General features: G+C 40.9%; 1 protein-coding gene across 4 annotated transcripts; it reads right to left on the bottom strand.

Moving 5' to 3' along the window:
• Window positions 1-26,403: 26,403 nt before the first annotated feature.
• CDC42SE2 (CDC42 small effector 2) lies at window positions 26,404-143,195 on the bottom strand. 4 transcript variants are annotated; one of them, XM_045022311.1, is made up of 5 exons: window positions 142,748-143,195; window positions 67,179-67,520; window positions 35,104-35,205; window positions 28,997-29,114; window positions 26,404-28,451 (listed from the first exon to the last, which is right to left on the bottom strand). In XM_045022311.1, exons 2-4 carry the CDS (start codon window positions 67,230-67,232, stop codon window positions 29,016-29,018), a joined length of 255 nt encoding a protein of 84 aa, XP_044878246.1. In that variant the 5' UTR covers window positions 67,233-67,520; window positions 142,748-143,195; the 3' UTR covers window positions 26,404-28,451; window positions 28,997-29,015. The 4 variants fall into 4 exon arrangements, with proteins under 4 accessions (XP_044878246.1, XP_044878249.1, XP_044878247.1 ...); XM_045022314.1 differs by lacking the exon at window positions 142,748-143,195 and adding an exon at window positions 99,118-99,210; XM_045022312.1 differs by lacking the exon at window positions 142,748-143,195 and adding an exon at window positions 81,346-81,388.
• Window positions 143,196-144,179: the final 984 nt, after the last annotated feature.

Genomic DNA, 144,179 nt, shown 5'->3' with positions numbered 1-144,179 from the left:
CTAATTCTTCTTTAGATAATATATTGCAGCCCTTTTGATAGGGAAAGGAGAGGGGAAAAGAAAATAGGGTTAGTTTCTTCTTCCTTTGAAGAGGGTTGAAAAGACATAACTTTGCACCAATTTAGTAAAGAGAAGGTAGTAAAGTACCACTCATATTCCATTTGTGTCATTCATACATACACACACAGAAAATATGTCTGAAAAGGTTCTCAGTCTAGGAAACATTAAATGGGAACAAGTATCTTGGAGAGGTTATTTCCCATTTTAATCTCAACCTCCTTTTTTCAGGCGCTCTACTTTCAGACCCCGAGACAGAAAACATTTATTTGCTATACATGTTCCCTAACCTTATTATAACCCCAGAGGACTAAAGGCAGAAAAAAAAATCCTTAAAAGGATAAACCGCCTTGGCCTCAGGTTAGTTCATTTAGGTTAGTGGGTTTTTTAATTAAAGCTGATGCCATCTATAAATGAAACAGTTTTTTTCAGTTAATCTACTGTGCTCCTATAATGCAGAGTTAGAATACAGGCCAATTGTCATGCAGACAGAAAGGAAATTGTCTCCACAAACTAGAAGATGAATCATTGTTTTAAAGCACAGGGTTACGTGCTACCCTCCCCTTTGATAAACCTGTGGGACAGTAACATTTGCTGAGATAGCACCGCAAGAGTTATAGTTCATGAAGTTCCCCTCCAGTGAGGAGGCATTTGTGGTACGGTGAAGTGACTGCAGCTTGTGAATGAAGTATATCTCCAGGATCGCAGAATGCGAGTTGTAGCCATCACTGCAGAGAGCCTTCTCCTCAGCTCAAACAGCTGCCCAGCCTTCCCTTCCTCCTGCAAAATAGCTTCCTCAGTATCTGTGCCACCCTTGGATGCCATGCACCTCCATCACAGTCTCACAATTGGAGCTGCAGAGGGAACTCAACATGAGTGTGCTGCTTTTAGTCACACTAGCCCAGACTCTCAAACCATTAGCACCCTTTAAGTCTTGCATGAATTTCCACTCAGAAATTCCCGGGGTTCTGAGGGAAATAGGCCTTGGAGAATAACTCTTCTCTGGCTCCACTCCTCCTGCCTCTGTCTCAGCATATGATACAGAGATGGAAATAATATAAAAATAAAAAATTCATCTGAGATCCATGAAAACAAACATATGGAGATTTCAATACCTTCTTAACTTACTGTATTAGCAGGAAGAACAGTTACAATAATAAGATCTGAAAAAATAAACAAAACCCACTGAATCCAGACTTTTAAACATTGCTCAGAATTGGGGCTCTGTAAACAATTGCTAATATTATTGGTTTTTTTAACAAAGATATTTAAAGTGGAGACTAAAATTAAGCATAATTAAACAAGTTCATAGATTATCTAAGTATTTATAGTTCACCTCTTGCTTTTGTATCTAATCACTTTGTGCATAATTTAGGAAACATCAAAGGTCATTAATGGTGCAAAACTCTCCTCTCCGACCTCATTTTAGGCTGGTCCATAAGTTGAATAAGCTTCACTTCCTGTCTTTCAGGAGGAAGGGCTTCACTTTAGCTTCATTAAGCCCTCGTAAAGAAAGGGGTGTCTCTGAAGGTGGCTAGATGTCAGAACCTTCTGCTCCACAAACAGAGGCTTCTAGTACCACTTAAAGTAAGCTATAATCAAGATTACTGGGGCTTACTCCTCTCTGCAAACCAGACAGTCACAAGAAGGCAAGACAAACACTTAGACAACTCCTATTCTGTCTAGTAGAGGACAGTGAATGCAAGAAGTCAGTGCATTACACTGTGGCTATTTTGAAATTCAAGGGGAATATTTTGCCAGATTCTGAGATTGTATCTTCAAAGCTTCTAAATAACAAAAGAGTCATCAAGATATTAAAAGGCCCCCTCCTATTCCCACTAAGTAAATGGATAAATTCCAAATGACTTCAACAGAAGCAGGATAAGAATCTTAAAATATCACCTTCTTCTCCTTTTTGTTTGTCTTGCTGATTCACGATGACTCTTCATTCACAATGTTTTCTCTAGTACCAATATCAAACATAAGATTCTCTGTGAAAGTAGAGAGGTTGGAAACAAGTTTCTCTCAAAACTTTTGATTTTAGAGGTGATCGGGATTAAGTCCTTTAATCTTTCTCTATTTTAATGATCAGCATATTTAGATGGGGAACTATGTTCTTTTCTCCTTTGTCTATTCATATCGTAAGTTCTTTGGAGCAGGTACTGTCTATTCCTATTTGTCCAGTGCCTAGCACAATGGGGTCTCAAGCTCAGCTAGAGCCCCTAAATTCTTATTATCATCATCAAATCCCAAAGTGATGTAGCCTCCTTGCAGACCAAGTGCCACCCAGTTCAATATCTAGCTAGGTCCTTAAGGTGACCTAGCTGGATGTTCAGTTTATGTCAGTCACACCACCAAAGCTTGTGGTGACCATGTGATCAATGATGTGTAGCAGCATTCTTTGGTAAATGCACTTCATAATTCTTTAGTCTTCCCTCCCAATAGCATGTCTGAAGCAAAAAATGCCACCGAATCTGAATCAGTGCTGATGGAGTAATTTCTGGGTTCAGTTATTGCTATCCTCATTGCTGATCTTGTCCTGCCTCTAGGGATTGTTTGTAATACAAAAAATAAGTTTAGTAACTATTCTAAGTGCTCTTCCAAGCATCCTAAAGCACTTGTTCTCCCCTCACAGAGGCGTTTTAAAAGATATTTGTTTTTTTAATAAACTAAGGCAAGTCCTAAAGACTATGGCTCAGTAATATCCTTTGTTGTACCTCATTCCATACCCTTGAGTGATTTACTGTCTATGTAGACTATAAACTGTTAAGCAGAGGGATCAAATCTTATTAATCTATAAAGTAACTAGAACACTTTTGGTACTATATGAAAACTGGCCTAGCCACTAGGAGAGATTTATACAGGAGCCAAGATCTTCATAAACATAGCAGTGTCTAGGCCCTTTATTAAGTTTTGACACCAAAGTAAAGTTGCCGTGTGTGTTGGGCTTGCACTAAAATGAGAAGAAATGGAAAAATGAGAAAATGTTAAAATGACCTGGCCAGGCAATGAGCTACATTTAAGGAGCCAGATACAGCCCCTATTCCCTCTTTCCACACACACACACACACACACACACACACACACACACACACACACACACACACACACACACACACACACACACACACACACACACACACACACACACACTTAACTTGAGAGGGGATGGTTTGTCTTAGAGCCAATAGGCTCTGCCCCAGCCTGTGTTTTATAACTGATGATGATCTAATATTTTAGTTTGCATGTTTCGCTGATTTCTGCAGTCTAAGATTAATGATAGGCTTTAGGTTTTTAATGAGTAGATATTTGTCAAAGGTAAAAGTTTCTCTCTTCATTATTTTGGGAGGTCCTTTGTTTTCCTGAACTTGTGGCTCCTTGTTTGACACTTTTAGGTATGTATGAAGCTGTGTATATTCATCACTCTGTCCAAAAACTACACAGACATGGAAAGTCCTGAGAATTTTACACATATTGTATCATCCTCTATTCAGCTGTTTTAGTTGTTATCCACACCAGATTGCACAGGGATCATATATATCTCAGTTTCTGTACTACAGTTGTCACTATGTTATCGGAGCACCCATTCATCCCTTTCTCACCCACACCATATATAGCCCAACTATGTTTTCCTGGTCCACATGGCTGCTAATTGCTGGCTAATGCCATGAGGAGTCCAGTGAATCAATCCTTAAAGCCTGTGAGCTCCAATTGTAATGCTTCTGTCATTCAATTGGTAGGCTTATTCACAATCTCAAGTCTCAATCAACATGCCTACATGAAATTGGAGATGGAGCTGAAAGGACTTGGATAATGACTAGTGTCTGAAGTCTCCGTGTGACTACTGCCTGTTGAACATGCTGTTATCATCTCCCTTCACCTAAGTGCTGCTCCCTGTAGTTCCCAAGCAGAACCTGTGTAGCACTGTGGCTAGAGGCAAAGTGCCCAGAGGACACTAGAGAACTGGTCCTGGCAAAGAGATGGAGAATCTCTACTGGGTTAAATAGAGAGGGATGGAGAGGCAGAGAGAGAGCGAGGGGAAGCCATAAGGAGCAACACACATGACAAAAAGAGAATAAAAAATACACAGCAGAAAAAATTAGAGGGGAGAAGGGGCAAAGACTGGAAAGGACAGGAGAGACAAAGAAGGAGACAGAAAAATAGTGAGACAGTGGCAAAACCACCAAGGCATGGGGCAAGAGGAGAAGTGGTTGGGGCACCAATTTATCACGGAGGCCTGGAGAGAAAGAGGTGGCAGGAGATAGGCTTGAACTTGGACACCCAAGCTGAACCCTCTTAAAGCTTTGATACAGTCTGGATCCTGACCACTCAGCTTGAGCTCATCACTGTTGGGAATTGGTCTTTCTATAGCTGTATTCTGCGACAGATGTAGCTATGTAACAGAAGAGATACTCTCATGATGTTTTATGTGTCCTCCACCTTTGAATGTAGGAGGAGCCTTCCTGCCTAGTGAGTGGTTTGTGAAAATGCTGCACATATTGTATAACTTTTTAAATGGCTTTTTACAGATGTGGACAATAAGGCCAGCTCTATATTGGCATAACTACAGACCTATATTGGCATAACTACGTCGCTCGGGGTGTGAAAAGTCCACACCCCTGAGTGACAGTTATATTGACCTAACCGCCCATGCAGACAGAAAGCAGGAAAGCGTCTCCCACCAACATAGCTATCACCCGTTAGGGAGGCTATCACACCGATGGGAGCAGTGCTGCTGCACTGGTAAGAGTCTTTCCTTTGCTATAGATTGGCACAAGTGAAGGCTTTATAGGGAGATTAAATGAGTGTATGGCATAAATTGTTTTTAATACTCCTTCACCCTGAAGCTAGAGTAGGTGCGTCGTTCTGGTTGTTATTTTATGAAAACACTTGTCTTCATTTGCACTTCCCCGTGTGGAACTCTAGTCTCGTTTGTTTGATAAATGCATCTGCTAGAAGAAGCTAATTTTAGGTCTAACAGCAATGGGAAAAGTGAACAAAGTGCAGACTTCTGGAAAATCTTGCAGGGCAACAGCAGCAGCACCACATCCAGTGAAAAGGAATCCAGACGGAATACCAAAGCAATACAGAGTAAAGGGAGACTAAGAAAATAAAGGAGGGTTAAATTCATCCACAAAAACATTCCCTAGAGGTGCCATAAGGAATGAGAGTTAGGCATCCCAAATGTCTTAAGTATCAAGAGATGAACCACCTTGGCACCCCCATGAATGAGGCAGTCATGAGAGAGGTATAATTAACTAGTGTTACAGTTCACTCCGCTAGAAAGAGCTTTTGTAATAAAATGTGTTTTCTCCCAGCAAAAATGTTTATATAGATTGTTCAAGTCAGTCTGTAGAAAAATAGTATCAAGGAAAGATTTTCAGGGCCTTAGCAAAACTGCTGCCTTACCCATGTAGACAGGATAGCAGATTATGAAGTTATATCATATCCCTTTAAAGAACAGGGATATTTCGCTATTTGGTATCCTGGCTACCACACAGAGAAGACCAAACTGTGTTGTAACATGGTCACAAGCCTATAATACAATCACCAGTGCAGTCATTTGGCTAGTGTAGATTAATCCCTAGGCAAGGAAGTTTTAAGATATTGTGAGAAATGTCAAAAGAACAAAGGGAAAAAAATCCTGATCCATGTTGAAATCTTATTCATTCACAGCCAGTAACATTGGCACATTTAATTGACCAGCACATACTGCAGTGCTGACTGTGTGAAATAGGGCAGGAGGAGGAGGATTGGAAACCTGTATAAGAGCTTCTCTCTGTTCTTTCCTTTCCTTAATGTAGCAACTTTCCAAGTTCAGGGTTTTATTGTGTAATCTCTCCAAGACAGCATAGAGCAGGGCAATCCAGGAAACAGTTGCCTTTTTGTTTTTTAGCAAAAGGAAACATCAGTCAATGTAAGTTACTACATTAATTTTTTGTCTTGGGTATTGGCTTTTCCTGATGCAGTTCCAGCAAAGACACATATGGTGCATTGTGCTGCTTTTACTATTCTAAATTATATTAATTATTGCAGAAAATTATTTAGCTAGTACAGGTTGAAATAAAACTTCCATTACAACCTTCCCTAAATACTACTCCTTTCAGATATTTACAGGTTTGGTAAATAAACTACAAGTAAGGAAAAATGTTCCATGCCAGATCTCAGCCTGGTTGTGAATGTTCTGCGGAAGGTTGGGCAAAATCTGCTTAGCCATTTTCTGAGTTTCTGCTACAAAATTGGTGGTTCTTCAGTTGGAAGCAAGAGAGGAGGAGAAAGACCGGGGCATGTGGGTGAATCACAGGAAGACTGTGAGCCCCCAATGTGATGCAGCCATGCAAAAGGTAAATGAAATCCAAGAATGTATTAGTAGAGAGAGAAGGGTTAATGCCATTGCACAAGGCATTGGTAAGACCTGATCTGGAATGCTGTGCACAGTTCTGGGCAACCATATTCCAGAAAGATTAGTTTTAACTGGAACAGATGCAGAGAGGAGCTATTAGGGGAATGGAGAGCCTAATCTTACGAGATTGGAAGAGCTTGCTTGTTCAGGCTAGCAAAAAGAGAACTGTGAGGGGATGTGATTGCTCTCTATAAATGCATTATCAGGAGAGTGAAGAGCTGTTTGACCTAAAGGACAATATCGGCACAAGAACAAATGGATCTAAACTGGCCACAAACAAATTCAAGCTGGAAATTAGAAAAAGGTTTCTAATCAGGGCCAGCTCCAGGCAGCAGCGCAGCAAGCAGGTGCTTGGGGCGGCCAACGGAAAGGGGCAGCACGTCCGAGTCTTCGGTGGCGGTCCCTCAGTCCTCCTCGGAGGGAAGGACCTGCCGCCGAAGAATGAAGTGGCAGTGGTAGAGCTGCTGCTGAAGTGCCGCCAATCGCAGCTTTTTTTTTTTTCCGCTTGGGGCGGCAAAAATGCTGGAGCCAGCCCTGTTTCTAATCATCAGCTGGGTGAGGTTCTGGAACAGCCTCCCAATATGAATTGTGGGGGCAAGCAATGTAATTTGTTTTAAGAGGGAGCTGGACAAATTTATGAGTTGATTTTATGGCAAAGTTGCATCTGATGGTAGGGCACAGGGCTCAATTGCCCCGGTGTTCACTTCTGGTTTATGTCTTATCTTCCTAAAGCCCATGCTTTAGGATTTCAGATGGCCACCTGCAGGCACCAGGAAATGATTTCTTCACTCCTCCCAATGTATTCTGGGAGATGTTTTTTAATTTCCTTCCTCTGAAGCATCAGGGATGGCCACAGTTTGAGATGGGACACTGGATGTGGTAGGCCTGAGCTCTAAGGTGGCACTGAGCATTTTCTCTCTCAAGTGCTTGGCTGGGTGGTTCTTGCTCACATTCTCAGGGTCTAACTGATCAGCAAATGTGGGGTCCGGAAGGAATTTTCACCCAGGTCAGTTTGGCAGTGACCCTGGGGTTTTTCCTCCTTCCTCTGCAGCATGTAGGTGCGGGTCCCTTGCAGAGTTATCTGGGTATAGCTCATTTAATCATTTCCCTGCCATTGCAGGGGCTTAAAGCATTGGTGCACCTCAGTCCCTCCTATTCTCTGCCTGTGGCACATAGTAGTCCAGTGTCTCCTGTGGGTGTCATTTGCTTTGGTCTAATTACAGTTGTTGAGTTTAGTATGCGGGTACTGGGTGGTGTTGGTGGCCAGTGCTATACAGGAGATCAGACTGGATCATCCAGTGGTCCCTTCTGGCCTTAATGTCTATGAATCTGCGTTTGTAAATAACACACCTATTCCATTCAGAAATTTTGGAAATCCTTAACTGAAAAACCAATTTTGAGATCCAGGGAACAGACCAAGCTTGAAGGAAATTGTTTCAGTGGTTTTTGAAGTCGTGTGAGTTTGCAGTTTTTCATGCACATGAATTTGAATCTTCAGTCTGGTTTCTTTGTTCACTCTCAGGCTCTAGAATGCTAGGGTTGCATATGGCCAATAGACTTCTGCAGGATTTCTGCATAGAATAAAGGAGATGTGGATGATGGGGCACTGCAGCTTAATATGAACTTGCAAGGGTTTTAGAAGTCCAAAAATCTTACAAGGATTTTGAGAAGTTCATAGCACATAATATCATGAAGGCAGAAAATTAGACTAACAGGATAGGCTGGGAGCCCAGAATGCCTGAATTCTCTCCCCTCTTCTACGACAATAGCACTCTGCTGATTTAGTTATGCCTTACACCACCTCTAATAAAGTGAGTAGATAACACTATGCCCATTTTATAGATGGGAAAACAGAGGCTCAGAGAGTTTAAGTGAATTGTTCAAGTTCACACAGCAAGATGGAATCAGAATCTCAGGTTTACAACCCAGGTCTCCTGCCTAATCAGGCCCATCCATACATAATGTACTAGACTACCCCTCTCCTTCTCTTCTACTTACCTCTTCTGTTTCACTGTCTGTAGAACAGGGATACTACTCCTTAGAAAGTGACTCACATCACAGATAATTGTGTTAGCAGCTTTTCTAGCTGCTGTCCCAATGATCCATGCACGTCTAGTGAGCTGGTTCCCCACCTTTTGTGATATTCCGGAGGAGCCCTGTAGCTTTACAAGTTAGTGTATGCCTATGTTGACAGGCTGCAGATGATTCTTTTTCTTCAGTATGTGTGTGTGGGGGGGGTCTCCTCCCCCCCACCACCACTTGTACAGCAAGGCATGGAAGAGCAGGGGAAAGGGTTTGAGGATCACAGTGGACAAAGATTTGACAAGGAGTCAATATGGTGAGCAAGTCCTTCCCCACTTTTGCTGCCAATGATGCCTGGCAGTTGGGAGTTTTCACTATTGAAACCACAGTACTAGAACCAAGAGCTAGTGTCCTGGGGTCTATCACAGATAAATGGAACTGAATACTTATGACTTCAGATGGATACCCACTCCATGGCACTAAATTGGAATAGACCTAAAAATGCATGCAGATGTTGGGCCTCCACTTCTTTAAAATTAGGCCCTCTGGGAGAGCATAACTACTGGATCAGCTTTGGGATAGAAAATCGGGAGCAGGAGATGGGAAATCAGGACTACAGCAGCATCCATCCATTAGTATGTTCAATTTCCGGTTCTGCAAGAAATGCTCCATTCATCACTCACTCATCAACATAACTTCCTGCCATTTCTATCTATATGGAGGTCTCCCATGGAAACACTGTCAACATCCATGGAGATCTCAAATGTTTACTGATATAAACTAGAGTCTAAGCTATGGGAACAAATTGAAAGGCTTGGATCTGCTTGAACATGTATGGTTTAGTTTTGTATGGTTTGTAACTTTGAAATATAGTGCTAAAGAATACCATATATACTTCATTATGTCTATTGACAGGTTCTTTCAGTTCCACTCATTCAGAGCAAAGTCAGCTAATGTACACTGACAGTTTTGTGCAGTTTGAGGCAGAGAAGTGACAGACGTAGGGAAAAAAAACTACCCCAAAGAAATCCCCAAACTGGATGACTCAACAGTGGGAATTTAGTCTGTGTCAGCTCTGGGAAGAGGAAAGGGGGGGGAGAGAGAGAGAGAGAGAGAGAGAGTCAAGGGGGTCTGAGTTACCTGTTTTCTCCTACTATAGTTAAAGCTGACTTTAAAGCATACAGCATGAAACATGCAGCTCTTCTCTTGAATTTGTTGGCACTTGATCATTTTCCATCTGAAAAGAGAACACAGCCTCTATGTATTTCTCCAGTAAGGCCTTAAGAGTTATGGATGGGTCCACAGAGAAATACAGTGGGCCTATTATTTCTGATTCAATAAACAGGTCAAATATTTCAACTGCCTGCTTTGTGTACTGTACCTGGATGATAAATTATTAGGTTACACAGCCTGGCCTGACCTGGATTCTAAAATACCAACCCCCACTCTCCCCATCCCAAATATCGCATATAAATAAATAAATACAGGTGGCTAAACTGGCTTAGCACCTCTAATTCTCTCTCAGATCCCCACATAAAGAAAAATGAATAGCTAAGAGCACAGTCAAGTTTTAGCTGTTTGCCTGGTATTACCTAAGATGTTCTGTTTCTAGTGTTGCCACCTCTGAAGTACAAAAAACTGGGACACCCGGGATGATTCTGAGCCCCTAAAACTTGGCACTGGCAGTGTGTAATGAGCACCCTTGCAGATTTCCCAGGACAGTTACCTCAAAAAAAGGGAGAATCCTGCAAAAACCTGGATAAGTGGCAATCTTAATCTATTGCAGCCGGAGTAAATGAATACACCAGAGAGTAATAAGTTATGTGAAAGTAACCACTGCCTCTCCATCCTGTGCAAAAAATGTCCAAGACTTTTACTGCCCATACTGTGTTCTTTGACTAAGAGGAGTCATATAGCTACCATCCTGTACAGCTCTTTGAAAATACAGAGATTAGCATCTGAAGACAGTGGAGAAATGGAAAGTTTTCATAATGCCTAAGCCATCTCTTGTACATGAAAGAATGGAAAGTTTGCTCACTACAGTCTTTGTACTATATTATAAACATAGGTATATACATACACACACAGTTGTTTATAGTGTGTGTGTGTGAATATATTAGATGGAATGATGCCAGAAAGCTACTAGTTTGTCCATCTTGAGAACTAGAGAGGGAACAAAACCAAAAGCCTCAAATCAGACACCCCTTTCCACCCCCAAAGTTTGGTGGTGAGACACCGATTCTGCCAATCCAAATCTGAACTGTCCCTTGTGCTTTTGACTAGTCTTCTGATTCTTAGTCAACAAGAACCTCATGTTATTAAGTTGTTCTTGAGAGAGAAAAGAAGGAAGGGAGATGAGGAAGAAAGAAAGTTATCCCTTTTCCATTGCACAGGGGATCATTCAGAGAGATACTGGTCCTCAAATTCACACAGGGAAACCAATTCCTGTAATGAGCCATAGAATCTGTTATACAAAGAATTTCCCAAGTACTCATTGTGGTTACTGGGTGTCATTCAGTTCAGTTGCCACTTCAGCACCATCACCCCTCTGGCATTTACCTCTTTCTGAGTTATGGTTCAGCAGTGTCTACAGACCTAGCTTTTGTTCCTTTCTTTCCAGCTGCAATTAATTCACACATTTCATCTTATATTGTTCCTTGAACTGCATGATTAAATCATCAATCTACTTCTAAGAAGTTCCATTCTCTTTCATATAGTACCTGTTGGAGGCAGCTTGGGGGCTTTCATTGCTTCCTATAGTCCAGGAGTAGGCAACCTATGGCACGGGTGCCGAAGGTGGCACTCAAGCTGATTTTCAGTGGCACTCTCACTTCCCGGGTCCCGGTCACCGGTCTGGGGGGCTCTGCATTTTAATTTAATGTTAAATGAAGCTTCTTAAACATTTTAAAAACCTTATTTACTTTACATACAACAATTATATATTATAGACTTATAGAAAGAGACCTTCTAAAAACATTAAAATGTATTACTGGCACACAAAACCTTAAATTAGTGTGAATAAATGAAGACTCAGCACACCACTTCTGAAAGATTGCCGACCCCTGCTATAGTCCATGAATGCAAAAAACAATGCCTCTTTCCTCCCTTCCCCCCCAATAAAACCCAAACAAGAACCAAAACCAGGATTCATTTTGTTTTCAGCTACAAAACTAAAATGTCATGCACTGAGTTTTTGCCAAAACCCAAACTCTTTTGGGTTTATGCCATTTCTAACTAAAACATAGTGAGACTCTGAATAAGTGGAGTTCTTAAATGAACTGCACAGTGTATGAGCAAATACACCTCTACCCCGATATAACATGACCTGATATAACGCGGTAAAGCGGTGCTCCAAGGGGGCAGGGCTGCGCACTCCGGCGGATCAAATCAAGTTCGATATAATGCGGTTTCACCTATAACGCGGTAAGAGTTTTTGGCTCCCGAGGACAGCGTTATATGGGGGTAGAGGTGTATATATATGATTCTATGTTTTTTACCTCAAACTGCCAGAGGTAATTTTATTCATCAGAACAGTATGTCATCAGCATGGAAACATGTCATCTCAATGGGGCTGAATGACTGGTGTTATGAATGTTGTTTGTGCAGGTACCAGGGTGAGAGAAATTGTGTTTTATAACAAACCTTTGTTGAAACTGGGCATGGTCATGTTTACAGCTGTGGATAGCACAAAATATAAAATGTCTATAGCATTCTACAAGACTGAGAACAAGGGCGAGCATATGTGGATAAATATGGGTTGTTTTTATTTTTTTAATGTACGTGTACATTAGTGGCCTGATTTTCAGAGGTACTGACCACTTGCCACTCCCATTGGTTTAAGTGGAAGTTGTGGGTTCTCAACAGCTCTGCAAATCAGGCCCTTACTTTGGATTAGCAACCTTGCAGACTGAAGTCCTATTAGGTACATCACACCTAGTAGTGACAGTGCAAATTTCCTCAGACTGTTCTGCCACCTTAACCTGGAGGGATCACCATAAAGGATTTGGTCATGTGAGAAAACAATGCATTCTTTCTGTATACTCGTGTCTCTTGGTCTTTTCTCAATTAATATCAGTTGGAGGTGGCTTTGTGATATGGACACCAGTATCCCAGAAACTGGGTGGAGACCACAGAACTCATTTCTTCTTGCCATCATATCATAGCTACTCAGGTTAGTAGTGACCAAAAGTTGGATTTGAACCAGTGACCTAGAACTTAAAGGTTTATGTTCCATTAGCTATCCCTTCTGCCAGTCAACCCTAAGGGTTTTTACAATTTAATACATTAGAAGGGGAATATATTGCAAAAGCAAGTTGTAAAATCAGACTGTCAACTGGCTGTATGAGCTGAGCTCTAAGGGCTAAGATCCTGCAGCCTTTATTCAGGCAGGTAGTCTCATTAAAACAAATGAGACCATTTGCCTGAATAAGGTCTTCTGGATGTGGCTCTTACTTGCCTCTGACAATCCAGCTTTGCAAGTTTCCATTACAGTTTTTCACATTGTGTGGTGATGGCCTGAAGCAAGTTGCTATATGGTTCCTGATTTTTCTTATCCTGCTGGGTTTCATCAGATAGCATACAAGCAGCTAAAGGTTTTACTTTTTTAATATATCTTTTGCACATTGGGCGTGTATAGGTTTGACTCATTAGAAGACTGTGCAGTAACATGTCAAATAAGTTGTATTGAACTAGGAAGAATGTCTAAAGATGCCAATTATTTGGTATAATTCTATAGAAGAAAAACGCTTCATAGACGTTATCGCTTTGAAGAATTTGGCCTATAGACCAAGTTTTTGAAAAGCTATTAATGCTGTAACCAAAATCACTGAAAAAAAACAGTCTAATAGATTTTTTCTGTATTATATTTCATTTCACTTCCCACTTCTATTGCTAGGCTCATTTGCATGTAAAGAGTTTTTTTTCATTTTTAAGTTCATTAGTGCTTGCTTAGTCCTGATAATCCCTTGTTAATATGACTGTGATGCCATTCAGAATGAGAGGATTAGGGAGACTTCAGGTGGAAACAAGCAACATCCCCAGCAGATGAATTCTTAAATATTTTTTAAAAAAAAACATCAGCATCCTTAAGTAATAAGCAGTGGGGGAAACAAAAATGCAGAACATATGGCACCTCTATAGAACTGCAAGAAAGCTTCTCAGCAGACCTTCAAAAGGAAAGGCCAAGTTGTAAAATTTGGATTCACACAAATACATCTAAACTTTTGTAAAATATTTGAAATTTGTTTGCAGCCTTCCAGCTCCCAGATCTTTTCTGGTTCAAGCTGGTGCAGTTCAGGAGAAGCAGTAACACACACTCATTCTCTCGCCTGCAAATTCATTTGAGATACAACTGTGTGATGTTTCATTCAGGCAACAGCTAATAACTGGCAGCCTAGTCCATTATGTAACCTTGAGCATCACCTTAGGCCCTTGAATTACCTGGTGCAATCAGCTATTGATGATTGCTTTTGACTGGTTTAAATATTTATCATCAATTGTTTAATGTTTTGTGCTAAAAACATGAAGGCTACAACTATTTTGCGTTCTTCACTGAATACAGTGAGGGCTTTGACTGTCTCCTTAAGGGGAGGAGGCATACACTTAGTAGGGGTGTCAAATCCACAGGATTCCCCACACAACCTCCTAATCAACAGCAGCTCAAATTAGATGGGTGGTGTTTTCATCAACAGGAATGATATTGATCAGTAAAGTGAGAAAAGCCAACTAAAATCTAAGAAAATTGGCAAAATCCCTCTAAAGTATCATCTGCCAAATGGTATGCTTGTTTGGGGATGTGAACTAGTGTCCACTGTACCATTGGCAGGCTGATTGCTTGAAACACCTTTGAACTGCAGAAGCAAGTTCCACCCTCTCTTTCCAGGGATCTGCTCTGCTGTCAGAAGTAGGCTGACATTCAGGAAAAATGGGCCAGAAGGTGCATGTGTCTCAGCTAGAGCTACCTGCTGTTAGCTCAGTCAACTGGGGGAGAGGATGCTGGGAGAGAAGGTGAATACTAAAATTTCCTCTTCCAATTGAACATCTCCTGTCTGTGGCGGGATAGTGAGGGAGGAACACTACTCATCAGTATCAAAAATCATAGGGTAGATCTACTTGAGACCCTAGGTGCACACTCATGGCAGCTAGCCCCTCCTGCTGCTTGCTCTGCTGTGGCTTCACCTCTATTTTTAGCAGGGTCGCACGGATCAGAGCTAGTGTGGATATGTCTACCGAGTTGGAAATGAACCTTTCAGCTCCAGTGCGGACACGCCCTTAGAGAGGATACTGTGATATACATATTTTATTAGCATGATCTTGGGATGGGCACACAAATCTCAAGTGGTAAAACCACCTAAAATAAATTCTAGAAAAACCTTTCATCTGCTATCAAGGATTTAGAGCATTGGCTATGCACATGTTAGCCCCTGAATTTAAAAGTGAAGCTGACTCATTAACACTGGAGTATAATCCCCAGACAGTGAAAGATCCTGGGTTTAAGTTCTGTGCCTGCCTTCTAAGGAGTATGTCTTCCCAGCAATTGGAAGAGGGATTGCAAGAAGGAGGCAATACCTCAGCTAGTTTTCATTGAGCTGGCTCTCTAGTCATAGCAGCAAAGCCACAGTTTAGGCTAGCTGCCTAAGTATATATCCAGGGTCCAGAGTGGATTTGTACTCAGCTGGCTAGCCTGTGTCACTACCCCTGCTGCTGCAGCTTCACTGCTATTTATAGCAAGCTAGCTCAGGTATGCCTACACGTCCTGCAATCCCACGTCCTGATGGCTGTGTAGACATACTCTACGGAGCAGGCCATCCGGTAATTTGGAGACTCATGTGTAATTAGCATCAAGTAAGTACCGCACGAAGGCCAAAGTAAGATCTTGGTGAAATAAAGACGGCATTCCCTGAATCAAAACAGCTTCATTTTGCTCTAGGAGTGGCTGGGCAGAGGACACTTGTCTGAATTACTGCCCAGGGCCAGAAGAATGGTTGGCCTCAAAGGAGCTAAAGAAGAGTTTTTGTGCTCTGTAGGAGTACACTGCACACTCTCCTTCCCCTGAAGAGAGGGTGAGAGAACAAACAACCCAGGACAGATATTAAGCATGTTAAAGGACTGAAAATCCCTGTCTGAGATTAAGTCTTAGTAAGTTGTTTTCTCACAGCAACTTTAGAAATTCTGGGCTTTACAGAACTGCTGCATTGGCCACGGTTTACTTACATCACATATTTCCATTGCCCTAGTTATAGTTCAGGAAATGAATGAAGAGGCAACTAACCAGAACACATAGCAAAGTGCATCTATTTAACTCCCATCTAAGCTAGACTTTGCTTCAGCTGTAGTTAATATCACTTCCAGCAAAGAGACAGACAGGTTACCTACACACCACATTGTTGCATTGCTTTTGTAAGTTAAGAATTGAAGATATTCTAAGTTTCAGCATGCTGCACAGTGTGGTAATCTGTGTGCACAACAACGTCCATATAAATGATGTTCTTTGGTGAATGTAAATAGGTAGCCATAGAATTGTTTCCATGGTAAAGATGGGCAGTTGCATTCATGTAGAGGCAGTATATGAGAGGCTGGCCTATGCTGAGCACCTGCAACTTCTATCAACTTTAATAAGAACTCTGGGTACTCAGCACCTCTGGAAAGCAGGCCCTCTGTGTTCACTAAGAAGAGAAGTGCGGTGTGCACTAAATGTCTGTATATAGCACAGAGATTTCTGAAGCAATCAGGAAATCTCATTTCATAGCTGTGCTCACCACAAAACCTAGCAAAGTACACTTGGCAGTTTGACTCTGAATTACTCTGAGCAAGCCATCTTTAGTCGCTTGAGTTGCTCATTTCTCTGCTACTAGGGTTTCCCCTTTCTATGACATTTTGCGAACAAGTGCCCACACTTCCTTCCTACAATATAAGAACAGGACAGCGTCTAGCTAGGCATCCGCTGCTTAAACCAGTGAAAAAGTAAACAAACCAAAAACACCTTGCTGAGCTAGACTCTGTGGTTTTGTGCTTGTAGCCAGAAACTGCTTTTTGAACTCCATGGATACAGAGTGTTCCAGGGCACAGTGCTGGGGCATCTGCAGGAGCCTTTCCATTTTAGCCCTATCGAACAGGGGCTGCCCTCAAGCACACCTTCCTGTAGCTCTAGATGGCCCTGTAGATGCTTTGCCCTTGGCTCTCTCTCGGTGTTTGCAATCCTTTTTGCAGTCCTGAGTACTTCAAACAGATACCTCCTTTGTGGGGTATTAACCTTTCCTGTTCTACATAGGTTCTTATATCACATAGTCACGTTGCTTGTATTAACATCTGAAATGGGTTATTTGTTCTCTCATTCTCAACCCCACGGGAAAAATGTGTGCAGTGTACAGAACACAGAAGCTCTTCTTTAGCCCCTTTGAGTCCAACCCTTCTTCTGGGCCTGGGCAGTAATTCAGACAAGTATCTTCTCCCCAGGTTCAGGAAACCCCAGCCCTTCTTCCTGAAACAGAGTCATATTTCAAACAGGCTCAGATTAGGAGTACACAGCTCTCCCTCGGGAGCTGGGCTATGATCCAGGTCAACTGCAGCCCTGTCATCTTCTCACCCATCTGGCCCCCTTTTACTCAGTCCTTTCATCTGTTGACTTGGAGAAGTTAGTGGGCAACAATCTTCTTCTTGCTAGTCTCTGTTATGAGGGAGGAGGTGGCAGCAGCAGCATATATGCTGCCCTCCTTCCCAGGGCACATCCTGATTGGCTGGGACAGACAGGAGCTTTGTCACACTCTGTACTACAAGGCTTCAGGTCCTGGGCCCTTAAAGGAATAGTAGCATGGCTTCCCCCAAACATTATTCCCCCAGGACCATTTCCTCTCCCCCAGTATCTACTTCTGCCACTTCTTAGGCCCATGTATATATCCCAGCTCCCAGGAACAGGGGTTGGCTGATCCCTAGTCTCTATTACCTTTAAAGGGGACAGACCACCCCATTACACCCTCCCTTCTTTTCCACCACCTATAGGATTCCTCTCTCATTTTCTACTCTACCTCAATCACATCCTTAGCATTGCTCTCCTTGGCACAATCACTGACTCTGCTCTCCAATTCTATATTTCAAAACAATTCTCTTCTTCACAAGTGTGAAAAGAAGTGCCACCTCAAATCCACAAACACTGCCCCTCACATTATCCCAGTTATTTCTTTAATGCATGGCACTTTGAGTTGCTAGAGGATTATGGTACTGCTCCAATTAGATAAATGATGATTTGTGGAGAAAGCCATTCCTGTCATCAGGTGCTTTCTGATGCATAGTGCCAAAACTTCTAATAACGTTAGCCATCTGAAGAGTGCAATTCTCTCCAAGGAATATGCATTTTAAATATTTTATTGCTAAGACAGAATTTTTTTTTAATAGAAAGGAAAACTATTTCAAAATAGCATATTCACTACAGACTGTCACTACAGACTGTCAAAATTTCTGAGTTCAGAGTTTTAAAACTAGCCCATAAAAGTAATTACCTGCTTCCTCCCTGGTGTGGTGTTTTGAGATTAGTATATACTGAATAGTCTATTTTATAATTTTGGTGAGTAATTTCACACTGAGACCAGGAGAAGTGAGCAGGATCCACATGAAACACTAAAGCTACCTCTCGCCATTGTTTAAGAGCACAAGTCACTCAGTTCACTGTGCCAGCTGCCACTGCCTTCTGTGACACACAAATACAAAATGCATTTACACCTCACGGAAGGTATTTCAGGATAATTATTGCTAAAGGGTAAATTCATCATCATCTGAGTAGCTGTGTTTAGCATGGTTAACCCTTTGAAAGCTGGGCATTAAGATTTGTCAGTCAACATTGGCTGTTACCCCGAAAGCTTGATTGCTGGAGTGATAGTATCCCTATTTACTCTTCCTCAGTGGCCTCTTCTTGAAAATCTCTTAGTACCAGCTAATTTTCCTCTATCTTGTTTTACATTTCAAAATTTCTTGAGAGAAAAAACTACAAATGCCTCTCTGCCATATACATTGGCCAAACTGGACAGTCTCTATTCAAAAGAATAAATGGACACAAATCAGACATCAAGAATTGTAACATTCAAAAACCAGTAGGAGAGCACTTCAATCTCCCTGGACACTCAATAACAGACTTAAAAGTCGCCATTCTTCAACAAAAACACTTCAAAAACAGGCTCCAACGAGAAACTGCAGAACTGGAATTTATTTGCAAACTTGACACCATCAAATTAGGCCTGAATAAAGACTGGGAGTGTCTGGATCACTACAAAAAATAATTTCCCCTCTGTTGATACTCACCCCTTCTTGTCAACTGTTGGGAATGGGGCACATCCACCCTAATTGAATAGGTCTCGTTAGCACTGACCCCCCCACTTGGAAAGGCAAATCTCATCTTTTCATGTGCTGTTTATTTATACTTGCCTATTGTATTTTTCACTCCATGCATCTGATGAAGTGAGTTCTAGCCCACAAAAGCTATGTTATGCCCAAATAAATGTGTTAGTTTAAGGTGCCACAAGGACTCCTTGTTGTTTTTACTAATATCTTCGGGTCTCACAACCTTCTGACTTTCTAGCCTTCTTGTAGGTGACAATAATTGTGTTTCCTGTGGAAGTGCTTTTTCTTTACTCCTACACGATGAATTTCTTAGGGAAAAGGGATATATCAAACAGGATAGGAAGTGGTGAGTTGGGGCTGCAAACTCAAGTTCTCACCTGAAGACTCAGATGCATGTCCTGTTCACTGCGGCAGATGTACAGCCATGGATGTATCACCAGTTCTCTGCAGACTCTGATGGAGACTTTATTTTTCTGTTGCAGCTGCTGGTTCACCTGTGCTTCTTCACAAAGCAAATGAGGTATATTTGTTTGTTGCTGGAGTAGCTGGCACATATTCCTCCCAGTCTGAATTAGAGGTTGCAAAATGCCTCCTTTTTATATCACTGAAAAGCAGGCCTTTGTAAAGATTATGAGCTTTAAGAAGTTAGAGCTCTTTTAACAAAGCTTCTTTTGAATTATGAGTGCTCCAAAAAATTAGACAGTTCAGAAAATTAGAAATATGGCAAATATTTGCTCCCAGAAATTAAAAGTCATCCTGGGTGATTGTATATAATATCTACCTTGAGACACAGCAGGAGAATTTTCAGGACAAAAGATTTTGTTATCTGCTTTTTTGTGAAAAAGGTGGAAGGGGGTTAAGAATAGGTGGTGTGATTTTAACCAAGAAATTGGGCATTTATCCGGATATCAAGAATACCCAAAGTCATCATAATTAATTATACAATTTTTGGAAGGGATATTAAATCTCATGCTGTAGGGTTTAAGTCAATCTCTTATTATCAGACACCAGAATGAGACCCAATGTGGAATGGGGCAAAGTATCACATCTGCCTACTACTACAGAAGTATCAGTTCTAGCCACTGTCTAAGACAGGACACTGGACTAGATGAATTTTGGGTCTGATCCAGTATGACAGTTCCTATGCATGGATCCACAATCATGGTCCCTCCATCATGCTTGTACATTGCAATTAGATGGGGCAAAATACTATTAAACAAATAATTTATGCATTATGCCATTATTTGTTGAATATATTATTTAAAATGTTGCATTATTCAAGCCACTGTATGCTGACTGAGTAACATCAGACAAGTAATAAAGTCAGCAAGTGATGCATTATTCATCAAATGTTATTTGACAAACAATGTTATCTGATATTCATGTAACTGCAATATACTTTGGATCACACTGCAAAAATAGTGAAACTAAATATACCTTCTTCTGAGAATCAAGGACATGCAAAATTATTCTGCTTCATTTAGCTATACCTGCTTGTCACCTACAACACACTTTATTGTGTTTAAGTGACCATATCAAATTCACTTACTGTTGTTCCAGTGCCCAGATTATTATTGGGGGACAAAAATTAAATTTGAATTACTTCCTGTTCTGGGATGTGTGTGTCGTAGTTAGTACTTTGAGAACACCCTTATTTAACCATGCACAGCAGCTCCTCAACTGCCAAGAACTCATGGTGCAACTGCCATCTTTCTAGTCCAAGATGGCTTGACATGACTCCCTCTGAAACAAGTGCTTTGCTGAATAGGGATTTCTTCATATATTTAAGTGCTTTGCTGAATCAGGCTCTATGGCTGCAACCAGCATCCTATTATGACTTTGATCCCATTTATAACTCAAAAACAAAACAAAAAAAATCCATCTTCTTTGTGTTCTGAAGATTTTGAGTAAACTGAGCAAGTACTTTGAGATCAAGACTCTAAAATGGCTCCTTCTGAGATTTTTGCAAATTTTCATTTCTTTGTGTCCCTGTATCTGTCCAATGAAATCACATTATCACACAAAATCTGAAACATGGACAAGATGCTGACATTGAAAGAGGAAGTTTTCAAGGTCATGAATAATAGAATGTTTAAGAAATTGCCTTTACATGAAAACTAGACACCATATTCCATTGGTGAAGCTGATTGAGAAAGTGACGTGGCAACAGAGAAGCCTCTTGTCATTGACCTCCAAACCATCTGGGGAATTTTCCAAATGTGAACGGAAACTCTATGGTCCTGCAAAATGACCACTTCCTCCTGCAGTCCCTGCAAAAGGTCTCTTTGATTAGGGGAACAGGTACTAGTTCTGAGTTTTAGGCCCAAGTTTTCCACTGAAGAGCCTTAGTAAATATCTGAATGTGATAACTCTTGTTTAGTGAGACCTCACACCACACTGGGTTGGGGGTACAGAGGGGCAGTCTCATTACCTCCATTTTCCAGATGACAGGTATCAGGAAGTTTGTGTCAAAGCTGGGAGTAGCCCTCTGATCTCTGAAGCACTAGACTGATGTCTCAGAACAGTGCTTCAATACTTCATACTTAGGCTAACTGGCCTAAGAATGCTTACTCACCCTTCTGAAGCACTTTGATATCTACAGATGAAAAATGTGAAGCACCAGTATAGCCATATTTTTCAAATGGAGTATTAAGATAGAGTGAGTTTCAGGGACTTGAGTGGAAGGCACTAGTGAGCTAGGTATTTCCTATGGAACCCAGAGACCTGGCTCTGACATTTAACTCGTTGTAGTTTTCCTCTCAAAACTGTTTTTTTTAAACTAATGCTTGGAGTGAAAGCAGTTAAGTTAGCTGCATAATAAATGTGCATATCTTGCCAGGTATGTCTCAGCTTGTTTATTTGGTAAGGTGCACAGTACAGGAGTTCATTACCTCCTTATGGCTGGGTGATGGAGGATGTTTTTAAAAAAATCCCTGGGAAATTCCTTAAAGAAGAATGTTTCAATAACCAGTTAATGTTGCTAAGGGACAGCAATGTACTTAACTATGACAAATTTACAAAACCCAACTGCTGAAAAAGCAAGGAAATGAATAATTACAGAAATTCATAAATCTTACACTGACCACATAAGGCACATGCACATGATTTTCATCCAGAACAAAGAAATACATATTTTATCACAACAGATTATTCTTTTATTAAAAATCTCAAAATATAAGCGTAACACAAACCTCTTATGAAAAAACAACCAAGTTCTTCTCTGTTTACACATACAGTGATGCCAGTTCTTGCAATTGTATCACAAATCTTGGGATATTTAAGTGTTTTCCTTAAAGCTCCAGCTCTTGAAGTCATGGCATATGAGACTATTAGCCTTCTTTTTTTTTTTAAACTGTTTCTAGGCCCCTTATGGTTGTGGAGAAAACCTGAAAAAATGTGACAACCTATGGATTCCGAACCAAAAGGCAATTTAAAAAGTAAATAAATAGATCTCCCAATTTTTAACCTAATCTTTTATGTTTGGGTGGCATTACTTGTAATTCTGACTGCTTGTGGGTGGTAATACTATATTCATAAACACGTTGATCAGCCTCAATCCAAGTCAACATACATAAGTAATTGTAACAGGAATCAGCTTTATGTACTTTTTCTATTAACAAACAATTTTGTCATGAAATAGCAATCACAAGTCCTATTAAAAATGCTGTTGTCAATGAATTATATTAATTTCCCATTTATTTTATCCCTAAAATAAAATACTTAGATCCTGGAATCAAGATAATAAAATATGTCATGATGAAAGCTGTGTGTCTTTGTACAGGGAAAAAATAATGGGTTTATGTTTATTATGTAGGCAGTGTAAGATTTATGAATTTCCTTAATTATTAATTTTCTTGCTTTTAAGTGACTGGGTTTCATAAACTATGTGATGGGTCCGTATGTTTTTGTCACATAGCAACCATAACAAGGCTTAGAAACAAGCCTTTTGTTTATAAAATTAAAATAGTTTTATATGGTTTTCACAGCTGCAGTTCTGACTTTATTTTGTGATACATATTACAGAGCTAAAATGTAATGCTTTCCCATTTCAAAAATGAAATGGGTCTGTCAGACGGTTTGATTTTTTTTTAAAATGGTGTTTAGATCCAGTGCTAAACAACTAAACAGTCTTAAGGACTAATTAAGAGTGAGATGACCTTGTGAAGAGACCAAGTAAAAGCAGTTCCCTCCACACCCCAGTTTAAGTAGTACCAAAATTTTTCCTTTTTCAGGCAAGCCTTAGGCTTTGATCCTTTTGGATATTTTAGTGGGGTTTTGCTGTTGCTCTCTTTCTTTCTGGGTTTTATATTAAAATATATCTAGTAATTCAGAGCCTCTCTCTTATTTCAGTCATAACTATTCCAATCCTATTACTTTGACTAAAATAAGCAGTTAACTTGGTTATTTACATGGCGACCAGGGAACATATGACACCCCAGACACCTTCTTGAGGCGTGTGCAAATTAGTGTGTTTTATGTTTAAATATAATTCTATCTGCTGATCACCACAATAATATGCATAGAATCTTATATGACAACTGTAAAATTTTACAACAGGCTTAAGGGAAATAGAGAAAAACCTGTTTGAGAGACCACCCCCTCATTATGCAACCGCCTGTTTTTACAGTCTTCTCCCAAGTGTCCGTACAAAGAGGGACTGATCCTGCTCCCACAGAAGTCAATGGCAAAATTCCGATGGGCTTCTGTGGTGCAGGATAAGGGCCATAATGAGTACAGCTGTGCTCCACTTTTATTAGAAGGCAACCTCCACTAATGTACTCTTTTTTTAGTCCTTTGAAAAATTTCTCTATATTCTCTTCTCCCTCTATGTTTGTCTATGTATCCTGTTTTAAAAGGTATAAAGATAATATTAATGAAATGTATCCTGTTTTAAAAGGTATAAAGATAATATTAATGAAAACATTTAGATACATCTATCTTGAGGCAGCTTAATGTTACTTTTAAAACATTTTTTGAAAGATCCTTTGAAAAATCTGAAAAGTAAACCAAGACACTTTTGTACAGAGAACATTTAGATATGTAGCTTGATTTTCAAAGGTACTGATCATCCTCTACTTCTACAGATTTCCATAAATGTTGTCTATACTTAGTGACTCTAAAAATCAGGCCACTTATTTAGATGCCTACATATGGATTTTAACTCCTTAATTTAAAGCTCTGATGTTCAAGAATATTGGCCATAAGGCTCGAATCACTGGAATCTTGAACCAAGATTATGTGAAAGGTGACATCTTCAGATCGCTAAGTATTTGCACCAAGTTGTTTGCAAAGTGTGTAGGTTTTTCCTTTTTGGATTAAGAACCAGTCATCACTTGGAAAGAGGAATTCCATTTCTCCCACTAAATGCCCATTCATTTAGTTCCATAACTGCCTCATCCACTCTCTACCCACTAATTCTCCAACCAGCTTGCCTGTCTCCCCCATCATTCCCCCTCACCCCCCATCTCTAATCACTACTCAAATCCAAGGAGCACAATTCTCACACCACCTCCACACCTTCTGCCTTTCCTCAGGCTTATTCTTCTCCAAATTTTCATTAGAACAAAATCTCACCTTGGACATTCCCTCTTTTTTGAAACCTGCTGTGTTCCTCATCATACTGTTTGCTCTCAGAGGCTCCTGTCCCTGGATTCTATTTGCTTGGATTCAATTGGTCATATTGGTGGGAATGAAAGAATGGTACTTCATAAATACACAACTGAGAAGTATTTGATGTGTAACATGTAAGCTTAATAAAATCCATCTTGTAGTATTTCTTCCACACTTCCTGTACTGAAGTTTTTAACCCATTCATTATTTATCAATTTTGCCAGGCTTGGAGTTTCAGTAACTTTTTTTTTTTTAAAGTCTATACAATAGGAGAAATCCTGGCACCACTGAGGTCAATGGTAAAATTCCCATTGACTTCAATAGGACCAGGATTTTTTTTTTTTTGATTAATCTGACCTGGGATGAATGTGGCTTTTTAGCTCTTTGACACTCTAGGAATGGCAGCTATAGACATGCCCTCAGGTATGCTTATGCAGCAGCTGGGAGGTGTGAATCCCAACTCAGGCAGATGTACAAACACTAGGTCTACTTGAGCTAGTGCCTCAAAATCAGCATAGCTGCGGCCACATGGGTAGCAATCCCTGCTCCAGAGAGATCATGTTGGTGTCTGGGAATGCAGAAATCCAATTAATACATAAACAGTCTCATTATTGCACTTCCTGTCACCAAATTTAATGTTAATAGTTGGGATCTGTCCAGCAGTCCCATAAGATTGACAACTATGTCCCACATTTCTAAAAGTGCATTTGTTTACATGCACAGATATGAATAGATGTATGTAAATCCCTGTTTAATAGGCAGCAGGTTTACAACAAATAAAAGGAAGTTCTTCTTCACACAGCGCACAGTCAACTTGTGGAACTCCTTACCTGAGGAGGTTGTGAAGGCTAGGACTATAACAGCGTTTAAAAGGGAACTAGATAAATTCATGGTGGTTAAGTCCATTCATGGCTATTAGCCAGGATGGGTAAGGAATGGTGTCCCTAGCCTCTGTTTGTCAGAGGATGGAGATGGATGGCAGGAGAGTGATCACTTGATCAGTGCCTGTAAGGTTCACTCCCTCGGGGGCACCTGGCATTGGCCACTGTCAGTAGACAGGATACTGGGCTAGATGGACCTTTGGTCTGACCCGGTACTGCCATTCTTATGTTCTTATTTGTTCTTGCATAGCTGGTGTTTAGAGCAATTTCTTGGGTTAAACATCAAGATCATGACACCATTCTAGATTAATGTTATCTTTATGGTACTCAGATTTTGTCTTTCCCTCTTTCTAAAAACTTTGTTCAGGACGGCCATTAGCCCAGGCTCAAGAGGGCCTGTTAGAAAGTGCAGGAAGAGGGCATCGTCAGCAACTTACCTGCTCTAAAGAGAACAATTAATAATTGTCTCAACTCTGTGCTAGGGGCAGGAAAGAAGCAATAACTTTCTAGTATGTGGGCTCATGTGGCAGTCCTATCCTCTCTGTGTGTGGGTTAGATGATGGGGGCAGGGCGGGGGGAACAGAAGCAAGGCTGAGGAGAGCTGGTATAGTCAGCCGATTCCTTCACAGACTGGCCTCGGCATCTGCCTTCAGAGCATATTGTCCCTTTATGTCTGTAGGGAAGGCAGAGGAAAAACTGGGAAGCACAGAAGACGGAGGAGTCCAAGCTTCAAAAGGCATCCAAAAGCAAGTGGTTGGCTCTGCTGTTTGTAGTTTTTAGGAGACGCGAACAATAATGAATCAGTGTCTGGAAGGGCAAAATCACTTTTGCACCCCAGTGTTTTCAGCAGATCCCAAGCAGACCTATTACTGGAACAACATTCATTATAAAATTCGGGTCAAAACTCCATTTGGCAAAAAAAGGTGACATGGCATGAGAAATCAGAAATATTAAACCTGAACAATACTAGCTTTCTCTGTTATAGAAAGGGTTGATACTCAGAGAGTCTAACCATGACATTGTCTACAGAACACAAGTGTTTTCCTAATGTAAGTATTACTGTTATATTATTTCTGAAAAAGAAAAAGGTAAACCAGCAACTGAAAGAAAACATTTATTGAATCAAAGTCAATACTTTCCTTTTAATATCTACAAGTCAACACTGAACTGACTTTATTCAAGAATGAACACAATGTACAAAAAAAGTATGTTTGTTATAAAAATATGTCAATTTTTTTTCTGGCTACTGAGCTGAAGACATTTGACAAGTGCAAGGTAAACCTGCTCACTAAAATTAATTCATAGAGTGATGACAAAAAGTGAAAATCATTTTGTAACCCTAGAGTATTTAAAGGCTCATTGATAAAGATGCATTTGAAATGCTGACCCCAAATCACCGTGCTGTCGTGTTTATGCACTCCAGACGACGGAACATATCTCGATCCTGTGTCATCATGAATCAGTACCTGCATCGGTGAAGACTATCCAAGTTTACCAGAACTATCCAACCAGATAATTTATGTCTACCATTGGATTACAACTTTACTACTCCTGAAGAGAGTCAATGGCCTCAACATCCAGTGTATTTGTGTGAATATGACTTTTTGTTTAGTACCAGGGAAAAAAAGCAGATGTGTATGTGTTTATACCAATCTGGGGTCTGTTTCAACACAAAATGGAAATGGAAATTAGGAGAGGGGCTAGAAAGGAGAGAACAATAATTGTTAAGTGTATCACATTTACGTTTTTATGTATATTTATTTTAGCTTTCATCTGATTAGGCTCAGTTATGCCCAGTTTGCTAGTTAAAATGTTAAATGTAGTCGAGGATGATTTTTCACATAATTTTTTGAAGTCAGTTAGAATTCAAACCATAGACTTCTGTTTCATATCACCAACAAGGAGGAAAAAAAGGAAAGGACCATTTACAGAAAAATCTGAGAACAGTGCAATATTAAAATACAATTTTCACAACATGTGAAAGAAGAACATGCTTTGGAACCTGAGCAAAAGGCTTCTTACTGACATAGTAAAAAGTCACCCTGTATGTTGTTTTCCCTGGCATCTGTTCTGCCAGATCAGTATGTTGCTCTTAGCAACTTACATGGCCCCTAAATATTTAGTACACAGAAACTGCCAACTACTTAGAGAGGTGAACTAAACTTCAGCTAATATCGCAGGCAGTTTGACATGCTGCTACTGGAAATGACCATATAACCTAAAAATTAAGCAAAATTAAAAAAGGAAAAAGAAAAGGAAAGCAGCCAAACATGATGATGCTTTTTTAAACAGACAAAAAGCTCTACCACAACACTTAGATACGGTACTACACTGGTTTACAATCTCGAGGTCAGCTCTTTCAAAATAAATATACTAAACATTTACAACAAAATGCCTTATGAATGCAAGCTCACTCTTTATTATTTCAAGACCAGTTGGATGAAAACTTAAGATATAACTCTGAAGCAGCTAAGTTACAAGTCCTTCTTCAGAGCCTGCCATGACCCAGTGCCACAGCTAAACTTTTAATCAGCAACAGTATCATCAGTCCGCAGTAACAAACATTTTTTTTTCTGGCACTAAACAGGCCACCATACAAAGCAACTTCACAAAGCATGCGGTCATCTACTCTGCTGATTTTCAAATGTATGAAATGATCATTGTGCTTGCAGGTCCCAGACCTTTCAAAAACATATATAAACAATGACAGATTAAAAACATTAATAGGAACTCACTCACTTCTAAATTACTGAGGGGGAGCAGGAAATTAAGAGACCCAGCAAAAGAAGAATGCTGCGCATTAGCACTTTCAGAAAGAAAAGAAAAAGATGACCAAGCTAAAATTGGAGCATTAATTTGCTTAATATTGAAAAATGTAAAAAAGGAAAACAAAACAAACAAAACTCCCCAAACCCTAAACAGCTATATGTCTGTGGTTTTGATAAGAGGCCGAATGTGTGCATGCCACTGAAAGGCACGGTAGGACCAATCTGACAAATGACATCATCAGAGCAGAACAGCAACTTTCACTGGAATAATCACAAGGGGTGAACAATGAGCCATCACTTCTCTCTTGTCATGAACACAGAAAGCAGTCACCAGGGCAAAAGGGGGAACACAGGAAAGAAGATGCAGAAATTCATGAGAACCTGTGAAACAAAGAGAAAATGAAAGTTAAACAAAAGCAAAACTTTTGAAAATATGATCATGACAGCTTTCTAAACACTATAACATTAATCTGTTTAACAACCTTCATATTATGTTTATTTTAGTATGCAGCACTCCTGCAACATTTCTCTTAAATGTGCCATTTAATTACATCACTCACAGTTATAATGAAATTTAGTATGCAACCTGCATGTGCTGCTAAGACATCCAACATACAAAGAACCCCAACTCCCTACAGTAATATCTTGATAGATGGGTGTAAAATCAGTTTAATTAAACATTTTTGTAATCAGTACTGAATTATTAAACATATCGCTCATCACATAATACAAAATACATGGTTATATAAATACTCTCCTTGTATGGAGCCCACTATGCAGAAACATGCTTAAAATAATGCATCATAAGGGTAGAGTTATTTATAGATAATTGTTTATATTACATTGTAGGATATTCCCCATTAGCATTCTCTGTCAGTGATAAACAGGCTATTGTAACATAACATTGGAATGTCTGTAATACTCACTGGAAATGTTTCCCCAAGGTTATCCTGCTTTTGTATCTACAAGTTGCATCTGAACATTTGCAGACATGCCACCTCCATAGCCTCCCTTGGACTGCATTTGGTTCTGAATTGAACTCACCTATAGAAACAGGAAAGGAATGACGATAGCAAATAAGACAAGACAGATCAAATGTGAACTGGTGCTTTTTAAAGTGCTCTCTCCCTATTACAGTGAAATTATGTTTGTTTGAGGACATTTCCGGAAGTAGGTTTGCTGGAATTTTCACATCTTGCACTTAGGCAAGCAGAAGAGATGAAGGAAGAACTGGTACTCATTGATTTATTTTTTCCTGGTCCACTAGGAAATTCATTGATTCAGTCTTTCATCAACCAGTCTTGATTAGTCTCAAGAAAACAAATCAAATCTCTCACTGCTCTCTAATTCTAATACAAGTGCTTCAGTATATCAAGATGAAAATTTGGCTTCAGATTAGAATTAGGCTGTGCAAGAATGAAGTTAACAATACTGTACTGTTAAAAAAAAAGATGTTTTTATACAGAATATTTGCACTGCAGCATAGATTCCATAGATGTAGTTGTATAAGCCTATCCAACAGTTCATTGCCTAGGGATTCCTAAACTACTAGAGACCCTTTGGAAGGATTTTTTCTTGTGATGTAGTCTGGAGCACAGATTTATTTTTCCTTCAACTGATCCTATTCCTTCAATAAACAGAGGATTTATTTAAATGAGGCTTCAACATATCAACTTCTCTGGCGAGGATTTATTTGAAGGTACTTTTTAGGCTGACACAAATAAATACGTGAAGAAAAAAAGGTTTCATAGCCTATATCCGTAAAAAGCTAGTGAGACCACAATTCTCATGTGCTCATCCAGTATAAATCAAAATAATCACATCTCTCTGAGTGCCTTAGGGCAGATCATTTCAATGTTAAGAACGGGTGGAAAAAGCTCTTTATGTATCCCTCCCCCAACCCACACTTATTTCAGTCTCCATCTTTTGAAATGGGGCTCACAGCAATAAGGTCCTGTCCCCAAGTGTGATACTTACAATCATTTCAGATGTATCCTCCCACAAACAACTCAAAAACGCCAGTAAAAAAAACCATGTTAAAACTATGTTAGTGAACCTACCCCTAAACTAAGTCAGGGCAATAGCACTTTTTTTTTTCTGTTCACACAGACACATGTTTTATAATGTAGATACCCATAGTTGAAAACCACATTTAAAATGGCTCTTTCCTATGTGTAGACAGTTTCCATAATCAACATGAAGAGATCCTATGCTAGAACTCAGCTCGCAACACCCATGTTTAAACAACACTTTAGACAGCATGGTTCTAATACCGGGGGGAGCAGGACAAAAATTAACATCTGAAGAACACACAATGGCTGTTTCCCACATCAGCCCAAGGAAATAAATCGTTCAATTTCACATTTCACTGAACAGTGCTCTTCATCACAGCATCTTCTCTTGAGCCTAGGAGCAAAGGGATTGCAGGTTGTCAACTCACTTCAGAAACTTTCAGTGTATGGGCAGGAGTGACTACAAAAGACTTAAAGGATGGCACACTTCTTTCATGTCTGATGAACCTTGCCTTAACTAGCCTGGAAATAGATTATTCCACCAAACACAGGTCTTCAGTATAGGTCTTCCTATGCATATCCCTGGCAGCGTGCTTACCTGGTGGCCATGTAAAACTTTCATACGTTGCTTTATTTTAAAACAGTATACAAATAACAAGTCACACTGCTGAACAAACCAAGAGTAAATTTTCAACAGTGGCCACCTCTGAAATCTTGCCAAGTGCCGCTGTTAATAAAATAAACTGTCTCAATATTTGGGTCTCTCTGGCATAGGTGTTGCAGTTAGCAAGTGTCGGGTAGTTAGGGTATCAGTACAGATGCTGAAGTAACCATATCTATTCACCTAAGGCAAAAATCAGCAAGTTTTAAGGCTTACCACCATAACTCCACAATGGGACATCCTGTATGAAAATCTATGTAAGTGATATACAACTGTCAAGAACACTGACTGAAAATCATGTCTATTAAAATGTTGCCCTGGTAATACTCATTTGGAAGTATCATCCTTCTGAGTCTATCAAAAAATGTTAGAGTGAGTGCAGTGAAGTGCAATTAAGGCATTATTTCTTTAAGGTGGTATGTGTCCCTACGATGCTGTACACGTAAGACCAGGTTGCTCTCCTGAGGAGCTAACTGAGGCATAACACGCAGAGGGATAAAACAGGCAATCGGGGGGGGGGGGGGAAGAATGCTGGGGGAGGGGGAGGAAGAGGAAAGAAAAAAGAGGGTGAGGATTACAGCAAATAAAGATTACATTAGCTGTTATGTTGCACATGTGTCTTGGTAATTTCTATTTAGTTTTGTTAGCATAAGGGAGCAGGGCAGATGGCACTGAAGTGGAAGATAACAGTGGAAGCAAAATGAGTTTTGAGGAGGAATTTGTAGATGTGGGAGAGTGTTTGGCACCCTCGAATAGGGTGGTCATTAGGTAAAAAGGCTGGGAGTGACAAGTGGGAGTAACAGACAGAGAGACAAGGGAAAGCAGTCAGCAGAGCTTAGGGTGAAAAATAGGGATTGGGAGAAATAAGGACTCAGGTGTAGGTGAGACCAGCGTTGTGTAGCTCAGTACAAGAGAAGACAGTTTGATCTACACAGAGAAAAATTAAGGGATTCATAAAGCGATTCAAGTACTAAGAAATACAAATAGGTGGTGTAGGTGTTTGAAGCACAAAAAAAAAATCCTGGGGGGCCTCACAGAGGACACAGAGATAAAGGAGGACAGAGTCAAAAGAGGAAGGAGGTAATGTGGAATGATAGGGAGCAGGGATAGAGAGCTCCAACTGAATACTCTCAATTTTATCTTTGAGAAAACAGCTAGATCCTATGCAGAGAAAGAAGAGAAAGACAATTAGACCCACAGTTCGTACTATGGGGGTGTGAATGTAAAAGTCCCTAATTTGCACTATTATACTACAAGTTCATGCCTGCAGCATCCACACAAGGGAACTACAGCACAGCACACCCAAGTAGTTCAAACTGTGGGGCAGTGCAGACATGCCCTAAAGTGACAAAGAGTTGCCAGGTACTGGGAATATAGGAATGGATAAGTATTGCTGAGTAGGCATGGGGGACAGCTGAATGAAGAAAGGAACTTATATGATGAGGTAACAGGTATTCCTTCAAAGCTGTTGAGCAGAACAAAAGCAACAGCAAAGGTAAGAGCAGGAAAGTTAGATGAATAGTTGGTGCAATGGGCAGAGTATTAAGTGTGGCAGATAGCGTGGATATATAGTTGTGACCTTGTAATATACGCGGTGGAGGATGGGTAAGAAAAGGAGAAGAGGGCTGGGAGGAGAAAGAAGTCAGAGGCTAGAGAACTGAATATTACAGGAGTGAGCGGCTGAGCAAGAGAGAGAAGAATGGGCAATGTCAAATAATATAAATAGGTGCATCAAGAATGGAGAAATGACCTTTCTCAAAGGTCAGAGTGGGAAAAAAAAAAAAAGACCAAAGCTGAGTGGGCGAGTCCATCCTGACCTGGGGACCAGAGGAGAGAAGAGGCAGATGAATCATATTGGTCACAGACGTGATGTTACTCAAAATAAAGGAAGGAGACTGGGGAGATAGAAAGGACAACCAGTCAATGTTCAAGACAAAGGCAGAAGCAGGTTAAGGGGTAGTAAATAATGACCATCTGGAGGGAAAGAAGAGCTGTATCATATGTAGTTTAAAGATGAAGAAATAGAGAAAGGGTCTTTGTAGTCTTTCCTCACTGGAGAAGTGAGTGCAATTCTGGTCTCCCATGTTTAAAATAGATGAATTCAAACTGGAACAGGTTCAGAAAAGGACTACTAGGATGAACAGAGAAATGGAGAACCTACGTCTAAACAAGCCTAACAAAAACGAAGGCTGAGGGGGAGATATAATGGCTCTCTATAAATACATCAGAGAGATAAACAGCAGGAAGGGAGAAGATTTATTTAAGTTAAGGGCCAATGTTGGCACAAAACCAAAAGGATATAAACTGGCCATCAATAAGTTTAGGCTTGAAATTAGATGAAGGTTTCTAATCACTAGAAGAATAAAGTTCTGGAACAGCCTTCCAAGGGGAGCAGTGGGGGCAAAAAACCTAAGTTGTTTTATGACTGGGCTTGATAAGTTTATGGAGGGGATGTCATGATGAGATTGCCTACAAGGGCATATGGCCCATCTGCAACTACTATAACCAAATGTCTCCGATGGCCAGTGATGGGACACTAGATGGGGAGGGCTCTGACTTACTGCAGAAAATTTATCACAGGCATCTGGCTGGTGGGTCTTGCCCAAATGTTCTGGGTCCAACTAATCACCATATTTAGGGTCAGGAAGGAATTTCCCCCCAGGTCAGATTGGCAGAGACCTCAGGAAGTTTTCACCTTCCTCTGGAGCATAGGGCATGGACCACTTGCTGGTATGAACTACAGTAAATAGCGGATTCTTTGTAAGAAGTCCTTTCTGCCCTTAAAGTCTATAAGTGTAAAGTCTGTAAGAAAGAGGGATGAGGGCTGAAAGTGTCAGGAAGAAAAAGGAGTCCCATGCCACCATAACCTTCTGGTCGGTGGCTGTGGGAAAAGAAAAGTGTCCTAAAGGAGAGGGAACAACTAAATACTGATTCAAAGGTTCTTAATCCTTCAAAAGAATTATAAATTGAAATTAAAGAGAAAATGTATGTTTCTAATGAGCAGGCAGATAAATTGTTTTTAATGAAACTAAAACCACTGCATTAAAATGCAGTAAAAGCTAATTATATATTTATCAACCTATACATCTATTATAATGGTATAGTTACAATTGTTTTAGTAAAATTGTGCCCTAGCCAATACATTGTTTCAAGAAGCCTTGATATGTTGTTTGCAATGTCAAACCATCTCCTTTTGCCCTTCCCCCAACTGCAATCAAGTAATACAAAGTGCCTCTACTACAGCTGGGGAGGCAAACAAGCTGCTTCCTTTCCAGGAAACTACAAATGTCATCATTTGCTTACCTAACAACTGAAAGTGATTGATTTCCATAGCTCTGCTCAAAGATTCCCACATGCCTTGAATTCCTATACTCCTGCCCTAGAGTCCTCCCTCCCCATTCACTAAAACTCACTGTTCCCAATCAAATCTCTGTCTTTTTAAGTGTACCATTAGAGGCATATAAACATATCAAATTTCAAAGGACATAAAAGTATCTTTCTGTGAGTACACCGCCCTTGCCTTGCATTAAAACTTTAATGAGGTGAATCAGATCTTAAAGACTGGTTAACATTTCACAGAAAACACTGAAATAATATTCTGTATAGAAGTCTGCCTTTATATAATCATTCTTAACACATTTCTCCATCTTTGTTCTTTGTTTTCAAGGACATGTGCATAAAAACAAACACTTTGTCTCTTGATAGTACATATATTCATTGTTGTTATGCTTTTTCTCCATAGGAAGCTGCAAGTCTTTGCTTGTGACATCACAACAGTTTGCTGTGAGGATAACTGTCACAAATAGGATTATAGCTTCAGGTGGAAAAATGTGAATTCTTAATAAAACAACAAGACTGATAACATTTGCATGAAAGATCAATAAACTAATGAAGAGAAACACCAAAAATGTGAAATACCATGCATTGTCTGTTGGTCTTAAGGATAGTCTTTTTCTAGTTCTTCGTAGCCTATTTTGCAATACGAGCTTATGGGAATACACAAATGGCTCATTTCCATTAGGAAAGAAAAAGAGGCTTACTCAGTGACTACTTTATAATTTATATGGCACCAAAAATTGCTAGATAATAATATCAGTAAACAGAACATTAAAAGTTTACTATTTTTACATTCTGATTTAGAATATTTTAAGCACGTTTAAAGAATATTTTAAAGAATGTTTTAAGCACTGTGTTATTCTTCAGTTTTACAATGATCTAACTCCATTGAAATCAATAGTAGAACAGGTATAACGCAGTGGTGAATCAGTCTTCTAACTATAATTTCTCTGGTCTTTGTTCTAGTATTTGTATGGATGCAGTCTAAGATGATACAGGGTTTTCTTCATTCATATACACTTACCGAATTCATTCCACTGAATAAGTCTCCTGATCCTACATGAGCTGTGTGAACAAAGTTTGTTGGCTCCCCAATCATACTTCGGTCGATCCGCCGTCGCCTTTTCTGAAAGGTGGATAAAGAAGTTTTGTGATTGCCACTTACTTAAAAAGCAAAGAATACCTGGATTAAATATAAAATTTGAGGTACAGTTAAAAGTGAACTGCCCCCACAGAGTGTTAAATGTATTTTTAGCATAAGACCACCAGAGCTCAATTTTTTGGTTAAGCTAAACACAGCGTCAGCCACAATACCTTGGCATTAACCAAAGGGCATGTGATCAAGTATTGTGTTTAGAAGACAGCTCAATAAGAACATTCCTAGTATTAGACAACTTTCTATATGCAACCAGCTACACATCAGTAACTTTACTATAATCTAATGCCTATTAAACAAAACAACATACTTAATTCTTTACACAGAAAAAGCTCTAACCATCTTTGACATTTGGAGTTGCACATCAGTTGTCCCACATTCGTTTACAGTTGTGACACATCAGATGCTCTTGGTTTAATCAACCATTAATCACCATCTTTCATGTCCATACAAAACACACAAATGCACAGAAATCCTACACTATTTCCAATATGAAGTCATAGCACTAAGAACACATTTTGTGAGAGTGCTCTGATAGGAGCATTTCTAAGGCATCTCTGCATGGATTTACACAGTATAACATATGTTCCCAAAGGTCTCTGTGTATTCAAACTGCTTTCATGCAGCACAGTTCTAATACCATGCCTTAATACCATGGCAGTGAATGTCAGATTACATGCTCAGCATACCCTTTATAATGTATCTTACCATCCCTCACAACATGGGACAGCATAACAATTTTGACCTCAGTTTCCCCTTTCTCGCATAAACTTGCTGCCTCCATTTTTGTTAATGTAATAATAGGTAAATGATGAATCAAAGGTAGACAAAATTTATCCTGATAAAGGCTGCTTTGGCAGTCTGCCACAAGACCAAAGTCTGCACTTAAATGCATAAAATGGAACAGACTGCACTGCCCTTATCTCTAATTCAGGAGCTGGTTAGATCTAATGCAGCATCATATGCTGCCACCAGCCATTGCTGCAGGCCACTCTCCTGTATTAAAAGATGAGAGTGGCTATGGGTTTCACACTGAACATTCCAGTTTAAGCTAATCACTAAACTGAAATTGAATAAGTATAACACAATTGCCATTAAGAAGTTACCTGACTCAGTCAAAGCTTCCCTGTCTGTCAAGGTTTGATCTGTCACAGTTTAAAGGGTCAGTATCTCTCCCTTTCTGGTCTGTGATAGAGACTAGAATCATTTGGAGGTTCGGGTGGGAAGTTTACATGTCTTATCAGTGGGAATCACTCCTGTCAAAATACAATTCCAGCTAAAAGTCACTGTGAATCAAAGCCACAGCTATGAGAATACATCACAGGATATGCCCAACAAGAGCAAAATATTTCTGGAATTAAATCAAATCCATGACAAATATGCGCCTTCCTCTCCCACCTGAAGAGTTATGGTATATCGCCATTGGCTCCAAGGTTGGTCTGAGGGCCATCTCCATAAGAATGGCCTTCAGCTGAATGTCTCTATCTTTTCTTGTGCGGGGTTTGAAGTTCCTGCAGATCTGGCACTTCTCTTTAACATGAGAATCCCCTCAGACACTTCAGATAGCTAGTTTACAGGTCACTAACTGGCATCAGCTTGCTGCACGGGACATGCCCAGCCTCTGGGGCAAAAAGTCCCTCAACAACACTAACTGCAATAACTATACAAAATATGAACAGAGAACGTCCAGACGACTGAGAAAGAAGCCTTGCTAGAAGCAAGAGAGGTAGTTCCAGCAACCGTCATGGGCAGTAAGAAGAAACTAAGAAGGGGTGGAGCCAGCGGCAACCTTTATACCAGCACACATGTGTGTGACTCCAGAGGGTGCTAGAGCCAGCCCAATGGATACCACTGAGGGAAAAATCTTCAGCAACTGTGCACATGGCACACGCAACACCTAGCATAGAATGGACATAAGCAAACACTCAAAGAAGAATTAATGTAAAATATATTTTATAAAAATAAGCTGTTTAAAACAGACTCTGTAGTAGTCCACTGAACTAGTGCCTGAACCCTAGAGAAGAGCAATAGGCTCATGTAGGAAATAGTCTGTTCAGTATTAAAGTCTAAGTTACTCATGATATAAATAGGGAAATAGTCCTGTGATCGACCTGAGAGAAGAGAATTTCAGAATAATGCTTTACATTGAATAAAGTTACTATAATAAAATGGTTCAGAGTTTAGAGCATTTCTTTTATCTCCCACCATGACAGAATTGTGCATATACTGCAAGGTTTCAACTACTAGACTGATTTTTTGTGTGTCAAATAAACCTGATTTTTAGAGCTGGTAAGATAAACTTTAACAGACTTGTGTTCTGTTGGAATATCTGGTTCTGTCAAAACTGACATGCTTCAAAAATCGGGCTGATTTCACTGCAATTTCATTTTGGAGGAAAAACTTGAAAAGCATTTCAACAATGTTCCATTATGACATTTTCAGCAGAAAATGTTTAGATGTTTTAGTTTAAAATGACTTTGTTTTGATGTTTCATTTTGTATTATATATTAAAATATAAGTCAAAATCGAAATGAAATGTTTCATTTTTGTAAAAACCAAACATTTCATTCAACCCAAAGAGTGTGTGTGTATATCTGTGTGTGTGTGTGTGTGTGTGTGTGTGTGTGTATAAAATACATGTACACATATACAAACTTTAGAATTTTCCTTTACAGAGAACTGAAAAAAACGTTGGTTTTCATTCTTATTCTGAACAATGCCAAAATTTCAAAATCTTTTACAAAAAAAATGGAGCCTCTGTCCTCTGCAAGCTGTACATATTTCATAGTAATCAGTACCAGAACACCTCCCTTTTTGAGGAGAAAAGTGAGAGTGCAAGCATCAGCCATAACAGGACTGACTCCAGTACACACCATGAGTCAAAACAGTTACACTGGTGTAATCACTACTGAAAGTAGACCAGAATCAGATGCCGTGCATTTAGTTATATCAATGTGATTCAAGACTGGAAACAAAGTGTTAATCATTTCCCCCCAACCCCTAGGTGATTTGCCCAAGGCGGCATAGTCCACAACTCAGCAAAGAACAGAACAATGGATCTCCTGAGTCCCAGTCCCATTTTCTTAACAAAGCCATACATGGCGAGCCCCAACTGGCCTTCCCTGAAGGTTGTAAGTCAGGATTCTAAAAAGCTTCAGGAAACCCTGTTTTTAATACAAGTGCAGACAGGAACGTAGTAACTGAGTTACCACATTGACAAAAGCTAGTGTAGACAAAGGCCCCAACTCAGATAAGTAGTTAAGCATGTGCCTATGTCCATTGTAGCAATGTTACTATTGTTCATTATGAACAAAGGGACAGAAGAGACACACCAAGCTGGAAACAAGGCAATGAAACATCTCCTGTCCTTGGGGATATGTAATTGAAAATTAAAGTAACTACGGACGATGAGGTGTTGAATGAGTGCCTTTATATACATAGTTCATATATATGAAGTATACGATACATACATATTCCTCACTGATAGTCTATTTAGTATGTTTAGTCTATGAAAGAAAAACAAAGCAAACATCTTTCTTTCAGATCAAAGGAACCGCTTCAATTTAGTCACTTATTTCAGTTTATCATTTGTGCCTATTTTGCACTGTGGGCTCATGACACACATTAAAAAACAAACAAAATAAGTAAAAAATCTTTTTAAAACCCCCCAGAGCTCCCAAACTGTCCCAAAACCCAGCATGGCCTCCAGCTAGCACTTACCTATACCTCAATCTTTATTAGACACCATCAGTAAAATAATTAATGGTACCTGAATTAAAAGGTAAATTAAAGTATCATTCTAGTAACAGGATCTTCTCATGTAGGGGCTTCACTACAATGAAATAGAAATAAAAAATAATATATGCATCTGGTGCCACTCAGAGGATCTGACAGCACTGTAGCTACATTAATGAAGCCTTCAGGGAAGTGCTGTAAGTATTTGTTTTATAGATGGGGAAGACAAGGCACAAATGGGTTAAATGACTTGTTCAAGGGCACAGAGCGAGTCTATGGTAGTGCCAGGAACAGCACCCAGATGTTCTAAATCCCAGTGCCTCACTGCTGCAACTAAATCCCATTCTTTATTTCATGCTAGATGAACAGCAGTTAGATGCTATCCACCTTTCACAAAATCTAAAAAATGTATTTGCTGCCTTGTCCTGAATAATTTTTAAAGAGTGGTAATAACTTTCCATATTTATGTGGCTAAAATTACTGAAACTTTTTTTTTTTTTTAAAAACACTGACGACTTCCTTTAACCTGAAAAATATTCATTTTTTTTACCTCTTCCTCTTTCCTGCCTTCCCCAAGGCCTCTTCACTCCCTTTTACAAAGAAGTGTCAACACACCGAGTAACCTTAGACTCAAGAAAGGAAAGAATACATTCCTTCTTTAAAAAAGGGTTCCTGGGAAAGAGACAGAACAAGTAATTCTGAGGCCCATTTCAGAATTTTTGCAATTAATACGTATATACAGTAGAATTGCACAGATGCCATGTCACATGCTAGTTGCCACAGTTACCAGGGCAACAGCTGAAGCCTTTCCCATTTTGAAGCTGTGAATAACACACTTCACACCCACACACTGTATTGTCTGTTCCTTTTAAAGTATGAAATCGGGATTCAGGATGAGACCAATGTTTGGATGTCAGAGCAAGATGATTTTAAAATCCTGCACATTTCTAGCACTTTAGACCCAGAAGTGAGATTAAAAGGTCTAAATACAGTATGTATCCATGTTATTTATTGAAATTAAACAGCAAGCAGTCACGGTATCGCTCATAATTTTAAAGAAAATTCTGTAGTAGTTTACAGCTCCTTGGGAACTTGAAAACTGTTTCTTCACCAAAATAATCGTTACTGTAGGGTCCTAGAGCAAGGCAGGTGTTCGATTTCATTTCTTCGGGCTCGGAAGTCAGGTGATCTCTCCCGACTTCCTTAGGTTGTAAGGGGGAGGTGTGGGGGGGCATTATTTGAATTTCTCCAGCTATCAGTCCAACCAGTAGCACCACAGCTTCTATCTAAGTTTAATACACATCTCTCCACCCACTTGCTTTTTTCCTGTTCATTTTGTTTTTGTGAATCTTTCTGCCCCTCTCCATAGGTTACACAACTCCTTCCACTCCCTTTCACTTCAGATCTTTCCTTCTCTCCCCACACTTCAGTTTGTCACCTCACACCCACGATAGCAAGAAGAGGAACACTTCAGTTACTAGGCACAGATGGATGCCTAGTACTACTTCAGTTCTGCTATACAGAATCAGCAGGCAGTCTAGTAGTTAGGGCATTCAGGAAACCCAGGTTCAATTCCTTGCACTGACACAGACTTTATACGATCTTGGGCAAAACACTTAGTTCTCTCTGTGCCTCAGTTCCCGACCTGTAAAATGAGAATAATAGGACTTTCCTACCTCAGAGGGATGTTGTGAGGATAAATACATTAAAGACTGTTAGATGCTCAGATACTATGGTGAGAGGGGCCATATAAGAACCACATCGAGATAAGCTGCAGGAGCAGGCACCACTAGTAACACCAACTACCCAGTCACCAGTGCTATGGTGGTCGTGACATCATATCAGGAAGACAGTGCAGGTAGGCAGATAGAGAATTCAGTAGGATTCTTCCACTTTGATGGCAAAAAGAAATGGGGTGAAGTGCAGGGAAAAAACAAAAGCAAACCAAACTCCTGCAATCCTTCAATGCCTCAGTACATTTTACAGTTCAATCTGAAACACCTCTCTTGCTCCCAAAAAATTACCTCCCCCACTCAAATAATGTTATAGACTTTAAATACAGAAAAATCTAGAAAAATAAAGATACTGGTCAACTTTTAAGCTGATAGTTTTTTCATGGGACATAATTAAAGCTGGTAGGCCTGAAATAAGAGCTAACATTCGAAAGGAATTAAAATTTTGGACCTTTCAGTTTTAAGACTATCCCTTACCCTCCAGAAGGGCACGACCACCAGTTCAAAAGTTACAATCTCTGTGGGAATAAACATGCCATTTCATAGCCTGCATAGTTCAGACGGTTGGGCAAGACAAAGTATTCAGTCAAACACAGGTCATTTCTCCACCTTCTCTCATGAGCAGGATGTTTATGCTCAGGCAGTAGAGTTAATTAATTCAAAGCAAACTCACTTAGCTGGAGAAGAATTGGCAACTGTTGTTCCTGAATCAGTTTTTATCATTGGATTACTACTACACAGTATGTAAGAGGCATGCTGTTTAATCACTTTCAGGCAATATTTTAATATTAGGATATATTTGCCAGGATTCTGTGCTCTCAAAAAAGGTTTAAAACTTGAAAGAACACATTTTGGAAGTTCATCCTATCCACTCAGATAGGCTTTCTGAATTTGCTACTTTAGTGGAAGATTACAGAAATGTCACTGGCCTCCTGAGAAGAATTGGACAATTTAGGAGAGTTCTCACCAGTCTGGTAATTTTATTCTAAAGTCTTCCACAAAATAATTGGGAGGAAAACGTCTAATGCATAAAGAATTCCCCACCCCCCCAAAAATAGTAGCCTGAATACTTAGAGCATCGAGAGCCAAGAAATATCCAGCTAAGACAGAGCAGTGACTGCTTACACAGCAAAAAAAGGTTATGTGAAAAAAGTAAAAAACAAACAAAATGCAATATTTCAATAGGATTGTCAGGTATCTTTTCTCATACAGATGATCAGCTTACCGGTATTAACCACTTTGAGAAGGGAAATCTGAAAACGACTCAGGATACTAAGCAAAAGGTTCTAAACTAATTTAATAACAATAATTGCACCAAATTTAATCCAAAAGAGTTGGAATTAAAAGCAGGCACAAACTCATGTAAGAGTCTATCATCCAAAGAGACAAATCGGTAACCATAAAGGACAATTTAATCCAACACTCAGGAAACATTCCATTTCCAAAATATATTTTAAAAGTAATCAAACCGTGGAAAACATTGTTCAAGCAATATAACGGAAAAAGCCATTCTCTTCTTGGGGCCTGCCGACCCCTAGCAAACTGTCTGCAGATTGCTTGTTTTGGGAAACACAGATATAATGCTGACTCTGAGGACTACTTCTCTGAATTAAAGCCTAGGCTCATGCTGGATTTAACTTGATCAGTTTAGCATGCACAACCTTATCTATACCAGACTTTTAGAAAGTATTTTAGACCGCTTGAGCTAACACCTTCTAACAACACACCTTTATACCTTAGACTAGCGGCTAGACAGAGCCTAGGAGTTGCTTAGCACTTCACAGCATCAGCCCCCTCAACACAGAAAGCTATAATATCAGCTGGAGAACCTACATCTCTTTACTTGTGTACTGAGAGTAGTGCTTTAAAAGAAGGCATAATGATGGTGCCAGTCGCAGATCAGGAATAGGTGGTAAAAGCATGCATGAGTTATCTGTAGCAAAAGCCAAAAATAAGAAATTCAAGGAGTACGACAAGATATTGTCATAAGTAAATGTTTGCTATTTTCTAAAACAATGGATCTTTATTGAGTTTTCTCATAAAGTAGGAAAAGGGATAAATGTTTCTTTCCTGTGACCTGCTTCTTCATCATATAGCCACAGAAATGAAAGATGTTAGTCCACAAATAGAGATGCAGGAGTCTAATAGAGCTTTCCCTACAACATCCTTCCCCTAACTAAATGTTCTCTTTGCCTTCTAAATCTTATGAACACTGTTTAACTTCTCAAACAATTTAACTTGAAATCACAATATATAAAAACTAAATTAATTAAAAAAAACCATTAACACACACACGGCATGTCTAACATTTTCAGTATATAAAAATGAAAATAATTCCCATCAGTAAATTAAACAAAGGGAATTTGATCACATCAACATTTTAAAACCAATCATAATGGGTCATATGGGTCCAAACATAATTTGCTTTCCACTGTGCTAAAATTATAAACTCAAGAGATCAAAACTCACCATTATAAGTCCAAACACATTTGTCTACACCAGACAGCTTTAAAACTATAATATATGTTGAGTTTTGCTTATAGGAGATTGTTTTATTCAACTAAGACAGACAGTCCAGAGACATTAGCCCCTTTCCCCCTTTACTTTTAGAGGTTCTAATGTCAATGCTGGCATATAAACATTTGATTACTTGCTTTGTGTTACATTTAAGAATATGCACTAACATCTTCTCTGTGTGGGGCACTTTAGGATTGTGCTTTTTTTTGGACCCAGTGGGCATAGCTTTATGGACAATGTTAAAGAAAGACAGAAAGCATGGTGGCCAGTAAGATAACTTACAGTTAGGGAGTCCAACCCATCCAGGAGAATCTCTTGTGACACAAGGAGCAGATCATTTTAACCTAGGACCATCTTTCACGGGGACAAGCAAATTGCCATACTGTGTCCAACCCATTTTAAAATAAATAAGGGAGCTATCCTATCTCCTAGAACTGGACGGGACCCCAAGGAGTCACTGAATCCAGCCCCCTGCCTTCCTATAGCAGGACCAACTACTGATTTTGCCCCAGATCCCTAAGTGGCCCCCTCAAGTATTGAACTCACAACCCTGGGTTTAGCAGGCCAATGCTCAAACCACTGAGCTATCCCCCCATGGTCTGCCTACTTTGGTATTCAGTTTATGATAGTGGCTAGCATCAAATACTTCAGATAAAAGTGCAAGAAATCTCCTAATTCCTAATAGTTAAAGACTGTTTTAAGCCATGAAGCATGAGGCTTAATATAGTTAATGGTATATTTTGATGTAAATTATGGCGATAAATGATAATGAAAGGAAATAACTGGATATTTTTGTTATCTATATAAATGTCCAATCCTTCTTTGAATCTTGCTGAATTTCTAAATAAAGTGGATTATCATGTCTTTCCTCAGTTGTTAGGTAACGACAGTTGGGAAACATAGTAGCAAGATAAATAAAATGGGGGTAAGCACCTTAATTACTTCCATTCTCTGCAGCCAAATAACAAAGGGATAGTTTCACTGGGTCACTGTTTTCTGAAGAAAAGGGAGGTAAATTAGAGAAAACAAAAAGACATGTAACAGTAAGTAATATGAATTCCTGAATATTTAAAAAAAGTGTCCTTGACCACACAGAGGACATACAGGCAACTGACTGGGTCTGTTTCAAGGACCATTGTATGATTTTGATACATAGATTGGATATGCAGACAATTTTCCATACTCTGTGATTACCCACAAGAAATTTTGGAATAGACCAGGCTAGGCTGGAAAGGAGTAACAATGTACTCTGCCTGAATACAAAGAGACTTCAGTGTTAATGCCTTCAGTAGTGGGGTCTCACCTGATCCAGCATGCCAGGGCTTCAGCAAGCATCAATAGATATTTCTTATTTCTAACACAAATTGATGTGCACATGCAAAAGACCAAATTTATGTTGTTTTAATTAATTAATGATATGGTCATCAGCTTTCACACCCTTATCTAGTTATTTGCAGACTAGGTGTCCTGGTCCACACTTGTCAACATCTCCACATTATTGTACAATAGATTCCCCAAAAGAATAATATTTTGGCCTCTCTGTTTAAATATTTTGTTAGTTTCTGATAACATTTGAGGAGGCCAATAGAGACACATATACAGGAAAGTTCTATTGTGAACTATATTGAGGCACTATTCTTTATTTTACCCAGATAAAAAAAGCAGATAATGTTGTATATTACATCTATCAAATTTGTCTACTCTCATATGAGTTTTAAAAACAGCCAGTAATCCCATATTCCAGCACCTAATCTGAGATGCAGATAATTATTTCCACTGTATAAGTATTTGTCTTTGTCACCACAAAGGAATCTTATAATAGTAGTTCCTTGAACCACGTTAATTCTATGAAAAAAAAATTAATAAATTCCTTAAAAATAAATGGCATATGGCTTGTAGGAAGCACAATATCCAGAATCAGCTGGAGTCAACTAATGATACTTTTCCAAAAGCATGTTAAACTTGGACATTCCCATGTGGGAATGAGAACGGGATCAGAGTTACATTGCCAGCATTGCTTTTTTTTGAATCAGCAATACCCACTGGTGTTGCAGACTCAGGAGCCCAGTTGAATGAAAAATAGGTTTTGGTTAGATTAAATCCATATTATAATAAAATGGGCTTATCACCGTGGATAACAAAGTAACTTACATTGATAATTAAATTTAACAAACCGTTGAAAGATGGCGCCAAATGCAGACGGAAGCACAGGGATTGCTGGAATGAGAAGCGATGCATCACAGGGCATTGGGACAGGACACAGGATGCCCTGCGACCCCCTCTGCCTTCCCACAAGTCTTAGCGGCAGAAGAGCAAGAGATGCTCTGTGGGATAGCTGCCCAGAGTGCACTGCTCCAAATACCGCTGCAACTGCCGCACGTGTGAACACGCTATTGCGCAGGCAGCTGACAGTATGAACACACAACAGCGGTTTCCCTTCAGCTCTCTCTGAGCAGCGCTGTAACTCTGCCAGTGTAGACGTGCCCTTAGTAAGTGAAGACCTCACACTAACTGCATACTGTTGATGCCTCAAAAAAGTTCTTTTTTAAGCCAATTCAGCACATCACCACCTTCTGGAATTTTTTGAAGTTCGCAGTTTCTGAACTGTTTACACAATATTCCATTATGTTATGATGGCATTACTGATCATATGACAGAACTGGCAATTTCAGGCTATGTTGTCTAAATAAACAGGAAAATTTGCCAGATGAGGTCAGATGACTCCTGAAAACAACAGATCTTTTGAGAAACCGTGTTTAGGTCAAACAGCAAAGGGATCTTGTTCTTTTCTAAAGGCTTAAACAGGCTCTGTTTAAAATGTGCAATAAATAGTGAATCCTACTTCTTGGTAAAGCTAGAAACCATTTTTTCCTAGAGGCATGTATTTTCCCAGAGGCATGTAAACATAACCTTCCAGGTCTTATAATTTTGAAACTTTTTGAAACTTTATCATAATTTTTTCCATCAACCTTCATTATCTCCCTTCCCCTCTCCCCCCCCCCCCAGGAGTCAATTTCCCCCTCCTTTTAGAAAATACCAGATAAAGGATTGTTTAAAAAACAAACAAAACAAAAGCCAAAAACAGTTCTCTCATTACAAAATCAAGATCTTGGGTTTCTAGTGCATTAAGCATACCATTCTTCAGTACATTCAAAGAATAACTCAGATAATCTTTGTGTAGTGACTCTGTAGCAACAGCGATGTAACAGCTACAGAAATGCAGCAAAGTGAAGTGACAAACAAGTTTAAGGTTCTGATTTGTGCAATATCAATGGCAATCTGAACCTAGAGTTTGCAAGACCTCCAACACGTGCCCTTTCCTTACTGTAGGCAAGTTTTATGACAATTATCAGAAGGGCACGATTTTAACACTAAAGCTGCTCACTTGAGCTGGTGCATATCACTGAATCAAACGGCTGGCACTGTGAAGCTTTACACCATTAAACAAGCTTTCAATGTGAATTTCACAGTGACAATGAAGGGTAGGGAAAAGAAATAATACAGAGTACTCATGGAGGAGAAAAACATGGAAAACCTGGAAAAATAAGGAGATGGAAATTAACATTAGAATGCTACTCACTGATAAAAATAATCACATTTAAAAACTTTTTAAAAGTGTTGTTTAAAAAGGTGATATTTAAATCACTCTGGCTGTTAACAGGATATGGGCCAGATTTTTAAAAGTTATTTAGGTAGCTAAAGAGGCAGATAGGCACCTAAGGGAATTTTCAAAAGCACCTAGGTACCTAACTCCTATTGATTTCAGTCGGAGTTAGGTACCTAGGCATCTTTGAAAATCTCACTAGACGCCCAAATAAGTTTTAAAATCCAGCCCTAAGTACTTATATGAATATAAAGAGAATAGCACCATTAAAAAAAATCTATTTCCACTTGCTGAGCCTCTCCTGAAAATTAACACAGGAAATATTAGCAGAGAGGTCAACTGACATGATGAAAAATGACAGCTCCGTGACAGGATGTGTGTCAGTACTTAGAACATGAAACCCTTCCTATTCAACCAAATAAATGTCACCCCCAACTGAAAAACAAACACAAGCAGCCAGTTGACCTTAGATAAATCTGTATATTAAAGCCTGTTTGGTTAAGAAGCTGTCTTTCATATTAGTGAATCATTAAATAGGGACTTGCTGAAGTGAGTTGGTAGTTCTGTCCACTACATATACACATGTGTAGAGATACTTATGTCTGGGTTTGTTTATATGCATACAGCAGTATGCATACACATGTAAAGGGGACATAATTAAAAAAAAAATGTAACCACACTCTCCTAAATCTGAAACAACAAACTGAGCTTAAATAAAGTACAGCAGAACCTTCTCAATACTGCCTCCAAACATGCCACCAGAAATAGGAGATGAATGAAATAGAATCTTCAGGTACACGTCAGTACAACTAACCAGGCAGCAATCTAATTAACTTTGGGCCAGCACCTTAAAACTTCCCTGGCATCAGGAAGGGCAACAGCAGCGAACACGGGGCAGAGTCCTGAACCTATCCCTTCACTTATTGCCCGAGCAGCATTTTAACACTGGATGTGATGACTCACCCTTAAGCAGTTCCCAAATGTGATCACAAAGGGGAAGGAATCCCCAACTATGCCTGCAACAATGTTACTTTTGGGGAGCCTCTCAAAACAACCCACACTAATTCCCTTGCTGAAAGAAGGTGGATGTTCCAATTTATATCCAGCTAATGGGCTAACTTTGCCTTTATCTTTCCCAAAGTCCAGGTCCTTTGATGCTTTCCAGTTTTTCAAATTTGCAGCTGAATGCACTATGGAGTTATGATTCTCGTCTTCAACTAGAGTGTGGTGACGGAGGACTTGGAATTTCATTCTCAGCCACAATCAGACGCGGGCAGTTCTATCACCCTTGCTACTGCAGACTCCTCCTCGCTTTTCCTTCTTTATCCCCATTCTCTCCAGCGGACGCTGACTGTTCAGGAACTGGACCCACTGTGGGCCTCTTTCTTTGGTTCTCTGCACTGTGGGCTCTGCCCCTTCCCTTCAGTAAAAGGTTGTTCAGAGCAACCAGTTGTTTTCCTGGAGGGGAAGGGGGGAAGCACAGTGAAGCGCCTGTGTTTGTATGTGCTGTGAAGGGCGGAGGGGCGTGGAGGCCGAACTGTGGCACCAAGCAAATCAGCACAGTACAGCCTATTTCAGCTCCTCAGATGTGGCTGCCACATCTGCAGCTTGTAGCATCCACCTGCTGCAGCCAGCACCAAGTACTTGCTGGGGAGCGTACAGTCCTTCATGGCAAAAGGAATAGGTCAAATGGGGAGGGAGGAAGGAAAAGCAGCAACATGGGAAGAAAATCATTTCAAGGGACAATTTCAAATAACCTAAGGATTTGGGACTGCAGGACAACTGCATATTGGTAACATTTAGTTTATTTTTACTGGATGTTGTTCCTCTTACCCTTTGAAGAAGAAAACAATGTGAAATTCATTATGACACACAAATAACCTTCCAGTGAATCACGACTCCGGGGGGGGGGGGGGGAGGGGGGGAGGGGAGAAAGGGGGGAGAGAGAGTCAAGTCCACAGGTCCACAAACTCTCGGCTTATAGTCAAATTGTTCCCAACAAACATTTTCACATACAACAACTATGGCTACTGGACTGGACCACTACCTTGATACAGGTATAGCAACTTCTACAGTCTGTTTCCCAGGTTAAAAAGAAAAGAAAAAGCAGCTATATTTCACAGTCTAGATGTCAGACACCTAGTCCCCTGATGGCCTTTTACTGTTATTGTGAAATATGGAGATTCCCTACCCACCTCACCCCCCCCAAACCATGTCAAGCAAATTGTTTTCTGGCAAATGGCTTGCACCCACATCAAGTCAGGTTGTGAAATCTGACAAGATCACTAGTTACTCACCCTCCTAAATTCCACTGTAGTTTCAGCTGGAGAGAAAGCACAGTATTAAAGTTAAAGCACAGCATTAGTAGTTGGGAGAGCTTTATTCTTCTCCCAGATCTCCACAGACTTCCTGTGTGACCTTTGGTAGGTGCAGGCTCTGTGCCTCAACTTCCTCATCCACAAACCGTGGGCAATATTTACCAACCTCACAGGGATGCTCTGAAGCTCATTTCAATGATGTGTGTTAAGAACTGTGAGATCCTTGGATATAAGGCATAAAGTACTATTGTACAATTCCTGTCATGAACAGTTGTGTGATGTTAAATAGCTGCAGTGTTCCACCCCAAAGGCAGCTGCATCGCAGCTGTCAGTGAAACAGCACTACGTGACAGGATATGACAGGAAGTGAAAAACAATGATGTATCCATTTTGGTTAAAGGACTATAATTACCTAAAGTGGAATTAGTGGTACTATACCACTACCCCGGTGAGAACGGTCATGACTTATTTAAATTTTTATTCCAGATGTTCAAAAATGACACGTCAGAAACAGCTTCAAACATCAGAAGGTTGTGGTCAGCTTCACAGAATCGGGTCTCCAGTGCCTCATTCCCACACCTGTCAGCTGGCATTCGAATCCACTGAACAAGACTATAACTCCTCCTGTAGCTGACTGGCACATCTGCAGCAAACAGCATACCTGCAAACCTGTAGCTACTCACGAGTTCATTGGACACCAATTTTGCTCCTGTTCAATTGTCCACCAGTCCTCTTCCAGCCCTCACTATTCCTTCTCTAACACCCCCAAACAAAAAATATTTACAGTTGATATTACTCATCTGACAACTTTTTTAAAACTTCCCCAGATGCCATCCATTCCTCACACTGGAATGATGGCTAATATATAAGTTTGTGATCTTTTGGGATGAAGTCACTATATAAATATAAAAGGATACAGAGTGACATTTAGAAGTGCTGTCACTTTAAACATCTGGCAATTCCCCCAGTTTCTCTTGCCCTAAATCACTTGCAACAGCTATGTTCAATTCCCCCTGAGAGGAAGGAAATTGATCAGGCTTTTCAGAAACTTAAAAAACTTATTTTTTACTAAAACAATGTACACTTTACACTCCAGCTGGATTTTCTGAGCAAAAATAGAATTATTTACAACTTCAGAAATAACCATGGGGTCTTGCTAACCATCTTGCCATTCTGGTCAGCAAGTTCCCTACTACTGGTCTTAAAACTGTAAAATTTAATTGCAACTAATTGCTAATTGTACCAAAATCCTATCTGAGCATATACAAACCTCAAGTAAGGTTTTTGTTGTTGTTGAGATAATAAGAAGGTTTTAAAGCTCAAAAAAGGAGCACTTATATTTTCCCCATTAGGGGTTTCTGTAGCTGCGGGAAAAAACGCTTTTGCACTTTCTATCTCTTATGCACCAGCACAGTGACTTTCAACCCTTTTTCATTCATGGACCCCTAAAAAATTTCAAATGGAGGTGCAGACCCCTTTGGAAATCTCAGAGTCTATGGACCCTCAGCAGTCCGCAGACCACAGGTTGAAAACCCCTGCACTGGCATAGTGGGTCTCCAACGTCTCCATTCTGTGGACCATTTAAACAAAAATACTTCCACAATGCATGTTTATGGTTCCCTACTCCCAATTCCAATCCCTCACTGCTTTGTTTTCCAAAGGTTTCATTCTGCACAGCACCAGGAAGAGCTCTATGGTTCACAGATGATCCCCAGACCACTGTTTGAGAAACACCTGCACTATCATAACGCTGCTATCTGGGTTCACAACACTGCAGCAATTTTGTTTGTGTCCCTTAAACTCTCGAAACCATGATGACTGTTAAATCTTAATTTATTTGTATGTCTGAATATGGCAGGTTTTGTAAATTTTATCCAATTTTAATGTCTTAGTTAAAATAATTCTTACTCAGCAGTTTTGCCGCCGCGTTTTCAGCATCATATCTGTTGAGTTGGGGGACAAAAATAATGTTTTTTTACTGCTTTGTACTCCCATTAGCCCTGCAGTGCCAACATAGGTAAGATTCTAAACTGGATTCTGTTCCTTCTTGAGCATGAACAAATTGTTTACTAAATTCCAATTAGCTGAGAGCAATGGGTTCCCTATGTGTCACGGAGAGAGTAATCTGGCCTGCAGAAACTTTACTATAACAACAAGTGAGAAGGATCCAACTTGACCGTCAGAGCCTCAACAGAGTTTGCAGGGCTGGCAGTTGGGGGGAAAATATTTTTATTTATGATGTGACATGGACTTCATTGACAGACAACAGGCTACCATTTTTAGAGTCACCTTCCAGGGTAAAAAAACAGGAGTACTTGTGGCATCTTAAAGACTAACAAATTTATTTAAGCATGAGCTTTCGTGAGCTACAGCTCACTTCTTCGGATGCATAGAATGGAACACACAGACAGGGGATATTTATACATACAGAGAACATGAAAAGGTGGAAGTATGCATACCAACAGGGGGGAGGGATAGCTCAGTGGTTTGAGCATTGGCCTGCTAAACCCAGGGTTGTGAGTTCAATCCTTGAGGAGGCCACTTAGGGATCTGGGGCAAAAATTGGTCCTGCTAGTGAAGGCAGGGGGCTGGACTCAATGACCTTTCAAGGTCCTTTCCAGTTCTAGGAGATTGGTATATCTCCAATTATTACCTTTTATTACCTAACAGGCAGAGTCTAATCAATTGAGATGAGCTATCGTTAGCAGGAGGAAAAAAACTTTTTGAAGTGATAATTAAGATGGCCCATAGAAGGTGTGAGGAGAACTTAACATAGGGAAATAGATTCAATTGGTGTAATGTATTTTTTGCGGATACAGACTAACACGGCTGCTACTCTGAAACCTTCCAGGGTAAGCTTCACTTAAAAGGGAGAATTTTCTTTGTTTCTTTACCATTACTCAGAAAGTTATAACACACCCCAAAACCAAACCAAAGTCCCCTGTTCACCTAATCCTTCTCTCTTCCTCTTGACTGTGCAGTTAAATTCCAGTCATCTTCCAGTTTATAAAATATTATGGAAATTTTATGAAAAGCACATGATTAATTTTCCAGTTATATAAGCTGGGGAGTCAGGCTAAGGTGAAAAGAAGTACTTCAGTCAATCAGATAGCTATATAAATTGGTAGAAATGGATAAGTGTTAAAAGTAAACAGTTAAATTAAGGACATAAACCATATGACAATAATGCATGACAGACTGGTTAACTGTATAAATGGTGGCTTTGTGCCTCAAGAGGCCTGTTGCACCAAGGGAATTACATGCCAATATAGCATTCTTTACCACACAATTGGAAGCCTTCATTTTTGTGACATACAGCTATCATTGAAAAACTGCAATAACTTAATATACATGTTATTTCATCCACATTAGGCAGACCTTGTATATTGTTTTATATTATTATATTAATCTGTTATTGTGGATGGGTTTGTTTCCTTTGGAAAACATTTAAAATGTGCTTTTTAAAAAGTGACAAAAGCTTTCAGTCACTTTTTTCTTAGATATGATCATTTGGATTTCAATTACTAACTTCATTTAATAAAGTTTATCTTAAAATTATTAATCTGTAAATTAACAGATATGTAGACTTAAAAATCTGTCTGCACACATACTATATTATACATATAATACACACACACAAACCTAGCTCCTACATTCCAAAGTTCTGTGTACTTTCCATTGCTATAGCACCTTTTATCTGATGATCTCAAAGCACTGACCTTGGTGGGACTACTCCGGTGGTTAAAATTAAGCAGTTGCTTAAGTCTCTGAAAGATTCATCTTTAAATAACATCTCACAAAAGATATACCAGTTGTACAGGTTGGGAAACTGAGGCACAAAACAACTTTAACATGACTATACAGGAAGTAAGTGCAAGAGCCAGCAGCAGAACCCAAGACCTTCAGCCCTTCTACATTAGCCAGACCATACAATCTCTTCTCTATACACAGACACAAAGTGATTTCTCTTTACTGGTATATAACATACTTATGATGTGACCACTAACATTTCCTCTTTCCTTCATTCTCATGCCCTCATCTAACTCAAATCATAGATCCACAAAGGAATAAAAAGCAGCTAAATCATGCAAGATTCTCACTCATACCAATCAGGATCCAGGCTCAGCAAAGCTCTTGAGCACATGCATGACTTTAAGCATGTTCTCAAGTCCTGTTGACTTCAATGAGATTGGAGCATGTGCTCAAATACATTGCTTAGTTGGGGCTTAGTGCTGTAAAAGAATTCAGTGCTGAATAGGCATCCAGCCAAAGTCCAGCCTAATCTCCAATAGTCAGCTTCAGCCAAATCATTTTTTCAAATACCTAATTGAACCAAATAGGCAGAAAGGCTGCTGCCTCCTCACGACACTTCTGGTATGGCCAGTTCAGCTGCTTTTCTCTTCCTCCTCATAGCGAGTCCTGATAGCGGCCTACCATGGGTGAAGTAGTAAGGTTCACAGATCTGAACCACTCTGGATATATCAATTTGAAAATTGGGTATTAGCAGAATAATCAAGGATTAAATGAAGCTCACATAGATTTTAATATCAGTAATCAAAACTGATGAAGATGTATAAAGATAAGCACCTCTCTCTCTCACCCCTTCTTCTCCATACCAACCCCCCCATATCAATCCCATTTCCTTATTCTACAAGGACAGAAAGCTACAGTGAATAAAATTAGCTGCTGTGTTATTCAAGCCTTGTTTCTTTACATTACAAATTTAACTGACATTTCATGTTGCTCAAAGCTTGACTCCCATTTTACACAGTACAGCTAAATAAGTAGGCATTTAATATTTTTCCCTGGAGAACAGGAGACCAATTAAGCTCCCTATGACCTGTTGTGCTAAAGATCAGCATGCATATTCTCTGGTTGGCAATCCCCCCCTTTACAAGTACTTCAACGACCAACTTTTACCACAGATAAGCAATCCAGTACATATGTAAAGTATACTATTACAGTACAAGCAATCCAGGTATGCAGGATATTTTATCAGATTTGTTAAGGATATATGCCTAGAGGTATTCAGTGCCCCACTGTAACATTGGTTTATCATTCAATCATCATTTTAACAGACATATTGCTTTAGTTCAGCAGAAGTGGGGTACAACACATTTTAAAAAAGATTTGTTCGAAACAAAGGGCTAGATGACATATACTTGTCGAAATTAATTTTACAGAAGTGCTCATTTCATTTAGATTTGGCTTGGGAATTCCATCTTCCCTCAGGGAAGTTTTGTCAGTCATATAGAACAACTCAAATTTATAAGCGATCATAGTACAATTTCAAAAACTTTATACAATATATTACATTGCCACATTGCTTTGGTTCCAATGTAGTAAACTGAACTTTGTATTTATGACCCGATAACGCAAGGTAAAAAAAACGAGAGTTGCATGCAAAATCCATAATCAGGTAGAGACTCAAAATTACAATTTACCTCTTTTCTCTTTAAAATTCCAAAATATGATGTTTTATGAAGAACATTTCTAAAATTCTGTTGATCCATTCCTCCTGCCTAACAAATGTACAAACTTTGATACCACTTAACACCATTACTGTCTTATGTTCCCCTAATCTTTCCATTCCTTTTTTCCTCTATCCATTACTTTTCCTGAATGCCACCCAACCCACTTCTGTTTCTGCTTTTCTTTACGCTAGAGTATTGGGAGCCACTGTTCCACAAGCTGGTCAAGTCAGATAACAGTAACCTGCCTCAATTTTTCCATCTGTAAAATGGGAATAATAATGCTGGCCTACCTCACAAGGTTGTTGTAGGACTTCTCGGGTTAAATCCTGGCCTAACTGAACTCAATGACTAAACTCCCTCCCCAAACAGGGGGAAATCAGGAGGTAGATTGTGACTTTAAAGCCCAGTCTGCTTCTTGCTTTGCTCCTGGGACAACAGAGCTATGTGCTGCCCCATACGTGGCCTTGTAGCAAAGCCACAATTTAGCCCTGTATATAAACGTGAATAATTTAAAGAGCTTCTGGAGTCTGGGAATTGCCTAGTACCAAAAATACATTTCTGAATATGGGCCTGTTATTATTTTATGATCCTGTAAAAGGATTAAAACTTTTGAAAATCTTTCTGAACTAAGACCCCTAGTAGCAGCCTCAAATCATCACAGGTCAAGAGAATGCTGCAGAGAGTGGTTAATACTGCATTAAAAAAAGTTTGTGGAATTCAGTATACATATAGGGTGACCAGATAGCAAGTGTGAAAAATCGGGACAGGATGGGGGGGTAAATAGGCGCCTATATATGACAAAGTCCAGAATATTGGGTGTCCCTATAAAATCGGAACATCTGGTTACCCTATATACATACCACAGCAGCAGGGCTAAAAATACTCACAAATAGCCTAAATCTGCTGAATACTCATAAGGTAGTTTGTCATCAATTTACACCATTTTCTGAGGCATTAATTAAGGTTCGAAAGGGACTGTAAAAACATGTTCACAATTCCAATATCACCAAAACTAAAGTAACTTAAAACTTTAAATAAAGGGACAAAGTCTTATTCACTTCTCATCTTTATTAATTATCTTTATTAATCCTAAAAAGCTAAGATTTCCTCTGAATTGTTTCTTCCTATTTTGGGGCTAGACTTTCCCATTCTTACTCATGTTGAGTAGTAATTTGCTCTATGACTAGCCACAATGAAATAATTTTTTATGAAGTCAGTAAGAGCTGCCATCAGATGACTTCTTTCCTTCTGTGCATAGGCTATATGTAATGCCATCAGTTACGGCATCCGGAGTGAATACAGCCCAGAGAAATGACCCCTTGCATCAGGGAATTGCTGTACATACATCATCTTTTTTATTTTACTTAAGTAAATGAAGAGTTACGGATACAGCTGAATATGTTTGAAAAACACAAAAAAACCCACTTAATTCTCTGAATCTGTACTAGCATGTGGTTCACAATGACAGTCTTTCTGCACAAACTAAGCCCTGCTGTTCCTCTCGTAGGTGGTGAGAGCAGGTGACTCAAGAATAGCAAAGCTAGTATTTTAGTATAATCATGCACACAAAAAAAGTGTTGCCTGGGAGATGGAAGAGAAAATAATTTTAAAAGACTGCCTATCAGATTCTCCAGTTTTGGAGAAGTGCCTTAAAAATCAGGGGGCTGACCAATAACAAAATAGTTTAATAGGAACTAGAATTTCATGCAATTGTTATACTGTCCAGCATATGGGAGTAGGAATCAAGAAGGGAACTGAGGGTTCACAAGTTTGGGGCGGGGGGGGGGGAGAGAATAAAACAAAAAAACTTCCGTCCTTGATCAAGACAAACTTGGATACCTAAGGACAGGCCCTTAAATATTTGTTTTAGGCACCGAAGGCTATCTAGGCTCTTAAATCTAAAAATTGGACCTGCACCTTTTTACACAGGACATAATAGATCCACAAAATATGCACAGCATTCTTAGTAAGAAAAGAATTATATCAGCATCAGTTTGTTAAAAAAAAAAAAAATCTTAGAGCCAGCACAGAATTTAGACACTAAAAATATAAGGCAAAGGACAGTAACAGTTAAAGGATATTAGCTTTACTATGTTACACACAGTACAAGGTTTTAGTATGGAAAATTAAGCCACATGGCAACAGCTCTAATTTCTTTGCACAGTCTATCTGTCCATTTACTGACATCTTGGGGTTGTTAAACTATCCTCGTTCTTACATGAAAGCCAGACTGGCAAGGTAGGCGGTTGTGAGACACCAAGGAAAGAGGAGGAACCTTCTATATTTTACTGTTAAACACTAAGGCAAAAAATCAAAATTTGGAGCTTATTCTATATAATATTTTAAACTAAGATAGAGCTTTCATACAAAACTTGTTTCAAATGTGGTTCACTTCATCCCCAAATACTATGCGGCGCTAACAGCTCTTGCTGGTCCAGTTCAGCTTCTCTGCAGGCCACTGCGTCTCTTTGTGACCGACACTAGGCATTAGCTGTGGAAATACATTCTCAGTGACAGAGCACTACTGACCATGACTGACTACAAGAGATCAGAAAACATTTGAGAATCCTTTTTTAAATGGTGCCTTGATTAGTGAAGCTTCAAATCAGCTTTTCTTTCAAACAGAGTTTTAGGCAAATAACCTGATCTTCTCCTAGCAAGCCCTTAAATTAATTTAACAAAAAAATTGCCAAACCCTTTTTCAGTGCGCTGGCAATTGTAGAATTATACATTACTTTAGATATTATTTACACACACATACACACTTACATACATACATTTCATTCCTCCAACAGAAGACTGGGCATAATCTTTGCACATTTTTTCATGATATCTGGTTTTAACACCTATTTCACTAATAACCCAATAAAAATGTATAATGTTAGTACCATTGTCTTCAGAGTTAACCATTTTATTCACAAACAGGTATTCACAAGAGAAATATCCAATGATTTCCCTGCATTTACATAAATATGCAGAATATTATTTATCTTGATATTTTGACACTGCACCAGAGATAGTAAGACACAAGATAGGTCATTTAAACAAATAAATAAAGCAGCCTATTAACTGTTAATACAATATGTAGAAGTGTCAAACAAAGTCAGGACCAGTAGAAACCTGCAATAAACTGGCAAACTGTCCCTTCTAATAAAGGATGCCTTTATCAAACTGATTTGACAGGCCATTAATGAGCTATGTAATACAGAAACCTCTGAAATATCTGAGATTGATGGCTTGATAAGTAATTCTACGCTACGGCCTATACAAAAGCTAAATATGTCTGAGTTACTGTGCCAGCTGAAGGCTCTAGCTTGTATATTTCAACACTGAAATTTATACTATATTGTAGGTCAAAAAAGTTTCTATGATTAAAGGGCACTGAATGTTCGTGTTTTGGCCACAGTGGGTAAGAACTTGCACTTGCTTATGCTAGTGCGAGTGCAGAATCTGGCTCACTAGTTTTAGAATACCCTGAACTATCAAAATTTTATTTTCATTTGCTATATGGGCTGGGGTTGGTTTATGCTGGTTTTGCTAATTCAGTCTATTGTATCGTTGTATATATTAATTATGTTTAAGGCTATGTTTTAGTCATGGGTATTTTAAGTAAAAGTCATGGACAGATCATGGGCAGTAAACAAAAGTCATGGACAGGTCACGGGCCATGAATTTTTACTAAAAATACCTGTGACTAAAACTTGGGGGAGGGAGGGATGGCAGGACCGGCAGGCTCTCTACCTGGTTCCATGCCTCCCCTCCCGCCTCCCCGAGAAGCAGCAGTTTGGGTGTGGAAGGGGCCAGGGGATTGGGGCACGGGACAGGGAGAGGCGGCCTCTGGACGGCGCTTACCTGGGGGGCTCCCAGGAAATGGTGACATCCCCCTCGCTCAGCTGCTAGGCGGTCCAGCCAATGGGAGCTTCAGGGGCAGTGCCGTCTGCGTAGCAGCTGAGTGAGGTGGATGTCACTGCTCTCGGGAAGCTCCCCCACGTAAGCACTGCCCAGAGCCTGCCTCACCCCATCCTGTGCTCCAACCCCCTGCCCCTGCCCACACCCAAATTCTGCTGCTGGGGGGTGGGGGGGCCAGGGGGCCTAAGACTGTCTGAGCAACAGCCAGTGCGCCTGGTGCAGAAGCTGCATGAGCTGCCCCAGAACCAGGCGCACGGGCTGCTGCAGAAGTCATGGAGCTCATGGAAAGTCACAGAATCCGTGACCTCCGTGACAAACTTGCAGCCTTAATTAGGTTAATTATGTGCCCAAGGCTGTAGGGATAGGTGCTTTTTGTCCAAATAGGGAGAAGAAACCCACAAATGACAAAATATTTTTCAGTCTTAACCACAGAAATCTCTTCCATTAGAAATACAACTAGCCGCTGAAAGTGTTTGTCAGCAGTGGGTCCCTTCTGGTGGCCATAATCATAGTTTCTATCATACTTTGTGTAGCGCTGTTTACCCAGTACACTAGCAATTGGATCAGATTGATTTAAATCACTTATTTTAATCATTATTTAAATTAGCAAGCAGGAAACCTTAATTTATCTCATTGATTTTAATCTTGTTTTGAATCTGTACTTTTAAATTATTTTCCTAAAGAAAGGTTGATTCTCATTAGTTGGTAATCATTAAAACATGTTGATTTGCAAATATATACAGCCTTTACACTAGATATGATGCTTCTTTTTTGCTAACCAGGTGCATAATTATAACTATACACTTTATAAATGCATTTTTACAGCTTAATATTTATTCAGTCTTAATTTTTCCATTCTGATTTTAGAAAATGGTGAGTGATGCATTTATTTACTACATGATTAACTTTTTACTTGTGATTTGTGTCATGCTCTTTCAATGGAAATTCAAATTAAAAAAAAGCACAAACAGCATTTTTAAATGTTATTCGTTAAATAAAGCAAGCTTAAGTGTGTTGAATATATAAGAAAGAAGTTCATCAAAAAGTTTATAAAAAATGTTTTACATTTAAAACTGGTTTAAATAGCAAAGTACATTATCTGTAGCTAGTGAACTGAATTGCCTTTCAATATTTTAGAACCAGTAGATCTCATCCTTTCACACTTTTTTTTTAATTCATAGATTGAAAAAGCAAGAAAATTTGTTTTCCTCTTCCAAATCCCAACTTTGTTTCTTAACTCTGAATGACCTATTCATTGAACTTAATTAATTTAATAACCCAAAATGAAGAAAATATGCTCTCTGCACCTGCAAAATAGGCTACTGCTATCAAAAGCTGGTTTAGCACTTTTAAAAAATTTGGTTCCAGGTGCTTAGCCAGTGATTTCCACCAGTTCAGTGGTCTGACTTTCTTTAAAACTCAGCAGCAAACGTGTAATGATTAGCATATTTTTTATTTAAATGATCAAGTCTAAATTTATATAATCTAACATAAGTTGTCAATTTCAAACTTAGTTAAATGTGTTTATTTTAAAAAAGAAAACTATTTCATTTAAATAATAAAATCTGATTTTTTTTAATTTAAAAAATATCAATTTTTATCTAGCCTGCAGTACAGTGTATCCATTTAATATCGATCATGGACAGAAAGAGATGGGTTATAAGCTGAAGGTTCTACTTCAGTTAGACTTCTAAAGAGCTAGCAGTGGCAGGGCTTTAAAGGGGCTCTAGCATTTTTTTTCTGCAATTCACAATATTGTTAATATAATGTTCTGGAGTATACTACAGAATGAAGCAGAATTATAGACGGGTGATGTTAAAAAGATTAGATAAAGGCAGGTCTATTTCTTGTTCTATATAAAGATTTTGCTACAAAGTTAAAATTGTCTCTAAAGAAGATAGAATACATGTGTACTTTGCATCTTTTGGCTTTCCTCTTCACTTCACAGGGCTTTACTGCCATCTTGGGGCCCAAAAGTAGGGAGAAAAGGATGGAGAATAGAGCATTTTTTGGTGCTAGGCACCCTGAAAAATCTAAAAAGTGGTAGAAGGCCTAAAATGAAAGTTTTTCAGGCAAAATGAATTATTTAAAGTAGGGCTGTCGGGTTAAAAAAAATGAAACACGATTAATTAATTATTGTTTAAACAACAATAGAATACCATTTATTTTAAATATTTTTGGATGTTTGCTACATTTTTTAATATATTAATTTAAATTACAACACAGAATACAAAGTCTACAGTCCTCAGTTTATATTTATTTTAGATTACAAATATTTGCACTGTAAAAAAATTATTTTTCAATTCACATCATACAAGTACTGTAGTGCAATCTCTTTGTTATAAAAGTTGAATTTAGAAATGTAGATTATGTACAAAAAACTGCATTCAAAAATAAAACAATGTAAAACTTTAGAGCCTACAAGTCCACTCAGTCCTACTTCTTGATCAGCCAATCACTCAGACAAACAAGGTTGGTTACAATTTGCAGGAGATAATGCTGCCCTCTTCTTGTTTACAATGTCACATGAAAGTGAAAACGGGCATTCACATGGCACTGTTGTAGCTGGCATTGCAAGATATTTATGTGCCAGATGCGCTAAAGATTCATATGTCCTTTCATGGTTCAACCACCATTCCAGAGGACATGCTTCCATGCTGATGATGGGTTCTGCTTGATAACACTCCAAAGCAGTGCAGACCAATGCATGTTCATTTCCATCATCTGAGTCAGATGCCACCAGCAGGATGTTGATTTTCTTTTTTGGTGGTTTGGGTTCTGTAGTTTCCGCATCAGAGTGTTGCTCTTTTAAGACTTCTGAAAGCGTTCTCCACACCTTGTCCCTCTCAGATTTTGGGCAGTTCAGATTCTTAAACTTTTGATCAAATGCTGTAGCTATCTTTAGAAATCTCACCTTCTTTGTCAAATCTGCTGTGAAAGTGTTCTTAAAACAAACGTGCTGGGTCATCATCCGAGACTGCTATAATATGAAATATATACAGAATATGGGTAAAACAGAGCAGGAGAAATACAATTCTCTATCCAAAGAGTACAGTCACAAATTTAATTGATGCATTTTTTTTTAATGAGAATCATCAGCATGGAAGCATGTCCTCTGGAATGGTGGTAGAAGCATGAAGGGGCATATGAATGTTTAGCATATCTGGCACGTAAATACCTTGCAATGACAGCTACAAAAGTGCCATGCAAACTCCTGTTCTCACTTTCAGGTGACACTGTAAATAAGAAGCAGGCAGCAGTACCTCCCGTCAATGTAAACCAGGGGTTCTCAGACTTTTGTACTGGTGACCCCTTTCACATAGCAAGCCTCTGAGCATGACCCCCCTTATACATTAAAAACACTTTTTTATATATTTAACACCATTATAAATGCTGAAGGCAAAGCAGGGTTTGGGTTGGAGGCTGACAGTTCATGACCCCCCATGTAATACCTTTGCGACCCCCTGAGGGGTCCTGACCCCCAGTTTGAGAACCCCTGATGTAAACAAACTTGTTTGTCTTAGTGATTGGCAGAATAAGAAGTAGGCTCTAAAGTTTTACACTGTTTTGGTTTTGAGTGCAGTTATGTAACCAAAAAAAAAAATCTGCATTTGTAAGTTGCACTTTCATGATAGAGATTGCACTTCAGTACTTGTATGAAGTGAACTGAAAAATACTATTTCGTTTATCATTTTTACAGTGCATATATTTGTAATAAAAATAATAATATAAAGTGAGTACTGTGCACTTTATTCTGTGTTGTAACTGAAATCAATATTGAAAACGTAGAAAAACATCAAAAATATTTAATACATTTCAATTGGTATTCTATTGTTTAACAGTGTGATTATTTTTTTAATCACAATTCACTTTTTTTGAGTTAATCATGTGGATTAACTGTGATTAATTGACAGCCCTAATTTAAAGGTTTTTTTAATGCTCTGTAGTCCCGGACAGGAGGAAGCCTGGAGACCACCTGTTGAAGCAGGCTGGAAGAATAAACTGGGATTTTCCCAGAAGTGGGAGTCAAACTTTCTTATGAACAGCAGACTCACCCTGCCTCCTGGAGCTGGAGGGCAGAGGAAAACTCATCACTGAAAGGGCAAGCCTAGATATGCTGGAGAACACATGGACACACTTTCTATACCTTTTGTATCTTTCCCTGATGGAGCTAAAAATCTCAAAAACTATGCTGTTAATATTTATGTGGCATCCAAAATTTCCTAGATGTTTTACAGACAAAGAAGGAAGCCACAGAATTCATGATGAAAGGACTTCATATTTAAGAGACATGATACATTCCAAGCATGGAATGGAATATAAGCAACATAACTGAATAAAGTATGTGTCTATTTTGCTTCCACAATTTTTATTTCAGATCAATTTTTGTCAATAGCTTCTCTGTGAGAAGATTAATCTCTACAAGCCTTTTGGAAGAAACATGTTTTAGTGATGGACTTGAAGGAACAGTGAATCAGGTTAGGGAATGGTTTCAAGGTGTGGTGGCTGGCACAGTAGAAGACATAAAATAGAGACAAGACTGGGAAAAGGACATGAAAGTTGTGGCTTAGCCTGAGTAATGGGGGCAATGCTTACATATTTCCTACTTTGAAAGGAACAAATCATTAAATGCGGATATCTTTTATGCTAAATCTAGCATATTCCATATTTGTTCATTTGCATGATTCTTTTAAAAAATATTATGCAGGCTGAACAGTAACTGCAGCATGAAATCTTTTGGATTAGACTGATAAGGTGCTGCCTGAAGCTGGATACATCGTAAGCAATTTATCTTTTTTGAGGCTTTGATTTATTACTCAGAGTCCTTGTACTAGATGCTGCTGGTATAATTAGATGTATAAATGTGCAACTGCATTACACATTAATACACAGGATACATGAAAAATCTTCTGCAATTCATTTATTCTCATGGGCAGAGGGTTCAGTCAGCAAGCAACTGATTCATTTTAATATACAAAGATCAGTCTTCTATAATTTTACTATTTTATAAAATAATCAAATAAACATGAAATGCATTACTCCAAATCTATCAAAATATTATTTTACAATAAGTCTGAAGCCAGAGTACTTAATCAGCAATAGTCTTAACGTGTAAATATACCAACAATAGGGCACATGGCCAGAAAAATCTCTTGCATGTTAGATCACTGCAATTCAGAAGCCAAGGGAACTTGTTCACCTACCCATAGTCAATTTCTAAGAACCAAAATTTTAACCACCACCGAATAGCATGTGCATTACAACATAATTCAAAATACAAAAACGCTACTGTGCTAACTCAGAGTTATACATATTAGATTAGAATTTAGCACTACATTCGATACGATGGTTGAGGGCAGTGCAACTGATGTATTCCAGCTGTCTCATGGTACATGGGAACTTCACAGTGAGTTGATCACTAAGGGTATATCTACACTGCAACATAAGCGCAGGCTCTGACTAAGGCTTGAGCCCAAACCCATCTTCTATCTAAACACAAATCTCTCAGACTCAGGCTTGGCCCTAGAGTTGTAGAACCCTGTGGGTACTGAGGATCCAAACCAGGATTCAAGCCCTATTGCTTTGCAGTGAAGATGCAGCCCCCCCTCCCATTCCCTTGCCAACTGAGGCCCTTCGAGTCCTACAAAAGTATCCCACAATCTCATGGGCCAACTACCTTTGTCCTCTCTATCCCAAGAATCCTCAAATCGAGGCCAATGAAAAGAAAACCATCCCTCTTTGGTGTACTGCAGCAGCTCAGTGAATCAGCACTAACTCTTCCATTGTCTTCTGACCACCGAAATGCAAAACTTGTGTTTGCAATGGAGACTTAACATGACAAGCCTTTGCAGCACACTGCTTCACAGTCACTGGAGCACAGCCAGATTTTGGTGATCCTCTGGTATGAGGCCAGCAGAACAGTGGACTTCCGTCAGAGTACCAGGAATGACCAGGCATACCAGCAAATAGTCAAGAAGCTGGCAACGCTTCAAATATACCAGACTGGTGACCAGTGCAGAGATCTGATTAAGCATCTCAGGACTGAGTATAGGAAAATCAGGAAGCAGAACCACATCTCAGGCAACTTGCTGACATTGTGCTCATTTTAGGAGTAGTTCTGGGCACTGCGCTGTTCAGCTGGGATGTGCCCCCACTGGCCCCAGAACCCAGCATGGAGAGTGATGGGAGCTAGCAGCAGGCACAGACTGAAGCCAACGAAGTGACTCAGTTGCTGAAACCCATCCCACAGGAGGCTCTGCTGCAGGAGCAGCACATCCTGGGGCCTAGTTCTGCCATCCTTACATTGAACAGTACCCTCACTCTGCAAGTACTTCCATTGATTCCACAAGGACTGCTTGCAGAATGAGTTACTACTCAGCCATGAGTAAGGGTGACCTATTCAGGCTCTTAATGTGTGTTGGGCTCTAGTGAGACAAAGTAGTTTTATGTGCACTGAGAATCATTCCCAGTTTCTGAAGAAATAATTTTTAAGAAGTTTAGAGAAGTCATTGTATCTACCTGTCCAGAATGGAAAAGGGATTGATTTAGATTTGATAATTTTTTTTGTATAATGTTAATAATTTACTTACATTCTGCAGCTTGAAATTTCAGTCCCAGTTACACAGAAGAGGAACACAGACAGAAATGGAATCTAAGAGTTCTAGGTTTATTACTAACTACAACATTACTATCAGCTCACATTCAGTCACACAAACTACTTCTCAGTCACACGCAAAATCCTTTGCAACAACGCTTATTGTACACGTGTGCCAGCCAAGTCCTACAACTCTTGAAATGCAGCACTTCAGGAACAAGTGAAATGCTTTACACGGTGCTGCTTGTATCTTGGGGGTGAGAGGGAGGAAGAAGGAGCGCAAGTTACTGAGCAAATCCACATCAGAGACAGGAGTGGGTGAAGGTTTGCAGCCCCTAATCGGCTTTGAACTATAACCTCCACACTTTATTGGGGATTAAGAACTGTAGTACTAATGTATTATATTACCTGTAACACATTTCATTTTGTACTCCCATGCAATAACTTTATTGTAGCATAAAATTATAATCAGGGTTTAGAAAAGCAGCTATCTACAGCTTCTAAAAACAAGTGGAACATATTTTGGTTTCTACTGTTATTTATAGAATTAAAAAAATGCTAAGAGTCTGCAAACTACATGGAATTGTGCTCTATAGCCTAAGGGTGTATTAATTCTCTTAATTCCTGAATGCCATAACAACTCACATTAATCCTATTAAAACATTTTGTCTTCAAACTATGTAAGTCATTAGGATACTGACAGAGCAAGTCTTGAAAGATTGCAAGGTATTCATTCCACATTAGAGGAATTTTAACTCCCCATGTTGGTATCTGAGTACGAATTCCTCCCTCAACTCTGTTTCATTAAAAATGACAGCAAGTTACATTTATACTGTGCACCAAGGAGGTTTAAACTGTTAGGTTTACTGATACTTCCATTACTACTTCAGGATTCTTTTTGCTTTCAATCTTTTTGCAATTCCTGACAGTCTCAGAAAAGCTTTTCAGTGGCTTTGACTTTCCTTAAGTCAATACAAAACCAAATTCTCTGTGTTGCTGTGAGCTGCACCACTTTGTGATTCTATTATTACTTCTAATTCAAACATACTCTCCCATGTTCACTGTACTATCTCCCACATATTGGCTGGAATAAAGAACTCTCCTTTCTGTACCCCACTACTTGGACTGATTTGGCTGCACTGCTCAACAGGATTGATCTTCCTAGGTGTAGTTGTGAAGACATCTCCAGAACTGCTAATCAAATTCCTGGCCTACTTTACCTGCATGATAGGTAGGCTTTCTCCCAGAAGCACAACAGTATTGGATCCAGTATCTGGTAGCAGAGGTCCTAAATTTATTTCTTGAGTCTCAATATGAAAAAAAAAATCACTTCTGTACTGTTCCAGCATTTAATGAATTTGTGTGATACATCTGTGTACCCTGTCTTTTCCTGATTAATAGTATTAGATAGTTTATTTTGTCTTCCGGGTATGCTGCTTTGAAGTGCTTCTGTATTGTATTCCTTCATGCTTTACTGAGCTATTATCACATCTATTCCTCCTTCCAGCAAAACTCAAATGATTGTGGTGCAAATCAAGTTAACTGATTGTAATACACATTCTCTCGAGATTTCCTCAAAAAATCCTAAAGAGTGACAACTAAACACTGGGTGAAATCCTAACCTTACAACTGAAGTCAATGGCAAAAAAATGGGAGTTTTGCCGTTGATTTCAATGGGGTCAGGATTGGAATTCACACTTGATTTCTAAATATAAATATTCTCTTCCCTCAACCTCACCCAACCCCATCTTCTACTTAGCCTAAAATAGCAACAATACAAGCTGAAGTTGGATTTTTATATTTCCAATTTTTCATCCATTTTTGGGACCTACATTAGGGCTATTTGTTGTATTGCTCTCTCTATCCCCATCTTCCTTAGTATCTTTGCAAATCAAAATATCCATGTCAGCCTGAAATCGATATGATTATTCCTACAGCACAGCTAAACAGATATGCTAGATGATTTTTTCATTTTCACTGAGCTTAGTCAATAGCACAAATAAAAGAAAAACAATATACTTGATTATATACAGAAACAATGCAGAGATTCATACTTACAGGCTGAGGCTGTTCTGCAATACAGCAGTTGAAACACAACCAGAATTCACTCATTGTTTACAGTCTGAAGTGTGAACACAGAGGATGAGAGCAAGCAGCAAAATTCCAAATCTCTGCTATGCAGCCTCCACGTAGAAAGTTCCTTAGCTCAACTACTGTGTAATGGACCGAAAGTGGAAAAGGTTTTTCTTCTGTTGTGAGCTTTTCCCAATGGCAGTTAAGTCGTGGGATAATTAAGTTTGTGACAAAGAGGTAAAAGAGTCTTCTCTCCGAACGTGTTAGTCCAAGCACCAAAGAAGCACGTATAAATGGTCTCTTGGTCCTTATTTTAAAGGCAATTACCTGAAAGAGAAAAGTGTGCTACGTCAGCAAGAAAGAAAATAGGTCTTTTTAAGCTGAGAGATTTCAGAATATATACCCGATAGGTCCTAACAAATATTTAAACCATGAATCATATATGGACCCAAAAGATACACACTTATTTCAATCATATTTTTGTTTCTATAGAGACACCACTAAAAATTGTGTAAGGCAGAGTCTCAAGTAATACAAGGATTCCATGACTTCTTGTAATAAAGTTACAGATAATGTAACCAGAATCTACATTTAAGAATAGTACCCTAGCTCGGAGAATGTTACACTAGCCATCCTTTTTCTTTTGGCTGCCCATTCTCCCTTTCAAACCCCTCAAACAAACAAACAAACAAACAAACAAAGTTCTGATCAGAGTCAAAGGAGAAAAGGACAAAACCTCAGAGGGAAATCTACCTGTTGACATCTCCTCCCACTCTCTTTAAAAAAAATAAAATAAAAGCAATATTCAATAAAAGCAATGATTTGCTCCAAGCTCACTCAGATTAGGCCCAGTTACAACCAGTTAAGGTCCTGTAGTGCAAATTTTAATGATGTTGTAACTGGTTGCCCTGAGTTTGTTTTTGTAATGCAGATGGGGACCTTGCTATCCAAGTCACCTTTTTCTAATTCTGAAAAAGACATTACCAATAAACTGAAGCTGATAAGGCACAAATTCTGTCAACACAAATACTTTTCTTTCCCTCCCCTCTATCCTGACGCTCCATATATAGTTCCATTCATAATGGGAAAATACATGTGAAATGTGGGACTGTCTTCTTAAAACACAAACTCCTAGTGTGGAACAACTGACACATTAAATTCCTGCCATTCTTTTGCTAAATTATAGATTAGATTTTTTTGTTGTTGTTGTTTAACCTTTAACCTGAAGTCTCCATCCCCTGCCCCCCAAGTAATTCCCTGGTGATTTTACTGTGGTCATTCCATGCACAATCTGTCTTATCTTTATTTTGTAAAGAAATGGAAAATTATTACAAAATTATAAAGTTACACAATTATTTTTTTAAAATGTAAATACTAACTATATAAATGGTTTAATCCATTTATGGACATCCAATACACAAACTGCTGTACATTACTATTTAAACTACTGCATTACCTAGGGGTCTCAAATAAGTTTGGGACTCATTGGGCTAGACACAGTACAAAGAAAGAAAGAGATTCTATCCTGATGAACTGACAGTCTAAATTTATGCATTCCAGTTTTGCAAGAAACTTAGATGTCATGAAATTTGTCTCCGACAAAGGTAATTAGATATTTGTGTTCATGTACAGGAATGTCATTCTAAGGGTATGTCTACACTACCAGATTAGTTCGATTTAACTTAATTCGAATTTGTGGAATCGACCTTACAAAGTCAAATGTGTGTGTCCACACTAAGGACACTAATTCGACTTTGTGAGTCCACACTAACGGGGCAAGCGTCGACATTGGAAGCAGTGCATTGTGGGAAGCTATCCCACAGTTCCCGCAGTCCCCGCTGCCCATTTGAATTCTGGGATTTCCCCACAATGCATGCTGGGGGGAAAAATGTGTCGAGGGTGGTCTTGGGTAACTGTCATCATTCAACATGCTTTCGGACGTCTCAAGGGGAGATGGAGGAGCTTACTAACTCGCTCAGATCTCAGCGAAACCAATATCCCCATTGTTATTGCAGCTTGCTGTGTGCTCCACAATCTCTGTGAGAGCAAGGGGGAGACCTTTATGGCGGGATGGGAGGTTGAGGCAAATCGCCTGGCTGCTGATTACGCTCAGCCAGACAGCCATGCAATTAGAAGAGCCCAGCGGGAAGCGCTGTGCATCCGGGAGGCTTTGAAAGCTAGGTTCCTCAGGGAGCAGGGTAACCTGTGACTGTTCAGTTTCTTTACAGAGAAGCTGAACCTGCCCCTGCTTCAGTTACTGTTGACTTTCTTCTGCGGTTACATACCCCGTTCACCACGTTTCCCCCCTTCCAACACACGTTTAAAAATAAAGTTAATGGAACATTGTTAATTAACAACGTTTTCTTTATTAATGAATTCACGTTAAAGGGTTGAAACAGGGACGCAGACTGTGGTGGGTAGGGTGTGCAGTGATGTTAACACCGCTTCTACACTCGAGGAATGATAGGCTCCTGCTCCTAGAGCGGTCTGCAGTGCCGGACTGGTTGTTTCAACGGAGCCTGCCATCCCTCCATTTCGGGACTCTGTGTGCGGGGGCTATGTGACCTTGTGGCGGGGGAGGACGGTTACAGATTCCCCTGCTGCGTGGCTCTGTGGTCCGGGACAAGGACCGCTGCATAAGTTCTGTAACCGCCCTCCCATGCCACAAAGTCACGTACCCCCCACCCACACAGAACATGGAAAACACCTCCCAGACCGACCAGGGTGCCTACTGACTGCACTGTGTGTGTGACCTGCTGTTGATCCTGCCCCCGTGTCTGTACCCTGGTAAAGGTGACTGTCCTATGCAATTAACAACCCCCTTCCCCCTTCACAGAATCTTCTGTAGAAAAACTTGATGGAAATAGTAATTAACAGCAAACTACTTTTAATAATCAACTACACAGTTAGGGAATGAAACTGGGATTGGGGCTTCGGTGAGCCAGGAAGGGAAGGACTTCTCAACATTTAGGGAATGAGAGCCTTCTTGTATTTGTGCACTCTGCAGGGGTGCAGTGACAGTTTTCACGGCCCCTGTCGCCCCTCCTTCTTGTTACTTTGGGTGAGGGGAGTTTGGGACTTTGTGGCGGGGGAGGGCGGTTGCAGATACAGTGCAGGGGGGCTCTGTCCTCCTGCCTGCGGTCCTGCAGAACATCCACAAGGCGCCGGAGCGTGTCAAATTTTCCCTGGGCATTTCCTGTGTGGCTGGTCAGAACATCCAAGCTCGGACTGCTGTCCAGAGCGTCAACAGAGTGGTGCACTGTGGGATAGCTCCCGGAGCTACTAAGGTCGATTTCCGTCCACACCTAGCCTAATTCAACATAGCCATGTCGAATTTGGCGCTACTCCCCTCATCGGGGAGGAGTACAGAATTCGAACTAAAGAGCCCTCTAGGTCGAACTAATTAGCTTCCTGGTGTGGACGGGTGCACGGTTAAGTCGAATTAACGCTGCTAAATTCGACATAAACTCCTAGTGTAGACCAGGCCTAAGGAACAGAAACTCTAGTAATAAGCAGTAGTGCAAATAGAAATAATTTCTTGGTGGTACTGCACTCATGGGAGGGACACAAGGAGGGGGGGGACGTGACCTCCTATGTGACTCCTCCCTGCCCCACCCCAACCCAGGGCCCCCATGCTCTCCCTGTCCCCTCTGACACCCCCCTTTGTATATACAAACATCAAGATGCTTAACTACCCATTTCCCCCCCCAAATATGTAGTATTTCAGTCTGTTTATATGGAATATGGTAGTTGGGTGAGGAGCCATTTCAGCATATGTATGACTTATTAAAAGACAAATTTTAAGTAGAACTCTATCCTAAACTGCATTATGGCTGGAGCAGGGCTGCCCGGGGGGGGGGGGGGTAGGGACGACAAGTGGGACAATTTGCCCCAGGCTCCGGGCCCCCCAGGGGTCCCCATGAGAATATAGTATTCTATAGTACTGCAACTTTTTTTTTATGGAAGGGGCCCCCGAAATTGCTTTGCCCCAGGCTTCCTGAATCCTCTGGGCAGCCCTGGGCTGGAGCACCCATGGGGAAAAATTAGCAGATGCTCTGCACCCACCAGCAGCCAAGCTCCCCCCTCCTTCTCCCCTCCCGAGCACCATGTCCCTGCTCCTCTCCCTCCCACCACTTCCCGCTTAACAGCTGCTTGGCAGTGCTTAGGACTTTCCGGGAGGGAGGGGGAGGAGCAGGGACACTGCGTGCTCAGGGGAGGGGGCGGAGAAAAGGCAGGGCAGGGGCATGGACTTGGGGGAAATGGGGTGCAATGGGGGCGGGAAGGGAGGGGTTGGGGTGTCTTTATGCATTCCCCAGAATTGTCATTGTTGCTGATCTGAAGAAATATTTGTTCTAGCATTATTTCATACACTGATGCAAATGGAAGAATTAACAGAATGACTCAAGTACTTAGGCTGTATAATATAATGACAGTAAAATTTCACTGGATTAAAATTTTAAAAATACCAAAAGACAAGGCACTTCAATGGAGAAGTTTTTAAAAAGTCAACTCCAAGTACACTCAGGGCACACTTAGATCTTTTAGACTGGTATTTTCAAAAGTTCACCGCATGAACCTAACTCTGCTCCCCTTGGAGTCAACAGTAAAACTCCCATTCACTTCAATGTGAACAGAATTAGGCCAGCACAGAGAAATTTTGAAAATTCCACCTTCAATTGGTTCTCATAACTCTAATCCCAGGAGGCATCCCACTTATTTTCTAGAATTCTTCATATCCAACACTTCCACAAAACTTAGGTTTTGCAACGAGAATATGGTTAATTTATGTTAGATGTGCAACTTCTGACTCGTTTAGCTCGTTTAGCAAACATCTACAATTAAAGCTTAATGCTGTATAGTGTTTAGAAGCTGGGATTCCAAGTTGCTCAGAGGTGAAGCAAGGCATTGGTTTCTAGCTCTTGCAATTCAGGTGATACTAACAACTAAGACTCTGTTAGAACTGAAATGGGAAAAGCTAGCTGATAATCAGTGACAATATTACAAGGCCTGATATATCATTACCTACAAGAGCTAGAAATAAATACCCTGTGGAACTGTATTGTTGGGTTTCCCTAGCAATGGTATAACACATTCATCTGTATCCCTGGAAGCTCATGAAGTATCAGGCCATAGAGTGTCACTAGTCCCTCAGTCTAACAGAGCTTTTTTGGCACAGGTCCAGAACTGAATATATTAAGTTCCTGTTGTTACAGTGGTTCAATTTTCAAACCCTGGTTAAATCTAAACTCACACACATAGGGAAATTATTCCGCAGCTCATAGTCTTATTTGCATGCTAATACCCAGAATGCTCTTCCAGGTCTTTGCAGTTTGAAGAGCTGTGGTCAGTTGAAGCCCTGGGAACAATCCACAAAGCTTGGACATGCTTGTGTTCATCTGAAATTCTGTTCTGGGTTGCAAAGCTTGTGAAAAATCCTTCCCCCTCCCCCACTGTTAATAAATAGGATTTTGGTCATGTATGCTATTTGAAACTTTTATTTTTGTCTGCAAATAAAACCCACCAAACAACTGAACCTCAAAGTGTAAGTTACACTACAATGAGCCTACAAACAGCATCATTCTTTTATAGCACTTCTCAAATATTTAGTCTTAGAACAAGTAAACTTAAGCACACACAATAGCTCCTATATTATACATGCTAAATTCACCTAAGTCTTTATAGTTCTATATAACAGTGCCAAGAAGCCTTTTTGTTTGCTTCCCCTCCATGTGAGGAGAATTTTTCCTTTCTTTTGCCTTTAGAAATAATTTCTACGCCTGGAAACAACTGAATGTTGTGGCATTTTAATTATCTAATTTTTTAAATTAGGTTACCAGAAAATAAAGAAAGAAAATAAAAGTGATAGCTATTTGTCAAAAAGCTGGAATTTTATATGTGCTGCCCTGTAAAAAAAAAAAAAAAGACTTTTACTGCGGTTTGGTTATTATGTAGGGAGAGGCACAAAGCTGCTGTGTAAAATGGAAAAAATGCAATTAAGCAGGTGGCAAAAGAGACATCAATATTCTGGCTAGCAATAATGATATACTCCTCAGAGTTCTCTTAATGTCCTTTGGAACTCTGTTTAAGAACTAATTTAAACAAGGAGAGTAAGTTGTTCTTTTTGTTAATTATTGGTTTAAATATGAAGGGTACTGATTATCCTTACAGCTACCAATCAGGTAATTGTATAATCATGATCTCATGTAAAAGTACCTAGGCCTGATCCTGTGAGGTGCCGAGCACCCTAAATGTCACATGCTTAATGGGGATTTAGACAGTCAGCACCTCACACGTAGTGCTCTGCCCTTCCACAGCATCAAGCCCTTAATGCGGTATTGTGTGAGTAGCAAACCACATTACATATAGTGCTGCATTTGTCTGTCTAGACCGCCCAGATTACTGGGGCCCCACTAGGTTATCCTCTTAAACAAGACTGAAGCATGCAGTTCAAGATGAATGCTTAAAAAAAAAAAAAACTAAATTTTTGTTCTTACATAATTTCCCAGTGCTGTTCTAATTGAGCAGCTGGGTAATGCAGCTCCCAATGAGACAGACTATATCCTCATCCTGCCCCCACTACCAACTTAACAAGAGCCTTACTAAGGGAACACCATACACTTCATTACTATAGCCTAGTAACATCTTTTGCTACAGTTTAGTTGCAGAATACAATTGAGGATTAAAGAGAACATATAAAACAGTGTCACACAAACTGTCTCTCAATCATGATTAAAAGTATCATACTTAAGTTTATTTTGCCGTTTGTGGCGAATTTAATGAAACAGTATTAAGGGATGAGGATACCAAGATACACAGATCTATTTTGTCTTTCACAAATTGAAGTACTAAGGAGATTTTCACTGTTTCAAAGTGAGTTCTATGGCTAATCAAATGCAAAAGTGAAACTACTACTCAGAATTGTTACATTGCAATCTTAAATTTAAAATGCAGAAATAAAATGTCATGGGCAATTAGTGGGTAGAGCAAGGTGTGGCAATTAGAAGTATGAGCAGAGGTTTAATTTATTAAAACCATATTAACAACTTTACTGAACTTTGATAAACCTTGAGAAAGAAATTTAAAAAGAAAAAAAGTTCTCTTTTCAGGCTCTCCAGGACTCCTTACAGAAAGAGGGCTAATCAGTGTTAATCTTAATTGACCTGAATAGGAATACAGTATAGGCTAACAGTGGGAGGGGAGGGTTCGAAGAAAGCAAGTTGTTCTGTAATTACAGTGTAAGAATTGCCTCCTCACTTTAAAACACTTTAATAGGCTCCCTTCATAGGTCAATCTTCCTTACCCTCTGGCTGTATTTTCTTTGCTGAAGCTTCAAACAGGAAGTGTGGTAACCGGACTATTTGATGATTGCTAGCAGCAGATACAAAGCGCAGTAAACCACAGGAAGAAAAATTATTGCAGGTGCTAATATCACATCTGAATTTAACTAGCCTCCCCTGTTACCAAGACCCACATTGTTATTAAAAAAGAATATTTACATATTATATATCTACAAAGTTGTCAACAATATTATTTTATATTTAAGTCATTTGTGGGACATGAATTTGTTAACAATTAAATTCATGCTCAGGTTGCACAGAGATACAGTCATTGGAAAGGAAGCTCCATTTTAAATATTTGTGCTCTTATGTCTACACTATCCATCCCATCTGGGTGCTGCTGAGTTTGGAAGTCAAAGTTGTTTGATAACTGCAATGAGGACTACCCAGCAAGGAAGCTGTGAAGTCTTCCAACTGGGGGTGCCTTACCAATCTGCTTAAATCAAACATTTGCTGCTTTTGATATGTAAATATCAAAAAGTAAAAGACATGCTCTGCTACACTGGTAGGTCATTTAAAGTCTCTCCCAACCACCCCACATTAGTATTCCCCACAAGCCATTAACTGTCAATCAGCTCTAATCTAGTCAGTTGTGTGTAAGATTATATTCATACTTTTATCACAGCTCATTGTCTACTGCAACCTTATTGCAAAAGCAAAATTAAAATTTACCATTTTCCCACATAGTTTCCAAGTATACAAAATCAGGGCTGAAGGTGGGCAACAAAAGGGGCAGAGGAGACAATGAAGTTCAACCCCAATGCCCTACAAATTTAGACACTAGACCAGAAGAACACCTCCTCCAGCTGACCAGAGACTCTCTGGAGGGGGCAGGAGATGATGCCTCAATACCCTTCTCCCTGTAGACCCCGTTAGTATCTTGAGATGCTTTAAATCACTCTAAACACTTTCATGACTCTCCTGATTGGACAGTTGCTTCGGGGGGGTTAATCCTCTCTTGTGGTAACTCTCTCACTCAACTCATGGTCTCCGAAGGAGAAGAGGAAATGAGACATAGGAAGGAGGGCATGATTGTATCAAGGACAGATAGCAAGAAGGAACACACAAGGAGAAGTTGGAGAGGAGGAGAGAAGAAAGAAGAGGACCACCTAACAATAGCTAGACAGACGGACCTCTGGAGACAGTTAATATATTAAAGAATGGAAGTAATAAGCCATGTGCCAGTTACTGCCCTAGCCACTCTACTTGTACTCCGAGTCCCTACCTCTCACACTTTGTCTTTTCAGTCAAGCTTTTCAGGGCTGGACTGTCTTCCTACATAGCTGTACAGCACTCAGCACATATAGCACTACTTGCAATAACAACTCTCTTATAAAAATACATACATTTTTTTGCTTAGACCACTACTGACATTATATGGTGCAAGAGTCTGAGCAAAACCTAGAAGTAAATTCTAGGAACATAGTTCCTCCATCTGGAAGTCTGAATGCAAGAGAATACTACCAGACCAGCTCAGAACATTAACAACATTTCTTCTTTCAATGTGTTCATGGTCTTCAATGAGGTGCTCCCTGGACATCTTCAAAATCTTTACAGGGCTTTATATTCAAAATCCACTGTATAAATTAAGAGGCAGCAGCCTCACAGAAATGTCCCATATTGATTTTATGAAAATCTAAGAATTCATCAGATCTCATTAATGCTATTTTTGTCCTTGGGGTACCTGGAATACCCTTAGCTCTGAAGAATTCTGAAACATTTCATTCTGTTATTCTATGCCAGGAAGGAGCCCTATACTCACCCCACAACAACATGCCACACTCTGCAGCTCAAATACTTATTTTTTAAAACAAGGTCCTCCCACATTTCACCAGAACACAAGTCTTCCTCATTTTATTGAAATAAAAGTTAAAATTTATTTGAAATTCTAAAGACTCTGTGTGTGTGTGTTGGGAGGCATGGGGTGTTAGATCTTCTCTCACAACGGGGGTTGTTGGTAACAAACACAGAATCTCCTTACAAAGATTACAGCTCCTTGTCGAAACAGGTGCTTTTAGATTCCCCAACTTTAAACTTTACTACCAGACAGTAACGCTAAGCCAAGCAATAGAGTGGCTCATTCCCTTATGCTGTAGAGCCCCGGATTGGCTCCAGTTGAAAGCAGATTTGATCGATCCTTTAACCCTTTCCAATGTGCTTCATTCATACTATCATCAATTCCCTAAAGAACTGTGGCAGACAGAAATACTTCATGTACAATGTCTACTAATTTTTTTAAAAATCACCCCTTTCGACATACCAAGGCCTCTCTCTGGGGTAACTCAAAACTCCATACACCAGGCAACCCCATCATATGGCCAGATTGAATTAGGAAGGGGACTTTGACCATCAGTCCATTTATTGGAAATTGTACCTTCCTCTCTTTTATAATATTAAAAGAAAGATTCAGTCTAGAGCAGCGGTCGCCAACCTTTATACACCCAAGATCATTTTTTGAATTTAAGGGCAACCCAGGATCTACCCTGCCCCTTCCCCAAAGCCCCGCCCCGCTCACTCCATCCCCCCATCTTTCAGTCACTCGCTCTCCCCCACCCTCACTCACTTTTACTGGGCTGGGGCAAGGGGTTGGGGTTTGGGAGGGGGTGTGGGCTCTGGGTTAGGGCCAAGAGGTTCACAGTGTGAGAGGAGGCTCTGGGCTGAGCCTGGAGCAGGGGGTTGGGGTGTAGGAAGGGACGAGGTAGGCAAACTCTGGGAGGAAGCTCTGTGCAGGAAGGGGCTCCAGGCTGGGGCAGAGGGTGGGGTGCAGGAGAGGGTGCGGGGTGCTGGCTCTGGGAGGGGGCTCAGGGCTGGGATGGGAGGTTGGGCTGCAGGAGCCGGTGTGGGGTGCCGGCTCTGGGAGGAGGTCAGGGTTAGGGCTGAGGTGAGGGTGTTGGGGTGCAGGAGGGGGTATGGATGCTGGCTCTGGGAGGGGGATCAGGGCTGGGGCTTGGGGTGCAGGAGGGGGTTCAGGTGCAGGAGGGGGTATGGATGCTGGCTCTGGGAGGGGGCTCAGGGCTGAGATGGGGGGTTGGGGTGCAGGAGGGGGAGTGGGTGCTGGCTCTTGGAGGGGGTCAGTGTTAGGGCTGGGGTGGGGGTGTTGGGGTGCAGGAGGGGGTTCAGGGTGCAGGAGGGGGTATGGATGCTGGCTCCAGGGAGGGGGATCAGGGCTGGGGCTTGGGGTGCAGGAGGGGGTTCAGGGTACAGGACGGGGTATGGGGTGCTGGCTCCAAGAAGGGGCTCTGGGCTGGAGTGCAGCATCCTGCCAGATGGCACTTATCACGAGCAGCTCCCGGTCAGCAGCGCAGCGAGGCTAAGGCAGTCTTCCTGCCTGCCCTGGCCCCACACCGCTCCCGGAAGGGGCCAACGTGCCTCTGCAGCCCTTGGGCAGGGGCTCTGCGCGCTGCCCCTCTCTGCAAGCATCACCCCCAAAGCTCCCATTGGCCACAGTTCCCTGTTCCCAGCCAATGGGAGGTGCGGTGGCAGTGCTTGCAGGCAGGAGCAGCGCTCGGAGACCCCTTCCCCCTGCTACCCCTGGGCCATGGGGGCATGCTGGCCGCTTCTGGGAGCGGCATGGGGCCGTGGCAGGCTGGGAGCCTGCCTTAGCAGCAGCCCTGCTACACTGCTGGAAATCGCAATCATCTGGGAGAATCCCCAGGATTGACCAGTCGATCGCGATTGATGAGTTGGTGATCACTGGTCTAGAGACTAAGGAGTGGCAACAGATCCAGCTTAAACATACCATCTCCCATCTGTTTAGCCCTAATGCCTGAGCTACCCCGACCCATCTGGGTTGCTTTAATTTCTCCAAATATTACCCAGATTGCTAAACCCTATGGCAACACTATATGCACATTCGGCCAGAAAATGTAAATTAAATACAGATTTCCTAAAAAAAAATGGGAGGAGGAACTAGACCAATTATTCTCTGCTAACTGGTGGAAACAAATTTTAGCCAGTGCTCCAGACTGTTCCTTGAACTTCCATTTATGATTAATCCAGTGGAAAATCATATGGAGGAGGCATTTGACCCCTCTCCGAACTCAAAGCAGGTACCACTAAGTCAGACAAATGTTGGGACTGTGATTCAACAGGTGCTAATTTAACCCATATGCTGTGGGAATACTCCTATACCTGTATGTTCTGGCAAAGCTTAATTGCAGAGCCAACTTTTTCCTACCAAATAAAATTGTTACAAGCTAAACATGTAATTTTAAATTTAATGGATATGAATTGGAAGCTGAACAAATCTGAAAAACTTTGTCTGGGCAGACCACTAATAATTGCTGAAAGACTGCCACTACAAAAATAGAAATCTAAAAAGTGACCAACAATTGAAAACTGGAGCACAGACATTGTAAGCTTGACCACTATGGAAAGAAAACCCAAGCAAAGATATAGGATGTTTTCCTGGAAAGATCTGAATGAGCCTATTAAATGCCTGAGACTCCCCCCACTTACTTCCTTCCCATCTCTATACTCACTTCCTTCCCTTGCCATCTCTAAACCCCATTTCTGAACTTCGCTTCTGTTCTTTATTTTATCTTAATAATTTTTCTTTAACTATCTGGATTTTGTGACAGACCCAGACCAGTGGGGTACAGGAGTCTGGTCCTATTTGGCATCCAGGAAGTGGGCGGGCAAAGCCCGCCCACTGCTAAAGGACCTCCCCCCAGCCTAAGGGGAGGATCCACAGGTCTGGGACACCAACTAATTACGGGGGACAACCAATGAAAAAAACAGGATCGGGAGTGAGGTCATAGGGCTAAACGAAGGGAACCTGATGGGGACACCGAGCAGAGAACCCCGGACAACGCCCACTGCTCCTCGAAGGCATCAAGGGAGCCAGTGGACGCTGCCCAGAGGAACTCTGCCCGGATGCGGGAACGGACGGAGGAGCGGAAATAGGCCCCACAGTCGCAGGAAATCCCGTCGGCCAACCGCCTCTCCCTGGTTTTATAGATGGCCAGTTTGGCCAGGGCCAAGAGGAGGTTGACAAGGAGATCCCGCGACTTCGTGGGGCCACGGATGGGGAGTGCATAGATAAACAGGTGAGGGGAAAAGTGCAACCAAAAACGCAATAGGAGATCCAAGAGGAGCCGGAACAGGGGCTGCAACCTGGCACACTCTAAATAAACATGTGCCAGAGTCTCCTTCACGCCGCAAAAGGGGCAGGTGTCGGGGACAAGGGTAAACCACGCCAAGTACACGCCCGTGCTCACGGCCCCGTGAAGGAGCCGCCAGCTGACATCCCCAGCAGGCCGCGGGACCAGGGCAGAATACAGGCTGGCCCACCGGGGCTCCTCACCCTCGAGAGGTGGCAGGAGGTCCCGCCATTTCGTATCGGGGCGGGACGCGAGGGCGAGGTAGTGAAGCGTGTGGAGCACGAGCGCGTACAGATGTTTTCTTGGCGCGGTCTGGAACAGAACCGGCTGCAGATCGGGCAGCCGGCTCGCAGTGAAAGGGCGAGGGGGGTGATTGGGTCCACGGGGTAGGGGCACGATAAAAAGATCCACAGGGCCTGGGGTGGAAGGTGGGCGGGGCGTGCCCTCTCGCAGGACCCGGTCGAGGTAAACCCGAGCAGCGGGCAGTAAAGCGGCCTTCACCTCCTGAAGTACGCGCCGGGGGGTACGAGGGCTGGAGAGCCCCATGCGCTGAGCGAGCGTCAGGGGATCCAGCCAGTCTCCCCGGTCGTAGTCCAGGAGGTCTCCGACCCTGTACAGGAGTCTGGTAGAAGGCAAATATACTGGCCACTGGATGAATAGTTTTCTGTTCCCTGAGTGACCAGAGCAGGGGCTGCACTAGAGCAATCAGGAACATGGTAGAACCAATTAAGACAGGCAAGCTAATCAAGAGACCTGGAGCCAATTAAGAACATACTAGAATCAATTATGTAAGGCAGACCAATCAGGACACCTGGTCTAAAAAGGACCTCCCATCAGTTAGTGGGGGGTGTGCAAGGAGCTGAGAGTGTGCTGCTGGAGGACTGAGGAGTACAAGCGTGATCAGGCTTCAGGAGGAAGGGCCTGTGGTGAAGATAAAGAAGGTGCTGGGGGGAGGCCATGGGGAAGTAGCCCAGGGAGTTGTAGCTGTCACGCAGCTGATACAGGACATGTAGACAGCTGCTATCCACAGGGCCCTGGGCTGGAACCCGGTGTAGAGGGAGGTCCTGGGTTCCCCCCCAACTCCTGACTGGACACAGGAGGAGTTGACCTGGTCTGTGAGCAACACCAGAAGGGAAGGTCTAATTTGGAAAGGGATCTGGCCTGTCCCCGGCCCACTAGGTGGGACACAGAGACTGCGGAGATTGTTCTCCATTTCCCCCATGCTGACCAGTGATGAGGTTAGCTGAGCGAATGGCAGGTTTGAGCCTCTAGCAGAAGTGGCCAAACTGAGGGCTGCCATGAACCTCTGAGGCCAGCAATTCCGCCAAAAAATTCAGGACCCACCAAGGCAGAGGAGGAACTTTGTCACAATTTTTATAAACAAATTTTGTTTGTTTGCAAACTGTGTAATACAAAACATGGATTTTTATTTTAACTATCCATATTACATATATATTTCAATATTTCAAATATAGCTAAGGATAGGTGGCAAATGGTTAATATATGTATTATGAGAAGTTTATGTATATTTTTAAATATTAATTAAAAAAAATTAGTAAATTTTTTTATCCCCCCAATGTTTTTCACTCTGAAACTGACACTACACCCACATCCTTTCCTCTGCCTGTTCAGCTGATAGATAGTAGTTAAGGTGTAGTAAGTAATGCGCCTATTTTTGGAGGCAGACTAAGGTTTGCTACTTTGTGTACATACCCACACGAGTGTAACGCTAGTTGGAAGTCCCACTGTTCACCAAACGGGGGATGTTCTCTAGCTCACACAACCTGAACGAAAAGCACATGTTTATTTTTTCCACTTCATTTCAAAACTATTTTTAAAGTGATGCAAACAATAATGTCAGACCACATTTATGCTTAAAGAAAAATTGTTTTCAAAAACAGACATTGGACAAGCTCTTTAGATCGATATCTAGTAATTCAATTATGCAGCTACATACTAAATCTCAACTTGTCTTAAATCTATAATTTACTTAAGACTGTCTCCACGCCCCATTACAGTACACTTTGGACAACAAAGGGGAATGTCACTCGTTATCACCTGAACCTTGTTTACCAGTATAGGGCAGCACATTCCATATCTATATCAAAACCAGGGATTTTCCAAAGGCCATAAATTTTTCTGAAAACTTATTTACTGTAGCTGTTCTGAGTGCCAAGTTCTCCACTCAGATGCACATGCAGAACCCGCACTGAAGTTAGCAGGAGTTTTATGCATGCATCTGTGGGACTTTGGCTCCTAAAACGTAATTAGCACTACATTAAAACAAGATCTGCGAATCATTTACTCTCTCAGATCCTGAAGAACCTGAGCTGCAAGTTACTCTGCTGGATCACATGAAAACACCATCATAAACAAAGCTTTTAAGAGCCCATAACCCTTCCCTTCACTTCCTCATAACTTTCTCAGAATAGCTTTTTGCTTGAAATTTCTTAAATTTAGTTTCAACCCAGGAATGAAAACTTTGGGAAAGAGATTCAGCTAAACTTAGATTACCTTTAAAATTTTTCTGCCCAATTTAGGGACCAATTGTGCAAACATTTCCACATTTTCCCCTTTACCCATATGAGTAAGGCTAAATATGAGCATAAGTATTTGCAGGATCACACCTTTGTCTTCTTGGTGGTGGTTTTTGTTTTCACAGATATGACTTATGTTCTTTAGGTGGGTTTAGGGATTCACTAGTAAATTGGGTGAGAACTTGGTGGTGGATGAGGAGTACTGATTATCTATAGCCAATTCTTAGTTTCGTACTCAAATTTCATCAAAGGAATACTCAGACTTTCACAGACATTTGTGTACTTTGAAAACAGGTTGATCTTCAAATTTGCCAGTGATTTAGTCCTTCATGGCTACAGTTATTCTGAACATGTTTAAAACTTTTTGGCTCAAAAGCAAATGATGTAAAATGGTGCAGTGGATATGCACATAATTGTACTTTTTTATTATTAACCTCTTATGATCTATTCTGAACCAAGGCAATTCCCCCCCCCCCGCTTCTGACTTTCTTTTAACAACCCTGACAATCTATTTTCATACTTGCATTTCTTTCAGAATAATCTCAGATTTTAATGGAACCAACACAACCCAAATATCAGCTCACAGGGGAGGATTCTACAGATTATTAAGTTTTGCATTTCCATTCAGTACTAAAAGGTCTGTTTATTGACAAAGGTATCTACCATGTAACAATGCAGGGTATTAAACCTGATTATTGCTTTCAGTATGTAAGTGCCCAGTCATAGTAGGACATGTATGCTGCAGGGAAACTTAGCAGGAGAGAAGGGAGGACTGCAAAAGGAGTAAGGACAGAGTGCTAGAAAGAAAGTATAGGGAAAAAAAGAGAAAAGTTGGGTTCTCACATCATGTAAATGATGGTATGTCAGAGGAAGCTATAAATTACTTAAAGGCAGGAAATCATGTGATTCAGATCAGGGAAAGAACAGCCAGTTCAGTTTGTGGGTAACAACACTGTTTGCAAGTAAGACCTAGAAGCAGTAATAGTGTGTGTGTGTAACTTCTTTTTAAACACCTTGCCTGAACAAAAGGGTAGAGACTCTTTCCAGAGATTTACTTTGAGGAAAATTTTCTGCATATTTTATTTGATCATTTTCTCCCCCCACTGTTTCATTTGGACACCATGTTGCATTCAATTATTTCTGTTCTAGGTAGCTCAGCTTCAAAAAGGTCCTATTAGTCTGCCAAAACCAACCAAACACACACCACAAAGCAGCATTGCAGTGGCTTCATTATCTTCCATACTGTAAGGAGGGGATTGTAAAAACCTAATCCATAGAAAATGGTTTGCAAAATATTTTACCCAGCTTCTTCAGAAACAAAAGTTATGCAAATAACTTTTGATATTAATAACATTTGGGAATTATTAACAGGAAGAGATGCCTGGGGTAAAAGTAATATATATGCAAATCAAATTTAACAGAGGGCAAAGTAGTGCTGATTAGTAACGCACACAAATCAATGTTTTACAGCAGACAACATCCAACTCTGCATTTTTAAGATTTTGTTTTCACGTTGGGGGGTGGGCTCCATGCAGCAGAGTTTCCCAGAACAGCTGATGTACAACTTGTATACGGTCTCATAAATACCCTATACACAAGCAGTACAATTTATATTTGTATAGTCCTAATGCAAGAGTATTACAAAATAGTAGAACAAGAAGCACGGTACAGAACAGTTGACAGAAACCATACAGGCAGGAAAAAAAGCAATGCATCGAGGCAGAGCATTTAAAAAATGTAATTTTAAAATGGAATAAAAAGCTTTAATAAAGTACAGCTGGAAGTTGCAAAGAACCCAGTTCTATAGGTCCTGCAATACAGAAACACAACCTCTTCAGCTACATTTGCTTTAAGAAACTTGATCACATATTCTCTACCCACTCCCTGATAGATAGAATTCTTTCAGTTCCTGAGGGTCATCACATTATCAAATCAGTACATCACACTTGGCAATCTAGAGAGAATGAAACAAAAGGCTATCTTTTCTTCTCCTCAACAAAGCTCTCTGTGAATCCTAACACAATTCCAATCAAGGCAAAAAGCAGTGCAATGGAAATTGTTGTGGCCTTCCAAAAGCATGGCTACTAATTATTATTCTGTGTATTATGGAAGCACTTGCTGGCAACAATCAGGATCATGGTTCTTTTGTGCAGGCCACTGTACAAATCAGTATAACAGCATGTGCAGATTTATGGTACAGAGTGAAAGCGGCACGAAGGACAAATACTTAATAGACTAGTCAGTGTCTGCTTGGGGAGCATGGTTCAATTTCTAGTACAGTAAATCAGCATAATAATTCATTCACAGCATTTGAATTCCAATTTAAAATGGAGTCAAGCGCACCAGTGCTATTTCTTAGGAAGATCATGGCCTTGGGGAAAAAAATTAGACCTTAAAAGTAAAACATCCCAGCAGTTGATATGAGCAGACCTCACCAAAAGTCATTTTATTTAAGCAAAATTAGTTTACACAATCCCCATTTCTAATTTAATCTGACATTGTACGATACCTTATTCTTGCAACAGGGTCTGCCATCAGATCTGTTCATTTCCATAAAAATGTGTCATTTATACTATTGCTGTCAGTTTGCATCACTTACTAAATAATCTTTTAAAAAATCAGTTACAGTAAGGGAAGTAAAATCAAACTCTCGGGGACACGATCAGTCACTGAGGAACTTTGGCTGGGCTGTACATTTTGTTGTTTGATAAGCCAGCTAAATTGCCTCTATCCCAATCTTGCTTGGTGTGAGCCAGTGTGTGTTTTAAACAGGAAGGGTGCATCCGTTCACCCATCATGCTTCTGCTTTAGCTTTCAGTTCCTCAGCCTTCAAACAACAACTTAATACTGAACATTTTCTGCTGAAAAGGCTACAAATCAGATTTCTCATCAGCTGGGCTTTCACTCTCTTAACCAAGTCATCTATTTATGTTTACTCCCTATTCCTTGAATCAATCTCTCCACTAGTAACTGTTTTCATGGCGTTCAAAAAACTTAGATGGAAGATCAGACTAAACAAACTTTTTAAAAATTAAAAAACCCAGGCATTTAAACAAAGTAGACATAGGGGGTAAATTTTCAGATGTGCATAAATGACTTAGGAGCCCGTGTCCCATTTTCAAAAGTGTCTAACGGCATGTCTTCGCTAGCAATGTTAAAGAGCTGGCTGCAGCAGTGCTTTAATGTGGCTGTGTAGTCACAGCACTCCCAGCACTCTAAAAAAAACCCCACCTCCACGATGGGGGTAGTTACCAGCACTGGGAGCACAGCACCCAGTGCTGGTGCACTGTCTACACTGGCACTTTACAGCGCTGAAACTTGCAGTGCTTCGTGGGGGTGTGTGTGTGTGTTTTTTCACACCCCTTAGTGAAAAAGGTGCAGCACTGTAAAATGCCAGTGTAGACAAGCCCTCAGTTAGTTGGTAGCCTAAGTCTCATTAAAAGTCAATGGGACTTAGGTATTTTTTAAACATTTACCGATAGAAGTTTCACTGAAAGTACATGTTAGATCATGCAGCCCATCGCCCTGCCAGTGAAGGACTGTTCCATAGACTACATTTTCTAGAGCTTAGGCCAATCTAGCTTTAAAAGTTGTAAGCTAGAGCTTGCATCACTTCTCTTGAGAGAGCATTCCACAGCTTAATACATCTCTCAATCAAGCAGCTTTTCTGAGTCTTTGTCCTTTTCTTAATTTCATTCCATTGACTCTAGTTATACTTCTGTGTACCGCACTAAATAATCCCTTCTCCCTCCTTGCTTTTAACAATCTTCAGATATTTGTAACCTAATATACCTACCTCCTTAGTCACTGCTTAATCAAGCTACATATATTTAGTCTTTTAATTTTTCCTCCTATGTCATTCCCTACAGCTCTCTGATAATTTTTTTATGCTTTTCTCTGAATTCACTCAACATTTAGCAATATCTTTCTGATCACTTGTAGCCCAGATTAGAACAATATTTCAGGTGCAGTCACACAAGCACCATATACATATAGGGATTATTATACCTCTGCTCCATAACATGCCAGTTTTTCATACTCCGTGAGCCTCTGTACTGATATTTTAGAATACTAAACACCTTACCTATTTGTTTCATAACAATTCTGTCTTGTAATAGATAAAGCAAAGCAGAAATACAAGCCAGAATGCTTGAGTTAAGTAGAAAAAAGTAGCGGGGTACTGGAGCATACTTTAGGGCAACTAAATGTAAAGTTTTAAAACAACTGATACATGAGCTGGTAAGTGCCAAGGAACCTGCATGGATTTTATGTTACTTTAAAGACAATAAACATGGGGAGAGGAGGAAGGTGGGGGGCGGGGGCAAGGTCCTAAAAGAAGAGATTGACAAAGACTATCCTTATAACAAAAAGCTCCGAATGGAAACCAATAGACTTTGCCCAATTTTTATCGTTGCCTTGAAACAGGAACACGAGGAAATCTGATAAATGGACTGGTGTTTTTTTTGTTTTGTTTTTTCTGGGTGTAGTTTCACTTTAGCTTCAGTCAAAATGCTATTATATAATTGGTTACGGCAATAAGGATTTCCCTAAACTTCCTACAGCAACACTAGATGAATACTATCTTCATTCTTCACCAGTGGAATGCCAACACTGCTATAAAAAGCTGTGCAGAACATATACCCTCTCTCTCTACCAAAAATCCGTGACCTTAAAATGCAAGCCTCAAGAAAGGTGTGTGTTCAAGCATGGCAAACTATACAGTGCTAATATGACAGATTCTTAATACTGGGTAAGTTAAGTGACAACGATTGTTCCAAGCACCAGGATCAGGGTACAGGCAATGCATCTACCAGAGAGGCTACAGTTTGATGATTGGTAAGAGTTACTGCACTTTATTTTCAGAAAATTAAGATCCTTCGGTACTTTAAAAAAATCATTTTTAAGTAAAGGAACAAAATGGAAGAAGAACCACAGACAAGAGAGAGCTTAAATTTGTGTGATATTAAAAGATAATAATACAATGTAGTTTACCCTAACTCTACAGGAACAATGACCCAGGCTGTGGTCCTATAACCGAACTTTTTTTTTTTAATTTTCACCTGAAGAAATGATACTTTAGTCCTAGCACTATAGGTAATGAGCACACAGCAAGAGGAGAGAGCTTGAATTTATCAAACACAGGATCAAGCAAAAATAAAAGTCACTTCCGCTAAGGGAGAGGCTGAGTTCTAAGCACACAAGCCTGGTTTCTACCTTGCATTGTCTGACCTCTCTGTTAGGGCTTCGGCTCTCTCACTTCCAAGGACAAACCTGAGAATTTCCAGCTGAACCTCAGGAGATGCAAAGCATCATTTATTGTTTCCACCTCATTCTGTTTCCTTTCCTATAGCAGAAGTTGTAAAAAATGCAAGTTATTCTCCGCCTATAGCAAATAAGGCAAGTAAAAGCTTCCTAAATACTCCTCAATCTTTCTGAACCATTCCTTCAGGGAAAAAGGAGGGAAGTTATTACTGGATCATCTCAAATTTTTCCCCACCAATTGAAGCAGTGAGCTGTTTGTTTTTTTGTAAACTCTTTCCTACCAAAGCAGCAAGGACAGGTTAGGTAAAGACAGGTTACTTTGAAGCAGTACTGACTCCAGGGTTTTTGCCGCCCCAAGCAGCGGCAAAAAAAAAAAAAAAAAGGGCGCGATCTGCAGCTCTACCACCACCGCTTCAGTCTTCGGCAGCTGGACCTTCTCTCCAAGAGGGAGTGAGGGACCCGCCACTGAATTGCCACCGAAGAGCCAGATGTGTCGCCCCTCACGGTTGGCCGCCCCAGCAGCTGCTTGCTGGGCTGGTGCCTGGAGCCGGCCCTGCTTTGAAGTCTGCTTATGATGGTACAAATAGTCATGATACAACTAAAATGGGTTGATTTTATCAAGCAAGGTGGTAGTTACAAGTAAAAGTGTTATTTGACTCACCTTAAATACACGTACCAAATTTATGCTTAGACAGCATTAACTGCAGCTTTGGAGTGAGACAGCAGATCTGAGCACACACTATTTTCTTGGTTTGAAGCACAATCCAGAAGGCATTCTCTCCCTAAGACCACCCTACTGTGCCTGTGTGCTGACAACAAGGTGTTATTTCACCATGATATAGAATGGGCACAATCAGAAGACTCATTTTATTTTTTTAAATGTATTCTCCAGTTTCATCATGAGCAACTGTCAGACCCACGTGGGCTGGAACTGATCATTGCTAGGTCTAGGCCTTGAAACAGAGAAGTTGCTTATGGGCCAACCATTTTTTAATACAGCTTTATGAGTAACTATAAGATATGTAAGCAACATGCAAGGTAACTAAACATGATTCAATCTTTTTCTTTTGGAAGAAATACTCATTCAGAAAGAAGAGACACTAATGCTTGCATATTTTCATCAAAATGTGCTGACAATCACACAGGGAACTGAAGCAAGAAGATGACAAACTGCATCAAAAGAGGAAATCCCTATGGTAATATATCAGGAGTTACGGGTTGAAAGTGTAGATCAAATTTCTTTTAGTGTTTCTTTTCATGCACAAAGATAAAACAAGAATGACATTATCAAATTAAAATCTTAAACAAAACTGATCAGTTTGAGGAGACGTTAGCTGAGCTTTTCAGTAAAAGGTGTAGAAATACAAATGTGTACATATGTAGCAAAAAGTGAAAATATAAAGTGCATATCAGAGAACAGAAGAAGTGTATAAAATGTAACTGTAGTTGAACATTTTCAGCACTGAAATACAACATCCACAGTTACATACATTATACAATTACTGTCATATTTATTATATTAACTACAATGTGTCATTTTAACATGTCCAAAACACATTAACAATATTAGAGCAAAATAAGCACAGACACTCTGAAAGAGTGGAAACCAACACTACCTCATGATGACTGAAGAGTAGAGTAGAGATAATCTTGTACAGCTAACACTTTCTCTTATTCAAAATGTTTTTTTGGCGCAGACTTCATATATTTAAATGCCTCATGGCATAGTGGATGATATTGGTCAGTTTACATAGTTTTACAAGGCACCCACTTTTGCCTATATTACCAGCTCTGAAAACTTAACAGAAAGCTTCACTGGAATGAAGTGTGACACATGCAAATATTTGTTAAGATAGAACAAATATGTTTTGTATGCTGGTTGGGACATCTTTTTAATTGAATGAAACCTGTTTTAAATCTCAGGATATAGAATCCAAAACATCCACTAAGTCATGATGGGAGGGTGGGGGAGTGGGGAGAGTGCTAAAATATCAGGCATTGATTAGAAGCTTGGTAGTCAATAATTCAGGCTGCAGCTATACCCATGCTCCCATCCTAGCGCACACACTAGTTGCCAAGGTTCTGACCACTCCCCACCAACCCACAGATTTTCCCTCAAAAGTCCAGACATACTTCCCACTGGTTATAAGAGCTAGCCAATTCAATTTAGAGCTACCTGTAACTCACTTAGAAAAAGCTGGAGGAACCTTGCAGATGAATACTCAAGTTTCCACTTCCTCATAAACGAAGCTTGTTTACTGGTAACTGAATCACCTCTAACATACTTCCTCATTTATTCTGATCACAGAATTGATTCAGTCAGTCGGCTTCCCACGTGCTTTGCATCTGTTGTTATGACTTTTCCCATAAACCACCGCTTTTCTGCATACTTTGTATTAGAACAAAAATCCTTCCCACCCTTAACCCACAAAACTCATGATGAAATTAATTTTACTTAACAGAAGTAATAGGTGAATGAATGAGTGAACAGCAAAAATAATGTCTGAAGTCTCCAGAGCTTATGAAATGAGATACAACAGTTTTGCCCAGGATGTGCATACTGTTCTATGCTACCTTGTTGAAAATTAACCAGAACAGCACTTAATTTTTCCTTTCAGAAATACACGGTTGAAAGGCAGCTGTAAAGGAGTACAGCAAAAACTTTAAGAATCACATGTAAGGAAAGCAACCTCCAGTCTCCAATCTCATCTCGCAAAAACATAAAACTGCAAGAGCAGCACAAACTTAGGCTGCTGCAACTCCCAGTTTTCAAAATCTGGCATTGCAGCAGCGCACAGTTGCATCTGATGCTTTCAGAACTGTATTGCTTAACTCCTAAGAATTCTGTGCCATACAAATGAGCCACTAAAGAAGAGAACGAGCAAAGCATGGTTGTAAATCTGCTCTGTTTGTATGGAGGCAATAACAGAAGATTTAAATAGCATGATATTTTACTACCTTTACTGTACCTTCACAATCAGCAATTTGCTTGTTAACCTTGTTGTTAGTACATTTTCTGGTACACTAAAAGTTTAACCCTAAACAAAACCACCTGCTCCTTAACTTGTAGCAATGTGATACATAATAGACCAATTCAAGATGAATCCAGGTATGCATAAGCAGATGTTGCCAACCTGTTCTTAAATACAGTACACAATATGTGGAGACCAAACTTACCCCTTTTCTGGGGCCTGATTTGACTAATACAAAAACCAGATGAAGTTCAACTCAAACACTTCAGCTGCTCTCAGGGCTCCTATCTCAGGAATTATAATAGTAAAAAAAAAAAAAAAAGTAAATGCTCAATCAAACAATCTGGCCATGCAACAAGAGAGCTCAAAGAAAGCCGAAGTTAGTTGTGTATTAAAAGGGAAGATTTTCAAAGTCACAAATCTCATTTAGGTGCCTAACTACCATTAATTTTCAAGATGCCTAGCCTCCATTTTTTTCTTTTAAAGCCACAGAGGATCCTGCTGTCCAGACTAGTTGTTCATCATATACACAACTAATCTCACCCTTTGTAAAGCAGGCACAAAATATTTAATGATTTTAAGAATAAGATGTATTGTGAACATCCAAGAGAGAAATAAGTGAACCAGCTCTGGACAAAAAATACAAATAGGCCCAAACCTGATTTACCTTTCATCGATCAGATTAATCTAACTTGAGTATCTTTTTGCCCATCATTCTTAGCAGAAATTCTGTGTGTTCCTCTCACCTCACTCTCTAAGCTCAGTGGCACTTCCCCAACATGGCAAATTATGAGGCAGAACTCAAGGGCCTGTCTGTCCAGCACATTTTTGGGGAGGCAGGGGGAGAAATCCCACTACTGCTACTTGCTGGTTCAGTTGCACTGGCAAGACCCTAGTGTAGGAAAGGCTTCCGTAGCTTCTGGAATTTTTAACTATCATGTCAATTAAACTGCTGAGAAGCCAATATATATTTGAGTCCTGCCTTGGATTCCTAGCACTAAGATTCTGTAACTCTCTTTACTACCCTTCATTAGCCCCCAAGATACTGAGAGAGAGTTGCCCATTTTCTCGGATAGACATATCTGCCTGACAATTTTTTTTTCCGGTTCCCCAAGGAGATAGAGATAATTTGCTTGCCCACAAAGAGACACACTTAGATATCTATTTAGACAAAGTCCAAAAGTCTGATTTTGTAAACACCAGCGTTCAAAAGAATAATTGTTAATAGAAACATTTACATGTATTTTTTTTTATTTCAAGGAAAGTCATTTGTTTGGATGTAGCCATGCCCTTGAAATGTGAGCAACCCAAGCAGAGCCTCACTGTTTGTGCTAGTGAATGAAAGAAAAAAGAAAAGATCAGAAAGGGAAAATGAGTAGAACAAAACTGAAGCCAGCTAGCCTGTTGAATGAAGTGCAAAAATAAATAAAGAGAATATAGTAAACGATAAAGAATACATTTGATTTAGTGGCCACAGGTTTAGAAGGTTGATATCCATCTGTGATAGATGTAAGCATTAAAATGCACCTATAATGAGATGGGTATTTGCTATGACCATAAGCACAAGTCAGGTAATTCTATGCAATGATGGGCAATTACACTTTTGAATATGTGAATGTGATCACAGGTGAACTTTTGCACACTAACATCTAGCTTCCAAGTTTCCCTCCCCCCCTTTTGAAAGCATGCTGATTTAGCATATATTTCTTTGTGGTACGTTGCAATATAACCTCTAGTAATGTTACGAGACCATGGACAGAAAAATTTAGGGTGAATATCAAGAAAAAAAACTTCTAAAATTTAGAATTAAAATTAAAAGCTAAGGAACAGTCTCACAGGGGAAATGGTGGAAGTTCTAGCACAGGTCATTTAGACTTGAGTATCTGAAAAATATATTGTGATGAACAATCCCATAAGGAACAGGAATTCACAAAATGAATGAACAGATCTTTTCTGTCCCTATTTTCTAGGAACCTATGGGAGAAAGCACAAATGGTCTTTACTGCAAGTGAAAAAAAATTAATATTCATTTGATTTTTTGTTTATTGGTACAGGTAAGGCAAGTCAATTTTTCAAAAATGGGTACTGGAGAGACAAGATATAACAACAATTAAAATATTTACAGAGTAATATCTTTATATACATAACAGTCCTTGGAAGATATTTTTCTCTGAACTCTGCCCAAAGGTCATCTTGGTGGCTGCCATCAGCATTCTCCTAGCTTGAAAAGAAACAATGTCCTGCTAGAGTCTGATAATTCTGAATGGTGATGAATTTAAATAAGGCTGTCACATCTGCCTTGATCTCTACTTTCATTGCATTGTAGCTGTAGATTTATTAAGTGATGCATTCAGAATTTTTAAACAGACTACATTTCTAAAGGCATACTTTTGTTGCTATTAAACAAAAGATGAATATATTTTCTTGTTCAAGGACATGGTAAGGCTTTGTATTTATGGTCTCCAAAAGCAAGTCAAAAATCTAAGCCTCCACAGTGTTTTTGTCAAGTTTGTTTTACGTTTAGTGGCAAACTTGCAATGATCCTAGTTTTTAAATTCAGTTTCTGCTTTCAAAAAAAGTTAATTTTATGAATACTGAAAAGGTATGAAACTAATTACTGAACTTTTAGTATTAGTATTTAGTTTTAAATGATACTAAAGTTAGTACTGTCTTCTTCTGCATTTTATAAAATTCTGTAATGTACACAGTACCTCTGCAATACAAATCATTTCACAATCTTCTAAAGATGTTGATAAATATTCTCTTGACACTTATCAGTGTAGAACAGTATGTTTTTATTATTTATTTCTGTGTTTATAAATATATCCTAACACATATCACACCAAAGACGAAAAACATTTACACATGTAATGATCCCTTTCTTCGTCAACACATATATGTCAGATGAGTTCTAGCTGGCATCTGACTTGACAGATGCCACCAGATACCCAAGTTCACCCCTAAACACAAGAAAACAAAAAACTAGCAACGAGCTTTGAGGTAACCAAGAAGGAAGGAAGAGAATGGGTTTACCTAATGATTGTACTCAGGAAGCAAAGACAACTAGCCATATCAGATAGAACCAGACCAGTGCCATGCTAAGGTTCTGACAACATACATCCTGACCTGCAGTACCCTCACATTAATTCCTTCACCTAGACAAAGCCAACCAAAGAATGGTTACAGATATTTCATTCTGCTAATCAAACAAGATCTCCAACAAATGTTCATGCCTTGAAAGAACAAGATACTTGCCCAACCAAGATATCTGGTCTTCCTATTCAAAACAAGAAGTAAGCACATCTCCATATGGCCAACATCCATGTTTTATTTTCAATTATTTCGAACGGCATCCCATTCAGCAAGACCATGAATAGGTTCAAAGTTGTAAAATGTCGCTACCGAGGCTATATTTGTACAGAAAAAGAAAAAGATCACAAGACAGACAAGACTTGGCAGGAGAGCAGAGTTATTAAAACACTCTCTTTGAAAAACTCGCTAGTTTTTGGTGACAAATATCTTCAGGTATGTCACCATGTCATACCTCCATACTAGATTGTACGGCTTTTCCTACCATGCTCTATTATTTCAAAAAAGTCCATTTTTCATAAGCCATAATGGCAAACTTCACAGAGGATATTAAATTTCATACACAAGCATTTAATGGCCATCAACCACCAAACAGTATCTCACAAGATGTTAGAAAGGTTTCAGTATGGTTCTGTAAACACACAGAATTTCCACTCACTCTTTAGCTGCTTCTTGGATTTATTTATTTTAATTCAAAGAATCAAAGAATTATTTGTTCAAAAGCACACACACACACACATATACAATAAAAGCAAGCAACAAATATTCTAGAACTTGTATTGTAAAACAGATTTTAGGTTTGCTTCCAGGTAGATTGATTTTAAAATCAGAAGGGACCATTAGGATCATCTAGTCCAGGGAGCAGCAACCTTTGACACGCGGTCTGCCAGGGTAAGCATCCTGGCAGGCCGGGCCGGTTTGTTTACCTGCCGCATCCACAGGTTCAGCCAATTGCGGCTCCCACTGGCCGCGTTTCGCCGCTCTAGGCCAATAGGGGCGGTGGGAAGCAACAGCCAGCACATCCCTTGACACGCGCCGCTTCCCCATTGGCCTGGAGCGGCGAACCATGGCCAGTGGGAGCCGGGATCAGCCAAACCTGTCCCAAAGGTTGCCGATCCCTGATCTAGTCTGATCTCCTGTAGAACACAGGCCAGAGAATTTCACCCAGTAATCCCTGTTCTAAGACCAAGAACACCTGGTTGAACTGGAGCATATCTTTCAGAAATACATCCAATCGTAGATTTCAAGTCATGGAGAATCCACCACTTCCCTTTAGTAAGTTGTTCCAGTGATTAATTAGACTTACCATTAAAAAATCTGCACCTTATTTTCAGTAGGAGCAGTGAGTGGCACATAAGCAGAGGTATCATCAAAAGAGGGAAGAGATTCTTTTTTTGTTGCATTGTTTTGTGCCAAACAGCCCTTTCATGGTCCCCCATTTTTCCAGAAGTTGGTTCCAGCAGAAGTAAACTCTTGCCTCTAACATATGATGAGACTTCCAGATGACAATCGCATAGAGCTTTCCTTTTATGATCACTTGGAATATTGCACATAGGAAAGGTCAGACACATGAAATGCTCTTTTTCCATATGACACGAATTGAAGTTTGGTAGAAACATTTCCTAGCTTTAAAAATCTGCCTTGACATTTTACATTCCATGTATAAATATGGAAACTCTTGCTTTAAAATCTGCCAGTCTTGTCTACACATCTGGCTCCTGCAGGGCAAGCAGGGTGGCAAAGCCTGCCTGCCTGGAGGGAAATTATACCATTTAAGAAGCAGAGGAGAGAAACAAAAATGTCAGCAATTTAGAAGAAATAGGACCCATCCCATTAACCCCTTCTCTGCTATAGGAATTCTATTAACAAATACATATCTAGATTTTGACACCACCAGCAAAAATCCTGCAGACCTTTCATCCTTGACTTATTAAGGGGTGGGTGTCAGGTCCCACTTGTCTAGATTCTTGAATCCCCCTCCTCCTCACCCCCATCTGCTGCACCCCAATACTTTTTCCTCCTGAGGCAATTGCCTGCACTGAGAGCGAGGGGTGTGTGTGGTGGTGGAAGGAAACAAATTTAGAAGAAAGGAGAAACACTGAGCAAATCACTACCTCCCTGTGTCTGTTTCCCCATCTGTAAAACTACGATGATGATACTGCCTTCCCATGTAAAGTGCTTTGCACTCAAATGAAAGTTGCTATGTAAGTGCTAGGTATTAATTAATTATTATTATTATTAACCAGCCCTCACTCAAGAAAACAGCAGTTTTCTTTGGGAGATCTGTATCCCCTTTCACTAACAATTGCTCTGATCAACAGGCTCAGGATAAAGAAGCACAAGAGCAGTCCAGCTGACTGTAGTTTAGGATTTACTCCCACACCTGCCTCTTGTACTCTCATTTCTCCCCCCTCAGTGAGAACACTCACATCATGCCTCTCAGGCTCCTCCTTGTATGTGCCATAAGAAAACAAAATAATAAATAATAATAATAATAATTAATAATAATCTGAATTTCACACTTTTACTTAGCTTGTGTGTTCCAGTAAATGAACAACATAATGTTTTCTGCAAAATCAACAACAAGCAATGAAAATAATACAGTGTTATCGGCAGCTATTAATGAACAGGCAATGCACATTTCACAATGTGAGTGACTCTGTTGTCACGAATTAACCTAACCACAAGAAGAAATGCTGGTTTAGTTGATTCAGGAACTTCAGTGAGAAAGAGGGGGCCAGTCCCCAGTGCTATTTCCAAGTAATTCCCCTGTGAGTGTGACACAGAGATCAGGGGCATATGATTTCTAGGTATTTCCTCTTATACTCCAGGTTAGTGAGTTCTTTCCACACAGCTCAGGAAAAAAAAAAATCAGTGGTTTTGGTGACTGGTGAAACAAGTCACAGGAAAACCTCACCTTTGTTGTGATAAGGCCCTATACAAATATTCTGTTTCTTGTCAAGAAGAGGAACAATAAACCACCTGAACACCAAAAGTATACACCGTAAAATAAAATGCTCCATGAACATGTATGGGAAGACCGAAACAATGAAATGTAAGTGTAAGAAAAAATATTTTTAGCTGAGATCAGCTACAGAAATTATCTAGATTATCCACACAACAGGAAACCTTATTATAATCATGATTAAATTAAGGGGCGAAAATAGCAGTAATCAGAAGTTTGGCTCTCTTTACCAGAAATTTTAATAAGAATTCTAGTGACAGATGATCAGCTGGTAGGATCACCCTAAAAAGTACCAAATTGAGCTAAAATATAATAAAGCCTCTGAGAAACTCAGAAACACAGGCACATCAATGAGCATAGGGAACTAACAAAAACTCAGACAACCAATCTCCCTGCAGTCAACATTGGTAATTATGGTCCTGTCCTGAACATTCCAGACCATGTGCCAATGTCCAGGGTTCCTCCAAGTCTCTCTTATATAAGCTACACTGATAGAAATTGCAGAACAAGCCATAGATAGAGCTCCATGAAGTGAGTCACAAAGCGTGGCACTTGTCAGCATCAGCACCAGGTGCTTCAGAGTTTCTAGGCCTAGGTAGCCATTCTTTGCCAAAACCTGCAAAAGTTCTTCAGAACCTTCTGAGGCAGGGGGTTGATCCCATCCTCCTGCTCAGGGGCGGCTCCAGGCCCCAGCACACCAAGCGTGTGCTTGGGGCGGCATGCTGCGGAGGGCGCTCTGCCGGTCGCCGGGAGGGCGGCAGGCAGGAGGGCTTCGGTGGAGACTTCTCACATGCTAAGCTTTAAGAATATGCTAAAAAGTGTTCACTGGGATAGGTTCATGTGGAGAGCCTAAGCAACAACTACAAAGAAAACATTATTCCATAAACACTCCACACTGCTACTGAAAATAGCACTTTTACTAAGAAATAAAAATTTAAAAGTAAAGTTACAGGGTTCAGACAGACAGATAAAAATAGGAAAAAGTACCACTGATTTCATTAGCAAAATCAAACTGGAGGTGTTGAGATTCATGTTTATTTATAGGGAAGATATAAGATACCCTTGAGATCCTGCTGAAACATGCAGGGGGAGGTTAAGAGTTTTGCAGTCCCTTTTGAAGAAACGATTAAAAGAGCTTTCACATGTACACTTGGTCATCAAGCTGACCTTTACAAACTTCTGCCGAGTCTCCTGCACAATACAGAACTGCTGGAGAAACCCATAGTTACTGAAAAGTATATTTAGGCTTTTAAATTCAATCGAATCCTGCATTCATATAACATTATTTTTGTTGCCTTCACATTCCTCGTAGTTCTGCTTTTGAAAACTGTTGCATAATGACATAATTGCATTTTATTTGTATAATCCTGTTCAATGCAATGTCTAGAGATGTAAAGGCTGATTCTTAAATTTTTCGCTGGAAGGTAGATTATGTGCCCATTAGTTAAGTCAATTAATGTCTTCCTCTTTCAAATAAAACATAATGGAACAGTGAACAGCAACTACTTTGAGTTGAGATATGTGTCATATTTATAGCTGTTAGAACTGCAAAAAGTATTAGACAGTTTACAGTCACCATTTACCCTTGTTCATGCAAGCTGTAGAAAAGTTCTCCTAGACGGGATAAAAATCACATATCCCAATCCTACATGATCATCAGGTTCTGACTACATTTCAATATGTACAGTGCACTGAAGCAGTATTTCTCAGTCAGCAGTTGCAAAAAACATTTACCAGTAGGTCTAACAGATTTTAAGTCTTGTCTAGGATATTAGTTTTATTTTTAGGATAAGATTATAAGATGAGAAACATACTATTAAGGCTTGGTCTACACTACCAACTTATGTAAGTAGTGAAATACTGACCTCACTCCCACTCTCTTGGGGAGGTGAAATACTACACTTATAGGAGAAGCTCTCCCATCAGTGTAGGTAGCATCTTCACTAAGTGCTACAATGGTGCCGCTGCAGCACTAAGTGTAGAAGCCATAAGAAAAGATGATGCCTTTAGTCAATGTTGCTCTTTGACACAGTCTTTGCCTCTCTCCATTTTTTTTTAACTGAAAGAGGTACACAAGCTCTTTTTAAATTTTTCATGACTCTGCTTTCACAAACCTATTTCACAAAGAACTCAAGATAAGGTGATTACTTTCTCTTGAACAAAATCTTGCATTTAAACACAGACTGAAAAAATCCCAGCATAAAATCTCCTTCCTCCTCACCCCCAAACACCAACAGCCTATTATGTAATTTGAAGGCTATGTCACACAGTAGACTACAGATAACAACCCATTCCCTCCCACTTTAATAGCAAGTCAGCACCAAACAGACAGGGGGACAGATTCTTGCACCTTGGGTTGTCCTTTATACCTGTGCAAAATGAGGGGCGGGGGAGGAAGAGAGGGGGAGAGACCCTATCCATTCTGATTTGTTAGCATTTTCTATCCACTTTCCATCGGTGTTAGTGACTGAACAATGGAAGAGAATCTGGGCCATGTTCTTTTTCTATGTAGCTCCTACTAAACTAAATTAATTCTGTCAGATTTTGAAAAAAAGATACTAAAAGGTTGGTTGCACTAACACCTTTCCCTCTTCAGCCCCATAAGTAGATGGAGCTGGTGCAGGAATGATACCTTCACCTGCAGGGCACAGTTGCTTACCCCTCTTGTGGGTCTCCTCAATCATATGGAAAAAAAAAGGGGGAGGGGGAGAGTGGCCTCTCACAATCTACCGTTCAGTGTGAAGGTCACAAATGGCAGCTATCCTTTCATGCACAATAGGCAACTCTCCCCAACGTTTTCTTTGTCTGCCACTCAGTCACAGCTCCTTACATGTGGTGTAAGGTATTCATTATTCAACCCCTGCTCTAAAACTGACGCCCCCTTCTCTCTGAAACCTGTACTGAGAACTCAGGTTGTTGAATCATTTTACACAGCTGGGTAATTAATTATGCCTATTGTAGTCACATCAGCACTATTACCCCAATTAATTCAGTACTTCCCATGCAAACAGATCAGACTGCTGAGGACACAAATGGAACATTTATAGTTAATTCTTTCAGAGGCTTGTGTTACAACAAGCATAACCACTTACAATTACCACTAAAACAAGTCTCTGAAATGTTTTTACAGTCTCCGCCCTTAAAAGCCATTACTGATTTGAGAATTTTTAAAAATTCCCCCAACTGAACACATTACTATCGAATGCCAACAATGAATTTAGCACTGTATGAAACAAAGTATGGTATTGTCCTAAAGAGTTAACCTCAAATGAGGTTCAGCAAAATTGAAAATTCTTTAAGGTCTTTACAACTTCATACATTCTCAAATTCACTTCACCATGTGCACAGAAACAATTCTTACATTTAAAATAAAAATAAGGAATAAACACACCTAAAAAGTCTTTTCAAGTAAATAAGTAAGCCAAATTTATTTTAAAAGATTTCAAAAGAAAAAAATGTCAAATCCTCTTCTACCTCCTTTTCAGAAGGTGGTGGTCTTTCTTTTTCTAAATACTTTGCTACCAGTTTCATTTGCTCATCTCCCAATCTGACCATTCTCTGTCTTGCATTTTGGAAGGCTGCCCTAGTTCTTCATTCCCAGGTCTTGTTGCCAGGGTTGCAGATACACAGCCAAATCCTGTTGAAATGTAGGTCTTTGGAGGGGGTACAAAGAGTTTCATTATCTTTTCTCAGTGCTCACAATCAATCAGAATAGAACACTCCCCCTGATAGCCCTCGCCCAAAAATCCCAGCCACTCAATCATGACTATTTACATATGAACAGTCTCGCAGGGAATCCAGCCCCCTCAACTAGTTACATGTGTCTACTGTAGGTTATTCCAAGTTAGAGGAATGCTCTTCAGAATCTGTTCACCAGATTACACACAGTTTCATGGGATGTTCATGTAAAATCAAATAATTTTTAAAACTGGGACATGATTTATTTTTAAGCACCACCAAGTTTAAACTCAGACTTGTATTTTAGACCAGTGACTAAGGCCTTCAGAAGGTTCTAATTTGGAAGAGAAAGTGTGGCCTTCCATTTCAAATTCCTGCTCTTTTAAAGCAGATAGATAAGAATGAATATCAGTGAAAACAGATATAAATGAAAGAATGCAAGAAGAGGCCTCTGGTCAATTATCTTCACATAAATATGATACAACTGAATCACACATTATCTACTGTTGGGGATTTGATGCTGATTCACACCACTACAAGACAACAAGAGGTTACTAAAAGCACTGATCCAGTATATTATTTTAACAAATGCAATCAAGTGTCTTCATTGCTGCCATTAACAAAGGGGAACGAACCATAGTGTTTTATAATGTCATTACAATTAGTTTTTGCACAGACAGTATCTCTTCCAGATTCCATTCTTAAAGTATCAATAGTGGGAGAGAATTTAGAACTTTTATTCAAAGGAGCCAAAAAACTTTTCAGAAAGACTTTAGAACAGGGGTCGGCAACCTTTCAGAAGTGGTGTGCCAAGTCTTCATTCATTCACTCTAATGTAAGGTTTTGCGTGCTAGTAATAAATATTTATGTTTTTAGAAGGTCTCTTTCTATAAGTCTATAATATATAACTAAACTATTGTTGTGTGTAAAGTAAATAAGGTTTTTTAAATTTTTAAGAAGCTTCATTTAAAATTACATTAAAATGCAGAGCCCCCCCCCAGACTGGTGGCTGGGACCTGGGCGGCATGAGTGCCACTGAAAATCAGCTTGTGTGCCACCTTCGGCACGCGTGCCATAGGTTGCCTACCCCTGCTTTAGAATGTGCTTTATACCATGCTTTTTTGGCCATGTCTAACTGTCACAATTAGAGATGACATTACACTGATTTATCATCATGCCCATATTAGGCCCAAGTCCCGCAATCATTTCTATGCCAATGCAGACCTTTGATGCAGACCCAGTGATGAAATGAGGGTAGACACATGCATGGAATTAAGTGGCAGGCTGCAACTCTTAGTAAACTTTAGCACAGGGGCGGGGCACTATCCACCCATCACCCCATTCTCCTATACCAACACATTTAATGGGTTCCAGTGCAGGGGTTACAGGGCTCCTTACCATATAAATCCTTACACAGGGTAGGCTCTCCTCAGTCTAACCCCCAGGACTCAGCTCTCTAAGTCCTAGAACCCTCTCCCCACAAGGGGGACAGAGGGTGAAGAAGGGTGGGGACCTCAGCCCACAATGGCCAGAAGGTCTGAGCCTATCCCAGGAGCCGAAGGCCCATCACCAAATCCCAGGTCTTTTACCACCGGGAACAATTCATTTTATCCTTTTAATGGCTCTGGAAACCAGACACAAGTTGTAACCAATTAACAATTCAACCCAAATACCTGCGGTAGGTACCAAGCACATTCCTACTTAACCTCCTGTGGCTTGAAGGTACTGCAAGGAAAGCAAAAAACTCCCTGGTCCTCTGACAATTGCCCCATAGGAGAAAAGGTTTCTTCCTGACATCCAAATGGGCAATCAGATAGACCCTCAGCACCCGAGGCTGGGTTCCCATTCCTAGGTCAGGTGGGCTGCTGAAACGGAGCCGAAAGGCACGCACATAATTCACATCTTCCGCAAATTTCTTTGCTTCCCCGCAGAAAAACAACTTTCTGACAGGGAAGCTGCAAGAGCAGTCATGCACCCCTCCCTAGCAGCGTGGGCACATCATTTCGGGGCAGGGGAAGACAGGACTGGCTCTTCCCTGCAAGGAGCAGCTGGGGCTAAATCAGACCCACCCCCAGAAACCTCCCCTGGCTGCAGGAAGCTCCACACACCCCATTTCTGCTCCCATAACTCCTCAGCCGCAGGAGGAGGGAGTCACTGTATGGGGAGTTGCTCCCCATTCACCCAACTCCCATGCATCCGGACCACCCCATACGCAGACTTCCCCCCACTGAGCCTCACCCCCCACCCTGCACCCAGAACCACCCTACCTAGCCTCCCACGCCCAAACACCCTGCCAAGCCTCACTCTCTGCATCCAGAGCCCTCCTGCACCCAGACCCCCCACTCAGTCCTCCCCCTGCACCCAGACCCCCACGCCAGGCCACACCTCCTCTGCATCCGGACCCCTGCTGAGTCCCTTCCATCTGCATCTGGATCCCCACTCCTGCACCCACTCAAACCCCCATCCCAACAAGCCCCATTCCCCTATACCCAGACCCCCTCTGCTGTGCCCTCCCTCCACCTTCACCTGGACCCCCCTGCAGAGTCCCATTCCCTCTTCACATCCAGATCCCTTCCTAGCCCTGCCCCCACTAAGCTGCCTTTACCCAGACTGCCCCACACAGAACCCACTCACCCTACACCTAGATCCCCCACACTAAGCCCCTCTACACTTGGATCCTGCTGGGCTGAGCCAGCTTGCCCCATACCTGGATCAGGGTCCAGGGCTGGGATGTGAGAGAGACTGTCCCTCTCGCTTGCTATCTTCGTGTGACTGGCATGGAAGGGCAGGCCTGGCTCTTGCGCTGCAACAGGCTCAGGGTGCAGCCCCACCACTGAGTTCGTGTCCAGGGGGCCGGCGCTGCAGGGTGATCTCCCACCTCCATGAATCCAGTGGCCTTTGCTCCCCATTGCCACGCTGGAGCCTCCATATTTATTTATTGCCAAATAAAATACTCATAATTTTACAGAATTTTAAAATATTGTACACAGATTTTTTTTTTTTTGGTGCAGAATTCCCTCAGGAGTAAAATAGGCGAAGTAGATCTGTCCGCACAGGTATCACTGAGAACCCCAGTGTTCAGAAGCTTAGTGGGAAACAATTAAAGGTGCAGGGCAACGATGGTTTAGAGGATGTTAGAGAAAACAGTCAGGTGGATAAAGGTGGAAGAAAGGGAAGGAGTTGTCACCTTACAGTAAATTGGGAAGGGTGGGGAGAGATTTTGAAGTAATTTAGGAGACTAATGAAGAGCTACAGGTGCAAGGGAATCATCATACCTTTAAACTGGAGAATAGAATAATTATTGACAGCACAACATTTTTATAGACTGCCTGATCTGAAAGTACAACAGCATAATGAGGACTGGACAACAAATCTATTTTTTTTTGTGACATGCACTATTAATAATGAGAGACTAAGCATCCAGAGAAACTAACTCATTGAGAAATAAATAAATCAAGCAATAATTGTGTACAAGGTGCAGGACTGCAGCCTAATACAATACAGGATGAGAATACATGTAGTCATGCCTCAGTGAAGTTTATAATTTTATTTACCAAGCCATGGTCAACATCAGTGTAGAGGAAAACAAAAAAACAGAAAACAAATACAAAAATTATCAGTGACATGAAAGGCCAACCTACATTTCAATATTAGGTAGCCCAATCAGAGAAGCTGCAGTGTTCTGATTTTTGTAGCAGGCTAAGATGTTCCGAAAATGACATTAATACCATGTATTCAGCTAGAATACATAGGAGTTAAAAATGCCTAGACAGATGAATAAGGAACTTCCAAAAATAACTATGAGGCAAGTTTATGGACCTAAACATCAAACAAGTGATATTATGGGATTGTTTAATATATAACACAAGAAGCTGAATGTGATTTTAAAGAGCTCGAGGCAGGTACATTTTATAATTATACAAGATTATAAAATGGAGGGAAAGGAACATAACATCTGAAAAGGAAATTCAGAATGCAGAACACTTGAAAACTTTATTGAAATTATTTTGTTCACTTTTAACGTGGAAAACAGCACTATAACGTAACAAGAAATTTTTACAAAATAAAAAAGGCACTTGAAAAGGAAAAAGGAGTGTCTTTTTAATTTTAAAGGGCCACAAAATCTGAAAATGTCATTTTTTAGGATAATCATTGTGTAACTGAATTTATACAAGGTCTCTTCTACTATGTACTAGAGCCAGACACAAACAAGTAACTTTCAGATTACCTTTTTGACAGGGGATTTGGCAGGGAAAGAAGAATCAAATCACCAAGCAAATGTATTTTTTATATTTTCTACAAAGGTTAAGTTGTATTTAAAATGTGCAGACAAACTTAAAAAAATTTTTTTTTTAAAATTACACTTCTATCTGAAATTTGTTTTATCATCTACTTCTCTTACAAGTGACATCTAAAAGTACTGTTACTGAAATGTATTAGAGGAAAACCTATTTAGCTTTTACCAGTTTATTTTGCCAGTTTTAAATTTTCTTCTGTGCATTTAGGCAGCTCCCCTTGTTATTTGGGTGGGCTTTTCCACACAGCATCAGGGTGAACAACAAAAACAAATAATAAATATGATTGTAAAGCCACCAAAAATTGATAGTAGGGCTCAAGGTCAGGTGAATGCTTGGAATTACTTTAAACTTTTTTAGATTGTAAGCATCTGCAGCAGGAATAGTTACTTATTATGAATATCACTGTAATTTATTGTGCCTTGCAAAATGGAGTCCTGATTTTGTTAAGGCATCTAAGCACTACTGCAATGCATCAGAAGTAAACAAAAGTAAAAGTCATTTTTAAACCTTGACTAGATGTCAAATTGATCATGGATACAAATTTTCAAAAGCGGGTACCTGACTTAGGAAAGGCCTGTTGACTTTCAATAAGACATAGGCTCCGAAGTGCCTAAGTCACTTTTGAAAATTTTACCTCATGACTCCTTTAAAGAATTAAGATAGCATGTCTGATGTAGGCCAGTTGCTTTTTATCGTTCATCAGGACTAAGGACCCAATTCAGCAAAGCACTTAAGTATGTGGATAGTCCTGTATATGGCATTAGTGAGACTACTGCAGGAATACTGCAGTGTCAAGTTCTGGTGTCCACACTTTAAAAGGGTCATTAACAAACTGGAAAGGATTTAGAGAACAGCTACGCAGATGATCTGGAAAACGTGCTTTACAATGAAAGACTAAAGCTCAATCTATTTAGTTTATCCTAGAGAAGGTTAAGAGGCAACTTGATCATTGTCTATACATACCTACACAGAGAAGAGATTTCAGATAACAGACTGCTCTTTAATCTGAGGGCAGGTCTACACTACGGGGGAAAATCGATATAAGATACGCAACTTCAGCTATGTGAATAACGTAGCTGAAGTTGAAGTATCTTATATCGAATTACCTACCGTCCTCACGGCGTGGGATCGATGTCCGCGGCTCTCCATGTCGACTCCGCTACCGCCGTTCGGGTTGGTGGAGTTACGGAGTCGACAGGAGCGCGTTCGGGGATCGATATATCGCGTCTAGATGAGACGCGATATATCGATCCCCGAGCAATCTATTGCTACCCGCCGATACGGCGGGTAGTGAAGACGTACCCTGAGAGATCAGGTGGGTGAGGTAATATCTTTTACTGGACCAACTTCTGTTGGTGAGAGAGACAAGCTTGCGAGCTTATGCAGAGCTCTTACTGCCCAGACCGGATGAAGAGCTCTGTGTAGCTCGCAAGCTTGTCTCTCTCAGCAACAGAAGTTGGTCCAACAAAAGATATTACCTCACCCACCTTGTCTCTCTAATATACTGGGCTGCTACAACAACACTGCTCTTCAATCTAGAAGACAAAGGCATATCAAGATCCAAAGGTTGTAAACTGAAGTTAGACAAATTCAGGCTAGAAATAAGGTGCAACTTTTTAAACAATGGGGGTAATTAGCTGTTGGAATAATTTACCTAAGGATGAATTGGAATCTCTACTACTTGAAGACTATATATCAAGGTTGTGTTTTTTCTGAAAGATATGCTCTAGCTACTTGGAAAAATCCCATGGCCTGTGCAATAAAGAATGTCAGACTAGACAATCACAATCATCCTTCCTGGCCTTAAAAGCTATGACTACATGAAATCTATGAATAAGTGCTTTGCTGAATCAGGGCCTAACTGCTTGCCCTTAGCAGCTTTACCAGAGCCGGATAATGAGCCATTCAAATGCCTTCTAGTGTATGTTAATGACAGCTGATCAAGGAGGAGAAAAGGAGAGATGGATAGTAGCATATTCTCTGTGGGCACAGAGGTTTCCAGGATGAAAATAACTCATCCACCATTAAATTAGGCTGCTGGGATTTTGAAGACAGGAAGGGAGAAAAATCAAGCAAGAGGGAAGAAATAATGAGGAAGCCAAATTAAAATAAACAACTTGATCTAGTAGTCTTTTCCACCATCTATGAAGTAAATGAAGGCAAACTGTAAGTTATTGTTTTCCCTCTAAGCAGCCATTGCTAAAAATACCATACTGATATAAAAAACAATTATGGAGACGCTAACCAAAACTCCTCCACCAAATTCCACTTTTGCTCAAATCTGTAGCCTATATGCAGTAAGAGAGAGATTTTCATTGGCGTCATGTCAACTCTCTAGTACATGGTGTATAAGCTATTTGAATCTGACATACAACACATGTTCAAAAACTACCCACACTATGTATCAACTACCCATAATATGTATCAAGATAATTAAGGGACCATATTTTACAGTATCAGAAAGAACTCTAGGATTTTAGGTTCAAAGTTGACGCATAGAAATCAAACAGTACATCCTCAACAACTCGTGATAAAGCCTACTAACACTTTCCACATAAATCTCCCGGGAAACAGGATGCATGAATTCAAGACATTAACTTTCAGACTTCTCATTACAGAAGGCAGTCGGCTCTGGGTATCATGCACCATCTCGTCTTAAGAGAACCCTCATTATTAGTGCTGATGTAAGCCTGAGATACTTTCCTTGTTTTTCCAGATTTTGTGGCTTAATTATAAAGAACAAAAACTTTTACTCTTCTGAACATGAATTTCAAACATCAACTTGACAGCAAAAAGAGCAAAGGACTAACAAAAGGCAGGAAACATGCACAATTCTGTCAGGATGTTTTTTCACACTGCACTAACAGCTAGATATTTTAAGATATAGAGAAGGGGAAAGATTATGGCACCATAACTGTACCTTCATTAAGGACATGCATCAGCCATACAAGTTTCTGATCCATCCCAAGGATACTCTTATGTCCTTATGAATATATAAAGTAAATCCTGTAGTGCCTCAGGAAACACTGTACATGTCTTAAAATGTAAGAGCTATGGTAAAAATATGAAATGATGATGGCCAGCTGAGTGAGTCTCTGTGGTCACTATTTACAGCTAGATTCATTGAAGCTAATGTAGGGATATGTTAATTACACATACTTGCTCCAGCAAAAAAGTCTCTTATCCTACAAGAAGGATCCCCCATAATATACAGGGAAGACTGCGTGTGTTGAATCTGGATTTCTCTCATCTTCTCTAAAATGCCCCCCTTCCTACATGTTGCACAGTACTGTCCTCATGTAAGCAGCCAGAAACAAAGAAAGTTTACAGCTGGTTTCCACCATACCAGTTTCCTTACTGGTGGACTTCATGTTTTAGTTTTCCTCTACCACCGTTTACTGAGTGAATCCAGCTCTTACAGTGCTATGTACTCTGAAAAGTGACAATGACATAGTGGCAAAGAATCCTGTGGCACCTTATAGACTAACAGAAGTTTTGCAGCATGAGCTTTCGTGGGTGAATACCCACTTCTTCGGATGCAAGCAGCATCCGAAGAAGTGGGTATTCACCCACGAAAGCTCATGCTGCAAAACTTCTGTTAGTCTATAAGGTGCCACAGGATTCTTTGCTGCTTCTACAGAACCAGACTAACACGGCTACCCCTCTGATAAATGACATAGTGGAGTTCCACATTTATGGTTCCCTCCACAATTACTCCCCAACACACACACACCATGATTCTGTATCAGTTATGCTCTATTTATAAATATTAACAAAGAAATCTCTAATTCACAGTTCCTCAAAGTCACGCTGGGTTCTTTCCTGGTCATACATAAGAAGCTGACATGAGTTACTCAACTGCATATTTGCTACAATTGAGTAGGACCAGGGTTACTGATGCATAAAACAAGACAGAAACTCATTTTGTGTGAAAAAATATTTAGTAAGATGAGTAAATTTGAGATGGAGTAACTGAAACAAAGCAAGCATGAAACACCACAACACTGTGTTGAGTCACTTTTGAGATTACAATTATATTTTAAATACTATTTAGCAGAAATTAGACCTATAGGGAAGAAAGTCATTATCCAAAAAATAAAGCCAAACAAAAATAAAAATGTAACAGTATTACTAAAGTTAGCAAAGAAATGAAACAAGCAACATCTCATTCTACCTAGACTCTTAGATATAACAAGCACACTGATCTGTTCCAATTCAAACTTACAAATAATAAACCAACAGCTAATCGGGATCCTCAGAAAACTCTTCACAAAAAGATCAGTTTTTGTCTCCCCGAGTCACACATCTTTCCGACAGGCATGTTAACAGCACCTTGTAGGTCTCTCCCCCCATTTGGGCTGATTTATTGCTTTAATTTTGTAATTTTTTTCTGATTTCTCGATAAAAAATCACAACATATGCACTACTAATTTTATGCACACTGTGTTGAAGCTAAAACCAAAAGAAGTTAGCCCCTGAGACTTAAATTTGAAAAAAATATGCATTAGGAAGGAAAAAAGGAAGATTTCAGAATCTGAAACTATGCAGACTTTTCTATGGAGGTACCCATGCATGAACACTACTGTGAATACACTCTTACATTTTAGCCAAGTGCTTTTGGCAGCAAGAATGAATTACAGAATTGCTGCAGAAGCATTTGGTGCTAGAAGCGAATGAAAAAAAGGTTTCCTTGATTAAATGCCTTTAAGCTTTGTATATATTTTTCATTTTTCTCTTCCAAAAAGTTCATTACAAGAGACAGAGTTAAAGGGAAATCACTAACTAGAAAAATCACATTTTCTTCTGAAACTTCTGTACCTATTATTGTAACAAGTAATCCTGAATAACAGAACAGCAAGATCTTTTTTCCTTTTTCAGTCTACTCTGTGCTTTTGTCAGCACTTGCTATAGAGTCACTTTCATGATTTTATAGATTGCCACTTGCACTTCTGGTCTCATGCACTAATAATACAACAACTTCACTGTCACGCACTTTTCTGAAGCTTACATGAAAACTTGTCCCTAGGCTCTGCCAGAGGCTGTCTACCAGTTATAGCAATGGCAAAGCTGAAACTAAACAGACAAGAGGCAGGTGCATTCTTCCTTTTCATGAAGGGATGGACAAGACCAAACATGCTTGGTATTGTCAACCTTAGGTTCACCCAGAGTGCTTTCTAAAATCCATCAGTAGGAATTCAGGAATTTTTTTTTATAATTTTTAATATTTTTGGAAGGGTGATTTAATCAGAAAAATACTGAACAGTATATGACTGAGTATCCAAGTCAGCTGAAGGTGATATGACTTGTGAATGCTGCTATGTAAGATCTGGGCATCAGCAAGGAATCCAAGTCTTAAAGGACATACACAGAGGCCTGGAACTTGTTTGTTTGATATACACAAATATTTCTGTTAGATGTCTATCTTTGATAAATACACACGATAGCAACAAATGTTTTATTAAACACGTGAGTCCTTCCTGATGCATTTCCTCCTCTTCTCACTCTCCAGTTCAATTAAGTAAATATTCATTGTTGAATTTCAGCAGCTAGCATATGAACTGCTAAGGTAAAATTCTAAAACAGTACAATGAAATGATGTTTGGATATGTAAAAACATAAGAATGGCCACAATGGTCCAGCTAGCCCAATTTCCTCTCTTGCAACAGTGGCCAGTACCAGATGCTTCAGAGGGAATAAAGAGAACAGGGCAATTTAGCAAGTGACTCCATCCCCCCGTCATCCAGTCCCAGCTTCTGTCATTCAGAGGTTTAATGACACCCAGAGCATGGGGTTGTGTCCCTGGCCATCTTTGCTAATAGACCTACCCTCCAGGAACTTGTCTAATTTTTTTTTTTTAAACCAGTTATTTTTTGGCATTCACAACATCCCATGGCAACAAGTTTCACAGGGTTACTGTGCATTGCATGAAGAAGTACTTCCTTATTTGTGTTTTAAACCTGTTAACTATTAATTTCATCAGTCCCTGGGTTCATTTGACCATGGTAAATAACATTTCCTCATTCACTTTCTCCATACATTCATAATTTTATAGACATCTATCAGAACTCCCCAGTCATCTTTTTTCTAAGATGAACAGTGCTAGTCTTTTTAATCTCTCCTCATTTGGAAGCTATTCCATACCCCTAATCATTTTTGTTGTGCCATTCTCTGTACCTTTCCAATTCTAATACACCTCTACCTCGATATAATGCGACCCAATATAACAGGTTCGCATATAGCGCAGTAATCCCGGGGCTCCGACAGCAGGGCTTGGGCGGAGCTTTAAAGGGCTCTGGCTGCTGTGGGGAGCCCTGGGCCCTTTAAATCACCATTGGAGCCCTGCCGCCACTATCCCAGGGCTGCGGCAGCGCAGCTCGGGTGGCGATTTAAAGGGTCTGGGGCTCCCCGCAGCCAGAGCCCCGGGCTCTTTAAATCACCCCTGGAGCCCTGCTGCCGCTACCCTGATATAACGGGGTTTCACCTATAACATGGTAGGGATTTTTGGCTCCCGAGGACTGCATTATATCGGGGTAGAGGTGTATATCTTTTTGGAAGGGAGGCAACCAGAACTGCCTGCTGTATTCAAAGTATGGGCATACCTTGGATTTAGATAGTGGAATTATTATATATTCTGTCCTATTATTTATCTGGTGATAAATTAAACAGTAATATATCAGTTTGTTCCAAAACCTCCTCTATTGACACCTCTGTCTAGGACAGTCCCTCAGATTTGTCACCTAAAAAGAATGTCTCAGGTGTAGGAACCTCCCTCACATCCTCTGCAGTGAGGAACAATACAAAGAATTCATTTAGCTTTTCATTGTCTTCCATGAGTGATCCTTTAGCATCTGGATTGACCGCAGGCTTCCTTCTTCTGATGTACTTAAAAAATTTTTTGCTGTTAGTTTTTGAGTCGCTACCTGGTTGCTCTTCAAATTCTTTTTTGGCCTGCCTAATTATACTTTTATACATGACTTGCCAGAGTTTATGTTCCTTTCTATTTTCATCGGTAGGATTTGACTTCCAATTTTTAGAAGATTTTTTTTTTGGCTCTAACTAACTCCTTTACTCTGTTTAGCCATGGTGGCAGTTTTTGGTCCTCTTACTGTTGTTTTTTATTATTATTATTTGGAGGTATACAGATAGTTTGAGCATCTATTGTGGGTTTTCTAAAAAGTTTCCATGCAGTTTGCAGGCATTTCACTCTTATGATGGTTTCTTTTAATTTCCATTTAACTAGCTTCCTCATTTTTGTGTAGTTCCCCTTTTTGAAGTTGAATGCTACTGTGGTGGGTTTATTTCATATTTTACCCTGCAAGAATATTGCATTTAATTACATTATTATCAATATTACTGAGTGGCTTAGTTATATTCTCAACTTGGACCAGGTCGTGTGTGCCAATTAAAACTAAACCAAGAACTGCTTCTCCCTATGTGAGTTCCAAGGTTAGCTGCTCCAAGAAGCAGTCATTAATGGTGTCTAGAAATTTTATCTCTGTATCCCATTCTGAGGTGAAATGTACACAGTCATTTTGGGGATAGTTGAAATCCCCCATTATTATTGAGTTTTCTGTTTCGGATGCCTTGCTAATCTCCCTGCGCATTTCACCATCACTGCCACCATACTAGTCAGGTGGCTGGTGGCTAGTCAGTATATTCCTATTGCTATACTCTTATTATTCAAGCATGGAATTTCTATCCATAGCCATTCAACAGCCGAGTGAATCATTTAGATTTTTTACTATATTTCACTCTCTTTCTTAAACACATAGTGACACTCCCCCATCAATGTGACCTACTCTGTCAATCCTATATAATTTTGTACCCCGGCATTATCATGTCCCATTGATTATCATCGTGAATCTCTGGTGGTCAGTATTTTGACCTGTAGGGCTGACACATGGCCCCACACTGTCAAGTTTGAATAGATGTTGGAAACCACTCAGAGAAAGCACACTGAATGACTGAAAACATCAAAGGGTACTAATTCAAGTGGAATGAAGTTTTAACTAGACAGGTCCCACTCTCTCAAACAGTCACACAAACACTCTCTAAGATAGTATGGTCATCTTCTTCAAATGCCTATCAGCTTGCCTGTATGATTCATCTTCGACTTAGCCCCCATAGAAGCAAGATGGAAAAGAGCCCTGGAAGACCTAAAACAGGATGGTTGGACAGCATCAGATACTTGCCCCTCACAGGTATCCTATCCCATAATGTGTCCGATTTGGCTCAGGGCAGTACATCATGGATGTTCATAATACATTTGGTGGCTTCTATGCCGTCTAGGTAACAGCTATGAGAACTACCCAACCTAATCAAATGTGAGGCCCATAAGAATGCTCCTTGATTTGGCAATATCATCTTAGATCCTGCAAGGTTCTGATCCCCATCAATTCTTTGTGATCTCATTTGAAGTTAAGTGTGCTTAGCACATCACAGTAGAGTCTCAGCACCTTGCAAAACTAGTTTCTGAAGGAAGAAATTCCAAGCAGCATGGTGTGAAATTGCTGTATATAATGCCTAAAATAAAACACAAGTTTTACATAAAAGGGTTAACAAAACTGATATGAATAGAAATGATGTCATGGCTTAGTTCTGAATGTCAATAAAAACAGCTCTATAAATATATATTTTTAATATGTACCTGATACGTTTAAACCCCTAATGCAACCGCTTTGTGCTAGTGCATCAGAATGAAGGCCAGAAAGTAAGTGATCAGGCTAGTTTCACTGTGCAAGCTAGTGCCAAAAGCAACAGCATACATATACAATTGAAAGAATTTTAAAGCCAATAATTTGTTACAAAAAAAACCAAAGGAAATAAAAATTTCAAAGATGTGATTTTTATATTGACAGCAAAAATATATTAAACAGTTATTTTAAAACATTTGAGGATAATCTTAGCCTTCATTCTCACATTAAATATTAAGAAAACAGGAATGTGAAAAACACAGAAAACTAAAGAGAGAAATCAAAGGAAATGTATTTGAATTAAAAAATAAGTATAAACAGAATTCTAGACAAAGCATATGCTGCATACCATAAATACCAGAGCCTGCAGGGGCAACAAGACAATTTATTGCTGTCAGAAATAATTAATTTAATTAATTGAGGGTCATAAAACACCTGGACCCTCTGTCAATGTTAGTTTGAATTAGATATGAATATTAATAAATCTGTTTTATTGTGGACACAAAATAAATTTGCATATAATAATTTCATTGGACAATTTTTAGAGGCTCATTGCCAGAAACGTACTCCAAATGCTGTTTAGAATTCATGAAAAGTGCCATGAAACCAGATCCAATCTACTGAAGGTTAAAATCCCCTACCATGCATTGATGATTTTGGTACCACAATGAATTTTCTTCCCCATCTGTTATTGACATGTAGCTAAACAATTAGGCTGAAAAGGAAACAGACATTATTGCATGCCTGGATTTCATGACTAAATTTATTCCTGAAAGATTTACACTGGAAGATCCCTATTACTCGGCATGTTTTTAAAAAAAATCTACTTCTGTTTATTAATAAACACTAAATAAATTGCTCTCTGTATTATGCGGACACAGAAGTTAGTATGGAAGAAAAAGAAAATGTACAGATATTATTGGAAGGGAGTAAGAAATTATTTCTCCCCTCCCCCACCCTGCAGTGTGAAGGAGATGTCCTAACTCCTGGGAGGCTGAGCTACTGTAGACAGCAGCTGTATTTGAAGATTACAATCTAGCTTGTTCACTATACTATACAAGCACTCATTTGACCTTTGTACTCTTAGTGTAATTGTAGAGACAGAATGCCTAACAGCAAACACCAGCAGTGTGTTCTATGGCTGCCACACAAGTAACTGCACAAGTACAGAAAGCTACCTTTAGATATTTGCATACTTTAACACTGTATTTTAGGTCATTATACATACTGTGATCAATGCCGAAAAATCACAAACACTAGCACACTGTCGGTGCAGCTCAACTCACGGCAGCTGCAAATCTGAAGCTAGAGATGGCCTCAGTGTTTTTGGATGGGCTACTATCACTATACCCTGAGTTAGGTAAACAAGAGGATTCATTGGGACACACCTCGAACATAATGGGCTCATTTTATATGAGGAATGAGTCTGTGTGAGGAGAAATCTTTAGGTCGCTCTACTACCCACATAGCCTAGGGTGACCAGATCACCCAGGTCAAATATCGGGACGCCGGGGGGGGGGGGGGGCAATGGGGGAAAAAATGGCGGCAGAGCAAAAAAAAAAAATTCCCCACCCCCGATTCCTTCTCCCTCCGCAAGCGCTGGAGGGAGGCCCGGGAGACTCAGGGGAGCTCAGGGCCGGGGTGAGTGTGAGTCCGGGCTGGCCCCAAGCAGGCAGGACTTGGGCATGGTACCTGTAGGGAGAGTACGGGGTGGCCTGCGGGGCCAGGCGACGGCGGCTGTTCTCCCCACCTGGGCAGCGGGACTTGAGAGCAGCCGCTGCTGCAGCTCCCACATCCGCGGGGGGAGGAAGCGGCCGCTGGCCAAATTTGGCGCCTGCGGCTCTGGTGCCCATGAACCCCCCGAGCCCGGGCCTGCTGCGGGGACCCAGCACGCACACCGCGCGCCCAGCCCCTGGCCAGTCGCATCTGGGCTGGCTGCCCAGCTGGTGCAATCCCACAGGCGGCCCTGGAGTGGGGGCAGCAGGCCCCAGCACCCCCATCCTGCTCGGGTCCCACAGGGGAACGAACGGGGCTGGGCTGCCGATGCCTCCGCCGCGGGATTGCACCAGCTGGGCAGCCAGCCCAGACGCGACTGGCCAGTGGCGGGGCGCAGTGTGCGTGCTGCTGGGTCCCCGCAGCAGGCCCGGGCTCGGGGGGTTCGGGCCCGGGCGCCACATGCTTGGCTGCTTCCTCCCCCCGCGGCAGTGGGAGCTGCAGCAGCGGTTGCTCCCGTGTCCCGCTGCCCAAATGGGGAGAACAGCCACCGACTGGCCCCGCAGGCCACTCCCTACTCTCCATCCAGGCACCGCGCCCGAGTCCTGCCTGCTCGGGGCCAGGCCGGACTCACACTCACCCCGGCCCCACGTTCCCCTGCGTCTCCTGGGCATGGCGTGCTTGGCAAGAAGCGGGGATTTGGGGAGGGAGCCAATGGGGCGGGGATGGGGGCGGGAATTTGGGGAGGGAGCCAATTGGGGAAGGAGGAGGCAGAGTCGGGGCGGGGAAGGGCGCGAGCCCTTCGGGCTCCGGAGCCTTTGCTTGTTTGTCCAGTGTCCCGACCTAACATTGGTCGGGACGTGGGACAAACAAGCAAATATCAGGACAGTCCCGATAAAATCGGGACGTCTGGTCACCCTAACATAGCCTCTTGTTTGAGAAAAAGTGTCCAGCAGTTTCACATGGAAAAGGGCTACAAACTTACTTCAATAATAAAAAAAGTTTAACATGTCTTTATGTTTCTAGTTTCTTCAGATCAGGGCAGGGCCCCAGCTGTTGCATTTGTAAGGTTTAAAATCTGGTTTTATTCTTATCCGGCAATTATGGGTTGAAGTGTGCATGACATCAGAACACAGGTTACAGTGCAATGTGAATACTCAAGTGAGATACTAAAATCCATTCCCTTTTGGGTAATCTAAAGTCCTTCACTAATACACACTCAAGTCTGGATTGGTGGCTCGTATAGCTTAGTAAAAGAATAATAGCTGCCATGTTACCTCAATATAAAAGTAACTTTCCCTAGTACAGTAAATTGGAAACAAGCTAGCCATTGAATCCCTCCACAAAAGGATTTCACACATTGTAACAATATAGAACTCCAAGATAAAATCTTCTATGAAAGATACAAAATACTGTTTTAAAAAATTAGATCCTTTTTCAACTATATTTTTACTACCCCGATTGGGGTGACGGGCATGAGTGAGTGAGTGAGTGAGAGAGAGGCTCTAGCATACCTTGGGCAAGAACAGCCTACAGAACATCACCCTTTACCTATTTTTACTTTTTAATTACACAAACTGAAATTGGATAAAACGCTTTTTTAAATGTCTTCCTAAACTACATACAGACAAAAAAGTTAGATTGAAGTATTCCTGTTAAATTACAATACCTTCCTATGTATAATGTAAATATAGCTAAATCAGGATTTGATGAGTTAGATCATTTCCAGCACTGTATGTAAAATACATGCACTTTTGCTTGCACATATGATTTTATTTTGTAAGATATCAGCTTAAAGGCACAGCACAGCAGTCCTATTGCATTACTGAACAAGATACCAAACAACAAGTACGGCACTGGCTTCCAGCAAGTGGAGAATTTTAATGCAAGTTAAAGTGATCTTTCCCAGAGATGGTGCCCTTAGGGTTGATGATGTCCGTACTATTCTCAAGTATCCTGGAAAGACTCTACATGGAGTGGCACTGGAATTCACTATGGAGAGACATAATGTTATTCATAACTGAATAGCTGAAAAGAGAAGAAAATCCTTAGGAATAAAATGTGTCAAGGGAACAAAAAAGGGGGGTGGGGAGAAGAGAGAGAGAGATGTTTTCTTGTTTTTAAATAAATCAAATATCAAAATGTCTATGGCCTGGTCTACCCAGGGGGGATGGGTAAGAGGAGGGTAAGAAATCGATCTAAGTTACGCAACTTCATCTATGTGAATAACGTAGCTGAAGTCTACGTACTTAGATCTACTTACCATGGTATCTTCACTGCGGTAAGTTGACGGCTGATGCTCTCCCATCACCTGCACCTCTTGCCCTGGTGGAGTACCAGAGTTGATGGAAGAGCGCTCGGCGGACATGCAATAAATCGACCACCGCTGGATCGATCGCTGTGCGTCGATCCAGTGGGTAATCGAGACAAGCCCTTAGATTCACTCTAAACTAAAATACATGTTTTAGTATTCACTCCAGGAGATTCCTTTCCCATTCCCCCCTCCCCATGCACAAAACCACACACGAGAAATGCAGATGACAGAGGTTTATTTCAAAGTTTGGAGTACAACCTGGATCTTTTGCACTCATTGATTTTGATTGTCTTTCACTTGGCAGTCAAGCAGGCACATATAGATGGAAGTTCTGTCAAAGATTTTCCATATTACAAGAGCGATGCTCTGTAGTTAAGTAATGCTGAATATGGATCCTCTCTCTGAGCTGTTTTCTGCAAGCTCTTCACTATACAGACTCCACATTCTTCCATTCGGCTTGCTTGTGTGTATCTAAACAGGGCTGCCAAAGGTCACACATCTCTCATGAGAGTCATGTATTTGGCAACCATGTCTGCATTCCCGCAACCCAGTTGGAAAGTCACGCATCCAGCTGTGGTGCAGCTCCTCCTGTGGTTACTAGATGTACGAAGGAGTCTGGCTTCAAGAAGCCAGGGGCATGTCTGCCTACACTGACTGCTCCTCTTGCTGGATTCAAGCAGAAAACGAAGACCAGCAATAGGTGGTGGTGAGTTAGCTGGTGGAAACAGAAGATGGAGGAGTTCAATGTTAGCTCCAGGTTCCCCAGACACACCCTAGTGAAACCTATGCTCCTAGAGCTTGCCTCTGCTCCCCTAGCCAGACTCCAACCCCAGAAAGGCAACAGACTCCCTGTCCCCAGTCAGACCCAAGGCCCTTAGTGAGACCCCAGGTCATGGGCCACAATCCAGCCCCCTAGCATCAAAGACACGGTGAAGTGGACTTCAGCATAAGCTAGCAATAGGAGTATGTACCTGTATGCCTGTACAGCCTGCACTGAAGTCTGTGATACCACATCTTCACTGCTATTTTTAGCCCTGATAGCTAAATTAAAGCTAGCACCAATGCACCAGCCTGGTGTGCAATCACATCTCCAACTGCAGTTCACATATAACCTTAGATAGACCCCAACCTCCCTCTCAAACAGAACTCACCTACCCCAGCAGTCTCAGCCCTAAGAGAACCCAACATTTCCACCTCACAACCCACTTATCCCAGCACTCACCCACCCCAACAGCATCCAGCTACCCCTACACGGCCCCAGTCCCCTCCATCATTCAAAAGCACCCACCAACCATCCATCCAGTTCTCTAACCCAGACAACTTCCAGCATCCTACCACAAATGCCCTTACAGCATATCTACACAACAACTGGGAGGGTGCTTCCGAGCACGGGTAGAAAAACGTGCTAATTCTGCTCAAACTAGCATGCTAAAAATAGCAAGTATGTACCCTACAGCTTGGGTGGCTGTACTCTGGTGCTCACCAGAGCCAATGCCTATGCCATCGCAGCCACACTGCTATTTTTTGCATGCTAGCTCAAACGAAATTCGTGCATATCTGTCTATCCATGCTGGGAAGCACATTCTCAGCCACTGTATAGACATACCCTATCACCCTTTCCCATCTACTCATGCATCCCTGATCTGCCACAGCTTTATGACTGCCAAATTTTGAGCAGCTCCATATCTTTCATCCATCACTGCTTGGGGCAGAATGTATTGATCATGAGCTTAAAGTTTGTGTTACACAAATTAGTTCATTAAATAATCTGCACTTAATGTCACATGAAGCTGTACAAAACTTGGCACCTATGTCTTATGATGACACTTGTAAGATTTATCAAATAAGTTTTTTCTTCAACTATGGTCCATTTTCTGTAATTACTGTCTGTGGAGTTCACAGACATAGCAAACAAGGAATAGTGTACTTCAAACAGTAGAAGTTGTGGCATCTTCAAATGACACTACTTATAATGGGTTGTTTGAGCAACTTTCTATGATTAGGCAGCTGCATTTTCCCAGGCCCAACAAATCAACTTCAGCTTTGTCTAATGGAACTGCACACTCGCTCCACCATTTCAGCAATATCACTGCACATGGATGACCGGAATGTGACTTCCCCAGATCTTCCATTTGAATTAGTTATTCCAGGAGTGCCATCAGTGTATTCTCTCCAGTATTTTCCTTCTCGTCACTCAGAGAACTACTACTGGGTTTATATTTAAACAAGTAAGGAGAGCCAAGGAGTAGCAAAGAGGTTATTTCTCTCTACGACAGTTAGAAGGAAGGAGACCATCTGCTGCATAGAGGAGGCGGGTTGGGGTGTATGATATTAGGTTCTGGAGTGAGGGAGCAGCTGGGAGTTCCAAGGAGAGAGAACCATTTGCAGAGGCAAAACTCTATCCTTGCCCAAACAGGCAGCACATGGCAAGAGCCCGCTGGGTCTCTTTTCGTTGAATTCTGTAGACATTCAGCATGTACAAGCACTGCAGAACTCCCTTCTTCTCTGATAGCACTAGATGTTTTTGTTATGAAGAGACTTTGGCACAGCACACATATAAGGAAAATACTTTGACAGGGAAAAGAGCAAGTTCAACGGTATTTTTCAGTAAAAAAGGAAGGATGGATCACGTAACTAATAAAGGCAATAATGGGAGGGAAACACATTGCTAAATACTTGGCTCTGATAAGGTTATGCACTGCAAGTGAGGAGTGGCCCCACTGCAAGAAGAGATTATTGAGGTTTAACAGCCAATGGATTACTCACAGGTGCTGATCAGGCACTAGGTTATAAAAGCTATATTTGAACAGCATCAACCAATTGCATTTTAACCTCAGGTGCCAAAAACTCCTTGCCAATATGCGAATGCTTCTATGCTAAACAAGCAGAAGGGAAATAGGGCAAAAAACCCATACTCATGCACATTTAAAGGTCATACTTTAACTGCCATGTTAAAGAGAACGGTGCTGTCTCTAAAGATACAACTCTTGCTAACCATTTACAGAGCCCCTGCATGGAACAGTGCAGTGTTTTGTTGACAACTCCTTGTGTTGAGGAGACCTTTAATTCATCAGCAACCCCCCATCAGCTCATCGCCCTGCTCTTAGCACCTCCCACCCACCGGCAGCCCCACCGATCAGCATCTCCCCCTCCTTCCCGATCAGCTGTTTTGTGGCATGCAGGAGGCTTGGGGGGGAGGAGCGTAGGGTGACCAGACAGCAAGTGTGAAAAATCGGGATGGGTGTGTGTGGGGGGGAGGGGTAATAGGCTTCTACATAAGAAAAAGCCTCAAATATCGGGACTGTCCCTATAAAATTGGGACATCTGGTCACCCTAGAGGAGTGAGGGCATAGCAGGCTCAGGGGAGGGGGCGGGAAGGGGTGGAGTGGGGACAGGGCCTGTGGCAGAGCCAGGGATTGAGCAGTGAGCACCCCCCTCCACCCCCCGCACATTGGAAAGTTGGCGCCTGTAGCTCCAGCCCCGGAGTTGGTGCCTGTACAAGGAGACGCATACTAACTTCTGAAGAGCCACATGTGGCTCCGGAGCCACAGGTTGGTCATCCCTGCTCTAGTGGGTCACATGGGGGAAAGGAACTGCAATGGGTTAATGTTTGGGAGGTTCATTTAACTTTTAATGCATTACTATGCATTTTGAACCTTGCACCATGTAACAGACCGTAATCACAATATATTTATGGACCCTTCTCCACACAGACACTGTCAGATTATTGCCAAACCCAGTCAAATTGAATGATAAGAATGTGCATTTTATAACAATTATCTAGAGTGGGGTAACCTCCAGATAGGTGGACACCATAACAATAATTTAAGTGTTTTTCTTAAGATGTAAGGAATGACTGGTAGAACATTTAATTGTTGATTAAATGCTACAGTAGTGTTGGGCAGCAAGCCTGTGGTTAACAGCCACCACACTGGGCTCGGCAGTTACTCAACAAATTAAATATAAAAGCATACTAAATCCTGGAATTTGCTTAGGGAGACTTACATTTTCACAGGAACCTCAGTTTTAGCTGAGATTTCAGTTGCATGGCTGGATGCCTTCTTAGACATTGGCTATGATGTGAATTCCATAACTAGCCCTGTGGAGACAAGGGGAACTTTCTTTGGCTCTGACACTGAAATCAGATCTGTTGGTCTGGATCCCCACACCCATGCGGAGCCCAAGTGAAATCAATAGGGTTATGTTAGTAAATCTGATTGCAGAACTGATTACTCTTTCTTCTTCCTTAATATGCTCACTGCAGAATCTGGCTCCTGATACATGATCACATCATAAAACCCTTACTGTAGTGCACACCTTAAAGAGCATAGAGTTTATATTGCTGGGAGACCCTTAACCCTTCATATTGTAAGCTAATGCATTTAAAACAGTGAATAATACTGCATTCATATTTTGGGGGGAAGGGGTAATGTAATATTGTCAAACCTATAGCAGATGTGCCATTGTTTTCCTCTTAAAAAGGGAAAAATAGGCTAAGTACGATACTAAATGATTTAGCATAACATGTACATAAGCTGAAATATAAAAAATGTTCAAGACTTTGATGTCAGCAGGGGAATACAGAACAAGCAGAACCAACTTTATACAGTGACATTTTATATAAATCATAGGTATGAGACCCAGGCTGGTACAAATCATCCTCTGATGATAGTTCAGAAGCCTACAGGAGTCATGTTGGTGGTCTCAGCCAAGCTCCTATTGGACAATTTAATTCACAAACCACCACCATAACTGCACCTTTTTAATAGTCTTAGCAGGAAGGCCAGAAGGTTGATGGGTATGCAAATCAGACCATCCTTTCAACTCTTCTGGTGGTTATTCCAGGTAAAGGCTGAGGCACATTTGTTTAAGTGTTTACAGAGTACTTTACAGGTACACCACCCTGCCCACTTAGTAGTAATATAATTAATCATCAGAAATCATAAGTATTAGCATTTGTGAAGCACTTTGAAGTTGTACATAGGCAGAAAACTTCATTCAGGGCTAATAATTCAGCACATTTCACAACACTAAACACCACAAAAAGCAGTGATCTAACAAAAATTTAATCTTTGCAAAGTGTTATCTTTTACAATGTTAGCATAAAGCATAAACCTGTCAACCTGACAATGTCTGCTCAGTCATTTTGCTACTCAGTCCATAATAGTGTAAAAGCCATATCAGCTCATTTGAAAAGGTTCAACAACAAGCAGTTTGTCAAAGCAAAGATGACAAAATGTGAAACAAGATGGGAAATGAGATACAGAGTCCCTTAAAAGGGTGCCACAGCATACCAATTAGCAGTGTGCTGTTACAGCAGAAATAGCCACTCTTTTAGAGAAGTGAAATACAGAACATCACAAGTCTGAGCAAACCACCACAAGTTTCAATATATTGTGTGACAAACTTCAAGATATTGTTAACAAACATAATAGGGTTCTGACTGAAATGTGTCAGTACAGGAAGAGAATAGAAAACAATCCATTTGGGAATTCTATCTGCATATCAACTAATCCCTCCCCCAAATCTACTGAGAAAAGTCACATAATGCAGTCTTTAATAAACCAATAGTTTTTATACAGATTTGGAAAAAAATGAAACTGATTCAACTGACGCATATCATGTTATGTCTAAACCACTCAAGACACTTCTCACAGACCATGAAATCAGACCTCCCCCATGAAATGTAGCTACTTGAGGGGAAAGGGCAGGTCTGGGGATGCCCCAGCTGGGGGTTCCTACCACGTCCGGGGCTCCAGTTGTGGTCCCAGCCAGCCTGAGCAAGGATGGGACTTCCTCTTGCCCTGCCTGCTCCTTTGGGCAGAGAGGGCTGATCAGACCCACCTCTGGGTGCCTTCCCGGGTGCAGGAAGCTCCAGAGCTGCTGCCTTCAGAACTGGGCTGAAGGCAGCACAGAAGTGAAGGTGACAATCCCACAACTCCCCTACAATGGCTTTGCGACCCCCCACAACCACAACACTGTAAAATTTCAGTTATAAAAATCTGAAAACATGAAATTGACTAAGTTTTCAAATCCTATACTATGAAATTGAACAAAACGGACCTTGACTTTGGTAGAGCCTTATGTATATGGTACTAGCTTTAAAATGCATTTCTACCTACTTATAAATAAAGTCTTAAGCCAGTTCCAACACGAAAGTGTCCAAGTACAAATTATTCCTTTACTTGAGGACTACAATCAGTCAGCTTTGTTTTTTGTTGTTATTTTTTTAAAAAAGGCCATCAACCAGACATTTCAGTTTACTCTCAAAAAGAGAGGACTAAGAAGGTAAGATAGCAAGATAAAACAATAAAGCATTATAAAATAAACAATCAGTTGTCTGCAGAAAGTTGAATCAAAGTGTAAGTAATTGTAAAACATGAAATCAAGGGTTAGTTCTGCATCTGCCAGGGTGGATTTGATTTAAATCACTAGTGTGGAAAGACTCAATTTAATCAAGAATTTCTACTTAAAAGTGCTTCTTGTTAGTTGTTATAACCTTAATACATATTCTTCACAACTCAGAGATAGATGAGACCCAAACTGGGTCTCTTTTACAGCCTGCTGCCATTATAGGTTTCCCCTTCTAGTGAGAGAATGGTATGGTGGATCTCAAATCAATGAAGGCCACACTCAGAAAGACCTCATGACTTCTGGAACATGCTGCTCAAATAGTTTCACTTTTGTTTCTACTGCCTGTCCCTCCCTTCTCACATTTATCTCCAGACTTCTTCTCCTTGTCCAGATCTATTCTGCCCCCAACAATCTTCTCTTCATTGAACTTTTTGAAATTTTGCACTTTTAGAGAGAGGTAAGGGATTGACTGTGTTTACACAAATTTGCAAAGGGACAATAGGGTTGAGGTCTATTATTTCTCACCTCTATATATTATTTATTTAAAAACATTTTTGCTGTTAACAAGCATGTTATCTCTGGAGACACAAATCCAGTTTGAGAACTGCAAAACTAAGAATCTCTGATTCTTCTAGACTGAGCACTGAGTCCCATTGGGTAGATAGAAAGATTAACCTAAATAATCTATACAGAAGCCCCTGGAACCCCATAAGATTGGGTCCCTAATCCATGAACTACAGGAACTCATTTACAAAACTTTTCTTAAACATTACATGAATATAAAAACAGCAAAGAGTCTTGTGGCACCTTATAGACTAACAGACGTTTTGGAGCATGAGCTTTCGTGGGTGAATACCCACTTCGTCAGATGCATCTGACAAAGTGGGTATTCACCCACGAAAGCTCACGCTCCAAAATGTCTGTTAGTCTATAAGGTGCCACAAGACTCTTTGCTGTTTATACAGATCCAGACTAACACGGCTACCCCTCTGATACATGAATATATTGTCTCACACTATAGAATTAGAATTTATAATCTCTATTCCATGAGGAGATATCTTTGAGCTATAATCTTTATATAGGTTTTTCCCTCAAAAAGCATTTTATCAAAATAATCCTATTTAAATGTAAAAAATTGGATTTTTTTTAAATCATTGATTTGTATCCACCCTGGCCTCTGCTGAATAATGACAGTTCCTAACACAAACATCCCAGTCCTGTTCTCATTGACGTTAATGGCAAAGCCCTGTCAATGGTGGTTGTATCAGGCCCCAAGCAAGCACTTTTAAAATGACTTTCTTCAAGAGGCCTAAAGAAATTAATGCACTCAAAATATGGATTTTACTAACAGTTTTTAGAAATCCTTGCCAGTGTATCAGGATCTCCATGTGGGGGGTAGGTATCCCTTTCAGAAGGCTTAAATAATACTGCATTGTATTTTCCAGCAGGGAGCTGAGGCTCATGCAACAGATTAGGCCTGAGAGGTGTATTTCTATTAAAAGCCATCAAAATTCAGATAGTTTCAACATTTTTAAGAGGTAAATTCCAACATTATAGAATTTACCTTTAAAAAAACAACAGTTTCAGACTTTGAAACCACTGAATCAAATAGTTTCAAATAGGACCTGAATATTCTCAGTCCTAATCTGCCTCAAAATAGAATTTTATTTTCCTTTCTCAAGTAAAACAAATACTCATCCTGATCGATTTTTATGTTTTGCTCAATGTCACATGACATTGAGAATTAACAGACTACAAGGCATAACCACCACCAGCAAGGGGAATCTGACAGCGTTGCGTCCAGGGCCGGTGCAAGGATGTTTTGTGCCCTAGGCGAAACTTCCACCTTGCGCCTCCCCTGTCCCCGATCCTCCGCTCCGAGGCCCCCCCCCCCACGGCAGCTCCCTCCCTCCACCCTGAGGCACCCCCCTGCGGCAGTGCCCCACGCCCCACCCTCCGCCCTGAGGCACCCCCCGCCCCAGCTCACCCCTGCTCCGCCTCCTCCCCAAGCACGCTGTCGCTGCTTCATTTCTCCCTCCTCCCAGGCTTGCAGCACCTAAGCTGATTGGCACTGCAAGCCTGGGAGGCGGGATAAGTGAAGCAGCTCACCCCTGCCCTGCCTCCTCCCCGAGCCCCGTTGCTGCTTCACTTCTCCCGCCTCCCAGGCTTGCGGCGCCAATCAGCTTAGGCGCCGCAAGCCTGGGAGGTGGGAGAAGTGAAGCAGCCACGGCGTGCACAGGAAGGAGGCGGGGCAGGGGTGAGCTGAGGCGGGGAGTTCCCCTGTGTGCCCCCCCCCATTTGCTGCAGGAGGCCCTCCCCGCACTCCCCTGCCCCAGCTCCCTCCGCTTAAATGTCGGTGGCGACCAGGGCGGCCGAAGATCCGGCCGCTGCAGTCGCTGCCGAAGAAAATGCTGCCCCCCAAATCCTAGTGCCCTAGGCGACCACCTAGGTCGCCTAAATGGTTGCACCAGCCCTGGTTGGGTCTCAAAAGTTCAATGAGGTCAGTCTTGAAGTCACTGTCTACTTTTATCCAACTCAAATTAAAATCTAAATGTATTTGGCATAGTTTTTACACTGCAGAAATCCAGTGTGTGCACTACCCTACTTGTACAAGTATTTGACCTTAAATGACAAAAAAGGAAACTCTAAACGAAGGCTGCCAGTCCATTCTTAGCTCACTCCACTGTGCAAAGATATTGCAGTAGTTTAAAAACAGGTTTTAATCTTACATCAGTGCTGCAGGGCCCATCTCATCCTGTTGTGCCTAAAGGGTAAAGAAGCCTCTTTACTTTTGTACTCGCCCCTCCTCCCTCTGTTTTGGTGAAATAATATGTAACATTTTAAAGCAATTTTTTTTCTTTTAGAAGGATCCTCTCAGAACTCTATTGCTCTGTCATTGGAAACCTATTTTCAAATGTAGCATCTTTATCTGGAAGTGGTAGAAACAATCAGATCAGATTTGGGCAAAGCCTACATTAACTAATGAATGTTCCTTCCTATTTGATCTAAGAAACTAAAATCAATTAAAATTAAGCATCAGCATGTAGTTCAAATAACCCCCAGCACGTCTGCTTCAAATCACACAAATGCCCAAACAAAGCCTCTGTTCTAATATAGAACTTGCACATGTTAGAACTGGCAGGTGCTCAGGATTCAATATATTTGAGGAGTCTCAACATATGTGGAGAAACATGGTTTTAAAAATAAATCAATATTTAAAGTAAAAATAATAAAGTAATGTCCTTTAACAAAAAAATTAGCAAGAAAAGAATACCAGTACATCTAATATGTGATCACTAAACTGTCTCACTCAACCAGTGTATGATGGGGTCTTTAATAAATCAGTAGCTAAAAAATTGCTCCATTGCATGAACAGATTCACAGCTTCCAAGAACTGAAACCTGTTTTCATGAGACAAAGCATTTCATAGTCATCACTTTTCAAATTTACTCTCATGGAGGACAGATTTAACTTTGTAAGGAATAACTGAGCTCCAAGTATTTTCAATGAAGGAAAACCATTTTAAGCAACTAAAACAAAAGGAACACCTCTACCAAAAATGCACCAAACTGTGAGTTTAACACATACCATTGCTCAAATGGCTCTGCAGCTGATAAAACAACTTCCAGAAAATTTGATGTGCAAGTTTGGCAGATACCAAATTCAGAACCTTAAGAGCTAAGACTGAGACTTAACCCACACAAAAAAATTATCCAGATTTGTAAGTAGTGCTGGAAGCTCTCCTACAAAGCACATTGGCGGGGTATTGAATCCTGATATGCAGATTCCTTCTAGGGGATCAACAACCCAGTTTGTTCTTGCCTCTCCAATGAGATTGGCTACAAAAATTCAACATATTGGTTGTTTTCTAATGTGATTACCTGTCAAATAAGAAATGGATTGGGACCCCCTACGCATTCTCTCACACCACCCAATATGCAAGTCAATAAAATATAATCTGGATTTGAACCAGTATGAAAGGCTAGCCAAAATTCTACAGAAAGATACATTACTTTTAATATTAAACTGCAATTATTTCTTAAACTCATTTTGGGGTTTCAGGTTAATTATTATTATTATTTTTAAAACATGACATACATTCTGCTTTCACTGACACACACAGTATTCACTAATAGAGACAAGCTGATGGCGACATAGGTAGATGATATAGTGGATAAAACATTCACCATTGCTAGAAATTGGAGAACAAAAACGGTGGTGGAGGGGAGAGATAGCATGGACCCTGTGATTCAGGACTCATTCCATATTCAATGCAATGATAGTGTGCATAAAGTTTCTCGACATACCTACAAAGCAAGAATCTAAAACATGTCAGGATGTGATCTGGCAAGATTTCAACAGATGATGAGCTGCTACAACAACTGTAGCCTTTTTAATATGCAGCTCCAGTTTTGAAGACATCATTTTCTATGCCAAGGTGTCTTAGACCTCTCTACGATGTTCTCAGAGCTGCAGTATTACCAGTCTCACTAAGTTTTGATATGCCATTGTCCAAATAAAGAAAAAAAGCCAATCAATACTCTCATATCTTTGATTTTGTGAGCAGATTAGCTGCCAGGTCACAATAAATCAGATACAGGGATTTGTTTTTTGTTTTTTAAGGCCATTAACAGCACTGGCTGTATCATATTATTAATTAAGCCCAAAGAGCCACAGCTCCTAGTGGCAGTGAACACATGTAATATACAAAGTCAGCTTCTGGCTTTACCCTGCTTCCCACACAAACATTACCATGGTGATGTACAACATTTGTTGTCTGGAATTTTGGAGTAGCACTGCATCTAAAATGCCCTTAGTATCTTTGATTAGATGTGAATACAAATTAGGTTACATTTAAAGAGACAATATGAGTCACAAACATTTGATAAATACTGTCCTAGGACAGAACACGCTGATTAAAATATCTTTTAAATTTGACCTACCTGAGCATAAGCAATCCTCTACCCCACCTTTCCAGTTACGGGGGGGGGGGGGGGAGAGGATTAAAAATCCAAATAGAGGGAATCTGGTATGAAGAAAAGCATCCAAATTATTCTCTGGTCCTTCTGAGTGTAATAATCACCCTTATTATTTTATTAGAAATGCCAGTTCTTGAACAAGTAGCATAATGCATTTTCTTCCACCAATTCTTTAGACTTGTTTGCTCCAGAAAATGGATTCTCTGAGCAATATAAATTGAACACAATTATTGGAATTTCCAAAAAATATTACGTTGCTCAATGCCAAAACAACAAGACTATCTAATCACAGAATCATAGATTATTAGGGTTGGAAGGGACCTCAAGAGATCATCTAGTCCAACCCCCTGCTCAAAGCAGGACCAGTCCTCAAATGGCTCCCTCAAGGATTGAACTCACAACCCTGGGGTTAGCAGGCCAATGCTCAAACCACTGTGTGTTGCTTGGTTGGCACGGTCTTTAACCAGATAAATACATTTGTTTGAATTGTAAGTTGTCTGTCTAGGTTGCGAGTTCCATGGAACAGGGAACATTCTTCCTCAGCATTTTGTACTTTGCGGGAAATAAAGACAGACAACAAGCCAGTGGCCTGTCAGCTACGTCTGCAAGTCCTGACCAGCTGTGCATTGTCTGACTGGTGGTTCGAAGGCCAGATCTGGCTTGCAGGACAATTCTATCTAGCCCCCAAAGGACCGCACAGCATGACCTCACATGCACCATACATGAAGGATACTGTTTTGGACCACTTAAGGCAGTCAAATGAACTGTTTCATACCTTACTATAACTGTCACGCCATGCCACGGCAACCAGCAGAAGTGTGTGTGTGTGGGGGGGGGACCTAGAATATCCACCCACCCTGGCATAGAGTATAGGCCATAAATCTGTCTGTGTATAATACTCCACAATTTCTCTTATCCGTCAGTGCTACCAATATTGCATCAAATTAGGCTCTGATCTTGCAAACATTTACATGTGTTTAACTTTCTACATGTGCATCATCCAAATGAAGTTAGAATTGAGGGCTGAAGTCAATGGGAATTTGCCATCAACTTCAATTTGGCTAAAATTTTACAAGAGGTACTTAAGCACGTGAGTTGTCCCATTTAAGTCAATGGGAGTTGGTGGGGAAGGACTATGGAAGAAAAACTGTGCACTGAAATCTTAGATACTAAGATAAGATTGTGCCTGCATATACAGGAAGGTAGGTGTGAGGGTTATAGAGTCCTAATTTCTTAGCATCCTTGTCCAGTAGCCAGGTCCAATGGCACAATAGTGAACTAGTGCATGTGAGCCCACCCTGCAGCCAATTAAATTAAGCAGCAGTACTGGTGTACAACCCCTCCAAATCCACCTCAGTGCAGGCTTAAATCCACTAACTAGTCCTAATATTCAGAAGCTTTACCTGCTACAAGATAGCTGTTTTAATTCTGAGCTTTCTTCCTCGTCAAACAAATGACCTTTATGTCAATAAAGCCAGAGGCAACTGAGTTTTATCTCTGTAAACAGAGTACAGCCATAATAAATAAATAAATAAATAAATAAATAAATAAAAAATTAATATTGAAATAAAGGAACCTGATGAAACATAGCTGGCCCTGCTTGTACTACTGAAAAAGTCCACGCCACATGCAGATCAGGGTGAATAAAAATCAATGATTTAAAAAAAAATCTGATTTTTTAAAATTTAAATCAGATTTTTTTGATAAAATGCTTTTTGAGGAAAAAACCTATCTAACGATGGTTTTAATTAAGATACATTATAGCTCAAAGCTATCTCATCATGGAATAGGGATTATAAATTCTAATTCTATAGTATGAGACAATATATTCATGTAATGTTTAAGAAAAGTTTTGTAAATGAGTTCCAATAGTTCATGGATTAGGGACCCAATTTTATAGGGTTCCAGGGGCTTCTGTATAGATTATTTAGGTTAATTTTTCTATCTACTCAATGGGGCTCGGTGCTCAGTCTAGAAGATATCATCAGAGATTCTTAGTTTTGCAGTTCTCAAACTGTGGATTTGTGTCTCCAATGATAACATGCTTGTTTAACAGCAAAGATGTTTTTAAATAAATAATATAAAGAGGAGAGAAATAACAGACCTCAACCCTATTTTCCCTCTGCAAATTTGTGTACTCAGAGTCAATCCCTTACCTCTCTCTAAAAGTGCAAAGTTTCAAAAAGTTCAGTGAATAGGAGATTGTTGGGGGTGGAACAGATCTGGACAAGGAAAAGAAGACTGGAGATAAATGTGAGAAGGGAGGGACAGGCAGTAGAAACAAAAGTGAAACTGTTTAAGCAGCATGTTCCAGAAGTCTTGAGGTCTTTCTGAGTGTAGCCTTCATTGATTTGAGATCCACCATACCATCCTCTCACTAGAAGAGAAAACCTATAATGGCAGCAGGCCGTAAAAGAGACCCAGTTTGGGAATAAGAATCATTCAAGAAATATGTTTGCTGATTATGTTTTAAAGAAAGTCACTCCAGTGAACTGGTGGAAGCACTTGGATTCAGAGACTGTTGAAGTGATAATCTCACTTTTAACAGTAGTAGCTTCCTCTGCCGGCGCAGAAAGAATTTTTTCTTCCTTTGGACTAATTCATTCCAAATTGACAAATCGTTTGGGACCTGAAAAAGCAGGAAAGCTTGTTTTTGTTTCCCAGATTATGAACAAACAGGAAAATGAAGGTGAAACAACTGAGTTAGCTGCAGAAGCCAATATTTTAAGTTTCTCATGTTGACCTGGCTGACATAGTCAATTTAATTTTTTTTAAATTTAATTTAACTATTTTAGTTAAAAACAATTTTAACAAAAAAGAACCTGATTTTAAAAAACCTGAAGGTTTAACTAAATTCAAAAATTCATATGCTTGTTTTGTTAAAATATTATGTTTGCTGTTGAAGAAAAAAATCCAGAATACATAATGTTGTTTTAGTTAAATAAAACAATTTAAATGTCTGTCTGGTGATGTTCTCCTCCTAATACAGCATGGCAAGAAAATCCTCCAAATATTAATGATTAACCTGTTCAACTGGAGATCACCTCCCAATGACTTCATAAATATCTGCTTCAATTACCTTTGCTAATGAAATAACCAAACAATCATTCATTTTCTGATATAGCTGAAAAATAATCTGAAAAGTTTTCAAAATACCGGTAAAATCGCTTTAAAAATGTATTGCATGTACCTTCTAAAAATGAAACCTACATCTATCTCTGAGTTGTGAAGAATATGTATTAAGGTTATAACAACCATCAAGAATGGACTTTTATGAAGAAATCCATGATTAAACTGAATCTTCCTGACTAGTGATTTATATCAAATCCACCCTAATTCAGATTCAGAGGAGTGCATTGCCTGAACACTATCTTAAAATAGTAACTAGAGTTACTGACCTACAGCTTCTTCTACCACTCCACAGACCTCTCCAATGTTTATGGTGTCTTAGTGGAATCATTCCCTTACAGAAACGTAAGTATTGTTTTCTGTATCCAGTAATAAGCAGTACTGATTTCAAGACACCACATACGCATTAATGTATACTTGTGTATGATACACTGAACAGTATTTGTAGGAAATATCAGAGCTAAATATGATTTTAAAAGTCTAGTTATAGGTAATTTCAGTAAATATGTACAGTATTTGAATCTACATTTTGTTCTGTTGCAGGTCAGTGTCTCAAGTGTCGTCCTCAAAACGATCTCAGATGAACTACTAAGTGAAACACCTGCGTTTGCCCTCTGCTGGTGGCATTACTTCCATTCTGGACCACGCAATCTGTTTCCAATGTTGAAGTACTCAAGACCATTCTTTACCCCCAAAATACTGATTTTCCTTATGGTCACATTTTTTAATGTCTCACGGGATACAAAATATTTTTGCTAAGAACTCAGAGTAGCACAATGTTAGAAAAGGACTGACATGCTACATCTAAAAGATATCCAAATATCTAAAATATATTACCTTATCCACCTTATCACCCTACAGCTCTGTAAGATTCCACTCTGTCACACAGTTAATTGAGGGAAATGGACCATAATAGTCAGCAGTTGAGTGTAAAGTTGTATGAAAAAACTGTATTTGGAATACATATAAAAAGGAGCCATTCCTTTAGCAAGCAGTGCCTGATAGAGAATAGCCGTATCACAGAATGCCAATAAAGAAAGAGAGAGACAGAGTGCAAGAGAGAGAGAGAGAATGTTATCAATTAGCGCAAGAAGTTATTGGATACAAACTGGGAGATAAAGTAACCCACATAAATAATGAAGTGTCCCACATGGAATAATTCAACATTTAACAGCCCAAAGGTTTTGACGAGGAAGTTAGTTCCATTTGACTTAAGTGCAGTGATTGTGCAAGACTTAATCTGCCCCAAAACCTGGTGTCAAAAAAGGAGGAGGGAAAGCACTTACTAGAAAAGTGACCTCAAAACACTGAAGCCAAGCAAAAGGGAAAGGAAAGAATTATTTTGATAAAACAAAGTGCACAAAAAGGCAAGTCTATAAATTAAAACAGAGGAAGTTCTAACAGTTTCTGAGATAGCTATAGCTAGAAAATTGCTGATTTCGCTGAAAATGTAGTGAAAGTGGGCAATTAAGATTTTTGTGACACCACATTTTCTACTTTGTTAAAGGCTTCATACGGTTTACAGATTTGAATTGTTATGGATATAATGCTTGCTTTCAGTAAAGTTCAAAGCAAATGCAAGCTGAGAACCATTTTAAAAAGTGTAAATATTTCTTCAAGCAATGCCTTGTTAAAAAAAAAAAAACACTGAAATGCTTAGCAAATGAAGGTGCAGTGTGCTAAGCAGTTATTCAATACTCAAATTGCTTTCTGTTTTTGGACCCTGTTTTAGACACACATGGAAAAAATGGTTCTTTGTTCTGGTCTAAACAGTTATAGATAATTAGAAATGTTATCCCTGCTTGCTTTTTAATCTACTACAAGTACTTGGCTGGGAAGACAGATCATTACATACAATTTTTATCATTAGGTTTCATCTTAAGATATGAGGAGCCTCAACTCACATTGCTTATATGAAATTTTTTCCAAATATTACCATAAGAATGAATCAGTATTTTTCATACAACAATTCTTCTACAGTGCAGGAACATCACTGTACACAATTACCCTGAGCAAACATTTAATATTTATTGCCATTTCAGCTCACATACAACTTAAACCATAAGGAGTAGGAGGAACAACTGTCCAACCAAGGACCGCATTGGCAACTTGACAGTAGACAGACAGCCAAAATCAAAAGCTAGAGCAGGCTGCAGCAGGAGGATGTTTGAATGAAGAAGCAGCACTGGATGCTGAGACCTAGAATCTCTACAGTCTACATTTCAGTATTAAAAGGAAGTAGTGGCTGTGGGCCATATATTAACCAATGTTTGAACCATTCACTGATCACCTTCAATCTAAGCAAATTAACATCTAAATTAAAGAGTATTTTGAATATTGGAAATAATGTTTAAAATCTATATTAAAAGATATACAAAGCCCTAGAGAAAGAATTTGCTTTCTCAGAGTGTTCCCTGGGCTTCTGATTTTGACATCTGCTTTCTGGTTCCCTATTGGGGGGGTTAATAAATTATTATGTTATTATTATATTTGTATTGTAAGTTTGAATCCAAGAAGAGCCCTAGTATTGTACCACTCTATCTAGCTACCTCAGCCAACCTGGGTGATTTCATCTTGCCTTCTGCTAGCAGCACTCTAGAGCAAGTGGTGTCCTTGGGGATGTGTCATAAGAATGGCTGTACTAGGTCAGACCAAAGGTCCATCCAGTATCCTGTATACTGACAGTGGCCAATGACAGGTGCTCCAGAGGGACTGAACCTAACAGGTAATGATCAAGTGCTGTCCCATCACCACCCTCTGACAGAGGCTAGGGACACCTTTCCTGGCTAACAGACATTAATGGACTTAACCTCCATGAATTTATCCACTTCTCTTTTAAACCCTGTTATAGTCCTAGCCTTCACAACCTCCTCAGGCAAGGAGTTCCTCAAGTTGACTGTGCGCTGTGTGAAGAACTTCCTTTTATTTGTTTTAAACCTGCTGCCCATTAATTTCATTTGGTGGCCCCTAGTTCTTATATTATGGGAACAAGTAAATAACTTTTCCTTATTCACTTTCTCCACATCACTCATGATTTTATATACCTCTCTCATATCCCCCCTTAGTGTCCTCTTTTCCAAGCTGAAAAGTCCTAGCCTCTTTAATCTCTCCTCCTATGGGACCCGTTCCAAACCCCTAATCATTTTAGTTGCCCTTCTGTGAATCCTTTCTAATGACAGTATATCTTTTTTGAGATGAGGAGACCACATCTGTACGCAGTATTCAAGATGTGGGCGTACCATGGATTTATATAAGGGCAATAAGATATTCTCCGTCTTATTCTCTATCCCCTTTTTAATGATTCCTAACATCCTGTTTGCTTTTTTACCGCCACTGCACACTGCGTGGATGTCTTCAGAGAACTAGCCACGATGACTCCAAGATCTTTTTCCTGATTAGTTGTAGCTAAATTAGCCCCCATCATATTGTATGTATAGTTGGGGTTATTTTTTCCAATGTGCATTACTTTACATTTATCCACATTAAATTTCATTTGCCATTTTGTTGCCCAATCACTTAGTTTTGTGAGATCTTTTGAAGTTCTTCACAGTCTGCTTTTGTCTTAACTATCTTAAGCAGTTTAGTATCATCTGCAAACTTTGCCACCTCACTTTTTACCCCTTTCTCCAGATCATTTATGAATAAGTTGAATAGGATTGGTCCTAGGGCTGACCCTTAGGGAACACCACTAGTTACCCCTCTCCATTCTGAAAATTTACCATTTATTCCTATCCTTTGTTCCCTGTCTTTTAACCAGTTCTCAATCCATCAAAGGATCTTCCCTCTTATCCCATGACAGCTTAATTTACATAAGAACCTTTGGTGAGGGCCCTTGTCAAAGGCTTTCTGGAAATCTAAGTACACTATGTCCACTGGATCCCCCTTGTCCACATGTCATAATCACAAAATGCCAAAGAGAAAACTGATATGAATCACTAATCAGTGAGTGCTAGGAAGGTTTGGGACAGGGACTGGGAATTCTGTTACCAATAAAACAATATAGAATAATAAAAGGAAGTTAATATTCTGTGGTAATTTTTTCAGAAGGTAGATCACTAATTATTACTCTAATCCTACCAGAGGGAAACATGTGGATGACCCTTATGCATAACCAAATACCTCTGTTACTCTGCCCACTGTACAGAGGAAGATAAAGTAAAATGCTCCAAGTATGTCAGCACTTATTTAATTGTGCCTCCATGAAGGTGGCTAATTAACTGAATACTTCTACTCCTGTTGAAGTATCAACCCCTACGCTAATTACAAATATATTGCAAGCCCCAAAAATAAACCCTCTCATGGGACACTCTCTGAATTTATCAGTCCTTAACTCTCCAGCAGTTATAATTGCTGCAAGGAATGTGAAAACAGTAACAGAACAGAGTGAAGGGGGATACAATTAACATAAACTTGTTTTAATATGGTGGGTGCAGTTACCTGATTATGCCTATCCTGCTTCCATTTTGTATCCAAGGTCTTTATTTCCTCAATCTCTCCCCCTACTTAAAGCCCTCACTGCTAACCCAAGGAAGAAAGACACCAAGCAGTTGTGCATGATGCAGACAAGTGCTTTTAGCTGGTCAAAACACCCTCAGAAACTTTGAGAAGCTTTTGACTGGTTCATGGCTAGCCATAAGCATCACTGCTTGAAGACTAATGTTTTACCCTGTGACAAAAAACACTCCACAGACCCATTTTCAGAACCACTGTACTTCAGAACGTCATTTACAGCAGACAGGTTTTTACATCCTCAAAGAACAAAGTATATATTTGGGGCATGGGGGAAGAGAATACCAGCTGGTTTTAAATCACAGCTGACACTTGTAAAGACTAGCAATAGACTGATTTAACTGACAAATATTTAGGGGACTAGATCACTTAGTACATGAATTGTTGTGTTTTCACCTCTGGGAATCCAAATCCAATTGTTGCCATTGTGCCTGAATATATTTTTAATGAGATAACTAGTGAAGTGTCCTAAAGGTTTGGTAGTGCCCTCTCAGCTTACACAGCCTACACAGACTGTAGTACAAAAGCATGCGTAAAGCTCGTGAAGACTCAAGGACCAAACCTGTAATATTACTTTGATCTGATTTTGGTTCTTCTCTTTTTAAAAAATGAAGGTATTTCATAATTTGAGTAACTATGTATCTCTGTTATCCCCCAGAAAGCTAATCAATTTTGGTCTCATATTTGTGCTTGTTTTTTGTACTGTGGCAACAATTTGCATGTGGTCATTATTAAGAATCTAAATCAGTATATAATTTTGTCAGAACAACACGCAGAAGCAAAATATCAGATCTGACAGAAGAATGGTAAGATTGTTGTATTTCAGTTTTTGAATTATACACTTCTCAAAGGCAAAGGCTTCCAAAATAATATGTGTTATGTTTAACTTTTCTGCTAGAACTTGTATCCCTAAAATAGTCTACAGGTGACCTCAAGAGTCACCATTCCTCCTATTAGGATACATTCTAATATGCTTTTGGGTGAATAGGTTATAGAATGGGGAGTCATGCAGGTGAAAATTAAACTAAACTATTAGGAATGAAGCTGTTCTTCCAGGGAAAAAAATTAAACTAAACTAACTCTATATTATTGATCTAACCGTTACCAGGGGAAACCTAAAGCTGAATTATATTTGGCTTAGAATTCTAGTTAAAAAAAAAAAGAAAAAAAATATTTGCGAACGAGCCAAAAGCTAAGGACAACAGAAGCATACACAGAATTCAAAACACTCAGTCACGTTCCCTGGCATCACATTGGATCATAACCTCACCCTAGTGGACAAACAATTAATTTTGACAGTGATTGGTGGTTAACATTTTTTCATCACAATCTAGTTTTCCCCACTAAAGACTTAATAGTGTTAGTGCCTAATACAGTTCTTGCTGAAAAAAATTTGCTAAGCATTTCTTACTCACTATAAAGCCTCCAAGTGACATGAGAAGGTTTCTCGTCACCACTATATTACTCATGATCTATCGTTATACTGCCTGTTCTGACAGAAAAGAAAAAAGTCACTTAGAACACTCTGCTGCAGTTTTCCTCTTTATACTATTTTTTCCCCTTCCCCTGCTAAAATCAATCAACTTATTTTTTTGGACAACAGGAACCAATACAAGATGTTGAAAAAGCTCCTGCCGTCTTTTTCTATCATGACAAACTTTTCTCAAATCGTTACAATGCCAGCTATAGTAGAACTCTGACAAGCACCTGGGGTCAGAATTAATGGCATGCTTCAAGACAAGTTGTTTTTTCTTGTTATATAATATAAAAATAGCCAGTAGATTTAAAACTCTGAGTCTCACCTATCTCTACTGTGATAGTATAAAGTTGTAGGAGATTCAGGCATGGACTAACAAATTATATGTAATGACCCTACAGCTTCCTTTATTCTTCACTCAGTGCAACAACAGGTTATAAAAATACTTACTAAGGCTAATTTTATAATTCCTAATTTACAGATTTTTGGTATCAACAATGTCATGAAGTTTCTTGAAGAAGAAAAAAAAACAAAACCCACAAATGAATTCCTTGTTGTAGGAATGACTCCACTACTTCTCAGAGAAAAGCTAGAATACAGTTAGGAACCTACTGTTCTGTAGAAAATGCACTAACCACTAATAAAGTCATCTTAATTATCGAGAAAAATATATAACTTTTGCTTCTAAATTTCTTATTGCACCTAAGAGATTGTTTAAACCCCAATCCTGCAAATACTTACACCTGTGCTCAACTTTATGCAAAGTGAATAATCCCACTGAACTAAGCAATGAGTTCAGTGAGACTATTCACTTACATAAGTATCTGCAGGCTCAGGGGCAGACTTACCACTCTCCAACATTTAATCTTTAACATTGCCTTTTTTGGCAAAAAGGGAAATGACAATAGAAACTGAAAGAGATCAGGAACAGACTGAGAGTTGCACAGGTGTATTGACAATGCAAGTGGTGTTATTTCCAAAATGCCTTGCTTACCTCCAACCATTTTTTAGTACTATGAAATCCCCAAAGATATTTTATAATATAAAATGTTCTGTAAGATTCACCAGCTATCAGCTCTTCCCTACTTAGATCAACATGGGTGTGAGCAAGGTAGTATTATATGGGCAATTATAAACTAGAAAGACAAACAATCATTGGACAAAATTCTAATCTCACTTGCACCAGTGTCAATCCAGCATAATTTTACCATTACAATCATTGGAATTACTCAAGTTATACTCATATAAAACAGAACAGAATCTGGCCCTTTGTGTTAGGATTCAGAAGATAAATGGAGAGCTTAAAAATATTATTACATAAGCTTTTCTGTCACAAAAAGATATCTTTAATTTACTAAATCAAGTTAACCATTAAGCTATGATAAAGTAGTAAAATTTAGTCAGACAGCACTCAAAAATTAGCTTTAAGTTTTTATTTACAGAAAAAAACCTATAAATAGCTGTCATCACAGCAGAGGTTGTGGGGTTTTTGCTTGTTTGTTTGATTTAATTGCCTCTAGAAGATCTTGTTACTCAACATAAAAATAAACATTTTTATTTAACATTTACCCCAAGTCACCCAAAGAGCAGTCAGCCTCTGGTTCAAAACAACGAAGAATTTGTGTGACACTTATTTCATGCTGGATGTCTAAGTCACAAATCTCACCTCAGAATGATATATTTTCTTAGCCTATGAAAAGCAATAGTTTATGCAAAGTTCTTCACACATGGTTAGTCATACAAAATAAACTTTAAAATATGTCAGGTGTTTGTTACTTATTTGAAAAGGTGACTTTTAGATGTTTTGTATTAGGAACACTGAATTTTGAAATTAACAGATTTAAATTCAAAGACAGATAAATTCATATATGCAACACTACCTTACAGTTCTGATGTGCTGGTGCTAACTCACCAATGATTTTATACATACAGCTTGTGGATAGTGTCAGGTAATTTCCCTAGAGTGAATTTTTGTATTTTACTCAGATTTGTATTACAGTTAAACCCTGTTATCTCGACGGCCTAGGGGTTTGCCAAAAGCCATCGAGATAACCAATGATCGAGATAAACCCCTATCCACCCCCCCACCCCCTCCCTGCCCCCTTACCGCGCTGCCTGCACGTGGCTGGATCCGGCAAAGCAGAGCCGGGCGGACGGACGAACGGACGGACGGACGGGCGGGCGGGGAAGCGGAGCCGGCGGGCGGGCGGCAGGTGAAGCCGGGACCAGGTATGTGGGGCGGGGACGGGCAGGGACCAGGTATGCGGCGGGGACAGCGGGCCGGGTCGGGGCGGGCGGGACTAGGCAGGGACCGGGTATGCGGGGCGGGAAGCGGGGACCGCGGCGGGAGCGGCGGCGGGCAGGCAGAGAGCCGGACCAGGTATGTGGGGCGGGGGACGGGCGGGGACGGGCAGGGACCAGGTATGCGGGCCGGGCGAGAGCGGGCGGGGACAGGCAGGGACCGGGTATGCGGGGGCGGGGAAGCGGGGACCGGCGGGCGGGGAAGCGGAGCCGGCGGGCGGGCGGCAGGAGAAGCCGGGACCAGGTATGTGGGGCGGGGACGGGCGGGGACGGGCAGGGACCAGGTCTGCGGGCCGGGCCGGGCGGGGGACAGGCAGGGACGGGGTATGCGGGGGGGGGAAGCGGGGACCGGCGGGCGGGGGATGCGGAGGCGGCGGGCGGGCGGCAGGAGAAGCCGGGACCAGGTATGTGGGGCGGGGACGGGCGGGGACGGGCAGGGACCAGGTATGCGGGCCGGGCGGGCGGGCGTGCGGACAGGCAGGGACCGGGTATGCGGGGTGCGGGGAAGCGGGGACCGGCGGGCGGGGCAAGCGGAGCCGGCGGGCGGGCGGCAGGAGAAGCCGGGACCAGGTATGTGGGGCGGGGACGGGCAGGGACGGGCAGGGACCAGGTATGCGGGCCGGGCGGGCGGGCGGGGACAGGCAGGGACCGGGTATGCGGGCCGGGCGGGCGGGCGGGGACAGGCAGGGACCGGGTATGCGGGCGGGCGGGGACAGGCAGGGACCGGGTATGCGGGGGCGGGGAAGCGGGGACCGGCGGGCGGGGAAGCGGAGCCGGCGGCGGGCGGGCGGCAGGAGAAGCCGGGACCAGGTATGTGGGGCGGGGACGGGCGGGGGACGGGCAGGGACCAGGTATGCGGGCCGGGCGGCGGCGGGCGGGGGACAGGCAGGGACCGGTATGCGGGGGCGGGGAAGCGGGGGGACCGGCGGGGGGGGAAGCGGAGCCGGCGGGCGGGCGCCAGGCGAAGCCGGGACCAGGTATGTGGGGCGGGGGACGGGCAGGGACCAGGTATGCGGCCGGGCGGGCGGGCGGGGACAGGCAGGGACCGGGTATGCGGGGGGCGGGCGGGGAAGCGGAGCCGGGCGGGGAAGCGGAGCCGGGCGGACGGGCGGACGGCGAAGCGGGGAACCGCGGGGCTGGGGGGCTGGGGAGCCGGGGAGCGGGCGGCTGGGGACACGGTGGGTCGGGACGCGGGAGCCGGGCGGCTGGGGACGCGGGAAGCGGGCGGCTGGGGAACCGCGCGGCTGGAGAGCCGGGGAGCCGGCGGCTGGGGACGCGGGAAGCGGGCGGCTGGGGAACCGCGCGGCTGGAGAGCCGGGGAGCCGGCGGCTGGGGACACGGTGGGTCGGGGACGGGCTCGAGATATTAGGGTTCGGCAAATCGACATAAGGGATGAGAAACTCATAAGCCAAAGAGGGAGTCTGGCGGTTCCACTTGTAAACCGTCGACTTAACAGGATTGGCAAGTTAACCGAGGTCGACATAAATGGGTTCGACTGTATTTAACAATAAAAGCTGTCACATCAACCATGAACTCATTAACACGTCCATAGCGCCCAATAACGGACAAACATTTTTCCTCACATATGCAGTCAACAGTGCCCTGCTCCTGTTCAGTTACCAATGCTGCATTACAGTGCCATTACCACACCCTCTGTGCCAAGGAAAAAAAGCAAAAAGGAAGCCTCCTTTTGTCCTTGAGCTCAAGAAACACTTGCACTAAACAACCTGTTAAAGGCATCACCTGTCCCCCTCAATGTTCTCAATTGTCATATTTTCCCCAGAAAGAGCAGTTTTAAATATTTTTGAGCAAATGAAACTGTCCTTGCTGCCACTTCGACAAAAAAGGAACAAGGAATTAACTGCTAATATTTTTTTAAATGCTGTAGGAGCATCACTTTACTCACAGTGAAGCCTACAGCATTGTGGAAAGGAAGCAAATCTGGCGTTATAATCACTGTAGATAGGCAGGGGGAGGGAGAGCAGAAAAAATAATACATTTGTGCTCTAAATCCCTATTGGAGTTTCTTCTCCTGCTCTCTTTAACTCCATGAGAAAGAGCCAAGCTGTTAATTCTGTTAATGTTCTGGAGGGAGGAGGGGAGAGAGAGCCCTAGATTTTTTTTGCTTACTAATATCCAATTGCAGGGTTTACAGCCTATTTTAAAAGGGGGGGGCATGGCACTGTGTGTAGGATCAGAGAGACTCGGCTTCCCTTCCCCAAAACCTTTGGTCCTTGCCATTGTGAAACCTGACCTGCCACTGACAACAGCACTGGCTATGCAATGGTACCAAACATTTGCCAAGTTTTGTTAGCCTCCTGCTCCCACTTGCTTCACACTGCGAGAACTATTACACAGTGAGCCTTCATTTGTGCCCTGCGTGTGGGAATTTCCCCTCCTCCTGCTTTGGCTTTGAAGGAAGAGAAGTGACACCAGAATGGAGAGCGGAGGACTTTCCCAGGCATGAAAATGGAGCTGCAGGCTCTGGTGCCTTACACCGTAGCCCGGTGGGGTCCACACAGGTATGGCTGTCTGTTTCCCACCAACACACCCGCACTACAGATCACACTCGTCTTCCGGCCCTGCGCCCCCAGTCCCAGCTCTGCTCCCCTCTTCGCTGGCAGGAGGCGGGGCGAGCCTGCATCCCTGCTTTGCAGCTGCAGCCGAGTTTGGGGGGGGGGGAGTGATGGTGGAAGGCGGGGGCGGGGGGGCGCTCTGGGAGGAGAGGAGGCCACTCCCAGTGCACATGAAGCCGGAGGCTTTCGCAGGAGGGGGTTACACAGAAATGGGGGAGAAGCACGAAAATTAGGCCCCTTCTGCCCCATAAACCCCCCAGTCACTCACCTCCCGCTACAGCAGCGCCTGCTCCTTTGTCTGGCTTCCCCTCGGCACCTCCGTCTCCCGCCGGGTGCCCGCAGCGCCGGGGAGGATGGAGATGAGATCAGTGCGGGAGGCTGCTGAGCCCCGGCGATCACATGGAGCGGGCGGGCGAGCGGGGGCCGCGCCCACTCCCCTCCCCGGCTGCCCCGGCTCTCGGGCGGCGGCGGGCGCGGGCGGCGAGGGATGCGGCACGAGCAGCGCCTGGCTAGAGGGATTTTCCGTCGCCCTGCCTGGGAGCCGGGGTGGAGAGGCGAAGATGGCGACCTCGGTGCTGCTAAGGGAAGGGAAGGATCCCCCCAGGCCGGCCCGCTCCGCTCCCGGCTGCTGCTGCACCCGCTGCCGGCTCGGCGAGTAGGGGAGGGGACAAAGGAGGCCGGGCTGCCGCTGCCCGCCAGCCCCGTGCGCAGCCCCGCTCCTCCTCCGCACTTTCAAACAGCCGCCAGAGCCGCCCGGGTGCGCCCGGGAGAGCGCAGGCAGCCGGCGGGGGGCGCCCCCTGGCGCCTGGTCTGCAGCCCCCGGCGGGGAGAGCTCCCCGGGCGCCCGCGGCGGGAGGTGGCAGGAGCCCAGAGAGCGGAGCCGGGTTCACCAGCCAGTCCCACAGGCCTGAGGGCGCAGCCTTGGCCCCGGAGTCTGCTCTCCAGGCCTGGGTCCGCGGGGGATGACTGCACAGCCTCAGGCACCCTGCCACCCCCACCCAGCCTCTCTGGCAGGCTTGGCACAGCCGCCAGGGCACTGTAGGGATCAGTAACGGGGCAGGTCCCCATCCTTAGGGATTAGCAGTCTTGGGATCCTGTTCTGATCTCACTGACTTCAATGGGACAACTCAGGAGTGTAGGGTAGCAGGACTGGGCACTCTGCTATGGTCCTAAAGAGGACCCCCTGTTGTTAAGCTGGAAAGCTTCTCTCTGGCACCAACAGAAGTTGGTCCAGTAAAAGATATTACCTCTCCCACCTTGTCTCTCCAATATCCTGTGACCAGCACAGTTTACAACTACACTGCAATCCTATATTCATTTCTGTTCAGCCTACATTTTCCTTTGAATTTCCACCTGTCTGAAAAACAACAGGACACTCCTGTAGTTTCCTGATATACAACCTTTCGCCCTGTGAAAATGTTTTCATAAAAAAATATTTAACAGGGCACCTGACAATCAAGGAAATAGCTCCGAGTGCATCTTAGAGTATGTGAAATGCTATTTACTTTCTGCCACAGCATTGGGGGGTCTCCTGTTCCCTTCTCCTGTGAGAGGAAAATTTGACACGTGGTGTTTGTTGCAGAATACTGGAGCTCCCATGAAACATAGTTTAAAAGGACTTAATTGTCTTCCTGCATTTGTCAGTCCTGTTTCCCTCCTTGCTTTACAAGACCTTGATTCTGAGAGGTACTGCACACCCT

This window comes from Mauremys mutica, chromosome 6 (genome assembly GCF_020497125.1).
Source record: "Mauremys mutica isolate MM-2020 ecotype Southern chromosome 6, ASM2049712v1, whole genome shotgun sequence".
Classification (NCBI taxonomy): domain Eukaryota; kingdom Metazoa; phylum Chordata; order Testudines; family Geoemydidae; genus Mauremys; species Mauremys mutica.
Note: the sequence above shows the minus strand (reverse complement) of the source record. Positions and strands in the feature narration are given on the sequence as shown.

Coding starts and splice junctions, on each gene's coding strand:
- CDC42SE2 (XM_045022311.1), bottom strand. CDS start 67,232: ATGAGTGAATTCTGGTTGTGTTTCAACTGCTGTATTGCAGAACAGCCT. Junction 35,206..67,178: donor TTGCAGAACAGCCTCAGCCT/GTAAGTATGAAT, acceptor TCCACCTTTCAG/AAAAGGCGACGGCGGATCGA. Junction 29,115..35,103: donor TATTCAGTGGAATGAATTCG/GTAAGTGTATAT, acceptor CTGTTTCTATAG/GTGAGTTCAATTCAGAACCA.